At 39.8% G+C, this 111,351-nt stretch overlaps 1 protein-coding gene across 2 annotated transcripts; it reads right to left on the reverse strand.

The window, feature by feature from the left end:
• Positions 1 to 483: 483 nt before the first annotated feature.
• ARNT2 (aryl hydrocarbon receptor nuclear translocator 2) lies at positions 484 to 107,385 on the reverse strand. Of its 2 annotated transcripts, XR_015797507.1 has the most exons (20): positions 107,093 to 107,385; positions 85,843 to 85,954; positions 81,777 to 81,824; positions 73,920 to 74,133; positions 70,382 to 70,595; positions 55,204 to 55,306; positions 50,624 to 50,689; positions 49,435 to 49,520; positions 38,315 to 38,391; positions 35,701 to 35,835; positions 35,023 to 35,097; positions 30,786 to 30,937; positions 26,210 to 26,282; positions 25,296 to 25,419; positions 19,261 to 19,360; positions 15,855 to 15,993; positions 15,214 to 15,379; positions 11,288 to 11,424; positions 2,329 to 9,876; positions 484 to 2,217 (listed from the first exon to the last, which is right to left on the reverse strand). XR_015797507.1 is itself a non-coding variant. In XM_007432111.4 (19 exons), the coding sequence occupies exons 1-19, from the start codon at positions 107,121 to 107,123 to the stop codon at positions 9,778 to 9,780; spliced, it is 2,151 nt and encodes a 716-aa protein (XP_007432173.2). In that variant the 5' UTR covers positions 107,124 to 107,385; the 3' UTR covers positions 484 to 9,777. The 2 variants fall into 2 exon arrangements, 1 of the variants encoding a protein (XP_007432173.2); XM_007432111.4 differs by having other exon boundaries at positions 484 to 9,876.
• Positions 107,386 to 111,351: the final 3,966 nt, after the last annotated feature.

Below are 111,351 nucleotides of genomic sequence, written 5' to 3' on the forward strand. Positions count from 1 at the left end.
GACTAAATACAATAGTGCCACAGTAATTCTCTGTCTCTAAGTTAAAATTTTAAAAATTGCCATTAAGGACTGGTTTGGTTAGTACATGATGGAAGCTCTACATCAAAGGGGGCAGGTTTTAGCACCACCTACAACTTTTCTTTCTTAAAAAAAATAACATAGATCTTGTCCAGGGAGGAAGGAATGGTGTTGAAGAATGTCACTATCTTGTTAGGTTGGGGAATAAGAGAAAAGGAAGGCCATGTTCACACAACATGCTAGGCTAGCATTTTTTTGAACTGTGGTTTGGTATAGTTTTTAAGATCAATCAAATATGCTATACCAGATTACTTAATACCCCAAAATGGAGTTATTGTTACTTTTAAATTATCTTTATTGACATTTTTTCCTGGAATACAAATTCTTGCTCAATCTAACCCACACCATTTCAGTGATGTATAATAAAGCAAAATACACCATAGTTTGGAAAAGGTTCACTTCTTTTTTTTTTTTTAAGAACTTTATTAAATTTCAACAAAGGATAAAATGTAAGAAAACAGAAAAAAAAGGAAAAAGAAAAAAGATCAGAAAAGGGAAGGAAATTTAAAGTGCAGAAAAGGAAGAGTAAAAAGGAAGGAAAGGATAACTGACTTTCCTTGGTACAGGTACAAATATACAATACGTTCATCTTTTACTCTAATGTATAAACTAATACAAAGTATTTCTATAGCCATAAAATATATCAGTCATCAAAACCAAAATTAAAATTTCATTTCTTTCAGTTTTAAGCAAAAAGTCAAAAAGGGGTTTCCAAACAGAAACAAAGCTAGTCAGATTCTTTTCTTTAATCAAAGTAGTCAATTTGGCCAACTCCATTAACTTCGCTATCCATTCTTCAGTTGTAGGTATTTGTGAGTCCAGTTCTGTGCATACAAAAGTCTCACTGCTGTTATCATATAAAAAATAAAGAAGATTCACTTCTTAAGTTTCTCTATACCTTAAATTTTTCCATTGTGACTCCAAAGATTACCTTCTCAGAAGACATTGACCAGGGTCATCTCCAATTGTTTTGGTCTAATATAATTGTTGTCAGAGATGACATGCTACAGGGGCCATCGATTAAACTGTGTCAACTGTTGGGACCCAGGAAACAAGACTTCTCTGCTGGAGTGCCTGCCCTCCCAGAGATCCTTATGGCATCTACCCTGGCTATGTTTGAACACTCTTTGAAAACATGGCTCCCTCCTCCAGGCATTGGGCTAGATGGGTGATGGGCTCTTATGGGGCTACTGTATGTATGTTAGGTTAGATGTTTTATTGCTTTCCCAGTGTGTATAGTTCTTTCTCTTTGACTTCTGTTTTGGGACTGTTTTGATTGTTGTAACCCACCCAGAGTTGTTGTAGGGTCAGACAGCTTTATAGATCTGATGGGGTTTTTTTTATTTGTATGTCACCCAGAGTCACATACTTTCAGTTGAGCAGCCATATGAATGAATGAATGAATGAATGAATGAATGAATGAATGAATGAATATACCAGGTTATTTGAGGTACCCTCTCTCCCTGATGGTGGCTAGCCACCCCATCACTTCCAGCAATAGAGGCATGCTACAGGTCCCATGTATTAAAGAGTGCCTTCTGGTGGGACCCACGAACATAGACTTTTCTGTCTTGATGTCTGCTCTTTGGAACATCATCTCTCAGAGATCACATTAGCCCCAACCCTGGTAGTCTTTTGTAAGGCCTTGAAGATTTGGTTCTGTCACTGGGCATCAGAGTTGGGATGTATGGCAGAGTCTGTGGGATGGTTGTAGTGTTTTTTAACCTTGGTTGCCGATTTGTATTTATTGTAATATTGTGTTGTTGTTGTGATATTGTTTTTTAACTGTTATTAGCTGCCCAGAGTCATATTGAGGTGAGCAACCATATACATTAAATAAATAAATAAATTGCCATGAGTATCAGTGAGCATGCCTTTCAGAATCAGCTGCTGGGCAGTGTTTGGAAGATGTCATTGCGTGTCTACTTCTCAGTTTCCCCCCTGTCTCTGTTGGAGATGAGACAAGATATACCCTTGGTCTGATTGAGCCAAGAACTTTCTTATGTTCTGTCTGGTGTGGTTCACAGCTGTGGTCGGCTTAATGATGGCTTATTGGTTAAATAACAATTGACTAGATTCACACAATCTGCAAACCTCCAAACCAACAAGCCGTGTGACTCTAGCCCAGTGTTTCTCAACCTCAGCAACTTTAAGATGTGTGGACTTCAATTCTGGCTGCTGGCTGGGGAATTCTGGGAGTTGAAGTCCACACATCTTAAAGTTGCTGAGGTTGAGAAACACTGCTCTAACCTGTCCTTGCTTTTGTGGATGGAGAGTAGTTTTGCTTTTATGTCACCAACAATACTTACCTGTGAATGCTGGAAACAGAAGAAACCATGCAGTCATCTGGAGCTATCCCAGTAATTTGTGGACATGGTTTGTCCCTCCAGTTCAGAGAAAGATTTTCAGAATTATACAACTCCTAACTAACTGAGCCGTGAGGCCAAGGAAGGAAATTGTCTTAGAAAATGGTGAATTAGAAAAGCTGGAGGGTGTCTCCAAATGGGCAGATGTCAGGGTGCATTTAGATCCAAATGGACAAAAGGGGGAAAAGGTCCCATATTTTGTTTCCTTTTGTGTTATTATTGTTGTTTCTTCTCCAGCTTGGATCTTTATTTCCCTGTGGGTCTTTTGGCAGGGGATGGTAAGAGTGGAGATTAAAGGAAGAGAAAAATGGTGTGTTTTTTTTCACTGTCAAAAGATTTGGTATTTTTTTTTTTAACCCTTAATATATTTACTCAGCTGCTCAGCTACTGTTCAAATACTTTCTCATGAAGCAATATCTGGTGACTAGCAAAACGGGGTGGGGGGGGAGAGTGCCATGGAGGAATGCACTGGGGGTCAGGACTGGGAAACTACCAGTTGCCCAACACATCAGTACGAAGGGTCAAGTGACTTCCTAGCAGCAAAGAGAACAGAGTTCTGATCAGTAGGGGGAAGTTGGATCTGAAAGTGCTCCAATGTAATGTAATGTTCTGAAGCCTTGCAGGAAATCAAACTGGCCATTTCTAGACACCAACAAAACAGCTGAACAAAGAAAAGGGCTATCTGATGATGAACACTACCCCACAAAAATTTCTCCTGTCAAGAGGGTATGTTGAAATATATTGGGGATTTTTAGCTTTTCCTCCAATCAACATCTCTTAAGCATCCTTAGAGATTTAGTCTCACCTGTTTGAAGCTGAACTACCAGGCATAACCAGAACCTAAGTCTGTGGTGCTGAGACTGACCTTTAAAAAGATGGTGGTCTTGGGAAGAGATGGGAAACTATAGCCCTCCAAATATTGGATTCCAGCTCCATCAACCATTGCCTTGACCAATGATAAGGGCAGTCCAATACTATATGGAGTGCCACAGATCCCTCTTTCCTGTAATGGAGAACACCTTGGCTGGTTTTGATAATCTTGTGGTTGAAAGAGGAGGTGGTGGAAGTTATCTGAGTCTGGGAAGAGAGGTCTAGGATGGAGTTGTCCCAAACTCCATAATTAGATTTACAAAACTGAGATCAAATTTAGATAATGAATCAGGAAAGCAGAGGGAATTTGATTGTCCTACTACAGAGACTAGTGATCTTAGATTATGAGGTCATCCTGAGAAGTCACGAAGAAGCTATTTCGGCCTGACAATCTAGGCTGCAACTGCAACTCTCACAATTTCCAGCCATCATGGGAGTTCAGTCCCAATGCAGCTGGAAAATGTCAGGTTAGAATAGCTTCACTATTTCTTTTCAATCAAAATGATCGTTTTGGACTAGTGTAGTTGGAAAGCCTGATGCTATCTGAATAATACTTCTGTGCTGTTTCATTCTAGTGCACATTCCTTTAGAGAAAACAATTACTTTCCCCACTTTGAGATCTACCAGAGATAGACATCTCAGAGTTTCCATTTTGCAAATTATGTCCATGTATCTCCTCGGAGCAGAGGCTTCCAAGTGATGACCTCCAAAAAGGTTTGCCTATCCTCAGCACCAACAGTCTTTGAGAATGTTTTCTAGATGAACCTTTTTTGAGGCAGTTACCATACTTGACAATAATTTTAGGATTTTGAGTTAGTGTATTAAAGTGCTTTATACTATCAGCTACTTTGCAAATTAGTTTGGAGAAACAATATATAAATACTATAAGTAAAATAAAGACACAGTGGAATCCTGTATTATTTTTTAAATAAATCTTAACTACAATCATTAAGTCAATAAAGTAAAAAATCAAGTTATCTTGTATACTGGAATCAACAACAGCTTTACATTCCATGTTAAGTAGCTTATGATGTTTTATTATTTTAATGAAATCTTAAAAGGCAAGTTATTCATTATACCGACACACAAAACTGGTTTTGCTACACAGAACACTCAGAAGTACAAAACACATTTTTATCCACAGCACAGTTCCACACACTGACATGAAAGAGTTCAACAGAGATTGATGCCAATGGTAAGAAAAGTCAGTTAAAGAAACAAAACATCTGTAGTTACTTCTTAGGGAAAAACTGATGCAAAATAATATACAATCCAGAGCCAAGAATAAGCACATTGAGATCTCAGTGGGAGATATTCAAGTGAACTGCATTGGTTGCCAGTCTGCTTCCAGGTCCAATTCAAGGTGTTGGTCATCATCTTTAAAGCCCTTTATGGCACAGGACCAGGTTATCTGAGAAATCGTCTTGCCCCGGTTATTTCAGTCCGCCCCACTCGGTCCAGCAGAAGGGGCATGTTGCAGACCCCACTGGTCAAGGAAATTTGACTGGTGGGATCTAGGCAGAGGGCCTTTTCTGCTGTGGCCCCCGCCCTATGGAACAATCTGCCTCCCGAGGTCCGGTGTGCCCCCACTCTCATGGCCTTCAGGAAAGGGGTGAAATCCTGGCTGTGCCAGAAGGCCTGGGGGCCAGATGGGGGCTCGCACCAGTGGAGGTGGCTTATGGGGTGATTGACCTTGCCCCCCCCAATCATCTTGAATGTTTTTAGTATTTATGTACAGGGTTTGTTGTTTAGATTTGATTTTTAATGGATTATTTATTTTACTATTTATGGGGGGATTTTAAATTGTTGATGGGGTTTCTGATTTTAATTGTGAGCCGCCCAGAGTCACCCGTTGGGGGGAGATGGGCGGCATACAAATTTAATAATAAATAAATAAATAAATAAAATTTATTTATCTCTTTCCCACTGAAATCAGCACAGATGATTTCACCAGTTATTCCAGTAGAAGATAAGGTTGCTAATGAAAATATTTTCAAAAATATTTTCCTCTTGCCTTCCTCTAGGAAGGACCAGAAGGCTAAACTTGGGCAGAAGCTAGAAGAGAATGGGATGGTGGTGAGAAGTTTGGAAGAATTTGTCAGATCAAAGCTCTAGGTTGGGCCAAATAATATAGTTAGGAGTGGAACTAATCCATAGCACCAAGCCAAAAAACAACCAATCAACCACATAACTGTTAAGTGTTTTGTGTAAACTCAATTCATATTAAAATTATTTAACATGACAATTTATATTAATTTGTCAGTAGCCCCAACAGGATATCTCAACTATTTTGCATTACTTTCTCCCCTAAGATCAATATTGTATTAAGAGTGACCAGAGAATGCCTGGACCTAATAATCAATGGCTTGTGTCCATGCAACTGGTAAGCTAAAGGCACAGATGGATAATGTAAAATATTTGCTCCCCCATAGTCATAGCAAAATGTCTTCACTGTATCCCTCGCCTATCCACGTTTAGTAATGCCTCCCTCCATTTGAAGAGCTAAGGTGCCAGGTTCTCCTTTCTTACTGTCCCCCAAACAAACTTATCAGGTCTAAACAAAAATATCTATTATATAGACAGTATGATTTTGATAACTGCACATCTGCCAAACGTTTGGAAAGGAGGGATGAAAGGAGTACAATGCACATAAAATATATATGCCATACCAGCTGGGGGAAAAAAATCCATCAATGTTGTTAATGCTGCACTAAAATGAATTCAGAACTTTGAAAATGTTGACTTGTAATTCCATATTTTATTTTCTAGCAGGAAAAGCAACCCAACTAGATGTAATATTGATGACTGAAACAATGGCTGAATTCTCATATAACACAAAATCAGGCTTTTTAAATCCAGATTTGTTGGGGGGAAAAAACCCCACAGTAGCTTCGGTTGCCAATAACTTTAAGCTATCTTGTTCAAACACTGTAATAAGCCCTAAACACGCCACATTATGGCTTAATGCTATGTACAAACTGAGCTAATTTACACATAATACTAATTTAGGGTTTTTAAAAACTATGGTTTGAAGAAGTTAGGAACAAGGCAGAGAGAATCTAATCAACTAGCAAAATAATCAGGACTTTTTCAGCCAATTCTTAGTTTTCTCCATTCTTTTTGCCAATATGTAAAAGAAGTGGGCAGAACACAAAAATAATCTAAATTTGGGTTTAGACATAAACTGAAGCCATGGTTAAAGCAAGACAGAGTTTATAATCTAAGAAAGCAAGATTTCAAACTATGATTTGTCAATAAAAAAACAAATGTGTCTTTTTTGGGGGATAGGTATATCACACTAAGTATACTACATTAAGCTAAATACAAACAAACATATTATGGCTTAGAGCTTTGTGCAAACCAGCCCAAAGGATGGAGCTACTTGTTACACTCAACTTGGGGTTACCGCTGAAAATGGATCCCTGTATCAAGTATGAGAGCCAGACATCAGAAGAGTCTCCTTTGACCCTTGTTTACTTATCCCTTGTCTTGACATTAGTTATTCATATTGGCTGGGTTTGCAGAATATGCTGGACTGGGCTAAAATGGGGTTGATGATTTCTAATTCATGGTGTTGTGAGAAACAGGCCATTGCCTTAAGTCACAATGTGGTTTGTTTGGATACAGCACGGTATGCAAATCCAGGAATTATTTGTGTTAACTCAGGTTTAGCAAGATCTGTGGGCCCAGCCACTTCTTCCTGGTTGTAATTGACTATTTTTGGTTGTAACAGGGAGGAATGTAAGAGTTCTTTCTTCAGTTTGGTGGCCTCCAAACTGTACTTGTACTAGGTCTACAACTCCAAATCTGCTGAACTATGTCACATCGGAGAATAGATAGGGCATTGAAAGTTAAGAATACTCAGTGCACATGTCAAACTAGGCTTAGTGCATTATGTAAACTCAAGCACTGGTTTGTAAACCATGACTTATGGCTCAGCATTAAGTGTGAACCCAGTCACCTGTGGCATATTGAATAATTCATTTTTAAACCCATGGCTTAAACATATTGTGCTATATATAAACTCAGCTGCAGTCTGAACTGGTAACATTCCACCAAGAAGTATATCACTGATTGTATATAATAGCCTCTCTCTAATCCGGATACACAGCACTACAATTCCCATCATACCTGCCAGGGATGAAGGAAGCTGTAGCTCAACCCATTTGGAGGGTACTAGGTTCTGGACCATCAGGGATTCCGTAAATTTATGTGTAATGTGATCCTTCGCTGAAAGCCACAGTGATTCAACTGGTGCCATTCTTCCTTCACAGAAAGAAGAGGGGAGGTTGGATTAACTGGACTATGTAGTCATTCACATCTGATGTCTAAGACCACACACCATGTGACATGAATATCTCCTGTTCCAAAGTGCTTATCCAATCTCAGCCTAGGTCAGCTGTCCTCTAGATTTGTTTTATAAATTCCATGTTATCGTGCTCCCTTTCCAAACAGCTTCCCTTCCTGCAGACTTCCCACTCCTACAGCAAACTCAAAGCCAGACACACACACACAAAAAAGAACTGATTTCGTACAATACTAGATACACAGATGGTAGTAAAAATGGATACACATTCAAGTTTAGGTGGAATTAACATGGAGTTGGAAAGACCATAAACATTTTTGCCAGAAAGCACCAGATTACAGGAATGTAACCTTACATTCAAACTGGCCTAGATGACAATATGATAGATGAAGGCATTAAAATGTAAGCAGGGTTCCAGGGTGCATCTTCAGCAGGGATCAAGGGTGCTTAGCACATGTATGCACGCTCTTTCCCCAAGGAAGTGGGTGAGCCATGTCATCTCTGGCCCAATCTCACAGTATACTGGCCTATATCTAGTGATCCCTGCCATAAAAGTCACAGCCCTTCAGTTAATCTTTCTCCCCAGTCACAAGCACATCATGTTCAAGTAAGGCGCCTTGCAAACATTACAGCAAACAACGGCTTGAACAAGTAGATTTTGCAATGTGTGGTATACTTCACAGTAACATAATTTCTGTGCACCACGTCCACATTGCATTTCTCTCAATGCCATTGATATGTCAGTCCCCTCACAGTTCCCGTACGATCTGAGAATGCATCATATTTAGTGCCAATGTGGAAAAAATCATTGAAAGAGCCTTGCTAACTTAGAGATGCCAACCTTATATTCCAAACAGTTTTACCAAAAGTTTAACAGAGCTGATGGAAAGGAGTTGGCTAGAGCTTCGACTATACGAAATAATAGTTGATTTAAAACTAATGTGATAGCATTTCACAGCTCTGTTTTTTTATTTAAACACAAAACTATTCCACTTCAGTGTATGTCTTTCTATTACTCTACTGCAATGTATGTTTTTCTATTACTGCAAAAACGTTATAAATAGGCGGTAAGGAGCATAATGAAGCACAGACAATCATGCTGAAGATGAGGTCATATGGCACAAGTGGTTTTTTTTAACCCCACAGTTCCAATCTAGAGCAGATCCCAAGAATAGAGAAACCAGCCATTCTCTACTCTGTAATCTTTATGATCCTGGACAGATATTCCTGATCTAGGCTACAATATTTGTGATCCAGGATGGCTAGTATAACCTTTGTTATTATTTTAACTGATGCTCAGCTCCCACAAGATCAAGGCATCACAAGAAATGCAGCCCCAAGAAGCCAAACATTGAACCTACTTGACCCTGGTTGCAATGCAAAGTGAGATCTGGTTATAACACACAACCATAACAGTCCTATTTTCGTTGCTGGGCACAGTGAGTGCTACCATACATTGAACATATATATGAATGAAAATTCTAGTTTAGAATTATAGGAGGTTCTTTCCAGCCTTGTTAGTCAAGATCTTTTTAAATGGTTGGGCTTTAGTGACCGAATCCAAGAATACATACCAAGTATCTCCCCCCAGTGAAGTAAACTATGGGGGCTGAATGGTGCTTCTTTTAGTTCATCCCAACCCAAGACTGCTATGCATGACTCATTAACTATCCCTTGTTCAAAGTCCCACAAAAATCTGGAGGATTTGTGTTGAGAGTTGGGAGTAGGATAATATTTAAGCAAGATAACTTTCCTGAAAATGGAAAATTAGCAGTGGTTCATATTTTGATGTTAAGAGCTCAGAACACACACACACACACACACACACACACACACAGACAAAGTGCTCCCCCATCCTCCTCTCCTTTCCTCTACTCATCCATCCCTGATTTCTTTTGCAAATGGGAATGAAATACAAATGGAACTCTTACACAAATCCTGACTGATATGATGTAAATTATTAGAATTTGCATGGTTAACATTGGGAAGGAGAGCAAGTTATCTGAAATAAGAGAACGGGGGCTTCTTGGATAAGAGCTTCTATGATAATGTTAACACCAAAAAACAAACAAACAAACAAAGAAAAAACAGAGCCCAGACTACATCAGCAGGCTTCCCCCAATCTTGCACCAGAACAGGTTATCTGGCTAGATAAATTTACTCAGAAAATGGTGGAAACATCCCCAAATCAGCAAAGTCTTCTATGTTGTAATTGCCAGTCCCTTGTGTTGGATCCCCTGGAATAGGAAGCATATCCTGTAAAAGAACGAAAGCAAAAGAACATGTGATGTTTATTTCATGAGAGGGCAAAAAGCACTGTTTTGGAACTTCTGCCATTCACGTTTCTGAAAAACCTTGTTTGGTTGCAAAGCAGTTAACTCCAAAGATAGCAGAGCTAATGGCGAAGGAGTGCTTCCACAGTGAAAGTAAGGCAAAGATATCTATATCTGGTACCCTCCATCAGCTACTAGAGGCTGTACATGAGGCAGCCATGAACTTCTGTTTTTTAATTTGATGCTGCCCAGAGTTCACTGGAGTTGGGCGGCCAATAAATTTACATTCATACATACATACATACATACATACATTTATACATTTCCCACAGTTCTCATGCAGCCCATTTTCTGTCAATCTCTAGAATGTGATAAGATACCATGCCTTCAATTTAACTCCTCAATATCCTGAGTTTTGCAAATCTAGCAATGGGTTAGTTCTAAGGGAGACCCACCAGGTTATCATACTGCTCTTGCTCCTTTAAATCTGGGGGTTTAGGAAGGTGGGGAGCAATCTCTTCCAAATCACAAAAAGTAATCCTTCAATTACATCCTGCACAGGTTGGGCACCACATTTTAAGCAAGATTCATCAGAGCACCTAAAACGGGTAGGGGAAAGTAACAGTGATGATCCTGGGACTGCAGATTAAATCTTACTGTATATGGAGAGACTGAAGAAGCTGGTATACTTAGCCTTGAGAAAAGATGGCTCTAAGGGATAGGATAGCATTTTTAATTACCTGAAGAGGTGTCAGCCAGAAGAAAGTCAAGATCAGTTCTCTTAAGTTACAGGAATTCTAGTGGAACGTTAGGAACATCCAAACGGTAAGAGCGATTTTACAATGGAACATGACCTAGGGTAGTGGTTCTTAAACTGGAGGTAATTACTCCCAAGGAGGTAATGGAGCAACTTGTAATTGCAGTTTAGATTTGCCACTGCCAAGATGCTTGTGTAAACAACAAAATCTGTTTTTATGGTGGGGGTTATGACATTATTTGAGACTGGGGAAGGGGGTAATTGGGTCAAACAGTTTAAGAACCACTGGTATAGGGAGATGGTAAGCTCTCCTTTCCTAGATGTCTCCAAGCAGAGACTGGATAGACCAGTGTTTCTCAACCTCAGCGACTTTAAGATGTGCGGACTTCAACTCCCAGAATTCCCCAGCCAGCAATTCTGGGAGTTAAAGTCCGCACATCTTAAAGTTGATACGGTTGAGAAACACTGGGATAGACAGTTGTTATGGATGCTTTAACTTGGACTTCCAATAGTGACCAGGAGTTGAATTTAAGAATCTTTATGGCTTCTTCCAACTTGATGGTTCTATGAAATCCCTGCCGCTTTCTTGAAGCTACAACTTCCTGATCCCCAAACGTTTTTAGTGGTTCTCCCTCACCTGGAACACTTCTGTCTGGCTGGTTTGCTGGTGGGGATGCTGTTCACTGTTCTGCTGGTTATGGTGCTGGCTCTGCCACTGGGACCAGACCTCTGAAGGCCGTCCTTGAAACTGTCCACTACTTTGGCCGCTCTCAGCTGAAAACAAAAACAAAAACAGAAAACCACGATGACAGTTCTTGTTAGACACCTTTTCTGTGAAATAAAATAATAATTCTTGCATTTTTTTTTCTGGTGGTGAATTAGGGCAAGGACTGGGCACCTCAAAATGCCTATGGATTGGACTGAATTGTTAGCAACAACATGCCAAGTGAGCCTTCTAAGTCTTTCCCCTTCCAAAGCCCCCTTTCTCTGAGCAAACCAGCTGGGGATAAAGGAAAGGACAGTTTCTCCTTCCATGAGAAGATAATTCCATGCTTCTTTGTGCAAGAAGAAAGGGAGCATCCCTTTTTCTGTGCAATGAGAGGCACAGAGTGATCTGGGCTGAAGAAATTAGATTTTGAGTGAGGTCTCCACAGAATAGAGGGAAGGCTCATTCCCTCCTTTTGCTCCTCTGGGTAGGGCTTCCCTCTCTTTTCGGTCAGTCTGCACAATATTCCTGCATGCAACAAGAAGCCCCTTCTTTAAAACATTACCAGCATGCATACAATGAAGTCTGCCAAGAATCAAAAGGAGAGATTTTGCTCCAGGAAACGAAAAGAGTCATTCCAGGGCCATTCCTCAGGCCATGATCATTCTTCCCAAAGGAGAACATTATAATCCCTTAGAAATGTCTTTCAAAATGCAGGCATTGGGAGGATATTTGGAAATGAGCAGCAGAAGACAGAATTTGAACTGTATACAAATGATGAACATGTAATTGCTAAAATGTATAAACCGTTATTGAAATTTGAAACGGAAGAAGAACAAGTGAAAGACTGTATGATAAAATGGGCTAACTTTGGACACAATATACTGATGGAACGGTGGGAAAATATGGGGTTAAAGGGATTGAAATTTACATTATGTTATAACTTAAAAGAGAATTTTTATAAAATGATGTACCATTGGTATATGACTCCAGAAAAATTGTCTAGAATGTATGAAGGTACTTCAAATTTATGTTGGAAATGTGGACAGCATGAAGCGTCATTTTATCATGCTTGGTGGACTTGTCAAAAAGCCAGAAATTTCTGGGTTCAAATACATATAATGATGCAAAGAATTTTAAAGATCAACATTCAACTGAAACCAGAACTTTTCTTGCTGGGATTAATGGACAGTCAATTAGAAAAGAGCCATGGAAGATTATTTTTATATATGATTACTGCAGCGAGATTCTGAAATACCCACAATGGAAGAATGGTTGGTGAAGATGAGAGAACTAGCAGAGATGGCAAAATTAACTTGTTTGATTAGAGAAAGATCAACATTTATCAGTGAGTGGAAACCCCTTATGGACTTTTTGCTGAAAAAAGAGAAAAATGAACTTGTGATTTATGGGTTTGAAGATTAGAAAGGGTAGATTATGGAAAGAAGGAAATTATGATGCAACCTTAGAAAGAGAGGGTAAAATATAAATGCATTTATAACTGCTGTCAAAAAGACAGCTTTTTATAATTTTTTTCCTCCTTTTTCTATTTTCTTTCTTATTTATTCACTATTCTTCCTTATTTTGTTTCTTTTCTAATATTTGCATTGTTTTTATCTTGTTAAAAAATTCTTCAATAAAAATTATATTAAAAAAACAAAACAAAATGTAGGCATCAGGCATTACTAGAGCTTTGTTCTAGACTACGCTAATAGTAAGATGTGTTTAACCTTTTAAAGATACACTGCATTTTCCAGATTTCTATAAATTGCAATGTGGGGAAAAAAACTCTTAAGAGCCTTGAAAAAATTCTAGGAAAGATAGGGCAACACTATCATAATAAATATTTTACATTTAATGCCAAAACATAAATGTAGTTTAGAAATGGCGTTCTGGCTATTTTGAATTTAAGCAGTGAGTACAACTCCTGTACATTTTAGGTAGAACTAAGTACAGCAAACATCTTATACTAACTTTTCTATCTGCGTACAGTCCAAAAGTCCTGTTTTTTATATTAATAATACCCAAAACAGTATAATTATCAGCATGTTTTTTGCAAATCTAAACACTGTTCAGTGATGGCTGATCTTTTTAAAATGAATTCTGTTGGTAACTTCTGAATTAGAAGATCCAGCATCTTGAAAACAACACTAGACGTTAGATCCAGTGTCTGGAATAGCTAAAGGAAGATATTTTTCCTCTCCTTGCTTTAGGCTGGAACAATTCACCGTGCAACTTAAAAAAAGAAAAAGAAAGAAGGAAAAAAAATATTTTGGTTTGCTGTATGCTTTGATGTTTGCGTGCTCTCTCTTCACCTTTTGTTTCTGGCATCTCCATTCACACCCTGTCCTGAATTTTCAGTGAAGTCTGCTTTAGTCTGAGGTATTGCTTTGATTTGCTGACTTGAGAACACATCCTGTTCAATCTCCCCTTTTCCTCCAGGAGTATTTTTTTTAAGTGTAAACAGCAGCAAATTGTCAGATGAGAAAAAATCAGCTTGGGTGGGTACTAGGCTATTATCTAGTCAGAATTCTGAAGTCTGTTTCCTTTGCAACGATTCCCAGTCACAAAGCCTTTATGCACACCGAAAATTCAAGTCTTGCATTTTGGCTAGCATCACCTTTGGAAAGGTCTGTATTTTATTCCAGACAAAGGGCTTGCAAGAGCCAGAGTCTTGAAGGCTGCCAAGAACAACAGTAACCAAGATAACCGCTGGTAGGGGTCATTTCTAGACCAGTGTTTTTCAAACTGGGCAACTTTAAGATATGTGGACTTCAGCTTTCAGAATTCTACAGCCAGCATGGGGAATCTGGCAATTGAAGCCCATAGATGTCACGTTCTAGATAATATTTTCAGAAATGGTTTGCCCTTGCCTTCTTCCTCTTAGGGTTGAGAGAGAGGAACTGCCCCAAAGTCATCAGGCTGGCTTCATGCTTAAGGTGGGACTAGAACTCACATTCTCCCAGTTTCTAGTCTGTTGCCTTTAACCACTACACCAAACTGACCCTCAATATCCACTACTACCATAATTCAATAATTACCTTATGCGTACTATCTCGCTAGTATTCTCCCTGCATTTCCTTTTGACAGTTTCCCTATCTATTTTTCTCAATACAATGAGTAAAAAAGTGGGTAATTTTAAAAAGGTCGACAAAAACAATTATTGTAATTAGGAACAGTGACATTATAGAAAGGCATAAGAGTTTATAAGCTAGGCCAGACTTTCCGTAAAATAAAACCTGGGAGATAAAGGAAAACGTATATGGGACAACCTTTGTCATTCACCCACTGCATTTTGTTTGTTTAAGTATTTCCATTTAATACCGAATTCAGAGGGGAGTTAAAGATGGAATCTCTGCAGCAGTTGGCTGGACTGACTCTTCAGCATATGGGATTTATTGTGCTAGTACTGAAATGCTCTCAAAAATCCTCTTACCTCCTTAACAAGCTGAGTCTTGCAAAGCCTACTAAAATTGCACTGCCCAAACTCAGGAGACCACCAACAGATTACAGCTATTAGATTGTCTAACTATATTTCATAAAGAAATAAATGTAAAATCAGACTGCTAAGTCTCCAGTAACCTGAACATACCTATTTTATTGGAGACCTCCCAAAAATAGATTTTAAAAAGGCCAAAGTTCCTCCAGCTCCTCCAGTGGTGTCACTGTGTCATCACATCTCCTGTGGTTCTGCAGACCCTGTCCATAATAAGGATGCTCCCCCAGTTTGAGTCATTTGCTTTCTATCTGAGGTTCTTTAGACCTCCAAATCACCATGCTTGATGGGTTTCTAGAATCATAAGCTTAAATCAAATATATTAAGGTGCTTATGCAGTATGGTCAACTTTCATACCTACCGAAGCCTGTCGTCCTGTTAGCGAGGCTGGAATAGGCGTTTCCACTCGGAGAAGATGTAGCAGGACTGGACAGGGGGCTGAAGGAAGCTGGGTCAGCAGGGTAAGTATGGCTGGATCCAATTGCAAAGGGTGAAGATTGTGCCTTGCTAGCTTGTGAAGGAATTTGCTGAATGGAGAATAAACAAAAGAGATGGAGTAGCTGTCTGTATTTTTTAAACAGAAATAGAGCGATGCAATGACAGCCTTGTGCATTATAGTATAAGCAACTTTTCCCAGAGCTAACTAGGTCATTTGTTTTCATTTCTGTTGCACAGGTTTATGGCCATTGTAATTCAAGGAACACGTAGAATCAAACAAGATGAGTTAGAGGAAACACTTATCCAATTTGCAGATGATGCAAAACTGGATGGAATGCTGCTTTTAGGTGTTGCAGACAAGAGCTATGTTCTCACTCAGGCATGTTCCAAAGTGCCCTTTGGAGATCTTCCAAAGCACCTTTTGGAGATCAAGTCCAAAGTACTGCACAGTCCTAATCACTATACCTTCTAACGTGATAAAAGGGATAGAGCCAAAAATATGACATATGATTTCTCTGCCCAAAAACAGATGTAAAACCAGCCTTTTAAAATTAGCGGCCATACCTGCCCAGGGAAGGGAGGGCGACTTCCTGTCCAGGCAACTTGACTCTGATTTAACTGCCGAGAAATCTGTGACAAGTTCTGGCCTGTTGATGAAGAGGACTGAATGTCGTTGACACCTGGCACATGGACCACAGACGAGCTGCAAAGAAGAAAATGAAAAGGGACTTGGAAAGTACAAGACTGCTCACTGGTACCTACTGATACTTTCAGAGCAGCGATTCAAGGGAATATTTTGGAAACCATTGCTTGTAGGTGTTCTGGAGTCTGTGAGATGGTGACATCGGTGGTACCATCTTGCCCTTGATCTTTTCGGAAGGAGGAATTTCTAAGAGGATCCTCAATGAGTAGACTGAGATTCCAGTAAATGGTCTTTAGTTCCCTATACCTAAAGATATATTATTATATCCTAAACCTTTACCTATAAAGAACTACATCAGGCAAAAAGGAATACATTCTGCTGCATTTCTGAATGCTCTAATCTTTCTTCCCCAAAAGGTAATTAGAAAGATACAAAGCATATCATCTATGGATTACAAACAAGGTGCAAGTCTCCTCCTTAGGCAGAAATCTGAGGTTCATGAAATATTTTCATTATTTTATTTATGCATTTCTCCCCACATCTCTATATATCCTGGCAACCACTAACACACAGGAAGATCCAACCAAGGGATTCAGGTCATGACAGGGCTTGAGTAAAGAAGAAATGTAAATACCCTGGGGAGTAGTTGATACAGAAATTATGATAAGAAAAAGAAAAGAAAATGATATTGAAATTCCAAGAGGGAGATATTATAATAAAAGATAATGTGGCTATGCAAAATGTATTTCATCAATATTATTCCAATTTATATAAAGGACAAGACATTTCCCTGGAGAAAATAGATGAATATTTAAAGAAACCAAATTTACTGAAGATTTCAGAGAAATAGAAGCAGATTATGAACGGACTCATAACTTTTGTGACTTATGGTTTTGATGATTAGAAAGAATAGGTGATAGAAAGAAGGGAATTATGATGTAATCTTAGAGAGAGAGGTTTAATTAGAATTATCTGTATAACTGCCAAGAGGAAGATTGGAAGTCATTTCTTTATATTTCTTTTCATGTTTTCTGTTCTGTTCTTCTTTTTTCTATCTCCTTTTTTGTCTTTTTTCTCCTTTCTTTCCTTTTTCTCTTTCACATTTTCTCTTTTTCTTTAAATATATCTCTTATTATATATGTAAAATCTTTTAATAAAACTTAAAAAAAAATGAATGGATCCATAACAATAAGGGACACTTGTGAAGCTATAAAAAAGACTAAAACAGGAAAGTTGCCTGGACCAGATGGGTTACCGGCTTCTTACAATAAATGCTTTGCAGATGAACTTTTACAACCTTTACAAAATACGATGAATTCTATTTTACAGAGCGGAAAGATGCCAGAGAACTAGAAAGAGGCTAATATAGCATTAATACCTAAGGCAGGACAAAATTTGACTTTAACCTATTGGCCGATATCATTATTGAATAATGACTGTAAGTTGTTTACAATGATTTTGGCTGAGAGGTTGAAAATAATTTTGCAAGAATTTATTAATGAGGATCGATGTGGGTTTTAACCTAAAAGACAGTGAAAGGATAATATAAGAAATGTGTTGGACATTTTGGAATACTTGGAGCAACATAATGAAAAACAAACCACATTGATTTTCTTGGTTGCAGAGAAGGCCTTTGACAATTTGAACTGAGCCTTCTTGTTTAAAATTTTGGAAAATATAAATTTTGGAGAGAACTTTACAAAATGGGTAAGATCAATTTACACTTCACAGAATAATTGTCAATGGAAATTTGACAAAACCCCGTGAGATACAAAAAGGGACAAGATAGGCATGCCTGTTGTCTCCTCTTGAAATATTGAATAGAAATATACGACAAGATGAGAGAACTGGTGGATGTGTGAAAAAGCCAGAAGATTTGGGTTCAAATGCATATATTAATTCAGAGAATTTTAAAGATTAATATACAACTGAAACCAGAACTTTTCCTCTTGGGACTGATGGATAAACAGTTGGAAAAAAGTCATGGAACTTTGTTTTTATATATGATAACCTCAGCGAGATTATTGTATGCTCAAAGATGGAAAGATTTGGCAATATCTACAATGAAGGAATGATTGGTGAAGATGATGGAACTTGCTGAGATGGCCAAATTAATATGTTTGATTAGAGAAAAGACAATACCTACACGTATTGCTGAAGGGACTTTTTGCGTAAAACAGAAAAAAAATGAACTTATGATCTATGGTTTTGGAAATTAAATAGGATAGATTATAGAAAGAAGAAACTCATGATGTAACTTTAGAGAATGAGATAAATTTTGTACTTATAATTGCTGTAAAGAAGATTGAAGCCACTTCTTTATATCTTTTTTCTTTCTTTTCTACTTTTCTTCTACCTTTTTTTCCTTTCCTTTCCTTTTTCTTTTTGCATTTTAGCTTTCTCTTTTACTGCTATCTTTTTCTTTCTTATTCTATTTTAGTTTGTATTAATTTTTACTCTTGTTAAAACTTTCATTAAAATTATATTTTTTTAAAAAAGAAGAAATGTAAATACCTCCCTCCCAATTCTGAGCCTTGTAGGTGTTTCAAGCTCCATGTTGTCCTTTGCCTGCTACAGGACACACAGTAATCTATGCTCTTCTCAATCATATACCTCTGTTCCTTCATTCTACATGGACCAGTCCAGATATAACTGGATGTTGAATCTGGATATTTCTGAGCCCTAACACTGAGGTCAAAAGATACTATTATAAATACTTGCTAAATTAGTTTTTTAAAAATAATGAAATTGAATTGAAGAACATGCACATATATCTCTGCATTGCATGATGGTTCACTTGTTGTGACTTTTAAGTAATTATGCATATTTTAAGATCTCCCTGAATGGAGAGCTAAACAATATAAATCAAGTTGGTTCCATCATCATCATCATCATCTGTAACAAATCAGTCAAGCACCAGATGTTAATTCTTGGGAGAAAAAGAAATCCAATGGAGAATCTCTCTTTCCATGATTATATTAGGTACAAAAGCAAATTATATCAATTAATTGTAACTGACTTAATCTTTTCGGTATCTGAAAGTACTCTACAAAACAGAAATTTGCACACAGCTGAAAGATGCCAGAATTCAAAAAAAGAAAAACACATCTGAATCTAAATTACAGGATGTAAAAATAAATAGAAACACCTTTCTTTAGTAGAAGCAGAAAATGCCTATCAGAGGATGATTTAACAGTAGCCTCAGATTTTTTCCAACAGGGTAAATGAAATAATTGTTAGTAATGAAAAGGACTGCTATTCATTCTACAGCTTCTCATACAAGTGTGGCATCCCTGTATTTATTCATTCTGCCGTAAGTCACAATACCTGAAAGACTTTCCAGAATGTCCTGGTTGAAACGGGCTGCCTTGAGAGTAGATCTGCTGGTTTCCTGTCGTGGAAGCTGAAGGCATCATTTTTTTATCTGCTGCAAGAGCCATCAACAGAAAGAGAGGATTCAGAACAAGCCAACACCCATAAAAATCAGGTGGAGCTTCCATTGTACTGTTGCAGCTGCCATCTTGACATTTTTAACCATCCCTTGCAGATAGCCCTGGGATGGCATCAATCCACGTGTAACATATGAATGCTGTTTCGCACTGCCGAAACTGCCCTTTCAATGCCACCAACAATTCTGTGGATAGGTTTCCTCCCAACCCAACGCTACATTCTTGTCTTCCAGCTATGCCTGTGGGATGATGACAAAATTCCTCATATCCAAGGTTATAGCAATGCACCTATGTTCAGAATGAGATCATGACCGTGTTCACATGATGTTTTCCCCAAATCAGAAGAACATTCTACAGATGCATTCAGCATATTCAGCTTGGTTGAAGTATTAATTGGGGTTGGTTTCTGGCATTTTTCTTTGGTATATGCTTATATCTAAGCATAGTATAAGACTTATTGTTTGTGACTTATCATATTGACCAAACCTCACTGTTTGGTTATTTTACATTTCAAAGTATTGTGCAAATCCAGTAAATTAGTTAATTCAGTAAACAGGTTAAGCAGTGTGTGTGAATGGAAGCAATCCATCTGATCACACTACAGATGCTTTCATTAATGCCAGGATGGGTTTCAAAAGATTTTTGTGAATAGTTACTATAATTAGTTTACAGATGTCTACTTTTGAACTTGATTGCCATGATCTATATTTCTTTGCCTTCCATTTGCCTCTGTACTTAATACAAATATTTTTTTTCTCTTGCTCTAAATCTCCAGTGAGGAAGAGGAGGAAGTTTTGGGTGATGAAGTGTGGCTTAGAGGTGTCTTTTTCTACAAATTAATTTTTCAGTGGGGAAGGGCCATATTAGACAGAGTGATACCATTATGATGTCATTGAGGATTGCAAACTCATTTTTTCCAGGTAAGGGGAGGTTTGCCCCTCTTATTTTTCTAGTTATTCAATTAAAAAAAATTCTACAACATATTTCCATTATTCTGAAGCTAGGTTATTGCTATAATTGTCATTCAATCTTTCCCTCTTCTGTTTTTCTACTGAAAAATGGAGGTTTTACCCTACGGTGGTTATACATTTCATGTCAATGATCAGGGCCCTGATGTTGGGGTGGTGTGGTGGAAGTGGGCAGTGTCCATTCTAGGTTTAAATAAGGTCTGTGTGATGCCCATCACTGAGCTAAGAGGTGATGGGAAAGATCTTTGCTAAAGTTTCTGAAGGTCTGCTACCAATCACCTTAGTCAATATTAGGACAGATCCATGTTTCCTAGCCTTGACAACTTGTAGATGTGTGGACTTCAACTCCCCAAATTCCCTAGCTAGCATGGCTATTGCTGAAAATTATGGGAGTTGAAGTCCACGCATCTGGAAATTGCCAAGGCTGGGAGACACTGGGATGGATGATGGCCTCATCTGGTACAAAGCAGTGGCATACGTATGGATGACTGTTGCTTTCTTCAGCCTATGAGGAAGGGTCTCTAGTTCAGCCAGAGGACGCATGGTTCAGTTCTTTGGAATCTGCCCATTCTACTGCTCACAAGACTCCCATTATGGAGATCATGGGGTTTGTAGCACATCATGTCTTTCTCAGGTTGGATCACATGATGAGAAGAACCTCTTCTTGATAAAGGGAGAGCTGATGCCAGAAGTACAACACTTTTGCCTTTTGCTCCAAATTGCTCCTCTTCCTCACACCACAAGTTGCACAATGAGAGTTTCAAAAGTAAACTCTAGTGCGGGCAGAAATAGAGTAAGCCTCTGAATTATCTAATGGGAAAAACTCTGCCAGGGCATCTATTTGCTTCTCTCCTGGCTTCTGTGGGAGAGAATCATGAATACAGCTGGTTCAAAAATTAGTTGCTGACCAGGGAAGCATAGAGTTCAGCTCAGTTTAAGCTTATTTACCTTGGCTTTAAGCCACGACCTTAAGAACAATGGCAAAATTGTACCAAACTGCAAATTCACCCAAGATGCTGCAAACTACTGTCTAAAGACATTTATTTGTAATTGACTGTGAGGATAGCTTGAAAATTCTGGCCAGATTTAGCAATTGCCAAAGGAAAACTGGCTATGTTAGAAGGGTCAGTTTAATAGAGTGACAGATTAGGATTAAGGAAGCTCGAATTTCAGTCTTCCCTTGATGAGCTGGTGATCTTGGGCAAGTTGTCTCCTTTCAGGCTGACTATCCTTATAGGACTATTGTGTGGATAAAATAAGGGAGCAGGAGAGAGAACCACACATTGTTTTCTTAGGAAAAAGGCAGGGGGGCATAAATATAATATGGTCAGCAATCTTTTAGCTGCTGGATGCCCTTTGGCAGTTATGTACACGCACCCCCAGCAAACACACACACAAACAAAAGAAAAAGAAGGGAAAGAAAAATACATGAGATTTACCACTTGTACATTCAACTCTCATAAGGCTTTGGTGCAATGCAGCCAAATCATAGGAGCTTTGCTGAATTTGTGGAATTTCAGCCCAAAATAATAAACATTTAGATCACATTTTTGGAGTCCAGGGGCCTTCTGTTGCCAAGTTTCTTTTTTAAAAAATACATTTGGCATGACTGCTTTTCCTTACAAATAATTCCTTCAACTATTGCGCAACACAGGCACCTTCACCAAATGGGTGCCCCTAAACAGGCCAGACTACAACTCCCATAATGCTTAGCAAGCATGGCCAGGCAGGCTGAACATTTTCAGAATTATGATCCAAAACCATCGGAGGGGACAAGGTGAAAGACAGCTGCAATAGATCAATGCCTCTTGACATTGAAAGGAACCTCATTTGGACAGAAACACATAGCATCTGGGATCACTATCATTACCCCAGACAGAAAACAGAACAAAAATAGTAACAAACATTTGTCTATTATCCAGAATCTCCCCCCCCTCCCCCCATGAGCCAAAATTCAAATGGTGCATGAGGACTTCTTAATGGGAACCTCTCAACTGCAGCAAATAAAGTTTGGATTCATGCTTATATTAAAAATCTGGAAACATTGCCATGATGTTGAGAAATCGTTGACAAATTAGACTGAGAGACTGTACAGCATCATTCGAATGTCTCTGCTCACAGCACAAGGCCAAGAAGCCACGTTTGCCAAGCAACAAGCCATCTAGCAAAACTGATTTCTGATATTTAGATATCTGTTTCTATTTTTTTGGACAGGGATAAAGGAGAAGTGAGTTATATCTGACCTGGGAGATGCAGCAAATGCAGAAATACAGAATTCTTCCTGCACTGTATTTTTAAGAAATATTTTTATAAGATCTGCTGCTTATAAACACATGGCCATAGCAATAGGGGATATTTTCTCTTTCTTTTTTCTTCCTGCAAAGAGACGTGCTTGACGGCTGCAGAGCAAATGTCCCTAGTATGATAGGCCGCTCTGTGCAAGCTCCAGCTATTTGCACGCACTGGCCCAGAGAAAATCAATCCAAAATCAACATTATGCAAATATGTTAAAGTAACAAGTAGTGTACCCTCTATTCATTTTTAATTGCATCCTACATGAAAAATACTTTCTTTATAGCTTAAAGCAAATGCAAGGAACTTTATTTTTTTTCCAATTGAGGGATGCACCCCCTCAGTATAATCTGTTGGGAGTCACATGGTGAGCACATCTTAAACCCAATATCAGTAGGAACCACCCAATCTCTTTCTGACACCCTCCTTTTCCCCTCTTCTCTCTCTCTCTCTGTCAAGCAATAGTCTACAGGAAAGGGGGCATCTACCTCTTCTAGAGCCCTAATTTTTTTCCCTTGTAGCCATGCTACTATATTTGCCTTGATCCCAAAATCACAGAACTGGGTGAAGGAATCCTGTTAGAGTAGTGTTTTGTGATTTGCACATTGTCTGGGCAGATTTTAAACCATAATGTAGGAATTTGCCTCTCTATTTCACAGAGAAACACCTTTTCTTCTTGTCACAACTCAGTCTGGTTGCCTGGTGAGAACATTTCAAGAAGGCCTGTTAAAAGTTCCTCCTCCCTCTGAATCAAGGGGGATGTGGGCAAGATGACAGGCCTTCTCTGTGGTACCGTACACTATAGAACTCTTTACCCCCAGAAATTCATAAAGCTCCATCCTCCATGGAGGAACATTTGAAAGACAATTTCACCGGGCCTTCAACCCTAGCTACGTTTTATTGGTGCCCAGCCAGAGTGATCGTTGAACTTCATAATTTTGATTCATTTCTATTGCTGCTTAACATTTTAACCTGTTGTAAGTTGCTCAGAGTCTTTTGAATTGGATGGAATCTAGACATGGTAAAATAAATAAAATAAATAAATGCGAGATGAAATGCCATGGTCATCTTCTCAAGGTTTTTTCTGTTTCTCTGACAAATGAGATCAGCTGGGGGCTACTCTGAAGAGGGTCATGAGGACAACCATCCCGTCCACACTGAAGTGACTGCCTCGAACACATATGCCCCATCAAAATCTTTGGTAGTCCCCAGTGCTCTGAGGGGAAGGGACAGCAACCCACAGATAATGTATTTCAGGACCACACCCTATACTTTGGACTATTCTGTCTTGAGGTCAGGTCAACACCCTTGAGTAATCCTTCTGGAAACTAGTGAAAATTGAGCTGTTCCAGAAGATATTTGATAATTGAGGGATGTTATCCTGTGTAGATTGAAGTTACTGTTTTTTACTCTATCAATTATTTGTAGTGGTGATAGTTTTATTGTTTTTATGATGTGCAGTGTGTTTTATTGATTACAACTGCTAGGACTTGATTCAATTATGGTAGTATAGAAGTACAATAAATAAATGCATATATAAATAACATAAAAATATCTGCTGCATTTTGCTTAGGGAAATAAAGAGGTCTGCCATTATGAATGGGGAGATCGTTGAGTTTGCAGGATCCTAGAAGTTCACCCAGTGATCCAGGCCTATTATTGTCACTGGAGATAACCAGCTTCAGAGAGCAATCACTGTTAAAAAACATTTTCCATGATGGATGGAAGAAAGATGACTGCATCTCTAAAGAAGGAGGCCCAGCTGGGCCGCTGTCTCCAAGTGACCCTTTGTTACAAACAGTGGGACGCTTCTGCCTTGGCTAAGAACTCGTTGCATGATGATTAATTCATAACGAATGTTAAAACTTCATCAGCAGCAGGGAAGGTTAGGAACAATAAACAGACAGAAAGATCACAGTAAAAATAATCCTAAAATACCTCTGGAAAAGACAACATTTCTGTCCCCTCTTTGGAAAAGGCTGGTTGATTTACTGAATTGCTATTCATGCCCAGCTATCAGCCATGCTGACAACTGTTGAGATGCAAGTACCTATTTTTTTTTCTTCTCTTAAATTTAGAATAAAACTGAAAGAACTGTTTTGAATCCAATCCCCTTCCCTATGAAGAAATCCAGGTTTTTCCCTCAAATATTTAGCAATGAATTGGGAAGTGGGGAGAAGAGAACTCTTACATTCACTGCTAAGAATAGACTACGTTGAAAACAAAAGAATAGGCAACAGCTGTAAGATTTAGCTGCTGCAAAGTAGAGATGTCTTTAAAAACCACCCTGAAGATTGGGTTGATTGTCTGGTGAATTTAATCCTTTTTGTAACTCCTAAGTATTACTTTTTCATTTTAGTGTCTCCTAACTGGAGATACCTCCCTACACTGCCATTTTGTGAGAGTGCTAACACGCTCCAAGTGCAATCATCAGTTGTCTCCCAAATTAAATCCATGGGCAAAAGGTTAACTTAGAACAGTTCAACTTGGGAATGAATGTCTCCTTTTCTCCATTATGTGTTTTCCACTGAAACAGAGTGTGGGGTTTAGGATCTCTTGATGGGATGATAGCATAGTGAACTGAGAATCAAAAATAACAATAACTTCTACTATTAATTCTGACAGTGAAACTAAGAGAACAAATTTTACTTACAAGTGGTTATGCCAGCAAACATCTCAGCAAATCTTGGATCCCTCTCCTGGGAGAAGATGGTGTCAGGCTTTTCCACTGGTTTCCCCCCCTCGTGAACATTGGACTGTATACTTGGAACTGGCACCTAATTGAAACAAGCAGAGAGAAGAAAACTACAATTTCTTTGATGGCTAAATTTCCACCCATCTTAGTAAGAGGCAAGCCCTTATCCCCCAGATTTGCTTTCTGCAATAGGCATACTTCATCTTTGTACTGCTCTATTATTCCCTGGACCATGAGGATGCTGGCTTGGTCCTTTGCAACAGTAATGAAGCTGTGCTTGAATGGTATGGATCCAGCCAAAGTGGCCTGTGGCTGGGGTAGGTGAGAGACACCGGGTGAACAGTTGCAGAAGCCAAAGGCAGAGCACAATATATCAGAAGCATTCTCACATTTAATTATCTAGAAGTGCTTCTAGGTGGAAAGAATCTGCATAATTTTCAGAGGACACTGTGCAGGAATTCTCTTATTGAATATTTTGGATGGAAATAATGACAAGAGGAGGAGAAGGAAAACACAGGAAGACTGTGGTCAACAGTGTTGTTATATGCCCTCTTAAATCCCACAAACGAGGCAGGGTGAGAGCAAGGTAGAACTTCACAGGGAAACTGGAAATATACCTTTTTTTTTTGTCTCATAAAAACAGGAAAAAAAACCCTGAAGCTGGATCGGGCAAAGGATGCATCAGGTCCAGCATTCTGGGCCACAGTGCCACCCATGAACATGAGTCTGTAGGAAGCCTCTGACAGTCCTCTCCTCTGTGAATTAGTTTGGCCTTCTTTTAAAGTTATTGACAAATCTGCTGGTGGCAAATCGCTTGGTTTAGCTATGGGTTATTTTAAAGAATCCAAGTCAATTCAGCAGGAGCCTCTCACCTGAGTTAAGTCATACGAGGAAAGTCCATCTCTCTGGTGTACTTCCAACTCAGCTTGTTGCTGCTGAAGCTGCCTGAAAGGAAGAGAGAAAAGTGGTGGTCATAAATTCCTTGGAGACCATCATGAAGGGGAGGAAGATTTGTCTTGTCCTGGGTTTGCTAATCAAAGGCCCAACATGCCACCCAAGTCCGCCTTTTAAAGCCTCCTCTGAGCTTAATGAGAATGGAGGAAATAAAGCCTGCAAATCACAGTCCTAATCCAGTTAGTAAAACTTCAGAAATAAATTAAGCTATGAGGTCACAGCTGGAGCCACTTCACAGAAAACGGACACATCCAATTCAGAGAAGGTGAAAGGAGTCAGAAATGAGGGAAAGAAATCCATCCAAACTGCCTCTATAAGTCTTTTAAATGCAGGCCAGGTATAAACTTTGCCCAGCATCAAAGGCTTTGAGGGAAACACAGTAGGACTTTATCTGGAACCTGTAAAATAGGCTATACAGTGTGTGTGTATCTAATCTTAGGCAATTAATTTGGTGAGTTTCAATTTCATAACCGATCAGTTAATCAAATGGCTAAGACAACTTTGAAAAATATTTATTTACCACTCTTACATCCAAGGAGATCAAAATGGCATAGTCTGTCTTTCTTCCCCTGTTTCCCACAACAGATCTATGAAGTAGATCAGGCTGAAAAATGAACAAGCACAAGATCAACTTCCTGGATGAGTGGCTTGTCCAGTCCTCCAAAACTCTAAGTACTACATTAACCCTCTCCCATGTGACATGATACATTCTAACTTCTATCATCCAGAGTGATCATGCCTACCAAGAGTCTGGGAAAGATTGGAATTAAGATCAAACCAATTGGGAAAAACTGACTTGTAAACATGTTAGCAGATGTTGTATGTTTTAAAATAATTTTAGGAAAATGCTAACATACATGTTCCAATTAATGGCACTGTCTTTTAAATGTGTTCAAATGGTGCTTAATCTGTTTGTTTAATCAGTGAATCAGTCAGTTAATATACATTCACATGGATAAACATAATACAGTCAGTGCATCTGACTGAGATCATGCACGCATTCATTGTGTTGATGAATTCTGGGTCTGCCCTTGAAAACTGAGCAGGAAATTCAGCAGAGCTTCTGACGTTTCCACAAATGCAGGAAATTAAGTTTGTTATGCACAAATGACATTGATATTCCATCTTCACTGCATTTCTGACCCCAAGTGTTGGGTATTAGTGCTCAGAACCCTCCCCAAATACTGGAATGACCTTTTTGTGTATCGTGGGAGGAAACGCAAAGGGAAGAGGCAGAAAATCTACTCAATTTCAAAGCTAATAGAACTGGAAAGGCTGTGTGTACGTAGGAAGAGGAACACTGTATTTTACATTAGACTCTCTTTTTCAGCAAAACAAAGAAATGTTAAATGCCAATATTTTACTTCTCAGCTTGGATAGTTGTGCCCAAAACAAACTTCTGAGGAGAAGAATGTGAACATTTGAACTCACTATTTAGTTGTCTTTCCACACAGAAACCAGATTTGGAAAGCTGATGGCTTCAAGCCAGATGTCATTATCAAATAAACACAATTCCTATGATAATCACCAGTATCCCTATAGTTCTCTTAAAAAAAAAATAGCTCTATATATCAAATCTTCTTTGTTTCTTTTTCACACCTTCATGCTTTTGGAGAGAGTTTTTAACCCTGCTTTCTATATATACAGTCTGATGACTTTCAGATGTTTTGACCTATAATTTGCACAGTCTTTAGGGTTTGCCCATGCTGGTTTAGGCCAATGCAAATGGAAGCATCTGGAGGATGCCAGACTGGCAGGCCAAAGCAGGTACAATCTATTTGAGAAATGTTTATCTTTCTTTACTCTCAGTCTCTGGCCAACAGTTTTTCACTGGAAAACATCATTCATTAACTAAATACTTAAGTGTCACTAGACTTACTATGTATTGAAGTAAAGTACTGCAAAGAATAAGGCCTTACAACTCCAATCAATTTCTAATACTCTAATTAACATTTAAGTGGGTTCTACTGTAACATCAGGAGTAATTATGGATGACAGCTTGTGCCTTGCTACAGATCTTATCCTATGGCAACAGGCACTACATCTGTTGATGACATTCCTTCACTGGGGGACACTATTTTAATTTTCCCACAATACGCTTGATATAGCTTTGGTCTGGGGCCTTGGGGAGAATGAAAAATGTAGGTAGTCTGTCAGGGAGCACAACTGCCTTACAGCAGGCTCTCTAATACATTTAAGCATTTGTCTCAAAGTGATCTATTTTTGCCTTCACAGCAATTCCATCAATGGCACTTAGCTTCCTTTCAGATCTGCCAGAGGCCCTGATCCATTCATCTCAGATTCAGATTGTTTCTAAACCTTTTAGAAAATCTGTGAAACTGCAGTCAATAAACTGTAGCTCTAGCTCCTTTGATTATTTAGAATGCTACAGATGCACCACAATGCCCAGCAACTTTCTAAAACAAGGAAAAATGGCTCTTTCTCTCTCTCTCACCATTTATTGCTCCCTTCAAAAAGAACAACAGTAATGCATTAGCCAACAGCAGCCTACCCCCATATTAGGGCAAGTAGCCTAGCCTGCTTTGTTAAGCCAACTGAGGATAAATATGACAGAATCCAAGGAAGGTTGGACCATTCCATTTCTTTCTGAGTGCAAGGCTACAGATGCAACCTTGAAAGGGAAAATCCTTGCCCAGTGTCAACATAAGTAATTTAAAATTGGCCTTTTGAAGACCTCTGGGTGAACAGAAGTTTGTTTATGAGCAATAGATCCCCTTGCCTCTAACATCTGACCACGTAGAACAGACATTTATTTATTATCCAAGTTTTGATTTCTCTTTGGACCCAAGTCAGAACTTAAAGATAGTCTACAGATCATAGAAAAAAACATTAGAATAGCATTCTGGAAAGCACCCACGTTGTCCTAACTGCAGGTCCTCAAGCTCATCTTGGTGAAATAAGGAGAAAAGGAAACCACAAAGCTTAGCCATCTAATTCCAAAGTGATGAAATACGTTATTTGGATTAGCCGTTTCCATTTCCATTGGAAGAAATTTTTATTGTAAGGGGGCAACCCCCAAGAAAATCCTGTTCCTTGGGGGTCACCAGCCTGCCATCAGGTGAAACTGAGATTTAAAACAAGGTCCCATTTATAAGTTAAAGCCACAAAGGAGCCTAGATTTTCTGAAGATCCCCCAGAGAACATAACACAGAGCTCAAAATCTTTCCCACATGCATCAAAAATGTATTTTTTAGTCCAAAGAAATCCTGTTTCCGTATCCCATACCTCCTAATCACACACACCATCACCTTTCATGCATCAGGTGCCACAAACATTTTAATCTTTTAAGAGGCTGAAAGACTTGCTTTTGAATTTTGCTATGAATACACTTGAGTAAGTGTTATCTTTATCTTCTCTTGAAAATCACAGCATTTTGAAAACAGCTGCTAGATCTTCTCATGCCAGGAGTAGGCAACCTTTCTGGACCAAAGTTGGGCCAACCACTTCTAGAATTTTGAGAAGTTTTCAAAGTAGCTCCATAGTGGCCCTGTAGGGCAAAGCCAGTTCCAAAAACTCACATTGCAGAAACAAAACAAAGCTGACGCCACTAGAATCTTAGTTTACATCTGTCTATTTTCTGGGGTAGTGAGCGAGTTTTCTAACAAATAATTGAACAGTAGCCAACTGCCATTTTTATTTTTCTAAGTGATGTTATGCCTTGGCAACTCCCAGGTGTTCCTGGCCATAAGGGAAGTCAAGTCTCCTGCCAATCAGGTTTGCCCCTGGATGATTTTTGGATTTTTCTTGGCAAAAATACAGAAGGAATTTATTCTGCTATCTTCTGGAATGCGTTTTCAACTTCTCAGTTTTGCCTCCAGCTTGGCACTTTCCTGGAGATCTCTCATCTCTGTGTTAATCAGGCTTGACAATGCTTAACTTCCAAGCCTAGACATGGTTGGTGTAGAAAGTAAGGAAGATGACCTTTATGGCAAGACCCTTTACCTGGGGAAAAAGGGCTGAAACATTTTTTTAGATCCAGAGCAATGAGACAGCGTTCAGAAGAGGTGCAGGCAGATGCTTCTCTAATTCACTGGAGTATAAAAAGGGGAGGAGGTCCAGAACAATCAGATTTATGAGATCCTGTTATTATAGCCACTCTCAATAAAAGTAGTTTTAGCCTGCCTGTGAAGTTGATTTTCTGGTCTGGTCTACCTAGCGAGACTGACAGTTGGGCAGGTCCTGTCCTCAGACATGCCCAATAAAGAAGATAGTAAAAGCTGCCATGCTAAGTTCTCATTTATTCAATATTTTTAATTAAACAATTTTTAGAAAATATAAAAAGAAGCCCAGCAGAGAGGATTGAGGTCACATGGGGCTTGGCTTAGCTTTAGAGCCAAACACTGCATACATTACCCATTTCTTTAGGTAGGTATATTTAGAAGCATACAGAGGGTAAACTAGAAACAAGGCTCTCATTCTACAGGACCTTGTTTTGGAGAAGGGAAGACATTTCTTAGGTTTCAAAGAACATACTTGACATTAGTGTTGGTGCAGATGATATACTCAATCTCATCCGAATAAGGATTCTGAAACGTAAAGCTGCTAGTCCTGATTAACATCCATTCCCGGTTCTTGGTACGAAAACGATACATCACAGAGAGCACCTGGCCCTTCAGCTTCACAACCTGCAGAATCATTGTAAAGATCAAGGAAAAGGAGATCACATCCCAGTCATAAAGGGAGGTTACAGGCTAGCAAGAGAAACCACTTTGAACTGCTTGCTTTTTAAGCAGGGACTTGAAGGGGGAAAAGTTGATTTAAAACAGAGATCTTGCCACTTCATGCCTCTAAATAGGGCAATTTCTATCAATGTAGAGGTGGGAGGAGTTCAAGGTCCTTAACCATGATAAGTAACACCTACCTGATCTGGACTGCTATACAAGATCAGACCTTGTTAGTATTAGAGGAGAGTTTATTAGGGCCTCCCAGGATTGTAGACTATACTAGGAAGTCCTCTCCCAAGGTAAAAAAAAAATGGCAAACCACTTTATATTGCGACCATCCATGTAGTCACCAGAAGTCAAGCCTGACTCAAAAGAATCATTACTTTGTATGGGTTCTTCAGGCATTCCTTTTGCTCCTTAAGCCTACAACCAGGTCAAATAAACCAACAGATATCTAAATGTCCAATCCTACCCATTTTTGGTCTATGGATTGACTATCTTGCCCTAGTTTATAGTTGGCTAAGGGGCTTGCTATCAACTGAGTAGTGATATGCCAGTCAATGGGAATCTTGAGAAAAAAATAAGCAAAAGAGAGATGTGGAAAACACTGAAATCCTTTTCGAGTTCCCAGAAACTCAGGACCTGCTTAAAAAAAACAAAACAAAACCGAAGTGGGAATGTTTGTTAGAATTAAGACCTAATTTCTACCAGATGTCCAATATCCTTCCAATAACAGGGTTCTCCTGCCCCACCCAAAGACTGGACTGAAAGTGGAGCAGAACTTGTCTGTTAATGCCCAGCTAAAGAATTTCCTAATACAGGTCTCCACACCAACTTTTGATACTAAAGTCTTTTGTTGTCCTTGCCCTCCAAATGTATTTCATTCAGATTTATTTATTTTCTTCTCCCACCCTGGCAGATGACTTTAGTCTTGTCTGAAGGGGAAGAGACTGGACAGGTTAAACCCTCCAAATTCCTTCCTTGATTATCTTCCCCTAAATGTTTCTTAGTAAGGTCAGCAATTTGAAAATGTCCAGGTTCCCCACCCCCATCCCAATTTAACAAGGTGCTGTTCACCCAGGCTTCTGATAAGCAGAATCACAGTGTTATCTTAAACCACAAACATAAGAAATAAATATCTAAATAAAAAAGATCTAGGGCACATAAGCATCACTGCCATGGGTGGATGGATGGAGGCGAGAGAAATTTACATATTTGCAGCTTCTGAATCGATGCGCCAAGTGCAAAAAAAAAAAGACCTGTGAGCCTTCTGCAAATCAGCACAAGGATGGAAAGTTGAAGGGAAGAGAGAAAAGGATGATGAGTGTTCAGTGTTGCCACTGACACATTTGCTCAAAACTGGCCTAGCATTATGGGATGAAATGGGCCATTCAGCTCTGGAAATGAACACACGGTACTGAATCATAGCTGGGTAAGAATGATGAACAATGTAATTGTAGGAAATCAGAATGGACAAGATCAAGAAATCGCCATCTATCCTGACAAAAAGCATCCCAGCCTGCCAGAAGCATCGCTTAAAATGAATTCTACGATGATGCTCTCACTAGGATTCAAAATAACAGGAGATAACTCAAGAAATGTAGTCATCGTCGTCGTAGTATCTATTCGGTCAACGATCAGCAAATGTATATCTCCTCTTTTGCCAGCAAATACCCTAAATAGGCTGTGTCACTATTTTTTTTTTTTTTTTTGCAAAGCATAACTATAAGCTGGAGAAAACTAAAGGAGCTTTTGCACACCCCGCACAGCTAACCCACTCAAATTAACATTCAGCATTTCAGCTGGAAAACAAGGAAGGGATGAGCTTCAGGCAAGGCCCAAAGCAGTCTAATCTGCAGCTAAATATGGCAAGGAAAGCAGCTAAAATGTGTGCCTGGTAACCCGCCAAAGCTATCTGTCAAAGGACATGCTGGATAAATCACAATTTGTCTTACAATGACACAAATTCTAATGCTTCTCTGAAAACATGGAGCTCTGCATAGAATTGCTTCCACCTGCTTGCAGGCTTCTGGCTGTAAAATCTTTAGGCTCGATTTGAATTATCTGTGCCCAGAGCCAAAATGTTGAAGAGCTGTACATTTATTACTACCAGGTGTAAGAAGGTTTAAAAATAGTCAGATATCTATAGATCGATTGATTGATATTTTCCAAATATGTTCATCTACAGTTTAAGAGAGTCAAAATTGGCAGAATAGCCTTCACTGGCTTTTGCTGCAGAAGATAGCCAACGATACAGGCATTTTAACTGCTTTGGAGGCTCGTTTTGTTAACCACGAGATGAAAGGTGGCACTCTGGGATGGTGCTGAAATAATGAAATTCCTTCTCCAGCACTGCCTGCCTGTCTCCTTCCCTGATGCCTTTGTGATATTCTGAATCCTATCACAACTGTTCACTACGATTTGGCTTGTAAACAAGTTTCTGCTGTTAGATTTGATTTCTTTTATATGCGTGTTAACGTTTTTTTCTTTTATATGCGTTTTTAACGTTTTTAAATTACACTAACATGCTTAGTTGCTAACTTTTAAGCTGCACGGAAAGTCTGATTGAGAAGGGATGTGTCATGCTTTAAATAGAATTCCCTTAATGGTTTTTTTATGGTAAACTCACCCCTGCATCCTTCACGTAAATACACTTGGACCCTTTGTAAACTGCAAACAATGTGTTTCATGGCTATTGGAATGGCTCAGTGATAGGTGGGCAGACAGGCTATAGTCTTCTACAGTAAAATTATGGAACCTGAAAAGCTTAAGATAAAGTCTCCTTGGAGGCTAGTGACTTCATGGACATTTCCATATAGTTTTTCTTGACAACAGTGCAAAACTGGTTTGCCGTTGCCTTCTTTGGGACATTTTCTTTCAATTCCCAAACTAGTGTCCAACCCTGGGATTTGAGGATAGTCTCCCTTTTGGGTCCTAACCAGTTCTGGTCCTGCTTAGCTTTTCTGAGATCAGCCAAAATGGGCTAAATGTTGCTTAAGACACTCTAAGGATGACCCAGAGTAAACTACTATTATTGATGGAAATCTGCCACTAAAATATGGTTGCAAACGGTGATCACGTGACCGCAGGACACTGAAACTGTCGTAAATGCGAGCTGGTTGCCAAGCACCCGAGTCACATCACATAACTGCGGGGATGCTGCGATGGCCACAGCTACAAGGAACAATCGTAAGTCCCCTCATTCAGCGCTGTTGTAACTCTGAACAGTTGCTGAACGAACAGTCACTGAACACAGATTACCTGTACTAATTTCATCAGATTTTGTGGGGAGAATGAGACTCTGGCTACAGATGATGCTAAGTGACCAAGTGGCTGTGATCTCTTTTAACGATAAAGCATTCTTGTTTGTTGAATGACTCCTAGCTTATCCAGAAGGCTAAGCATTAAGGTTTGTATGTAGATTTTACATATCACATGAAGTCAAAAAGAAGCAAACCACATTATGATTTACCATGGTGTAGAATACTCAACACGTTTTACAACTAGGAAAGACCTGAACTTGAAGTTCCAACATGCAAAAGAAACAGATTACCATGTTGATACTTAGCCCTCAAATTATGATCTGTAACATAATTCCTGCCTGCAACGTACAGCTTAGGGGAGTACTGCAGAACATAATTTGTGCTTACATATTGTTCTAGGATTCAACATGAACACACAGAACATAATTAAGTTTTATTTGCATTATAAATAAGTATCTATATCTCATCTTGTCTTGTGTCAGAAATGCAGGAACTAGAAAGGAGATAATGATTAATCTAAAAAATTAAAAACTTTAATAAAAATATAGATTTATATAATTCTTGCCCAATGCCATATTTATTTTATATTACATATTTGTAATATATTATATCTAATATAATATATAATATAATATGTAATATATTATATTGCATATTTGCCCACTGTTATTCTGTTTATACCTTTACCCTTATCTTATACCTGGTTAGCATAACTGAGCAGTCATAGCGTTCACATTTGGGATGGAGAATACAAAGGGACTGTATTAATAAGGAGAATGTTACCTGCTGGAAACTTTCTCTTAAATGGCTTTGATCTTCTGGATGACAGAATTCTAAAATATCTTTCCCCAAAAGATCCTGGTACGCCAGCCGTAGAAGGAGAGAAACCACAACAGTTAAAAAGGTTACAAATTGCCAGAGGAATTTGTCTTAATCACTAAATGTTTAAAAATAATTTTTAAACACTAAATGTTTAAAAATAATTTTTGGAACAACTTAATAAAAATTAAGCAAGACTGCAATAAGAGCCTAATTGTCACTGTTTGCAGATCTGTCAGATGGATATGATTACATTCAGATGCTCCTAGTCTCAAAGTATCTACCACATAATAATACAACTGAATCAACCATAACATTTCATTTAAATTTGAAATCTGATTTAAAAGTTTTAAACCTTTAAACCTTTTACACCTTTAAAATAAACCTCTGAAATAACTTTAAGTATGGAGAAGAGCTGATTAAGACTGTGTAACATAAGAAATATATTCATTGATTTAATGAACAAAGTACAGTATATCTAACCATCTTTTTAAGACTCCCTCCCTCCCTCCCTCCCTCCCTCCCTCCCTCTCTCTATGTTCCTTTAGATCCCAGCCCTCCATCTTTGGTAATAGACCTCTTTAAAAATATCCAGAAGCAAATTCTGAAATCTGGCTACTTAGGCAAAGAGAATGAACTGACCTGTGGCTGATAGCCAATAACACTGATGCATCTTGGATCCACAAAAGTAATTATTCCATCTGAGCTATGCCTGGATAAGAATTCTGTGGGGACTGACATTCCATTCATATCCATGCACACTGGTGAACTAGTCACCTAAGAAAAATAATTACACATGCTTTATTCCGCAAACATGGCAGGGGGTGGGGGAATCACCAAAGTACAATTTACAAGAACAGAATCTACTGGTGCTTGTGAAACAAAACTGCATAAGAGTGAGTCTAGTTTTTGCATACCAACTACCTGGCCCAAAAGAACAATTATGGACGATCAATGTTCAGATGGGTTGGTGGTTCTCAGGTTACTTGTGTAGGACAGATTTGAGAAGGATTGAAGTCACTTGGGCCCTCTAGTTATGGTATGATTGGAGCTCCCAGAATTCCCAACAAGTGCTGGCTTAGAATTCTGGAAACAGCAGCTCCAGGAAGGCATCAAGGGATCCAGGAAGGCTGTTCTAAAGGAAGACTAATTCCGCTCTACTGAAGAAGACTGAATGGTTATTGATCTGCGCCTGTAACTTCCCTTCTCAAATAGGTACTATAATTCAAACAAACAGATAGGACAAAGGAATACCTGGCATCCAGGACAATTAAATAATAAAAAAAAATTTCACAGGCTGTGTTTCCAAATAACTTTCTTAAAAATGCTCAAAACATACGGATGCCATATGGAAATAAATTTTAAACACTGGAAGCAATATGAATATATAGAAGATTTAAAATACTAAGGAATCCATTCGGTGCTAATAATGTCATTGAAAATCAGACCCAAACTGCCTGAATACATCAGATGCAATTTTGATATCTGCAAACAGGAATGGAAATTTCCCAGCAAACTGCTGCAGAGAAATATGCTCACTGGGATAAATCAGTGGGTTAGAAAGTAGTATCTAGTATAAACAGTTTTACAGCAGCAACCCAACCTTTTGGCAGCAGAGAGAGATCTTGGCCAATCAAGAAAGTCATGCAAGTACAGAGGGTATTATGAAAAAAGGGGCAAAACTACTCTTCTGTGACCTCTTCTCTCTATCCCACAGTGCCAGATGGGTTTCTCAAACAAAGAAGCACGTTCCAGTGTTGTTTGCCCTTAAATATTCTCCCCCAGAACTGAAACTGTGTCAAGATGCCACCCTAAGGAGGAGGGCTCTGGCTTCCAGGTGGATTATGTACTTCCTGGGGAGGAAAAGTTCATAATGCATGCCCTTCCTGATTTCTTTGTGGTGAAGCTTCCCTAGGTGTTGACCTCACAGCACGACTTAGGCAAAAAGCATTTGGTTCTCTACATGCCGCGAATAATCCTTCAGAATAGCTGTCTTATTTTGACAGCTGCACCATTAGCAAATTATGTTCCCCCTCTCCTGTTTCTGCAACCCCTAAATAATGTTTAGCTTTTGTACTTAAGGCATGAGGAAGACGGCAGTGCCAAGACCACACTTTGCATCTCCGAGGAAGTCGGCTATATAGAAGAACAAATGGGACTAAAGACTCCAGTGCACATTTCCAGTGTCAAGGACTTTAAGTGGGCATATGTACCTTTAATAGTGCATATTAAATAATAGGAAAAACCCAGCATGAGCCTTATTCAAGGACCCAGCTCACCTGATTAGCCAGCACATAAAATAAGACCCCTGGCTTTGTCCTACTGCCATGAAAATGTGTTACTCCTATTGCCCATTGTCCCTGATCTGTGCATGTGGACTCTACCTGTGATGTGGAACCTCGTGTTCTGGTTAAAGCAAAGATCAATGGCCATCATAAGACAAGAATTAGGACAAGGCCCTCTTGATGCTGCTTCCCAACCCTTCCTTCTATTGACGGACTGGGCCATAGCTCAGAGGCAGAATGCATGCCTTGCATTCCAAAGCTCCCAGGTTCAGTTTCTAGCATCTCCAGTATGGAGAAGCAATGCTGGAGAGTTACTGCCAGCTAGGATAGATCAATCTTCCTCAGTCTGATGTATTGAATCCCCAGCTGCAAGGTGCATCAAAGTGGAGAAACTGGGACATGCAGTACCACGCCTATAACCTTTGATCTAATTTCCAAAGCCTGCAGCAGGAGACCATTTCAGGCTTCTGATTAGAGATACTCTACCTTTCCTTTCCCCGTATTCTGCTGGTTGAAGAGACAGATAAGAGGAGTGCTGCAAAGGTAACGGGGTCCCATTCTACTTTGGGCTCTGATTCTAACCACTGTTGACTTCAATCCTGTCCCTTATCTTTGAGATAATGTGACACTAGACAGATGATTCCCCATTTTTGGCATTAGATGAGCCAGGGGTTGGATTCAAAACAGATTCCTCTGTAGGGAAGAATAACATCTCTAGATATCAAGAAGTGGTGCGTTGCACAGAAGCAGGGCCCCCTGATAATCCCAAATTATTTGCAATGAAGTGTGTGGATCTTACATGTATTAGGATATTAGTATATTTGGCAGCATTGTTATATCTGTATATCTACCCCCACTGTGTTAGACCCTGTTGCCTTACATTTTATCTGGGATTGCTGTTGTTATCTGAAGTCCAATAAGCCACAGAGTTAACTTCTGCAAGCATTTTTGTAACCAAAAAGGGTTTTTACCTGAAGTCTTCCTATTGCCACCAGGCAATATTTGCTGCCTTGTCCCACCTCGGCGTCTTCTTCTGGTATAGTCATTCCTAAAATTATTTTCCCAAAACAATAATTTAAAAAAAAGGTTAGAGAGATGAGAAATATGGGGTAGTTCTCCTTAGCTACTCTGCTCCTGGACAGACAGGATGGCACTATCTGAATTTATTTTCTGGTAGCCAATAAAAACATGTTGATGCTATCCTGCTGTTAATAATTTTCACTACAGAGATCGAATAATATAAAATATTGAAAAATATAATCCTGCCGAAGTACTTTGGTTCTTTAATCCATTTCTTTGTCATCAGCTTTTAATGGCTTGTTTTTGTACATTGCCTTGCTGGCCCCTGCTAAACCAAATGGCTGTTTACAGATATTCCCATAAATGCAAAATAAAAATAAAAATACAGAAAGGGATGGCAGCATCCAGGTATTAGACTAGCCATTTCAGGGAAGTTGTTTTTACTGTAAATCACCAACATATTGTGCGATGTTGAAAAGAAACAGCTGCCTGAAAAAAAAAAGTGGGTGTTTCATTACACTTTGTTTTCAATCTTTTAATGGAATTTAATGTTATAAACATTTTAAAAAAACCAAAGGCATGTTAGAATGCTGTTTTAGTGCCTTGGGGTTGCATAAATACCTTTGATTGGTACATCAGTATAATCTACCCATTGGCCTTCTAAATCTTTTAAGTAATCTGATTTCCCAAATTGAGTTTTGGAGCCAGAAACTTCCTACAATCCTTGAGTGAGTTAAGTTATTTAAAGCCCTGTTCCCTTGAGTGTTTGGGATTCACGGCGTGCAGGAGCACTGAATCATTGGAAGAAGAAATTATGGCCTGTTAGTCAGGTTAAGGAGAAAGGAAGCTCGTGTTTTTGAAGCAACAGAATTGAAAAGGTTTCATGATTTTCTGTATGAGCAACAATTCAGGGCAGTGTGTGTGTGTGTGTGTGTAAAGAGGGTTTGACACTTACTTAGATATTAAGAGTGGCTTCTGAATAAATAGGTATATGGTCAGGTTGCTAGTGCCTATACCAGTGAAAAACTAAATTAATGAGAAAAGCACGATAATTTTCCAAGTGTTGCACCCAAAAGTAAACTAAAAGAAAGCAAGTCCTTAGGGGTTGGTGGAGAGCCAAGAAAGAGGCCACAGCGACGAACCCCCCTATGGTGTCACTGCCTTCTAGCCAGGGCCACAGCTGAGTGAAGACGTAGCATGCATTTGACATGCTTCAAATGTATCCACCAGACATTATGAGCTCATTGGTATGTCCTGCTTACGAAGCCAGATTTCCACCCTGTTATAGCACCTGGAAGAGCAGCCTAGTGATACATGACACATGTTGAACCCCCTTTTCCCTAATATTAGTTCCATTTTTTTCTTCTCGGATTAATTACGTGAATTACTTAATTCATTACACATTCCTAGCCTGTCAGATGCCACATACTGAACAGGATGAGATCAGATCCGAGTACGTGAGGACGCTCCTGAGGGCAAATGAGAGAGAGCACTTATGTATGTGCATCATAGCAATAAAAAAGCATTTCCAAAAACATCACACCTGATCCGTGACCCATGGTATATCCAAAGCAACATAAACACACGTCCAAATTGAACACAGCAGAGAAATTATTGACAAACCGAGCCTTAGAAATCGATTTTTAAGAAGTGTAGAATTGAGTTTCTTTAAATGTAGGAAATAGATAACATTAAAGCCATGCACATTACAGTATACTGGAAATTTATTAGCTGTCCTATTCCCAACTAAACACATGACTCATAAAATATTAATGCGGTTGGCCTGGCATTAATCAGCCATTGACCCAAAAACATGCTAACCCATTGAGGGGTAAAGAAAAAAAAAGGCCACGACATCCAGTCACAACTCAAATGCTATTATTGGTAAGAATCCATCATCTGTAATTCTGCCCTGGATAGAAATAACTTTCCTTCTTCCCAATCATTCCACGTTGTCATTTTAGATTAGCACTGGTGTGCCACGTATAGCTGTATGGTGGTTATATGGTTATAGTTCTTTGACAGTTATATGCTACGTGATGGTTATATATCATAGATCCTGGAGGACGAATGAAACTGGTCCATAATTTTGAGCCCCCAAAAGACATCACCCTGAATTTCACAGTTTTGCTGTGATATTTCCAATATTCTCTAGAGAGATTTGCCTCCATTCAGGTGTTGACTTCACTGCTAGTAGGTGAAGTTAGTTTCTTCAGTGCACCCAACTCTGTAGTTCCATGATCCCGGGAGAGGAAGAAGCATGGAAAGACTCTTAAAAAAATGGCAGCTGAGCTATTTGGAAGGAAATTCCATTGTGCACGCTATGCCCATTGCTAACGGAAAAGGTTTCTATCAAGTCCCCCCGGGCTGGGCAGGATCAAGGAAGTAAGAATTACAGAGACTTCAGTAAGTCTTTGCTATCTTTAATGCTAGTCCTGGGGGTAAATCCAGAATCTTGGAAATTGCAAGAGGAATTTCCAGCCCTCATTATAGGGAGTTCATTAAGGCAGAGTCTCTTTCAATGATCCAAAATGCTTCTTCCCAGGTTTCTTGATGCTCAGGCTGAGTTGCCGTTTATGAGATAAGCTGCCAATGGACTTGCCTTCTATCTCTTGATTGTTTATGCCTGCTCTTCCAATACTTTGCCAGCTTCCCCACAATCCCTTACAAGTCCCACAACTCATTATGGGGCCAAATTTCACTGCCCCTGAAAAAGAATGGGAGAGATTTACATTTTGTTTCTCTTGTGAAAACAGAAGCGATTTTAAATTGAGGCTCTGCCTGAAATGGTTGTAACTGGAAGACAATTAAAAAACAAAACAAAACATAACTTTGTGGCTAAGAGAACTGTGAACAAAGAGGTCCTGGATTCAAATTCTGTCCTTACTGTACTGACATACCTTTCAGTATTCTTGCAAGGATGAAATCAGTGCATGTGAATAACACAGTGATGTCAAACTCAAAACTAAAGGATGAAGATATTGTCTTCTTCAAGACCACCCTTTTATGTACAGAGAATACATACTGCTTGTTTGATTTAGACAGTATGCCCAAAGTGCTCATGGTGGGCTGTATACCGAACTGAAGATGATGAAAAGGCCTTCAGAAACATGCAACATAATTTTTAAAAGTACCCCCCTCCATTCATAACTTGCATCTTATGAAACTTCATCCTTGATGTCTGCTCCCATTTTAAGATAGAAATGGTGGCAGGGGTGATGTAGATATTTATGAATAGTTTTTATTGTTTTTAATGGTTTTTCATGTCTTTCTGTTGTTCCTGGTTACTTTTTTATTATTTGGATGTGAGATGGGCGGCTACATAAATTGAATTAATAAATAAATGTTTCTGATGAATTATTTTAACATACAATGCATTTGTGCTTTTTGTAGGCAGTGTTCGTTTGGTTTGGCTCTTCCCACATTGACATCAGGACATCCCATGTGCCTTTCAGCAAATGAAAGAAAAAAAGTAAATGCAACCTTCTGCTACATCAGATGGCAGGGAGCATCTTAAGTCAATGGTTCTTCAGCACCAACATCAAGAAAGGAAACCCTTTGGGGAATTAAAAAAAAAAACTATAAAGAAGCAGGTTGAGCTTTTTAAAGATGAACCAAGTTCCCTTCAATACTAGTTTTCTACACAGAGAAAGTTGAATGCATGAAGTGATTCATTTGTTTGTTTTCTGCAGGTAGGAACTTTAGAAATGTGGAAATTTCTCACCAACAGCCTACATCAATTCAGTTATCCAAACATTTCAGGCTTTTGCCACATCTACGTTCCTAAAATCTAATTAGGGCCTCAAGAAAGCTTTATAAAGCTTTCTGATGCACGCCAAAGGGTTATAAAGCAACCTATACTCTGTGGTTAATTTATTCCTTTAAATGGCATCTAGAAGTCCAGAAATAAAAATAAATTAATTAGACAAAGGAATGAGATGGCATGGGTGACAAAGAAAAAAGAAAAAGAAAAAGAAAAGAAAAGGATGAATTTTTGTATTATCAACATTCTGATTATTGTGGGTACAGACTGTGCAAGACGTGCACCAGAGTGCAGTCTGGAGGGGAACATTTGTCCTAGCTTCGATTCATGCACATCAAGCTACAGTGTGTCTTTCTACCAAATATTTTCCCTCCATTGTCATGCAGTGAACAAATCTGATTAAAGAAAAAAACATCATATGGACTGCATAAAAGTTCATTTCCTTCTCAGAAACACAAGATCCCTTAACTGAAATGGAGCAGGGGGAGGGGAAGGCAAATGGTTGTTTAAATAAAATTAAATTGGTAAACGTACCTACCAAGACTGGGTAAAGTGCATTTCATTGGTGCATTTCATGGGCTGGGTTAATGCAATATTTTGGAGGACACAAGACACTCAGTGAATTGGCAGCAAAGTAAATGGACAAAAGTTTGAGGACAGAATTCACTTCCAACAGGGCATTTTATCTACTAATGTTCCAGCACTGAGTTTCATAATTTATTGTTATGTACATCACTGATGGGTCCAGATCAGCCAAATTCTATCTCCTTCCAATTTTTTATTACAATCCCATGTTCTATTCGCTGGGGCAACATACAAAAGACATAAGAGTAAGTGACCATCAATGTACCCATGGAAGCAACCCATGACAGCCTTCTGGTCTCCAGCCCTAGCTGATTTTAATTTTTTACCATTTCAGTTAGAAAAATCAAGATGCTGATCACTGCAGAGCAAAGCATCAAGCTGCTAACAGTATATCTATTTCCATTCTGGCTCCAGAAAACTAAAGTGGTGGGTGACTGCATTCAACCTGCAGGATGAAAATTCATCTTTCAAGAAAAGGCATCCCGGGAGGGGTTTAAAAAAGTCAAGATGGTGGTCACAGCGGAATGGACCTGCCACTTCATCTACAAAGGGATGGAGATTTGATGACATGGCTGTGGCTGCCATTTGGATTTTGTTGACGTCTCCCCACCCTAGCTGATGCTCCTGCTTCCAAGGTGTCCTCTTTTTAAAGAGTGATCCAGACTCCAATTGAAATATGGAAGAGAAAGGAAAGGACAGCTGGGATGTTAAAATAATTCATCAATCGTTCATATCTGAACAGCAGACTGAGTAGCAGACATACAAATTATTTGGACACTGCCTTCATCAACTATAATGAAATACTTTGCATTTCTATTTAAAACTTAGCAATTATTTCTAAAGATGCATCTAGGACTATCCATTAGCAGATGCAAATGTTACAAAACCAATGTCCTTTTTTTCAGCAATGCTGTTTTTGGCAGGGTGTCAGCAGCCACTCTCCAATTAGGCAGTGCATGTCCTAAATTACTTATACAACCTTGAAAAATGTGGTAATTTTTCTCACGAAAGGCTATTGGGGAGGCTGATGTAATCAAGAGGTGGTTCTGGAAAGAGCTGTCACTCTTCACTTCCTTCCACTCATGAGGAAGAACTTTCAGCCCCATCTCAACATGGGCAAAAGTGAATAAAAGTTTCTTCTAAATGGCCTCCTGAGGGGGGGGGAAAAAAAGGTGAAACACTGTATAATTAGCATCATTTGTTTACCAAGGAGAACAAGCATCCTTGTGACTCTGACCTCAGGAAGGAGGCAAAATGGGCTGAAAAACAACCTCCCCCCCACCCCCTGGTGTGGAGGAGGAAAAAATTTCCTCCTTTGTTCCCTGAAACTCATATTAACTGCTACAACAGAGCTGAACAGCTGAGTGTGTAACTCAGATGAATCTGAGACAAAGAGGTCTGTTTTTTATTTTATTTGGAGACATCTGTTTGGTACTATATAAATAAAGAGCATAGGACTGTTTGGAATGTTTGGCAGACAGTTTTTTTTTTTTTTAGTATTAAAAAAAGGACAGAAATAAAGTAAGACTGAATATCTGAGAGGTCAACTCCATGGTTGTCAGGTTTGGATGCAAGCAAGTACTACTTTAATGAAAAATCATGAGCTGAGGTCCAGTTTACAGAGCATCATGGCCTCTACAAAGCCACCCACACCTGTGATTTTCCCCTTCAGCTTGCAAGTCCCAGTGGTTTATTTGGCCAAAGCCAGACAGGTTAGTGATCTCTCTTCAATTTCTTTCAGGGCCCAGAAGGTGCTTGACCCAGCCTTTAACTGAATGATTGTGGAAGCTTGGAATGGCTTGGAATGGCTTCCACAACAATAGGGTACAATGCTCCCATCTCGATGAAACAAATAATTTGTAAATAGAAAACTACAGTAGAGCTGGTAATGAGCTAAGATTGGTGTTTTCTCCTCATTATGATAGTTCTCTATTTGAAAAGAACAGTTTTCACTGGCCTTTGCAGGCAATGGAGATAATTAGAACGTAAACCCACCCATTGCATTCTGACTGGGGTCAGACCAGCCAGATATCCCCTTCTTATCTCATTTTCCTATGATTATAAAATCAGAATTGAGATAGAAGAAACATTGGAAAAAGGTTAGAAAAGCAGAAGCAGGATGGAAGAAGAAACAAAGGTTCTAATGGAATATGAATGCAAAATGCTGAACAAGGCCTTTCATGAAGAGCTGGAAAAACTGTGGCTGTCAGATATTGCTGAACTAAAATTCCCAGCTGGTCCAAAGGCCGATGGTGAGGGATGCTGAGAATTATAGTTCAGCAACATCTGGAGGGCCTTAGATTCCCCATCACTGTTTAGATTACGAGGTCAAAAGAAAAGTGAGATGGGGCAAAAAGACTAGCAGATACCAAGGCAAAAATCTGCAGCTACACTGGTGTCCATGGGCTCTATCTCTGCTGGCTTCTGATTCAAGATGATCAGGCTGTAATCTGGGAGAGAGATGCATTGGATACAATTTAGAAAAATGTAACATCCGAAGATGAACAGTATTTCCCACATAAATAATTTTCAGTATATATACACTTGACGGTTTCTCAAGAATATTAAAAGCTGGCTTACTCCTAATCTGACCACCTGCCCACACTGTAGGTCGCACTCTCTACTCTGGCGGAGATTCGGAAGGCAAAAGGTGCTTCCCGTGTTCAGTGGGAACATCTGTGGCTTGAATCTGGGGCCATTTGCATGCAAAGCACCGTATACCATTCCTTTGCTGTATCCTTGAACTAGATCATGGGAAACTATACTCCAGCACGTATTTTGAACAGAAAAAAAGAAAAAAAGATTTTGATTCACAGTTTATACTAACAGCCTCAATGGTAGCAATTACAAGGCAGATATTCAGATTTCAGAGGTTATGAGTTCTGCAATTTTGGGGGGTCAGCCCAGAACCTTCTAAGTTATTGGTTTCACCACTCAATATAGGTTGTTCTAGAGGCTCTCTCAAAGCAAACAGAAGCCAGAAGTTTGCTGTTCCCTCCTTACCTGATCTTAATAGCTGTAATTCCATTATAGGGTAGAGGAATGTGAACAAATTCAATTTCCCCCAGTTAACAATATTTCTGGTGTGTTGGCTCTACTGTTTACACAAGCCACTGATGGAGACGGTCCTGACTCTTGCTAAAAGCTGTAGATCCAAAATTAAGTTTCTAGTTCCTTCAGTACAAATTATGGTAAAATTAAGGCTTTGCATCATAGTCTCTGACAAATAAACAAGGTAGAAAAAAAGAGAATGGGATTGCAAATAGACAAATTTCAACTTATTTGAACGGGAACTCATTGTGCGTAACAAAAGATTATAGAGAAGTTCATTTTTTTTTATACTAAGCGAGTGATACGGTAACTACTGCCAAACATCAAATTTTACTGGAAGACCTTCCTACTGACCTAGATATTTCACACCCTAGGATGAACTGAAAATGGCTGACATGTATTAAGAATAGCACTTCATACAAGTTCATTGGGCTCCATCTGTGCAAAATGTACATGTCAGCAAAATATGTCTGCTATTTTGGTGTGGGAATGGATTGGAATACATGTTCTGGTTATCTTCACTTCTTCATTTTCGATACTTTACACCCATGCCTATAAATATTGAAGACCTTTCTACTTCTCTAGATCCTCATCAAAGCAATTAAAAAAAAAAGGTCATGGACTTCAAGAGTTTTTTCTTTATGCAAAAGAGAACAGTCTTTTCCCAGCCTGGTGCCCTCTACATATGTTCTTTCTTTGATTTCTCAAGACTGCCTTTCTTCCAGTGGCTCTTAGTAGAATTATGTACATCCCTTTCTCCATTCTTTCTCCACAGCAACCCTGGAAGTAGATTGGGCTAATAGAGAGAACTATCTCAGAGTCACTCAGCAAGCGTCTTTCATTTTGGACTTGAAACTGGGAGTCCCCAGTCTGGGTTCAAAACTTTAGTAAGTGTATCACTTGGGTTCTTTCTGTTGGGATTATAGCCCCTATAATTCTCTAAATTTCCCATTATCCTGGATGGCACACAGCTGGGAAAGATGTTAATGATTCCTTATAAGCAGAAAGGAATCATTAACATCATTATCATCATCACCACCTTTGGTGAGATAAGCAAATGTTCTAACACCTCTGAGAACAACTTCCCACGTTCCAGTTATTTTGTTGATTCTTTCACAATGAAGTTCAAAAGCATTTGCTTTTTATAGGACCCTTATAAGACACTGAAAATGCCAAGAAAAAAATTCAGTCCCCCCCTCCACATTTTTCCATTGTTGAAGGATACAGCGCTACCATAAGAAGCCAATTAGGGTAAGTATAATTCAAAGGCTCCTGAAATGCCAAAAGAATGCAGTGTATGCTATATCGTTGCACGCATTCAACACACACATTTCTTAAGCATAGATGGAACAGACTTGGCTCAATTTATAGGGTTTTTTTTCCACTATATTCACTACTACATCTGATGCAGCTCATAACTCAGACCCCTCTGGAGGAATCCTTAAAAAAAATACACGAACCAAAATGGAAATGTTCATTTTCCAAAAAATGTTTGAAATACTTGTAAGTTAGAAATGTGTTCTTTTTTTCTTTCTGAAAGATGGGAAAAAGCTTTGGAAAGCAGCTGTTTGCCATTATGTACTGTCCATCTCTGAATCTAAAAAAGATGGCCACTCACATATACCAGTGGGGGAAGCCATGTTATTAGACTACTGAAATAAGAAAGAAAAATATGGCTGCCCTATTGGTATGTGCAGGCAACCATCTTTTTTTCTAAGAATAATTGGTATGCGGCAACATATGGCTGTTACATTGGACTGCTATTGTACCCAACCAATCCTGTACTTTCTAATTCCTCCAAGCAGTTAAAAAAAAAAGTGAATAAAAAGAAGGTCTAAAATCTAACCCTTAAATGACCTCATGAAGTGAAAATTAAGAGTTGGCAATATGGCACGTGAACGACCAGGGAACCTGTCCCTCCCAAAAGTGTTTCCGTGATCTCACAAAATCAAATTAGTACATATTCAAACATTCACAATGTTTTAGGATAAGGAGATTGCTCAGATAACAGAAAATTGGGCCATTTCTCAAAAGATGTCATGAACATTTGGCAATTTTTCACAAGAGTACAAGGTTTTCATACAAGGCATTTTGGTCATGGGGCAGAGGGAGGGAACATTCTACATCTGAAATGGTTGCCAACCCTGTTATAAATACTTATGATACCACATCTGGAAAGATTCACAGGACTTTGCGCTAGCTCACATGTTTACATTCTGTAACAAGCGGTGGTCCCAAAAGTAAGAAATAATTAGGCTCATTCTAAAATGTGGCATGCGCAAAATCCTCTTTGAAAGAGCCACACTACAGTATATGATCCGTGACCAATACATACAGCTCTAAGTTCAATCAGGCTAAAACCACATACAGCGTTTGTGTGATGGGATATGGTGATATTCACAGCCCAAGGGAAATAAAACCATCACGGCTTTAAGCCTGTAATAGACTCAAATGTCAACAAGAAAAGATAACGCCTGTTCTGACTCACATCAGCAGGAGCTGTCAGAGAGAAAAGATGCTCTTCAGCAAATCCAAGAAGGAAGGTCAGCCAAACCATCCCTTAACAATGTTGGACACAATCCTCTCTTGAGTTTCCAACTGTTTTCCACATTTTCCCGTATGTAAGTATCCCCATGCGTGATATTCAGTTACAGCATGGTTAGAGTAGAGTACCATGGGCCAAGAAAAGAAAACAATATTCCCAGAAGACCTCATTCAAAACAGAAATGCCTTACTGAAGAACTGGAGGGTACGGTAGCTTGGAATGAAGGGCTTACGTATAGGATTTTTTTAAAAAACAAAAACAAAAAACAGATCTTCTCCCCAAAATGAGTTGCTTTTGAAATTCTCCCAGGTTCAGAATTGGCCATCAGGGAGGAAAGATTACTGTTTGAGAAAAATGGATAAAAGTTTCTTGGGTTTTAAAAGTTGCCCTTCTTTTATACAGTTGCTAGCTGTGGACCTGTGAAAGTGTGGTCTAGGACAGGGTTCCTCAACCTTGGCAACTTTAAGATGGGTGGACTTCAACTCCCAGAATTCCCCAGCCAGCAAGTTGAAGTCCACCCATCTTAAAGTTGCCAAGGTTGAGGAACCCTGGTCTAGATGACCTTTGTTGTCTACCCTAGTGTTGCTTATAGAAATCTGCTAAGGGTGTTATGTATTGATAGCTGCCCTCATTCAAAACAGAAATGCCTTATTGAAGAACTGGAGGGTACAGTAGCTTGGAATGAAGGGCTTAAAAAAAAAAAATCAGATCTTGTTCCCAAAATGAGTTGAAATTCTCCCAGGTTCAGAACTCAACTATATAAAGACCCCCAAATACCTTGGCATGCAGGTATGGAATTCTGAACCATGCTCTCTCACCTAATGATATACAAATCAGAAATGCAGACATAAAGATACCGTGAACGCTGATTTCATATAGGAAAGTAATATAAAATATGATTCCGAGCCCTGGAATTCTAAAATGTTGGTCCCCTGAGGACTGTATCAGAGAAGCTTCTTTCCTCCCTTCTAGATCCTGGATAACTGTAGCCAAAAGGTGCAACTTGCCAAGAACCTCTAGTCACGGATGAGCCTCCATGCTTCTCCTGTTCACTTCAGCTGTCCAGAAACAACCCAAAGCAAAGATATTCATAGGGAAGATTTTAAACTCTGCCTTGTCTATTTTACCTGCTGGGGGCCATGCCTTGATATAACCGGTACAGTGGACCACAGCATATTGTGCCTCTCCTTCTTTCACTGGGCCAAGGCCGTTTCTAAATGGAAAGTAAAGAGTAAAAAATGACGGCTTCCATTTTTCAATCAACCCGATCATGCAAATTTATTACCACGACGCTCTGAAACCCCTTTTCCTAGTTAAATCAAAGTGACTCCCTTTGAAGCACAGATTGTTTCCTATCTGGCCCAAAGTCACAACTCAGGCGCTCCATTACGTCAATTAGATGCCATGGGAGGAGAATATAGAAGAAACCGGGTGAGTCACATAGACTACCAAGCCACAATGTATTTCTTTTATTTCTTGCGTAAGATAATTTGGAAGGCAGTATTACTTTTAAAAAAATATTGCCAATAAACTGATGTCATTTCCCAAATACTGGGGCAGAACAAAACATGTGAGATAAGAAACCTTGGAATTAATATATTGATTGAGGTGATCAGTTGAAAGGAACAGGCACCAAATTTGTTGCAGTATTTATATTCCCCTCTCTCCAACACTATCTTTTTAGTCTTATCTATATGGGATATAGATAAATATATAGACATATAAATATATAGATACATATACATGCTTACACAAGCTCATACACACACACGCACACACATGCACCTTAAGTATGCAGACACATATTAAACATAAACATACACAAACCACATGTATTTTGTTAAATTATATTTCCAATGAAACATAATTAACCATAAAAGTGACAAATAATAAATCTTGTTTTGAGCATATTTTAAACCCTGCAACCTAAGAAAACAGATGCTCAGCTGCAACACTAATTGTGGTTCAGTCCTAAACTTTGGGAAAAGCATAAGAGTGGTTCTGTGCTCACCCTAACCCTTTTGCCAATATTTTAATCTGATTGGTCTGTTCAAATTCAGCTAGCCCACTGGCACCTTTGCTGAATTACTTACCCTCCATGTGCTAAACATTAAGGCCTCCTCCATCACTGTACAAAGCTGATCTCAAGGCTAACAAGAATGTGAATTGATGCTTATGAGCCTTATCTTGTCAACTCAGGACATCAAGCATTGTCCATTATAATAGGGCAACGTTCTTCTAGGTTCTTCAATAAAGACCTAATGTTGTAGAAAATCAACTAAGGGTTATGCCAAAGAAGGAACAGAAGACACCAACCTGTATCTTTTCCGCATGGTTGTTATCCTGTTCAGAGGTAAATGATCTAATGGGGCATTTCCACATCTAGAAATGAGCCAGCACAAGACATTTAGCGACCATACTTGATTGCAGGGAACAAACTACAACAATACAGTAACACAACTGCAGCCAGGAGTCTTTGTAACAGAAGGCTTTTGAAGAACAATTAGTTGGTGTAAGAACTGTAAAGTGTTTGCTTTGAAGCTATTAGTACGATAGTTTTTTCCTTTGTTTTTGTTCTTAGTGTATCCTATCTATGCCAATTGAAAGAGTAGCCACAATAGACATTAAACATATCAAGAGAGGGTCACGTTGGGAAGATTGAAATCCATCATTCTGATTAATGTGCTGAATTTCTATGGAAGGAGGCTAAGAAAGAAACAGGAGGAACTTTAGCCATTAACCACCCAAAGATGGGAGAGGAGTTCATTAGTTGCTTATCCAGGCTGCAAAAAAGATTCAAAATGTTCAGAAAGACTCTGCTTTAATGAACTCACAACTAAAAGAGGGCTGGAAGTTCCTACTAGAGTTTCCAAGATTCCATTGCTTACTTTAATTCTTATATTAAAGCTTCTAACTGAAACCTATGTGAGTCTTGCTTCCTTGATCATGTCCAGTGGTGTAGGGCTTGACAATTTCAGCCTTATTTGTATACTAGACACTCAGTAAAATTAAGAAACTGATAACCACAGGCTGTCTTATTCAAGACCATAATTAATTTGAGAAACTCTCAACCATAGGGCGTTGTAACATAAAACAGTTAAGGGTCTGACCAATTCAGTGTAGGACAGTGTCTCAACAATGACAATTCCATTTAGACAGAGTGCCTGCTATCTTAATGGAACTTCAGCATTCAGAATATAGAGATCCAAACATATGCTCCAGTCTGCATTTTTAAGCTAGGTAATCTAATCTGCCCTTTCTGGACTAATATGAAGATCAGAACAGTTACTCATTGGCCAGAAAAGAAAGGAATAATGTGAGAATGCACTTCCATTTTTCCCAGAAAAACTATCAAGGCAATCGAGGCAGGAGGAAGTTCTAACATTCTCATACACTGGCCAGAGATGGGATAATTGTAACACGTTTTGCTCCCAGAAAGAATCAAAAGTTGTCCTTCTACTGGAGAGCTAAATGTTGGCATCTTTCTGCCAAGGGACTAAAGACCATACAGAAGTTGTACTCCCAGCCTTCTGGGAAAAAAATCACAGCAAAAGGGAGACCAACCAGGCCCTATATATCAGACGAAGCAGCAGCAGATGCAGGAAATTGGCTTTATTCTTCCTCAAATAAGAGTCACTTATGAGGAGTTGGTTAGTAAGAGGTAACTTCCTCCTTCTCCTTTGTGAGAGCTTGTGGGGAGTCTGGGAAAAGAATGGAAGGGAGAGGAGATGTAAACAATCAAAATGCATGTGAGATGGGCACTCTACAAATTGAACAAATGAATGAATGAATGATAAAAAAGGAGTCAGTGGACGGCTTATCTCACAAACAGCAATTCAGCCCAGGTGGCAAGAAACCTAGGGAGAAGCACTGCAGATCATTCCAAGAGACTCAATCTTAATGAACTCCTTATAAATGAGGACTGGAAATTCCTCTTGCAACTTCCAAGATTTTGAATTTATCCCAAGGCTAGCATTAAAGATACATTTCTGATCTGTGTGGTTTGTGCTTCCTTATTTGTGCCCAGCTGTGGGGGGCTTGACTCCCTTTCTTCTGTGTTCTGGGTCTTTCATAGTGAGCATCCAATCTATTTTTGAGATTGAAAATGAGGGTGCAGTCAAACCAGTACTGTCACCCTAAAGGAGGTGATTCTCTTCTTGTTGCTCTCTGTAAGCTGAACCAGAAGCCATTTTGGGGGTAGCTTTATGTAATTACTGGAGGGGAGATACTAGCCAAAGATAAACCACCAACTTCAGGCGGAGAAAATTTTCTCCATCTGATGTAGGATCCCATGGTTATATGGGTAAATTCAAGTCATACATGTAAGTACATACTAAAAAACAAGAACAAAAAAGGGAGCTGTTCTGATCATGGGGGGCAGGGGGGACCCAAATCTATAGTAGGACCACAAACATATTAGGCTAATTCAAGATCATAGAATAAAATACTATTTGAACTACATAAGCTTTTCCTTGGACAAGATGGTAAACAAAACTAAGTGAGGAGGGGCAAAGATGGCTGGTGTTCAAACCATGTGGTCCACATTCAGTGACAGCCTTAAGATGGATAGAAGAATCTCAAGTATTTACTTTAGACCAAAAAGTGGTTAAACCATAAGCCACAGGCCCAGGACAAGCTTAATTATTGCCATATGATAGGATTGAAAAAATAAAGTATTTAAAGACAGTCACCTAAAATATTTCAAAATTGCAAAAATGAAGATGTTCTCAAGAGTTGCTCATGTGCCTAAAATTAGCTGGGTGATTAATTATTTGTGTTCTTTCCCCTTTAAAATATAAATAACAAGTTTAGTTTGTTGTGAAAACAAAAATAAGGCCACATTTCCATTCTAATCTTAGGTCCCAGAAATAATAATTTGAATAATAATATAGTAGACTGACACAATGGATCACATTCCATGGTTAATCTGATGCATGGTTTTTCTGAACAAGCATAGAAGAAAATTAAGTTCTGGTAAACACAACTGAGGAAAGGATGTGAGCTACTGACTCTTCCATAAGTTGCAGAAAAACACAAGATCTGGATTTATGGATGCTATTCATGAAAACCAGCACAACAGAATTTTCTGAAAATTGCTAGTTTGCAGTTGGGGTCATTCTCTTCTGACAGTCAGTTTTAGCACTTTTATAGATAAAAGAAAGAATTTATAGGTGAAAATAAGACCATATGTTTTTATGGTCTGCTGAAAAGAACTGGTTGCTGACTTGTAACTGTAGTTCTTCAAATGGTCATCTGTGAATTCTTACTCATGGGTTATACATCTGTGCAAATCCCCATTCTGTAGGCTTCTTGTCAGCCTTGCGGGGTTAACCAGATAGGAATCACAACCAGATGAGCTAATTTTACTTTACTGTAAAGCTACAGTGATAGAATCTAGCATATCTGAAAGTACATCTCTCCCCCTGTCCCCTTTACAGCCCAAGAAACTAGGGAGGGTCCCTTCTGAGCCTCTTGCCCCGCCCACTATCCAGCTGTGGGCTATGCTGTCTCTTATCTGACCATTCCCTTGGCAGCATCTCTCGGCTCTGTCTCCCAAGTTCTTTCCCACATACCACACTTCTAGAGCTTACAGAGTTGTTTGGTGGGAGCCCCATCCTTACTGTACATACATAGCACTATTGGGAGTAGGACCTGCAATAACTCTTCAATTTCCTAAGAGCTGATACAGTAGATGTGAAGAAAGAGTGAGGTCACCTACGACCAAGCAGAATAGGAGGGTGGGTTGTACTAATTCACAGATGACTATTTGAAGAACTGCAATTACAGGTAAATAACCAGTTTTACTTCATCATATTCTGTGTGATTAACACACTTGGGCAAGTAGCAAGCTTCTTACCTAAAGGAAAGTCTGATCATCATATGGTAACCAAAAAAAAAAAAAAAGGAGAGCCCTTCCAGAGTTGTATTTCTCTGTGAGTGAAGCTCCAGGCTAAAGTACTGGATGAAGGTGGAAGGTGGAGCCCATGGGGCCTCCTGGCGTAACTCGGGAAGGGGAATATCCTAGATCAATGCTGTCAGTGCTGCTGTAACTCTTGCAGGGTGAGCATGTATCAGGAGGCACTGTTTCTGGCCAGCTCAGAACAAAGTTTGATGATTGGCACTGTCCATCTGGAGAAATGCTGAAGAGAGAGATCATGCCCTTTAAATGAGCCTGGGAAAGGCAGTAATAAATATCAGTCCCAGCTATAGGTTGCCATAGGATCCTTGTAAAAAGTAAGGCTACCATTACTTTTCCACCAATTCCAACTGTGTTGATTCAAGTAGAAGGTCAAGACTGAGTTTGGAAGGAAGGAAATACCTTGGTGAAAGATAACTGTCTTCGTATGAAAAATAAGAAAAGGAAGATCTCTTTGGATGTTCTCAGTTGACAAACCAATGTCACACCTATCAAACAGGATACCTTCTACAAGAAAGTGAATCAGGTTACTAGCCATGAGCTCTGAGAGTTTCAATATTCACATATATAGAACAAGGGAAATGCTCCAAGTGTAAGGATTAAAGCCTGCAAAACAGGAACCAGAAATTGTGAGGCCAGGCAGCATCAATGTCTCTGACTCTGTGGCCAGGAAAAGAACAACCAACAGTAAGGAAGAAAGGTAGAAGGAAGAACCTTAGAATTTAACCCTGGAGCAGATGTCTATGTGTGCATATATGTATATGTGTGTGCATATGTTTACTGTATATATACCAGTGTGTGTGTGTGTGTGTGTGCATGTGTGCGTGTATATGTATATATACTGGATGGATGGATGGATGGATGGATGGATGGATGGATGGATGGATGTCAGTGTGGTGCAGTGGTTAGAGTACTGGACTAGGAGGGAGGAGCCTCAGGTTCTAGTCTTTCCTTAAGCATGAAAGCTGGAATAGCATACCTCATTCTGCATATGAATGAGCGCCTGGATCCCATGCACATTCTCATTGAGGACTGTTGACCTTCCTTCTTTACAGTGCCAGTTTTCAAATCTAAAATCCTTCCTACACAGTGGGAGAACAAAAAGAAGAAAAAGATGGGTCACCAATATGGCCATTTGACTTAGAGCAGCACAATCTAAATGCAAATAATTTTACGGTGCTGAGAGTACAATATCCCGTAAGTGTGCTTTAGTTGCTAAAAAGATTGGCAGCAAGGAGGAAAGAGAAAGCAGAATGGAGTAATGAGAGGCAATTACAGTAGCTTCATCAAACCTGTGGATTCACACCTTCCACCTATGGGACACTTCACATTAGATAGTTTGCTGAACATCTGAATACATACACACCAAAACACACCAACGGTGTTTTGTTTTTCAGTGGCCCTGCAACATCTACACACTCATTAGACACTCAGCAGCTGAATCTGGCATTAAAGGGTGTGAATGTGCTACACAAATTCTAAACAGAAGTCACAGTTTCTGCCACTGAGATTCCTAGGAGAACGATACCAATTTTTGTAGTCAGTATACATTAATCCTATGTCTATGCAATCATAACGATGTTTTGCTTTATTTATTAGAAAAAATAATCTATCCCATTTTTTAAACCTGTTTGAAAGCAGTGCCCAACCATCCGGATCTTGGTGAATCCTAATTCCCATCAGAAGAGATTAGTTTTGCAGAATTAGAAAGCCATACCTTGCTGATCCATGATTTAACGCAATATATAAGCCCAATATGCTCAAATAATTGTACCACTGCAAGTAAAACCACATTAAACCAGTAGAAGCAGAGAAGACAGACTGGAATTGAAGGATTTAGAATCTATCACAGCCATAAAATATATATAGGAGAAACAAAGCATTCAGTGAAAGCAAGCATATATTCCAAAAATGTGGACATTTCTGCAAAAAGACAATGAATTAAAAACCTCAGTCATAAATCATCTAGTAAGGAAACAAAAAATCCCCACAGTTGATGGTAACAGTCAAGTCACATACTGGAAAATGTATGTGATTCTTTCTTTCTCTGCTCCTAGTGCCGTGACAGTTATGAAAATCATAATTTGTTCCATGTGATGCATTTTCTGGCATGGGGCACCTTAATGAAGTACGTTGCCCACACTCATATTTTTGACTTCTTACATCTTCACTTAGGAATGCTGTCAAAGATGCCTTAAAAGATTACAAGCAGACGCCAGTTCTTCTCCTGAATTATATACTGTACAACCCCAATGACCTTCTTTAAGATATGACTCAGAAAGTAGGACAACAGAAAGTATGACATAACCTCCAATAATTTGGGTACCCATTACTACGTTTGTTAAGCACAAGATGCAGATTCTTTTGGTATAGCAAATCAAAGTAGTTACTCAAACCATCAGACCACTGGAAGTCCCAAATGTCTCAAGATTAAGCAATTCGAGAAGTTTAGAAGAATGCATGCTTTCCCATATTTTTTCCAGTTATTCACTTTCCCCAAGTCTTCACCATACCTGGATTTGGCTTATTCAAAAGAAACAAGGTCATACTTTGAGCTTTAGTATCTTCACAACCTATTGCTTCCTGAGTAGAGAGCTCTGACAAAAAAGGCTTCCATTATTCCTTATCTTTCCCCACAAAATGATTCAAACAGGACCAAAGTTTTGCTTTCCAACAAATGGGGAGCACCAGTGGTTGGGTAGGAATGGGTTAGAAAGTATGCCTTTTATGCTCCCCTGCCCCCATCTAATGCTCCGATCCCTTCTTTTAGATTTTTTTAAGCAAATCTGATGGCCCCTCTTTGATTCCCACTTTCCTGTTTAACCCTTTCTGTCTCCCTATGTTGGAGGATTTCTACAATTGTCCTTTCAAGTCTGTGCATGGCTGAGCTTCTTCTAGGGCAGGCATAGAACTCAATGGTACAGCCCAGACCTTTTCATCACTTACAGTGTAATTACAGCCATTCTACCCATCTATCTGGATTGGAAACAGTTTGCCAGAAATAGGCTCTCAGAGCTCTTACTAATAATATTTATTAGAAGGAAGGTTAAGGTTACAATATAAAAATGCCAGTGAGGATGGACGCAGAACAGATTAAAAGCTTCCTGTTGATGCATCAACACTGAAACTTTGCAGAACATAAAAGTAGATTTACTGACTTAATAACAATAATCACTTAAGGCTGGGGGGGGCGGGATTATTTAACTCACATTTCAATACAAACTCACCAAATTCATACTTTCCATTCATGTGAGTCAAAGCACAATTATCCTGAAGTTCCTGCATGTTTTAAAATTCATTTGAAAACGCTTACTAAAAATGCAACATTGATTAATCTTAGGAGAAGCTGCTATGAATTACTTCTTATCAAAGGGCAGGGCTAGATTGAAACTACAGAGAAGTAGATTCATGCTGGAAATTAGGAAGAATTTCCTGACGGTAGGAGCTGTTAGCCAAGTGGAACAGGCTGCCTCAGATTGATATATTCCTTTTCATTGCAGGTCTTCAGAAAGGCTGTATAGCCATCTCTCTGAATGCTTTCGCAGGACCTGCATTGAGCAGAGTTTCAGATTAGTTGACCTGAGAGGTCCCTTCCAACTCTATGATTCTATGCATATCTGCCTTCAAGTAATTAATATATTGATTATAATAAATGCTAACACTAATAAAAGATGTCTTACATATCTACCTGGTATATAAAGAATTTCATCTGCAGTCCTACAAAAACTAATCTGGGATTAAGTCCTATTGAACTCATGGGAATTTATTTATAGATAGTCCTCAAATTACATTGGTAGTGTTTGCAACACACGCACACACAATCATGAACCCATTTGATATTGGGTTGTTTTAGGCATTTATAGACTGAATAGCTAGAGACAAGTTCTAGGTTTTATGCTGAGCATGCTCAGGGCTGCCAAACATATATTCCAGTCATTGTTCCTTTCGTTATTGCTTTTGCAAGACTGGAGACATGGTATCCATTCATGCTCAGTTCAAACCAAGATCTGGATTCTCTCTCAAAGTAATCAGGGATTCCCACCTCCTCTGGATGCCTTGGCTTCAGCCCATCCAGTGCAATAATAAAACAAGGCATCTTAAAATACAGTGTGTTGAAATTTCTTGGCTGACAATCAAATATAGTCCAACATTCATTGTCCATTTTTTTCATTCTCTCTCCCTCTCTCTTGCGTTTCCCACTGGGTAGTTGAATCTACCTCCTAATTCAAAACTGGGCTTTTCTTTCTTGGATTCTTAGATTCTATAGTGTTTCTTCCTAGAGTCAACTATAAACATATACATTACTTGGCAGCTTTCATCATGTGCTTTAAATAGGACATATCTAATTAAAAGAGGAAGAACCATTGTCCTGTACCAGAATACATACTCAGGAGGCAAGTGCATACTGTAGGTCTGGTGGGGATAACTGGATGAGGTTTTCTGGGAATAGGCTGCACAAATATCTCCCTTAAATAAGGAACGCCTTTACTTAGATTTTCCAAATTCTACAACAGATACTTTGGCCTAGTTCACACACAACACTAGACCATCCTGCATTTTGTTTCAGACATAGCATAAACCTGACTTCACATTCTCTGCAAACCAGGCTCTTATGGCTTGTTCAACAAATTAGAATGAAAACATCCCACATTAGAACAATCTGTGAATGCAGTTCATGGCAAGTCTAGCTCAAGCTATGATCCATGTCCTTGTTTTCACTGAATTATTTCCTTGGTTGGGAAAAAACCCAAGTTAAGCAGCTGCGGAAGATTTGCATGAACCTAGGCCACATTCTCACTAAGACAGAGGTAAATCTTCTATCAGCTATCCTTAAATGCCCCTGTGCACTCAGTTTTCTGCTCCCCGCTGTTGCCTTATACAACGAACAGAGAAATTCAATTTGACTTGGATAAGATAATAACAACAACCCCCCAAAAAAGACTGTACTCCAAGAAAAATATTCCACAGGCTCTTTGGGAAAGACAACAGAAAATGGGAATAAAAAAGCACCAGAAGAATCTTGGTAGACTCTAAACCATTTTTCCTTTGTTTTAATACAGAAAGATGAGGAACCTGCAAGATAAAGGTACAGAAAAGCAAATGATTAAGAAGTTAATCAAAAACATAAGCAACTAATGCTAAAACTATCTGATGCTGTTTCAGTCACAATAAACTGGAATTTGGTTAAAAACTCTTTGGAAACAAGGCTTACTAATACATGCTTGTGCTTGTGACTAATATTCTAGTAACCTTCAAAAACAACTTGCTGTTGGGTTTCCATAAAAGCATGGCAGAGAGATGCCATCAACCACAAATGATGATCAAGGTTTTCCCCAATTATGGAATCAATACTGTTCCTGAAAGTTTTCCTCTCCCATGAATGAGGTTGTTTTTCTCAGGCTGCTTGAACATTATTTTAGAATTTCTTTGGGCAATACTTTTTAGCTGACCTTGTAATTGTGAGCTGGTCCTGGCACTGTATTTGCTGTTTTGTTCTGTTACCCAATGCTCTCCAGTCTTCCTGACTGCCCAGCCTCCTAATCTGGAAGAATCTCACTGGAGAAGTTCTTTCACCAAGTCCTCCCTTGGGATGCAATGGAGAGTTGAGAAGCTAGGGCATTTGCAGGTCTTGGACAGAATGACTATTTGCTTATGCTATCCCTCGCTGACTCTCATATGCATACCTCGACAACTTCATAAGTCTCTTTGAAGAATCTGAAATCCTTTTTCCCAAGTATCGTGTCATTTGGGCTGAGTTGGCATTTATGAGATAAGCTGTTAACTGACTCACTCACTGTCCCTTGAATGTTTATGTTTCTTCTCTCTTCCATTCCTTTCCCAGCTCCCCATAATCTTTCACCCTTTATTTTTTTTTCTCTTATGGGTCATCTTTGGTCTATCACCAAATATTTTAACAATCAACTTGAAACTCTCTTATGGGTCCCAGTTTGGAAAATGCTTCTACTTCAAAAATGACCCTGGCTGGGGTTAGCATTGAAAATGTGCTTAATGCAAAACTACAATGTGGTTAAATGTAGTAAAGAAGTAAACCACCATATAAATGTCCAAGTTATCCAGAAATGATATGGAAATTCCAGCATCTATCTCTCCAAATTCTGGTTAGCCCATAATTTTGTTTTGCATGCTTCACATTAGGTCTGCTCATGGACAAGAAGAATTTTCCCCTCCTTCACAACTGACTACATTTTCCTCCTGGATCTCCTCTAGGATTCCAAAACAAAGTCAACCACAAAAGGCCTACCATCCAAGGCCACCAATTACTGATGGGAACATTGGCTTTCCATCTGCTCAGGAATTAGTGATCTCAATGGATTCTGCAGTATATGTAAATTTTAATATCATATATGATACTGCCACAAGGAAAGCACGGGTCTTGATGTCAAAGACATAAGAACAAAAAGGAAACATGATTGCAACTACCAGAATTCAAGGACGTTTATGCATACCACTGCTGATAGCTGTACTAGAGGGAAAAGGGTTTTAAGATGCCTTCTCTGTTTCAGATCATATTTGAACATAAAAGGAAAATAACAATAATCTTCATTTTATGTCATGCTCAGAAGGCAAAAGGAAATCAGGAACAGGGAATTCACAGGCATGTGACATTTGCTTTCAAGTAATTCCATTTGGAGCCCCACCTTTTAAGAAGGATTCAGAAAATCTGGAGCAATTCAGAGAAGGACAGCAAGGATGATCAGGAGAATAGAAATTAAGTCCTTTGAAGAGAATTGAAGGAATTCAAAATATTTAGCCTTGAGAAAAAAGTTGGAGGGGTGGGAAGAGAGCAATATGATATGTTTGGAAGGAAGAAAGTCAAAACCTTTCATACAGAAGAAAGTCAAGACTTGCTTTTTTATTACATCAGAGGACAGGAGAAAGAAATAAAAGATTTAAATTACTGGAAGGCAGATTGTTATTGGATGTTAGGAAAATAATTCAGACAGTAAGATTTGACAATAGAACCAAGTACACAACTAGTGATGGGCTTGTCTTCCCTGAATGTGTCCCCAGCAGATGGACAGCTGGTATTTTAATCTGGATTCCTGCAATGAGTGTTAGACTCAACAGCCTAAATTGCCCCTTCAACTCTATGATTTCATGATTTCCAAAATGGGTGTAAATGGTTGTGAATCATGGGAGCTGCAGTCCAACACATCTGGAGGGCACCATATGTAAGATCATCTAGCTTAGCCTAAAAGTCCATAGTTTTTATTTATTAGCTTTGGGAGCACTGAGAGGGGTATAAAATCAATAAATCAATCAAATAGGTAAATAGCATTGGCTTGAGAAACCTCCTGCACCATTTATAATTTTATTGTCATTCCACAGCAAAAGATTCCTGGGCATTTCAGAGTTCATCCAAGCTGAGCTTTGAAGAATTTATACATCATTGCTCAGAAGGAGGAATAAAAGTTAGGATGCTGTAGAAACTTATGAGGTGCTAAAGGCTAAGAAATTTAAGAAATTTTCAGACCCAGAAAAACTAAACTCTAGTACACTTAGTTTCCAAAAAGTTTGTCGTCCCTGGAAGAAAGGCATCTGACCATCATGCATGGAAACTGTTACTTTTTAATATCTTCCAAAATATCCCAGAATGATCCCAGAAGGTCACAACTCTGCTAAAAAACAGGAAGGAAGTCAACGCCTCCCTGCCTTTCACAGATATAAATGGGACTTTGTAGCCCACAAACTAAAAGTAAGAGAGATCAATCTGTAAGGGTTTATATTAAAAAACCCAAACCAAAACCTCTACACTGGCAATGTTTTCTAAACTTTTCTTGTGAGAGTTTATGATGCAAACTGTTGGTTCAAAAAGTCACTAATTAGGAACATGGGCCAGGCTCTAAATTTGTTATCTTCATAAGAAAGAGACCTGCAGGATCAGGAAAGAAATCCATCTGATGAGGCGTACGCTCTAACTGAACAAGAGTGATGGAAGCTACAGTCCAAAACTTCTATGAATACATTGATGAATACAATAAGCAAGCTATATGCGAAGTATCTTTATTTAAAAAGGTTGGATTGGGTCCAAAGTGAAAATATTATTGTTAAACAGATGGGATTTAGAGGGGACCGTTCAACCTTAGACCACTGTCTGGACTTGTACCATTTAGCTGAAAACTTCACTGCCCAAAAGCACCCTTTTTGCAGCCTTTGTGGATTTTAAGTCAGCTTTTGATCTGATTCAAAGGAAGAGGTTATGGCAAAAACTTCAGGAATTCAGGAGAAAAGATTGCTCCTTCTTATCCAGCCTCTTTATTCTAACACCTCATTGAGAGTCAGAGGTTTCCCTTGGGGGCACCTTTTTGGAGTGGTGTCCATCAAAAGAGGGGTAAAGCAAGGATGTATTCTAGCCCCCTTACTTTTAATTTTATACATCAATTCAATAATTCAGGCTCTCTCATCTTCTAATTATCACTCCCCAATGTTAGCAGATCGTGCAATTCCAGCCTTGCTATATGCAGACGACGTAGTAATTTTGTCTGTCTCCCGAGTGGGAATGAGAAGGGCATTGAGGGCATTGACTTCCTTCTGCCTAAAAGAACAACTTGTAATAAATTATCAAAAAAACTAAAGTGCTAGTGTTTGCACAACACGTCGGTTACATAAATGGCAAATTAATGGGACCCCAACAGAGCAAGTATGTACTTATAAATATCTTGGGGTGCAGTTCCAAGCTTCCCTATCTTGGAGTGGATATTTCTCTTATTGGACAAGTGTGGCCCAACCTAGCTCCACAGCTGTTTTAAGATTCTTCTATTCAAAGGGGGCACATTTTATTCCTGCAGCTTGCAAGGTTTTCCATGCTAAGGTCATCTCTCAGCTTCTTTATGGCATTCCAATTTGCATTTTTACGAAGTTTAATATCTTGGAAGCTGTCCAGTTCAAAGTTATAAGAGCAATATTCGCGGTTCCAAGATTCCTCAAGAATGCTGTTTTATGGTTAGAGACAGGTTTGGTTTCTGTGAGTGCCAGAGCTTGGTTCTATCTCCTTAATTTCTGGCTGAAATTGATTTTTTTTTTCTCTTGCGGGTCTGGCTCCACTGGTTCTGAGATCATTTTAAATCAACCTGGTTAACAAAAGATAGCAGCAAACTTCTGTCCTTAGGACTTTCTTTGGAAAGTCTCTACCCATTAGAGCTTGAAATGCCACAAGTCATCTTAAACAACATATCTGGGATATTGATTTTCAAACCAGTTTCAGCCCAGTATCCAACCCTGCAGTAGATGGATTCTTCTCAGATGGGCACGTGCCATCATCTTATCTCTCTTCGATTCTAATTCTGAAATTTCATTGGGCTTTCACCTTGGCCAGGTCGGAGGCACTACCCTTGGCAATTCTATAGGATAGTATAAAAACGTCCCTTTTCAGCAGCGCTTATGTCCATGTGGAGGTGGCTCTGTGGAATTCCTAAGCCAGATGCTCCTTTGTTGCTCTCGCTATAGGGAATCAGGGAATCAAGGAAGATATATATCCCGTTTTAAAGAATCACCCTGGTAGAGAACACAATGTCTGTCTGCCACAGCTTCTATCTGAGATATCTTTCCAGGTTGCCCAATTTTGTGCTATCGTTTGTTGTATCCATCCTACCTACAGTTGACGTTTAGCACACATTTTGGTGATTGCCACTGCTATTTGTACTACAGTTACTATAACAATGTATTTTATGTAATTTTATTGCAATTTTTTAAAGTTTAAGTTTTATTAATAACTACAGGTCTACGTATTTCATTGTTGTGCTTTCTGGCCCATAGGCCACAATAAAGGTTTGATTTTGTTTGTCAGCCAACCTGGCACTTAACTATGATTGGAGTAGGCTTGCTTATCAAAACCTAAACTAATATCTACAGACCCATATGATTAATTCCCTCCTCGAATACTTAATACAGCTAAGCCAAAAGCATCTATAAAAATAAGAGGCAGCAACAAGCAGACTATGATGCCCAAATGACAACACTCACTTGGTGATGTTATCACACAAATGCTGCCGTTGATTACTTGTGTCCCAATGTCTGATGCAAATATGTAAATCACAGTATTTGCGTGATGACATCACCACCCTAGTTTTGTTCTTTGTTCTTGATGGCAATTACCTACAAGTATTTATTGGGGAAGGCACTGATAGTCCTGCCAGTGTTGCAAAGGATATACCTCCCACTAGGCTCAATCAGCACAGCTCTCAGTTTGCGGCTCTTCCTCCTGCCTCCCAAGGTCATTCCCACATACCATTACAGGACCTCGGAAGAAGAGCATGATCTGGGACAGCGCATACTAGAGAAAAGCCCACCTTGGAGTCATTCCTAGCTCTGACAACAATGACCCCAAATCAAGAGAAGACTGCAAATCAAAGGGTTGCTCACCTGAAGCTCCAGATGGCCATGGTGTCAAGTGCCTAACATAGAAAGATGATGTATATATCATATGGGCCTTCTTACTCCATGATGGACTAGGTTGGAAGCCATTGCAGAAACTCCATATTTGGGCTTAATCCTAACTGGAATTACTTCAACTTTTTACTTATTGTACCCAAGTTGTGTTGCTTAAATGTTTTTGCTTAGATAACCTGCCAGCAAGAATGGTTCATCTTACAAGGAAGCAAAAGATTCCCAACCAGGCTTCCAGTTTGTCATGTCCCAAGCAAACTGAAGACAGATGCCAGGATCTGAAACTGGCTTTCACTTCTGGGATGTTAGGGCAGAAAGTTTCTGGCTTCAAAAGTAACAGGAAGTTCCTTGTTAGCTTCTTGTTTGCTGCACCCAGCTCTTCCTAGCTTATTGCCTTCCTGAGCTGCTGACATCAAGAGGGATCAATTGCTAATGAATCAAAAATCAGAATCTTGGCAATTCTGGATTATCTTTGCCTCCAAATACACAATCTTTAGCTAGATTCTTATGTACCAAACCAAATGAAGTTTGTTTTAGGCTTAGCAAATTGTGTGAAGTCAACTGTAGTTTATATAACAAACGGTGCTTTTTACTGTAAGTGAACTCGGTCATACAAGCCCTTAGCAGATATCCTTTAAAATAAACAACGTAATACCTTATTCCATTTTTCAAAGGAAAAAAACAATTTCTACATTTCTATCTCTGGGGCTATTTATTCAAGAGTGACTCATAGTGTTAAGCCTCCTTGCATCCTCTTTTTGGCCTGATGTCACACATTTCTACAACGCTGTTTTGCTGATTAATTAATCTTCCGTTGCATATAGACAGTCTGACTCCTTCAACATCTGGATTCTCTCTGGGTGTGCAAACTTTGCTTGCTAACAGCATTCCTTGCAACTGGACATCAAACTAAACCCAAGTACAGCTGTTGAAGCTATCAACATCTGCAAATCTGATGGCTTCTGAAAAGGCAGGCTTGTTTTCCCTTGTCTTAATCTCTGCAAACTCCCTACTGTTTTACAAGGTTCAGATTCCGGTATTACAGCAGACTGTTTTCGTGCGTGTGCAGATTCCCTGCAAAACTTGTGTTCTTTAATTCAATAAAAGGCAGCTAATCAAAATAAGCCGATCCATGTTCCATCACTGTTTCCATTATACTATAAGCGTATTTCCTGTTATGGCTCCTTACAAAATCATAGTGTGAATGGGAGAACGCAATCATGTTTAGATGCCAAACAAAATAAGATCCACTGAATCTGCTTAGTCATGTTTTTCAGTTACACAATAAGGAAAAAGCAGTGATTGTTTCAGTCTCTGATCATTTGTTTTGCTGAAACTTTAACCTATCAACTATTTCTCAGAGGAGTCAATGCAAGCCACAAGCTTGATTAGGGAAGATTTCATTCCTCCTCCCCCAAAAACCCACATTGCTTTCCTCCAAAAACTTAACCCAAATGATATACATTATACCCCCTAATATGAATTAAAATTTCTTTTCTTCATCTCGAAAACAAGTGATTAAAATTAGCTTCTTGCAAGTTAAAATGAATGTGGCAGGGCTGAATCCTTTCTCCATGTTTGCTCTGCTTTGTAAGTGTGTGGCAAAGCTATTAAGCAGATGGTCTTTAATATAATGCTGTATTTTCCTCATAAAACTCTTTGCCTTTTTATTTATTTCATTTCATTTCATTTCATTTATTTATGAAGTTTATATGACCGCCCATCTCACGAAAATTGACTCTGGGCAGCGTACAACAAAATAATAAAACAGTAAACATATGAAAACAGTCATCATTAAAAAAAAATTTTAAATCACAAGGCATAAGAGAGAATACATGTTAACAGCAATAATGGAGCAATAATAATTTTACATATGCTGTGTTCTTGCATATATCCTCCTGCCATATCTATGGTTTGGGAATGGCAAGTGGGCAAATCAGACAAGGCCTTCTCAGTGGTGACACCCATTTTTTATGCATTTAAAAACATTACTATAAGTTGTCCTGGGGATTTCTGTTAATGGGGGAAGTAAGGTGGGATTCAAATTCCATTAAACAATCAAACAAGGGATGCATTCAAACTCTAAGCTTTGGTAGATACTATTCCTGCCTCTAAAAAGACATACAGTCCACTATAGCATTGGAATTCCCTCACTGCAGATAGGAAGAAGGGTTTATCTTAGGACAGGGCTGGAGATCTGCGTTAGGGCATTTGCACTTCATACAGAAATTCCTATTTCAGTCTTCAGCATCTCAAGAAAAAGTTAGAAAGACCCCAGGATGAAAAGCTGGAGTAGCCATTTAAAAAATGGTAGCATACATGATGGAGTGAGGAAAGAAATGGGGCATTTTTGAGTGAGGGTTAGGCATTACTTCCAAGATCACATAAAAAGCATTATCCAGATTCAGAGAGTTTAGTTCAGGGTTCTCCAGAGGGGTCAATATTGATTCCCAAGGGTCAATGGGACTATCCAAAGGGTTGTTGTTAATATTATTATTTTCACAGTACTATTAGTTAAAGTAGTATTTATTAAACTATTTTCATATAATAAATGCTCAGATAAACAATCTGAAACTTCATGAAGGGGCCAATGAGCTGAAAAATTTGGGGACCCCTGCTTTAGTTCTGTAATGGTATTTGGGAAAGACTTTGGGAGACTGGGCAAAGAGATGCTGCCAAGGGAACAGTCAGGTAAAAGACAGCATAGTCCACAGCTGGATAGCGGGTTGGCAAGAGGCTCAGAAGGGACCCTCCCTAGTTTCTCAGGCTGTAAAGGAGACGGGGGGAGAACTTCACTTTCAGACTTGAAAGATTCTGTTAATGTAGCTTTACAATAAAGTAGAGTTAGCTTATCTGGTCGAGTTTCCTGTCTGGTCTACCTGATAAGGCTGATATCAAACTTGCAAGTCCCTTCTGAGGTCCCTTCTGAGCCTCTTACCCCACCCACTATCCAGCTGTGGGCTATGCTGTTTCTTATCTGACCGTTCCCTAGGCAGCATCTCTTCACCCTGTCTCCCAAGGTCTTTCCCACATATCATTACGAGTTCTTATCTGAGAAAAGAACTTGTAATGGTATGTGGGATTACAAATTCTTATCTGAGGAAAGAAAAGGAATGGGTCTCCTGGATCTTCTGCTGGATGTTGATACCATTATCCATGGAATTCTTTTAGGAGACCCTATTCCAAAATGGGGTGACTAGATGCATTGGGACTTCCTTCTCCCTTTGTCTACTCTGCTTTATAATTCTGGGAACTGCAGTACTAATATCTGTGGAAGGCGTCAGGTTGGGGAAGGCGTTTGAAGACCCTCTGTCTCAGTTTTCTCCATGGTGGTACTCCCCAAACACACTTGGAGTACAACTCCCATCCTTTGCTTCATACCTGTGGGTCTGCTGGCTGGGAATGATGGATCTTGTAATCCAAACACATTTGGCTTGGGTGGGTTGTGTGCTTCAGGGCAAATTTTGTTCAGTTGCACAGTCTCTTGTCCTCTCCCTATAGAAGTTTGTCCAACTGCATTTTTAAATTATCCTAACTCATAAGCCCACTTGTGATTTTTTAAAAAATGATTATGGTATCTCCCTTGCCAGACAAGTATCTGGAACACACTGCAAATAAACAATGGATATTTCCACCCTTCCTTACCATTATTTTAGATATGTTTTCCTGAAACCTTTATTTCTGCCAGGGTGAGGAGAGGGACATGTAGAGGAAGATAAAATGAAGTACTCTGACCATCTAAAAGTCCTTTTGATTCCTAAATGGCTTTTATGCTGAATAGATGAGCATCAAACTGTTTAACTCAATCCTGTGGAGAACTAGATTTTGTGGGGGAAAAAACATAAAGAAGGAAAAAAGGTGAGAACAGCTGGGCATCCTACACTTCAGGTCTCTTTGAAGGCTTCTGTTGACCTTTTATTCCATATAAAAATCTGTTTACTGGGAAAGGCCCTTGGGGTAGCCAAGCGATTTGCCAGGTTCAAAGTTACGGCAGCCATATCACTCTCCCGGGGGGGGGGGGGGTCAATTTGTTTGCTATTGTCTACCCTGCTTCTCCTTCCAAGCTTGCTAAACCATGCAAGGTTAATGTGAAACAATCCAATGGGGGAAAAAAATAACAAACGCTGTCCATTAAAAACATTTCAGTAGTTATTAAGATCAGAGAGCCTCAAACCAGCCACAAAAACTGGCTGGAACAAAGTTGATTTGATTCCTTTTCTAAAAACCTGTGATACCAAGCCTAGGAAAGCATTGGTGGTGTTGCTGGAGGTTGGAAGAAAGAAAACCAGCTGTTCTTCTCCAGAATTTCATTCCTGGGTAGGTGAATCCAAAGCAGTTTTTTTTTAAAATTCTACAAGATAATATTTTGAATAGAGAGGAGGAAGTCAGAAAAAGAGAGAGGAAGGGGGGGCAGGTTAAATAAAGTTAGAATCAGTGTCAGAAAAAGGGATATCAGAGAGAAAGATACAAAGAGGATGTCAAGGACACGGAATAGTCAATTGAGAGCTTTAAAAAGAAGGGAGTGTCAGAAAGAGAGATGGAAAAAAGTATAAGAAAAATGAGGTCTCAAAGAGAAAGAGAGAGAGGAGGGGATGTCAGACAGAAAAATACAGTGTCAGAGAAAAAGAGGCAAAAGAAACAGGGTACCAGAGAGGAAAACAGAGACAATCTATTATTATCTTTTCAAGCCGTTGTAAAATTTCAAGCAAGAAAGGATTGCAACAGAAGCAGATAAAAGGCCTTCAGAAAAACAGAGTACATTCAGGGTCAGCTCTCATAAAGGAAAGGAAGTCAAACCCATAAACACCACAGAGAATCCTGAAAAAGAAACATTTACACGAAACCCAGACACAGATACTCCCCACTCCTCTTGCGATCAGCTAGATGGAAATTCAGCAGCACAGCCAAGTGGCAGAGAACCGATGGCCCAAATGAAGTGGAGACACGGCTCAAACAAACAAAAAAAGGAAGAAAAGAAAAAGAAAAGACAACAGTAATAAACTACCTAGATCAGCAGCACTGCACCGCTGGCACAAATAATCTTTGCTTTCCTTTGTTCTCACCGATATGCATTTCACCCAAAACCACAGCAGACTGTTCCCAATTGCCCAAGCTTCTCTTGTGTATATTCAAAACCTACGAGCTATACGCTTTGTGTTGTCATAACCAAACACAACCTATTTAACACTGGGAAAAAATGTTGTCTCAGCACAGCTGGAGATTAATTTTAAGTGGTGTACTAAAAAACAAGCAATAACCCCAAGGACCCAAAAACAATAGAGGAGCGGATAAATCAGAAAGGAGCTGACACAACAAAAGTTCACTTGAAGAAAACAATGAAAAACTGAGAAAAAACACAAGTGTTGGGGGAAAGGGAGATGAAAAAGATGCACAGATGCAACTATTCTTAATTAATGGACAGAATGGGCTATGTTATTTCTGTTATTTTTCTTGCACCAGTGTGCCCTTCCTCCCCACCCCCAATCGGTATATAGCCTGCAACCTTGGACATGTCACCTTAAACCTCCTTATCTTCAAATGACTTGCGTCTGAGTGGATATCTATACGGTAGCTCAAGCCATTAAGATAGGCTTCTCCAACTTGGAGCCCTCCACATACAATGAGACTTGAGCTCTCAGAATTCCTGACATGCTGAGAATTCCCAACCCATCTAGGAGCCACCAGGGCAGGGAAGCGTGCATTAGGGTGTCCCCCACAAGGGGAGCAAAGCTGTTCAAGAGACCACTGACCAGTCATGGAGTTTTCAGAGGTACAGAGCTGCTCCCTCAGCTTTTCCACGTCATCAGGGTGAACCTGCTCATACAGAGTGCTGCCAAACCATTCCGACTGGGGCTGGTTCAGGACGGGTGTAACCGAGTCCGAGACGTAGATCACTCGGCCTGTTTCAGCAGCCACCACAAAGAGAAAACCATCAGCCGCTTCAAGGATAAGGTGCTTCAGTTCCTTGATGAGAGAAGGAATACAAGCATTTAAGAAACCAAGCACCCTGCTGCCTTGATAGATAGGACATATTGTGTTACATTATTTTATAACACTTCCCATTTTTTGCCTGCAAGCTCCTCTCCTTTTGTTTCAGAATATGTGTCTTAAAAGTGCATGTGTCTCTGTGTCTGAGTATTATTCATTGCATTTAAATATAAATAACTTTATTTTGGTCATTAACCAGCACAAGTCATTGCATTTTATCATTCTTCTTTGCTACAGACGTATCTTGCTTCTTCAGTAATTTTTTGACTACATGTTTTGACCTTTACTAAGCAATTAGCTGCCATGCCTAGTAACTGCCATTCTTGCTCCTCAATCATTTCCCAGAATGCTACACCATTCAGAGCATTCTGGGTAATTAAAACAGCAGCTGCCCTATTAGGGCTGAAAAGAAATGAACTCTCTTACCACTGTTTCCTTCTCCAAAAGATACGTCACCATTCTTGCCTCTGAGCTTTAATTACAGAAGAAATGTACATGGATCAATGCATTCAATACATTTCAGTTTGTACAATCTAGTGTGCACAGAACACCATTTGCACATTTAAAGTGTTTTGGATAGAAGTGCACTATATTTCTGCCATTCTTTCAACAGCCCCAGACCTTCCTGGATATGGTTAATGACTTTCATTCTTTCTGTACTGAAGACTTGAGGTTGAGAAAGGACAACCAAGTTTGTATGTAATGCTCAGCAGAAGGATCACACAGCACACAAATAGTCAACTCCTCCTTTAGCTACTTTCTCCTTCCATGCAGCCACCCAATCACAAGGGTGTTTCTGTTCTAAACTAACTATGATTTGTTGGCCATTCCTTATTTCTCTAAACATTAGCAAACACAGATCACTACTTCTCTCACACTCATGTGGTCTTTTCCTACTGTCTGGATCTACAGAACAAGTAATAATTCAAACCCACTAAATCACTCATGGGCAGAGTTCACACAATACCTCAAGCCCTGGTTAACGAAGCATAATTGTTGGGTTCACATAACATACAATGTCCAGACAAATAATTCACATCAGGGCTAAGGCACTGGCTGGGTTTCTACAACACAAGGAATCATAAACTACTCAAGTCCCTTTTTAGCCTAAGGTAGTGTGTTATGTGGACCACAAACAATACATGTGTGTGAATGTATGTACGTGTATATGTGTATGTGTGCACAATAGCAAAAAAAAAAAAAGTTAACTATCCATAAATAATTTAGACAACAGTTCAAAGACAGTAAGCGTCAGAGATAAGTGTGAGCCAATATTTCTCAGGACAGAGATGTCAGTTATGTCAACAACCATTCAGCTTCAAGACTATGAAGCACAGGGAAAAGAGACTGTAAAACATGGGAAAGATGGAAGAAAGCAACAAGCCATAGATAGAAGGCTTGTTGTACCCCCTCATGTTGACAGAAGGCAATCAACAGTTCAGTGTGACTTTGTTCTAGTTCACGCTAAAAAAATCTTACCTAGCCACACTATGTCACATGTGAGATTTCAGCTGAATCCATGCTTAGCAGTCAAGTGAAACCAATGTGCAGTTGCAGGACAGAGATTTATGGTTGTCTGGGTTTATGGAGCCTGAGAACAAATTCATTCTAGCTCCATCCATAGCAACCAAAGGCTCACCATAAGGACAAAGATTTGACCGCATTTTGGAAAGCAGTTAAAGCTTTGAGTTGGTATGAGGTTAGTGGTTGTGGAGCAGACGGTGGAATTTTGTAGGACACCATGAGCAAAGAAAGGCTTCTTAACCCAATGCCTCATCTTTAAATGTGCTAATAAGCTAAGCAGGGAAGAACCTGGCTAGTATTTGGATGGGAAACCAACAGGAAATATAAGGGAGGTTTAAAAAAATCCTAGAAGGCCAACCATTTCATATAGTTGCTAAGACTTGTGGTCTCTAGGATTGCAGTTGGAGTTTTTACCTAAAAGGAGAATGAAAAGAAGTGTGTGTGTGTGTGTGTGTGTGTGTGTTAGGTTTATACCTGCCTTTTGTACAGGAGCTCAAGATGGTAGCATTCCCTCCTACATTTCCCTATAAAAGCAACCCAGTGACATGGGTTTGACTGAGAGAGAGTGCCTGGCTCAAAGCCAACAAGCGAGCTTCCATGGCTGAGGGTGAACTAGAACCTGGATCTCCCTGGTGCCAGTCCAATGCCTTTGCAATATGCCACACTGGCTCTGAGACATCTCCCCAAACTAAGTGCACAACCAGGTCTGCCTATTACTCCCACACAAGGCTGCGGGCAAATAAGTAGCCATACATTGCATCTCATGCTCCTTCGGAATAAGCTTGCCTGGAGACGCAACAGTGCAATCATGCGAATCCGCCTCCAGTAACTGCATGGAGTAAACCCAGAGAAAGTGGGCATGCCAAAGCCAAACTCGAGGCACAGGCAAGGAAAGTAGAGTCTGCCAAGGCTATTTCTTGCAGGATGGCCAATGTGCCGCTTTCCCCAAATGGGATAAATATGCATTCTGTGCTACCCATAGACTTGTTGAACAGAGCTTGCACTCGGGTACCTCTAATAGTGGGCTGAAATTAGCCTTCCAATTTTCCCAAGTTTTTATTTTTACACATGTTGAAGAATACTGGTGCTATTTTTTTCCCCCCATCCTTGGTCATTCTGCAGCCTCTGTGGCTGCCTTGTTTTCCAGTCTGATTCTTTATCAACTCCTCCTTGGGACTGAATGGAAGGGTGGGAAGCAAACATGGTGTAGAAGACATAAGGAATGGCCTTGAAGGACAGGAGGAAGAACCGCTACCAAGGCAATGATCTGATAAATGGGGCTTGAGCCTGTTCCAAGGAAGTAACTTGAGAAAGCCCTTCCCTGGTTCACTTGTAGATAAAATGAGGGAGGGGGAAGCACATTCAGACTCGCAAGATTCTTTTTCTATAGCTGTTACGGTAAAAGTAGTGCTGACTTACATGGCATTGGTATCTTAGTCTGGTCTACCTTGTTAGCTGACAGATGAGTGCAGACCTCCAGAAAGCAGATCGTACAAGGAAAGACAGGACACTCACTCATACCTTTCAGCTACCTTGTATACAAGAAGCACCCAAACCCCAACATCCTCATCAAGAGAACACCATCAAAATATTGTCCCTTGGAAGAAATGCCTGCCACCAAACTGCAGGAGAAAAATATAAAGACAGATGGAGGAAATTTCCAACACAGGTCTAGCTACAATCCAGCCTCGCTATAACAGGTCAAAACTTGCCCCTGTTTCTCCAGCCTCTGCAAGGCGCCCAAGTTGGTCTGCAGCCTTTTACAAAGCCACCCACCTGCTCAGTTAGGAAAGAAGGCTTATATGCTCCATCGGTAGATTTGTTCCCAGTGCCCCTCATGGACTTCATGTGAGACACTGCCATGCGTAGGATGGTCAGCTTGTCGGGTTTGCGCGCCAAGGCGCTGCAGGTGGGCACCATGTCAGAGAGCTCGGTGATGTACTGGGTCATCTTGTTCCTCCTGCGTCTCTCGATCTCACTATGGTTCTCCCTAAGCAGACATGAGAAGGAGCAAACCGAGAGAGAAAGCGAGATGCTGTCGGTAAAAGATGCAGTGCTTGGAAATCGGTACAGCAGATCCAGGTGGGCTCAAGGGGGTTGCGCTATGCCCAAGCATCCCCAAGCCTCGAAATGCAAGGCCGGGGGAGAGAGCCATTGTTAGAGGCTCTCATTCACATTTATAGGGTTAGGTCAGCTAGCAGACTAGAAATGCTTATTATACCCAGTTGCACCCAGTGGTTCTTCTTTCCCAATTTGTGCTATAAATGGGTATCAGTCTATAGGGATGCCAGATTATGGCTAGAGATAGAATGGCCTGGGGGGATAGTGGGGGGAAAACAGAAAAATTGGGTGAAGTGCCCTTGCTCCCCAGGTCCTTCTTGAGAGATTCAAATATCTGAGAAATGTTGAAGCCATGATAAAATCAAAGAAAGGACTGGGGGAGTGTGTGGGTGTCTCACTTTTTCCACCCCAGTCTGCCACATCTTTATCATCAATTTGGTCATTTCTGCTTGGAGCCTAGGGGTGGGCCAGCCCCTTGCCCTACCAACCATTACATTATCCCAGTTACTCTCACCCATTCCAGTGCAAAGAAGCAATGCACTTTCAATGTCAGCTTCCACTTGGACAGTGGGTGTCCAATTTCCACCAAGAGGGACTATGGGGGCTGGAAGAAGAGGGCCTATTTCTGTAGATGTCAGATCTACCAAATCTTCTGCTCCCCAGAGTCGCTGCTATTTTCAACCACTAATTCTATCATACCATTTTGGTAGGAAACAATATTTTGCATTTCTTGCTAGAGGCACTGAAGTTCACAGCCAAGGTAAACACAGTTATCTCTTGTTTTTTCCCTTGCTTAGAAAATTAGGGCACATTTTTTAACAGGCACAAGAACACACATGGAACCCCCCTGCCCACAAAACCTGAAGTTGCAATGGAGGAAGCAGATCCACACTCTGATTTCTTGGCATGGGCAGATCTTCCTCCTCCACTGAAATGAAACAGGTAGGTCTTGGCAAGCCGGGGAGTTTCATGCATGCACTGAAATATAGAGGAGACTCTGCACCAGAGCAACAAATTTGTATCTTGAGGAAGGGAAGCAATAAGGAACAGCAGAATTCCAAACATGGGAAGAAAAACTTGGAGAACAAGGAAAACAGAACCATTTCCCACCCTTTAAACAAAACTTAACAGAACTACAGACATTTCAGTCAGTTTCTCAGTGAAATCTTATGTTATTTATGAAGCCCTATGTTGCATATAACAAGAACAACTACTACAATAGCATTCTTCTCCAGGCAACCCAAATTCTTCTCCAAGAATAGAATTCTGCAAGTGCATAAATGGGTGTTTGAATTAATTCATTTACATTTCATTCCAGTTTTACTCATACAGGAGTGAGGTACGTATTCTACCTCCATACATACATACACTTCCAAGCATATTTGCACAAGCACTAAGTCAGGAAACTTTTATAGGGGGTGGGAGGAGGAGGACTGGGGAGAGAGATTCTTAGCAAGTTCATTCTACACTTAGTTCCATACTCTGCATTTCTCATGTTGCTTCATCTAATACAACCTTTACAATTTAGGTTACTTAAATATATCCCTGCCCTCTCTCTCAACACAACCAACTTCTAAAACAGACAGAGTTTGCATGCCTAAAGCTGATTCTCCATTTCCAAGTTTTCCTCCACCGAAGCATGGAAGATAACGGAAATGAATAGGGAAGGAGGAGGGAAGCATGATCCGGCCATGATCAGAGTGGCCAGGGCAGTAAGTGGAGCGATGCTCTGCACCCAAAAAGTGAATGCTGGCATGAGGCAACAGATTAATATAGAAAATGATAACTTGTCTGTTTTCAGATAGATTGCTTGTTTTCCACCAAGGGCCTGGGTCCCCAGTAGGCCATCTGAATGTAATTTCCTTAAACTCCATGCCTTACCTGATTCTATTTTATTGAGAGATTAACTTTATAAACATATTCCCAGGAAGATAGCTTGCTTTGGAGCAAAGTTCCGGCCTGGAGGAAAGACTGGGCATCACTTTTAGAAAATAAAAGTGAGAATGAGGCTGTAGCCTCAGGTTCTGTTTAGGACCGTATCCAGAGAAAGAGAGAAAAATAAACTGAGAATGGAAAGGATATTCTAGGAGGCTGCGGGGTGCAGTGGAAAGGAACCTCCCCAGGCAGATCTTTGTAACAGCAGCCATGAGATGCTCCTCAAATTCCAAATTACTCACCAGCCTCCAAGACTGGGGATTCCTGACATAGGGTTTATGCATTATAAAAAGGTTCCATGTGTGCAGGTATATCTGGATAAGAGAAAGCGATGGCACTCCCAGGTGTCCTCAAATGTGTGAATGCACATGACAAATTCCGTGCATTTTTTGTGAGTCATCTGCAGCACAGGACCAGTGCCTGCTCTCACTGTATCCGAGTATTCAGCAATACCTCGAGGGTAAGGCAGTCAGACAATAAAGCCATCATGATATATAGCTTCTCATGCCCATCCATAACATGGGCTTCCAAAAAACCACTGAGCTACCTCTAAGAAGAGCCAGGAAAGGGGGTGGGGGGAGCCAACCCAGGTAGGCAAGAAGCTATACGACGATAATTTCAGCTCTCTTTAAAGTGAAGACAAACACCAGCACTCCCGAGGCATTTGATGGGGTCTCCCCTAACTCTTAAATACATTTATCAATGAAGATCTCAATCATGTCCTTTTCCAATGTTCCTACTTCAAGATATCAAGCAGGTTAAGGCAGGCTTCTCTGTAGCAGCCCCTGGTTGTACAGTTCCTTCCCCAAATAAGTATCAATAGAGGTGAATATGTGTAGCTCAGGGTTGAACTGTGGACTCCAAATAAGTCTGCCTGGCACCAAAATTGTTATCTTCCTCCCAACCAACCAAATCTGTCCCTGTTCACCCAAACTTTTAACAACACTTATTTACTGACTGCCCCTGTTTTTATTCAGTGGCTGGGGACATACATCACTGCCAACAAGATGATGATTTAGGATGATGTGTAAACTCAATCATATCTGCTCTGTAGTCTTTCCCAACCAGTGAATTCATTTTTAGATTGTTTTTACTGCGAGAAACATAGGACACCGCTGTGCACCAGATCAGTCTCTTTGTTCTTCCCGACCGGTTGAGATTTTCTGCATTCTCAAGCAGGTAGTTCAGTTCTTGCTACCTGCTTCTCTAAAAGAAAAGGAGATGACAACCATCTTGTGCAGCAAAGCTTGGCCTTTGAAGGTAAGTTATGCCCCTAATTTTGAAATTGTAGATCACTTACTGCAGAAAGGGGATGACCTTCAAGCTCTATCCGTCTTTGTAGGGTTGTATTCACAAAACCTGCTACTAAACCACTCAACACCTAGCAGATACCTTTTCACAACAGGCAAGGTTAGCTTTAACCTTGATTCATTTTTTATGGCTTAGTGTGTTGTACCAACCCAAGCTGATTTTGGGGGGGGTTATGATTCAATACGAAAAACAGGTTAATTCAATAAGCAAATTAAGTGGGCTATGTGAATGCAATCTAGTATTTTTAAATGGATGGGAAGGAATATTTCCAGTTATGGGTTTGGGCTACATTTAATTTTCATCTGAATCAAGTCCATCAAGTTAGTGTGTTGTACCATCCTTTCTATACATTTCACAATAATCCACTTCTAAGGGGAGCTAGATCTACTTGCCTCTGTAACAAGGACACTTTCCCTTGATTCTACAACATCTTTCCATGACTGACCCTCCCTGATGGTATCTCCTAGTTCACTATTCTTTTCTGGATCAGCTGTTATTTTGACCACCCAAAGAGAAAACTAACTCCTTAGATTGAAATACAAAAGGCAGAACGGCTTTGTTCTTGTTCATCTTAGGATTATCCCTCCCTTTTTTCTCAACGCCTACCTTGCATATTTTTCCTTATCAACAGAGATTTGATCATCATACCTGCAAAGGAGAAAAAGAAAACATAATCATAAAATGATTCATAACAAGAATTAGGATGAGAAAAACATACTGAAAACAAATGTCTTGTAATCTCCAGCCTGCTGGGATAAGCAACAAGGTGGCCTCCAAAGGTTTTGGCCATCAGTTCCCACCAGCTTAGATAACATGACCAATAGCTAAAATTTTTGCAAACTAATATATAACCCATCTAGAGAGCATCAGATTTCATATCTTTGGTTTAGGTTTATCCACATGAGTTTGCTAGATCCTCAAAGTTCATATATTCTTCCATGTCTGGCTTCACCCAGACTATTACACAAACTTGAAAGCCAGAAGGCAAAGACTGAAGGACACAGCTCTTGGATCACCTATTTTTACCGTAGATACTATAAAAGCCATAATTAGAGCAGAAAACCAGCAACTGCCAATTTTAAGTCCCAAGCTATAGGTACAGCACTCCAGAGGTACAAATTTTACATCTCTTTTCTCTGCCTGGGCACCCCAGCAGACTGAAAGAGGTAATTTCTCAGTGAGAATGACAGTTTATGTTGGAAATGTGAACAACAAGAGGGGACTTTTTATCATGCTTGGTGGACAAGTAAAAAAGCTAAAAAAATTTGGATTTAAATGCATACATTAATTCAGAAGATTTTAAAGATTAATATGCAACTGAAGCCAGAGATGTTTGTTTTGGGACTGACAAAGAGTTGGAAAAAACTCATGGAACTTTGTTTTTATATATGCTAACAGCAGTGAGACCTTTATATGCTCAATGGTGGAAAGATTTGACATTGCCCACAACAGAAGAATGGATCATGAAGAGGATGGAGTTTTCTGAAATAGCTAAATTGACAGCTTTGATTAGAGAAAAGACACTGATTAAGTTCAATGACGATCAGAAACCTCTTTTGGACTTTTTGCATAAAACAGAAAAAAATGAAATTATGATATCTGGGTTTGATGATTAGAAAAAATATAAGATGATGGAAAAAACGAAAGTTATGTTATAACCCTAGAGTAAGAGTTCAGTTTCAATGTATACCTCTAACTGCTGTAAAAGAAAATCAGAAGTCACTTCTTTATATTTCTTTTTTCTTTCTTTTCTTTCTGCCCTTTTCACTTTCTTCTATCTTTATTTTCTTTCTTTTAGCTTACATGTTAGTTCTTGTTAGTTTTATCTCTCTTGTTTAAAAATTTAATAAAGTTATTACAAAAGAGAGAGAAAGAACACTGCATCGTTATTATAATGGATCTGTCTGTCTCAGTCTCTTTATGTCTGGCCTTAGGCTTTTTAGACCTCAAAAACCCTCTCCTCTACCATACCATCAAGGACACCAAAAACTTTGCTTCCTATTTTAAACTAAGAACAGCTTTGTTACATTTTAACTCGCACTGTGGCTTATTTAAACCAGAGATGTGTAATTTTTTTCAAGCCAAAGGCCAAACTTAGTTTTGAGGAGTATTCTAGGGGCTACATTCCAAACACTGGGCAGGGCAAGGACAAAAAAGCAAAATTGCAGTTTCTTAAAATTAATGAAGTACAAATGTATACCACTTTCTCCCTGTGTTCAATCACTTCCCCCTTTTGACAAATTCAAAAGTACGATCCTCATCGTTTGGTTGCATTATGCAGTTTTCTGCTTTCAACATTTTGTTGATTGCTGAATGATGAAATAAAATTAAAAAGGAAAAAGGCCACTTTTGGCAGCAGCTTAAGAGACTCTTGGGACAACAGCCAAGGTTTTAGATGGCCATGTATATCCCTGTGACCACAGATTATGCACTGAATTTAAGTGGGTCACAAACTGGTCAGAATTACAAAGCAGGGCATGAACCTCTGGTTGGAATGAACCATACTTTTATCATAATATTGCAGCATTTGGAGGAAATGGGGAATGGTGCTGAGTTTAAAAGTAGAAGTGTCTTAAGCTTCTTGCAGCAGTACCAGGAAAAGCAGAGGAAAGTGCAAAAACCCAACATTTGTCTTGGCTCAAACATTAAGCCTTGGCTCTTCACCCAGGCCTTTGGCGAGGGAGAGTTCATTCCATCTGGTCTGTTGTGGTTGGCATCTTTTATCTTCTACTGATTTTATGGTAATTTCTTTGGTTGATTGTTGTGAACACCCAGAAGTGTTGGGAGTTGGGTGACATATAAGTTTAAATCATCATCATCATCATCATCATCATCATCCCAGGTCCTTGGGAAGGACTCGATAGGTGGATAAAAATGCCAAATCCAGTCTAGACATCTGGCTGACTGTGTGACCACCACCAATAATATCTGGTGTTATACCAATTGTGATTTGAGCCCTTGGAGCAATACCTAAAGGACTCCCTCAATATCTGGAAATTTTGAATTTATCGGACCTGAACACCTTAATTTTACAAAAGAAGACCTTGCTTGGAACTGCCTCTATCCTCAGACACTACCTTAATCATTCTTAGGTTCTTGGTCAGAACTTGAATTATTAAGTTTCCACCAGTCTTTGACTGTGAATCTAATTGTAGATTACCAATAATAATAACATCAACAACAACGCACTAGGGTTCGCCCATTACATTTCAGCAGGTTCAGTAGGCACTGTTTTAGCTTGCTGACGGTTACCCCACTTTATGCTTTATGATGAAGCATAAAGAATCACAGAATGAATGAGTTGGAAGGGACCTCCAATCTACACCAACCCCTTCTCACTGGAGGAATCCAGTAAACCAACCCTGACAAATGGCCTTAGGGACCTCATCTGGTGCAGCAAAGTGCCTGAGAAAATTTCTTTCAAAATAATGAAGGTTGGCCACGAAGCTGCATTTAGATTCAAGAAACAAGCAATGCAAAACCTTGAGTTTGAAATCCAACAGAGGCTCTTTTCATTGCACCTACAATATGTCAAACTGAAGAAGGAGATCTAAGGAACGCACGCACATAAATACTGCTTTGTCATGCCGTCATTTTCAAGCAGAGCTCCTGACCCAGGTTGTGCAAGGACAGAGCAATAAAACAGAAGTAATAAAAGTTTAGGGAGTTCGCCACAGCATAGGGATGACAGTCATCCTGATTCATTTCCAAGGAGGGCCCAATACACTGCAGTACTGTGATCTGCCCACCTATAGGAAAATTATTCTTGTACTCAATCCATTCTACCTTGAACTCCTCCATCTTGGGCTGGAACAAGAATATCAATTCTCTTTTTAAAAATGAAATACTAAAAAATAGGGTTGCAGACAACTCCAGCTCAACTACTAATAACTTCACAGAAGCATCCTTATACTTTGGTTCGCACCAATGCCCAAAGTAGTTTGCTACTGCCTTCTCCTGATATTCCCTGACGTCTCCCATCCAGACCCTAACCAGGTCCAATGGGCTGATCAGCTAAAGAAAATGCCTTTGGTCATTAAAGCAGCACATCCATAGAGGGGTGTGTGTGTGGATACATGTATACACATGTGCACGCACCCACCCACCCTCCCTCCCTCCAAAAATGTTTAGTTTGTCAGAGTTGTAAGCAAAACTCTTGGATATTTTTACGTTTTGTTCCATGCTGAGTAATATTAAACACATGCAAATTAATACCGATCTGGTGAGAGTACATGGGTTTCATTACGGCAATAGCACTATTAAATGTGCAAAATGTGTGCCCTCATTCATTTAAATTCCTTGATGGAGCCTTTTTTCTTAACTCACCTTGAAAATTTGCTGGGTCCTTCACCATCTTCATCGTCAAAGTCCATTCTGGGAAAAAAGAGTAATATTACAATTATATGTCCATATTTGGAAGAGTCTACAAGGATTAAGGAAAGACAAGGTAAAATATGCATTATTTCTGATAGTGCCTCCCCTTCTGCCTTTTCTCTACTCATTCGTGGTGCTTATTTTAGTTTCAGTTCTTATTTTTTGTTAAGAGTTTATGAACAGTCCTGTCCCTTCTTTCTTCGGAGCAAATTTAAAACAGCCAAAATGAGATGTCTGCAGCTCTCCAAATATTCTGGACTCCAAATCCCATCAGGCCCAGCCTGCATGGCCAACAGCAGAGAGGAGGGAAGCTGGGCTCTGACATCCATAAGGCCATTGTCTCTCCTGAATGCCCCCTCTCCACGCAAAGGATTCTTTTTCCTTGACCCTGCCCACCTTTTGGAAAGCAGAATTGTGGACCACCGTTGACTTCCATTGGTTTCCTTTCCGCTCAGGTGACCATTAAAAAGGAAGCCGGAAGTTAAGTGTTTCTATTCTGGTGAAGCCCTCCTGTTATTTAACAGTTCTTGCTTTGTGTGTGCTCAGCCAGATGGTCTCCAAAGCCTGCCCTGTTTCTTCACCCGTTACTTTCCTTGTCACCTAGCCAAAGAAATCCAGTGCTTCCTGCCCCCATCTTAACTTTCTTTGAAAACAAAACTCCACCATCATCATTGCTATCATTGTAATCCTTTCCAAATTGCCCTATTTTTGTCACTTGCTTTGAATTCTGAAGCTTGACAAGAATGTTTGAGGGTTGATTCAAAAACATGTGCTTTGCCTGGAGCAAGGATCATATAATCTCGCTCCATAGATCACCTTTAAGAGGCGAGAGTAGGGGGAAAATTCAGACTGTGCTATGCTGTTTCTCAATTGCATTTTAATTTTGTTTAAATTCTGATCACATTTTGTAATTCCATTATTACATATTTCTGAGCAACAGTTACAGGAAGGAAGACACTCATCTTCATTGAAATTAAGCTGTTCTTTCAGATCTTCTTAATTCTTTGGTGTTTTGATGGTCATTGATTGGTGGAGAAACAGTGACCTCCAGTGGTCACTTGGCTAGCTAATAAAATGAACAGGATTCACTGTCCACTTACTAATGGATCTGTGTCTTCCACAAAGGATAGAAATGCTTTCCCCACCCATCTTCTTTTTTTTCCTGAATTTTGTAACCATCTTGCTTGATTAAACGTTTCAGAGAGCTCACAAGCTGTCAACTATTTTGTAAACACTCAAGTGGATTTTTAAAAAAAGGTTCTACAGCAATATAGATTTTGGAATTTTCCTTCTTTATGGTCATTCAAGCTGCTTATCTTTTTCCATCTGCATTTAACTCCTCTGCAGATCAGTACATGAATATGAAATCAAACCAAGGTTAAGCTTTCTATCCTTTACAAATATTCCCCACCATTTACCCAGCATTTCCTTCAGGTAGATGTTCGGCTTGTTTGTTTCATTTCCTGCATACCATCTTTCAAAAAGACTGCTCCTTTCACCATGAAATTTCATGGCATATTATTTATTTGATGCAAGTGAAGAAGAAAAAAATCCATATATCAAGAAATAGGATTGCGTCTTACTTTACCTCTGAGCTAAAAACACAAGAGGGAAACTATTAATTCAGGAGCAGAAAACCTTTTGGTGGCTGGGGGGTTGAAGTTAATCTTTTTGGAAGGGATGAAGGCTTCATTGCAATGATGCAGAGTAGACAGGACCACGATTTTCTGGATTTTCCTGGATTTTATTTTGGGGAGGGGGGAGAACTTGAAGATTTTTAAAAATGATGTTAACCCTGTTTAAAGTTTACAGTTTTCATATGCCTTTTGTTTCTTTTCTTTTTTTACAGTCATCCATAGTTGATCTGTATTAATCCGTTCAGTTGGAGCCACGTTTGCCTTTCCAATGCTGAACAGCAAGTCTTTTGATTGAAAATCCATTTTCTTTGCTCAGAAGTCAACTCCCATATGATACAGACTACAAACATCTGAAAATATTAAATCTCAAAGTTGAGTGTATACATATAAGTGCTTCTTACCAAAAAAGAACAATATATTTAAATAAAGCACATTTAATTTCACTGCATCTCCAGCAACATAAATGCAATGAGGTCATTTCTAAAATATCTCTTGCTTAAAAGGATGTTATCTAAAAAAATCTATTGACATTTTTGAGGTTTTTTTTTTAAACACACCTTATTTTAAAATTGGTTAAATAAAGCATGCAAAAGAAAAAAGAAAAAAAGAAAAAGATATACATATACATATGTAAAGGATTTTGAAAAAAAATTAAAAATAAAGCAAACAAAAAAGATTATTATAAAAAGGGCATTCTGGTAGCCCCCCCCCTTTCTTTTTCTCTCCCCCCTTTTTCCCCCCAGCCACTAATTGCTACTTGAATATTTTTATACCTTACTTTGGACATGATTACTCATTTCTGCTTGGATCATTTTAATTGTTATTATTTTAAACACCTTTGTTTTTCTTCAAAAACCATAGTCTAAGTGTCTTAGCCTGTCTTGCTCTGTGATATGTTGCAACCATTCCTGCTTGAATATGAATCCTGAATTGATGGCATAGTTTCTCTTTTCCAGCGTTGGGCGAAATTGATTCTCGCTACTGTCAGCATCTCTCTCAACAAATTATGATACCTTTCCTTTATGTTCTCTGGGATCATACCCAATCAAATTATTTGTGGTTTTACTTCAGATTTTATTTTCAGAAATTTCTGGATGTTTTGGTCTACTTCTTTCCCATACTTCCAGGGTTGTTGTTTTTTTTAACATAACCACCACATAGGATAAAATGTTCCTTCTTTGTCGTGGCACGTCCAACATTTATTGGTGTATGATTTATCCATCTTGTGATCCCACATCTTCTTTTCCAAATGTTGGAAGATCCATCAGAGAATGACCTTCAGGGACCAGACCTGTGTGCTAATGAAGTCCAGCACTGCAAAGGATCCCCTCCCACCTCTTAAGTCCTTGGTTACAGCATTTTATTTCTTTCATTCTCTGTCCCAAATGAAGTGTTGCCTGTGCAAAGCTGGCCCCCATCCAGCATGCATGTATGTTTAGGTAGGTGAGAGAAAAAGAGGGAAAGTGAGTAAATGAGAGAGACGGGGGCTCCATCTTGAAAATGTCCTGTCCTTTTCCTGTATTGAGAAACCTCAAATATTGTTTGTCTTTATTATTTTTTTCTTTCTGCCTTCTTGTTTTCTAACTGACCACTATTACAAAGCGAATCACTTATTGACCCCCCTCATTGTTCCTGCTACTCCTTCCTCAACTTTATCCCTTGAACTGAATATGCTACTCTCTCTGAATTCCCACTTCATCTTTCTCTCATTGGACTGAATCAGCTGCTAAATTTCCATAGACTGTTAACTGCTTCTTATCTGACGGCCTTGAACGCCATTAGCCTCAACTATTCTTTATGCTATATTCCCTACCGATTGCCCACTGTGCATTACCTGATTGCCATGTACATCACCAGCCCCCAGCATTATTTAATACATTTCGTTCTTTGATTACAACTTCGTTTTTGGACCCCCAGATCACTTAGTGTTCAAGGCCCCAAGACAATTGGCGCTGTAAGTCCCAATTCACAATCTGTCAACTGTTTTACTGCCCCTGTGATAGGAAGCAGCATTGCTCTGATACCATGATTTCATATTTTCAAACATGACTGTTGCGATGTAGCATTTCTCCAGAGTATTGGGGGAACCTTTCAGGGGTGCCTTTGGGAAGGTCCATTTTAAATTTCTTATAATTCCCAACAGGTGTACTAAGGAAAATTAAGAGGGCCATATCTCAAAAATAGCTGCCAGCCACTCTGTAAACTTTACAGAGACAGAAATTAAAGGGAACAGTGGAACTCCAACAACAGAAGGGGAAGGGGAAGGGGAAGGGGAAGGGGAAGGGGAAGGGAGAGGAGGAGGAGGGGGGAGGGGGAGGGGGAGACTGATACATTAAAAAAAAAGCATTCAATGTCACTTTGAAAAGGTGATGCCTACATACCCAGAACGCCTCTTTCCCCCTCTGGCAGGCACGGATCCTGCCATTCTCACTTGGCCGGCAGCCATGGGTGCCACTGGCAATGTCACTGACCCAGGTATGTCCGATGCCATTTCTGTAACACAGAACATAATGTACCAGCTTAAGTTCATAGGCAGTTGGGATGTGCGGCTGTGGCACATCTGGGATTTTGATAGATTGTGGTGGGCTCATTCACAAAATGGTTGCCACAGGAGACTTCCCAATTTACAGAATGGCTGCCAAGAAAAGTACCTTGCCTAGCCATGAAAAAAGGGGACTGGAATGGTAAAATTCCTCTGTTTTCAGGGGTGAACCACCCTTTTTTAATTTAGAGGGAAAAGTGGAAGAAGTTGGCCCAGAGGTTCATTTTTAAGGTATCCTTCTCTAATAAATATCAATGAAATCTGAACTGAGCCTTCCACAGCCTTGAGTTCTCCTTAAAGACAACCATTCGGCAGCTTAGTTCAATGCAATTATGGGACTTTCATGTAGACGCGTGGCCCCCTTCCATTGCTTTGAGGAGTTTTGACTGGTGTGTTATAAACTGGAACAGAAAGAGTGAAACAACTCATATAAAAAATTCAAGGTGCCAGGGTAGCCTAGCTCTGATGTGTCTATAAGGCATTCCACAAATGCAGTTCAGAACCAATGAAGTAGTATATCAAATCCGCCATTTTTTTCTCTCTCTCTCTCCAAAAAAAAGAAAAAAATGGAGGCACATTCAGGAAGGTGAATATTATTCCTTGGGTATTTTATCATTTCTCTCTTCCAGGAGACTCTGGTGTACAAGACTTTGCAAGGGGCCACATGCAGCCCTGGGTCGCATGCTATAGGCTCCAGTGCTGGGAATGGGTGTATTAATCTATCCACTTTTCTCTTTTGTAACATATACAGTATGCCTGTTACAAATACAATTACTTCAAACTTCAGTGTTGGTTCCTGGTGACTGCCTGCAATAGTCCCTGCAATTTTCTTGGCAAGATTTTTGGAGATAGTTTGCTCTTGCCTCCTTCCTAGGGCTGAGAGAGAGTGACTGGCCCAAGGTTACCCAGCTTGCTTTGTGCCTAGGTGGGACTAGAACTGACGATCTCAGGGTTTGTAGCCTGCTGCCTTAATTGCTACACCAAACTAGCTCTCTATGCTAATCTTAGCAGCCTTAAAGAGTTATACATTTAGGATTCTTCCTGTGCATCCTACATTCAGATGAATCGTGGTTAATATCAACACTGACTCAAAGGAACCAAAACAAAAAGATTAGTATGTAGTAAATCTGTGATTTACCTGTTCTTGATTCAGCAGACTTTGGATACAATTAAAAAAAAAATCATTTTACTCATATGCAAAATCTCATTTGCTTTTTAATGGACATTCGGGTCTAATGGACACCTCTTTCTTCCATCAGTCCGTTAAATCAAGGTCCACTATATTAGCAACATTCTATGCTTTCATTTTTTTCTCAAAATCCATGATATTGCTGAGTTGTTAGGTCTTAATGATATTTATAAGCATTCTAATAAAAACAATAAATGAGTCATAAAAGTTCCATATTAAACCAGCAAATTAGTTTGAATGCAACATTTACGTTTTATTCTGACTGCAATCGTTCAGACACTTAGGTGAGGCAGCAGTATGGAAGAATACAACTGAATGCCGTTTGCTGAGGAATAGTTAATGGAGAAACAATAGGCCAATGGCTATTTCTTAATGTTTTCCTTTTTATATTATGTGTTCTTGTACATTTGTTAGCTGCCCAGGATCTCTTTGGAGCCAGGTAACCTCAAAATCTAAGGAACAATTAAAGAGAATTCCAAGAATCAGAATGCTAGGCTTTCTGCACATCTTGTCTCATCCAGTATGAATGTTCTTACAAATAATTCTTTGAAATGTATGAGAACGTTACAACACCATTTAAAAAAAAAAAAGGTCCCTTATTTTTCAGCATTCCATGAATTAGCAATTCCCACCCAACAACTCTCCACTCTACATGAATGTCAAGAAGAAATCCAGATACTTTACATTGTAAAGGAGATTTTTAAAATACAGTTTTAACCCATGCCAGATATATCACCTCTACCATACAGTGAGAGGAAGAGTTTTATCATCAAATGCAAAAAGAAAAGGAGGAGGAAGACAGAGAAAAACACATGCTTTCATAAAGCCTAAAACAAACGCGTTCATAAAAACGTACACTGTACAAAATAATGTTAACCATCTCCTTTCACATGGTAAGTATTGATGTAACCCTCCCAAAATTCTGAGATCTTTAAAGGCTGGTTTGTGCAGATAGAATTTAAAAGAATTAGATCAACAGATTATAGCAAATGTCCAGTTCCACCCCTCCACATTAATCCTCAACACCCTTCAATAAGTCTTAGCCATGCTCTCAAGTAGACCAATTCTCTCCCACCTGTGCAGAAGCGGTCCCACCAATATGTCCTTTTTCTCTCCTTGAGACTACATCTTCTTTCAAAAGGAATTCATAAGAAATGTCAAAAACCTCTGAGAAGAAGCACAGCTACATTGGTATTCTGCTCAGAACTGCCGTCGCAGATCCGTTTATCGTAACAGCAGCCCGGGATTCAGCAGGGAACAAACATCTTGCATACTGATCAATTTATTTGCAGGGGGAAATCACTGACATCTTCCTACATTAAATATTTGTGTTCTGCAGAGAGGGCAGAGATTGGAATGGAAGAGAGCTTTTGATGGATGATAAGCTGGCATCTACAAGTCCACCAACTAATTGCCAAGGGCAAGGGGCCTATGACTTGGGTGAGCTGGCAACCCAACATCAGATCCCATGACCATTTTTGGACAGGTAACTGATCTGCATGAGATAAAAGCCTTCTTTTTTTTTTTTTTAAGAATAATTCCATTAAAGCTTACATTATACAGATAAAACGAATACAAAGAATAAAAAGAAAAAAGAAAAAAATTAAAGAGGAAGAAAGAAAAGAAGTAACTTCCCCCTTCGTTCCAGCAAGTATAAACAAATTTAACAACTTATCACCATCTCTTCCAATACAACAATCTCTTCATCTCATATCTCACCTCATTCTCTATAAACAAATCTTTAAAACCTCATCATCCATCTTAATCAGCAAAAGTCCATTAAGAGTTACCAGAAATAACAACCTATGTATTATAAGTTTGATCTAAGAAAGCCACTTGAATTCCATCCTTTTATGTTTGTATCTCATTTTCTATCATAAAACAAATCCCCCAAACCTTATCATTCAAATCTAGTCAGTAAAAATTCAATAAAAATTACCAGACATAACAACATAACTGTTTTAACCTTAATCAGGTAAATTTAAAGCATAGCAAATGAACTCTTTTTCCCATTTAACTCTTATCTATAAACAAAACCTTAAAACATCATCATACAGTCCTGGTCAGGAAACATCCATTAAAATTTTCCAGAAATAGCAACCTATCTATTTGAACCTTGATCAAATAAACCAACTTTATATTCCTTGCCTTTGCTCCCAACCATATTAATCTTTAGTCCCTTCAAATAGTGTCCAAACACTTGATTTCTTTCCATTTTCTCTTTGTCTCTTCTCATAAAATCGCTGACATCATTAATAAATCTTTTTTGTAAATCCAATATAGAAAGGTTATCCAAGGCACTCTTCTAATCTGTTATTTGTATGTCCTTTTTAGTTATCAAAACATCAGCCAGTTTCATTTGCATATTCAATATTTCATCTTTTTCCATATCCTTCTTGTAGCCTGTCATTTTTAAGTCCACATTTGAATCAGTTGCAGTATTGTCCAGTAAAACGTATTCCTCTTCCATAACATCGTTTTGTCTATCAATAATGGGAGAGATCTTTAAAACTAATTTCTGAGTCCATTGTTCACAAATATCTCTCAATGGATCCATTGTTAAAAAGATTTTGCTCCTCCTTTAATAATAATCTTTATTTCCTTCTGGTGCCTTCTAGTGTTCAACCTTCAAAGCCCCATCTTATCATGTTGTTTTTCTTCTGAATGAAGAATGAACATGAATAATTTCCCATGGGAAGGATTCTTATATTTAATTTCAGAATGTTATTAAATCCATCTGGACCCTTAATCCATTCATAACTTTCTAAAATCAACACTCTAATCACCTTTTCATTATTAATTCCAAATAAATAAATAAATAAATCCTTAAACTCGTACTTAAAGATTCTTTCGTAAAGGATTGAAGGAAACTCACCATGAATACCATGAAACTTGCTGTTCTGGAGATTCTAAATATTTAAAAAGCAATCAAAAATTAATTCCAAAGTGATTAAGAAACTTTTTGTCCTTAGAGGCTACATTATGACTGTGAGGTTTGATGTGACCCCTCAATTCTCAGCCACTCAACTTGCAAGCAGATTGCAAAAATGTCAGTTCCTTCCATCTGCTCATGAGGAGCCTCTGTACAGAGCATGTGTGGGCAATCTCATGATCTCTCCTTTCTCCCGAGAGATTTCACTGGCCCAGACATTTCAGCTGCAATGTCATCCCTGCTTCTTCAGGGACATCTTCAGTTTGCTGTGTCCTCACCGGAAGTTGAGATAAAAGCTTTCTGTTACGATCTCCAACTTTCTTCAGTCTGGTGGCTCCTATTCTGTGGGATTTCAGTGCTGACCATGCTAACTTTATGGCATGGAATTGATGAGCTGAAGTCCAACACAACTGGAGGACACCAGGTTAGTAAGAAGTGCTTTGCAGAAATGAAAGCTGGCTGTGCTTTTCTTGCCTAATTTCCAGGAGGAAAGGGGGCTAGCGGAATCTGCCCTGTTCGTTGACTAGTAAGCTATGCCAACATTTGTGGACATCTACCAAACTCTCAAAAGAACAGAGGAATGTTTAATTAGAAAGCAATTTCTGTCCCCATGGTAGGGGAGTTCTTTTAGAAGCAGCAAGGCTTGGGTGGAGGAGACCCAACCCTTCTGGCATAGTATGTATATGTACACACACCTATACATACATACACTTAGCTGTATAACACAACTGATATCATTTGGGGAGGGGAACAGCTTAAAATAGTAGCTAGAATGCTGTACGTGAACAGCAAGAGCAGAATTTCCACTCAGTGTGCATGCTTGACTTGTATTCAATCCCACACGTGCACATTAAGCCACAGCTGCTAACTGAGGATATGTAAAATAGGCACAGTGCCTGGCTGACTGATACTTTGGGCAGCAGCCTTTTCCAACCTGATGTTCTTCAAATAAGAGTCCCTAGAATTCTCAGCCCATAAGATCAATGATCAGTTGCCATCCCAATGCATCTGGAGGATAGAAGATTGATAGTAGCTGCCATAGAGGTCCTGATGACTTGAATTGTTGCAAAATTGTACAGCAGTAGCAAGTGTGCCTGTGGACCTTCCCTCTACTGTATCTATCCATCACCAGAGACAACCCTTGGGTTATTTCCTTTCTGTATCTACTGTATATCCATCCAGATTTGCCCTGAATCACCCAACACTTGTACTGCACCTCATCTTGAATCTAAGATTTTAGGATTGCAACTAAGACTCTACAGTAATTTCTTCCTTAATAATTGTCCAGCAGTAACAGTTACAAGCGATTTCAGTGACATTACTCTCCTCGCTATTCTTCACTGAGCATTTCACAGCATTTGCATCTTCCTTCCCTCTGGGAATGAGTTTATCTTAACCAACATTAAGTAGCCATTAAGGACACAAAGTTCAAGAGCATTTGGTAAAAGCCCAATTTGTTACACCATTTTATTTTAATACAGCTGTAGTGATTTCGCTCACTGCTAGATCATCAGGGCAGATGTCCCCCGCTCCATGCAAGCATTACAAAACCAGCTTTTAATGTGTTTCTAAGGGCAACAGCACAATAAAAGCTCCGAACCAAACAATAAAAGTCCAAACCATTTTGAACATGAAATTTCATAGAAATATCCTGAGTACAGTTGTACATGCAAAATGGGACATTTCACAAAATGCTGTGCTTGAAAGGGCTTTAAATGTTTTGGACACCCTTGCTCCAGCTCAATACCTAGCAACATCTTTTCCTCCCAATTAGTTTGTTTATTGATTTTACTCTTTCCATCCATCCTGATGTTCTGCTGAGCTTAGAAGAACAGGCACATCTTTCTGACTTTAGCCGATTCTTAGGACGGTAGGATGCCTCTCTGACTATGGATAAAGGCATACAGATTCCATGGCCTTCCTTAAACTGAAACTAGGTGTTTTTGGTATGCAAGGCATGCAATGAAAACCGTTTTGAAGAAATTTGGCACAGTCCTACTGAACATATATAGAGGATGTCTGTGCTATTTGCTGGAGAATATGGTATCCCGTTCTAAGAGTCTTAACTAAGGCTCTTCTTTTTAATTAAATACCGTGCCAAAAGCTGGGATCCCCTTTCCTGAACATTTCCTTACCCTCTGAAGAATGCTCTTTTTTTCCTACCTTGTTCCCACAGTACTTTAGAATTTCTTTTGGTGATGTATTGCGGCTTACCTGTTGGTAAGTGACCCCAGGTTTGCCTTTATGTTCCTCATCTCTCCTCCCATGACAACAACTTAATCTAGAAGTGTTATTTTCTATCTAATACATATTTGGGCCAACCTTAAGGTAACAACTTGGCAGCTTGTCAATATTCCATGAATGATTTCTTGGGTCATCTTTGTTCATTCAAGTTGCTATTTTATGTCCTTCAACAGAAGGTAGAAAAACAATAACAATGCTTTCCAGAAGATAATAGTAAGCTCTCATTATTCTCTCTTGCAGGGGTTGGCAGTTGACAATGCACCCACCAACACTTCTCAGTGTCTTTCAGGTTCTTTGCCTCTCTGACTTTGGTGTTCTTAAAGATGGGGTGATAGGAAGTATTTGAAGATAACAGGAAGGAACCTCACCACTGTTCTCTCTGATAAATGAACCTCTTGTGTCCAGACATCCCCAACATGGTAGTTATTTGGGAAGCAGACACACACATGTCCTTGCAAGTATCACTAAAAGTGCTCATGACAAACTCTCCAGAACCAAAATGTGTCCTTCAGACATGAAAGCTGGCCATCCCCAGCTTTCTCAACTTGCTTGTAATTGAAAGAGAACAGCCTTTGGAGCATGAGTTCAAGAGATGCTTTGCAGGTGCCTGGAAAAGACATAGCACAGCCAGTTGATGAAAGCTTGCTCACATTGCTTCCAGAGAGCTGTCTTTGTTCTTTATAGCTCCTGGCAGAAGTTGTCATAAAAGTTAATAATACCACTGCCACCTAAGTAATGACAGCTTGTCAGAACAGTAACAGGAGTGTTAAATTGGCCAATTAAATCTGTACAGCGTGGTGCATGACGAGGAAGAAGTAAAAAGACAATGTTTTTCTTTGTAATCCAAAATGCAACATACCTGAACGTTTAATATATGAAGCTGCCTTGACACCATATCAGCTCCTTGCTCTTTGGGGTACAAAACAATACCAACTAGCACTCCTTGGTCAGTTTTCACTGGAGGTACCAGAACTTGAATGGAACTTCCCATATGTAAAGTTCTCAATGCCATTCGCTCAGAGTTACACTGCCCTGTCTCCTAATCTCCTGGAAAATATTCTGGCTTTCACTCACAAGAGGTTTCTTTTATTCTAAAAGGCATATAGGGAACATCTGCACATTAAAAAAAAAATTGAACAGGCAAGCTGAATGCTTACCTACAAGGTCAAGGAGAGAGATCTTTCCATTCCTCCCCAACCTCCCTTCGTTTCTCAAACTGAAACAAAAGGCTGCAGCAAACCAGCCTTTTCACATGTAAAACAAGAGTAAAGCATAAACTTCAGGATGACTGGCAGATCTGGCAGCTGCATTCTTCTGACTACCACTCAGCTAATGAACCCAGGATAATGGCATACCAAAGGACTCAGACGTTGTCAAGTAAGCAATTTCCACAAGGGAGTTGTGCATAAATGCCCTATGCCTTGTGTCCAGGAAGAGAAGGAGAAGGAAAGATTCCAAAAAATGTACAGAACACAGTCTCACTGTTGATTTTTCCTGAATCCCTGGATAAACCTTGATCCTATGTCTGACCAGTTCTAACAGGTGCCTCTTGTTTTGATCTATAACCAGTGGGCTCATAGATAAGAATGACTATTTTAATTGGTTGCTGTCAGCCCAACTAGACAGACCAGACTAAGAAACCAATGTCATATGGGTCAGGACTACTTTTACTGTAACAGCTATAGTAACAGAATCTTGCAAATCTGAATCTGCTTCCCCCTCCCTCCCTTTATCTTCGTGTGAACTAGGGAGGGGCCTGTCTGAGGCGTTTTCTCAAGTTACTTTCTTGGCCCAGACTCAAGCCCCTCTTATCTGACTTGCTTTGGTAGCAGCTCTTCCTTCTTCAAGGCCATTCCCTACTCCCTCTATAGTTGCTAACTTTTCTTTTTTTCTCATCCTTTCCCATCCTTCTACTTTTGTGTTAAGCAGTCTCCCCCCCGCCCCCCGCCCTCACCCACTGATATCAATAAATCACCTGGGGAGGTTATTTTGGCTGAAGAGCATGCTAATCAATTCCTTTGTTCCATGTTCTGTGTCCCAACTAGGACATTTTGGATAATCTATTGTTATTTGGGGGAGTAACAGCTGTATTTTCCAAATAATCACATATGAGAGTGGGTCTGGGAAAACAAGCCCCATGTCAGGGAACATATAGTATGACCTGGAAGTATAAATGATCCAGGTAATTCAGATTCATCCTCATTGGAGTACACATACTCCAAGGTTATATGCCTTTTTAAAAATGTTCTTAGTTTCTAGCTCTCATGCCCTGGGAAAATATGCTGGAACCTGAGATTTTGAAGAAGACAAAGTGTCAGTAAAGATCTCCTACAACTCAAGCTCAACTCCTGGTGATTTCAGGTGACTTTGTGGTCACAATCATGTCATTTTCTTCCCAATATTAAGCGACTCGCTTCTGCTTTCTCCCAGGATTTTTTTTTGGGGGGGGGAAGGGTGGTGGTGGTCTTTTTTCCTTTTCTTCCCATTCTAGTCTGCTGCTTTAGTTCTCTAATTCTTCCTGGAAACCCCCCATCTGAGTGCTAACCAAATTTGAGAACGCTTAGCTTCTGAGACTAGACAAGGCTGTCACAGTCCCTGATGCAAATCATTGCCTGTTACCATCATGGAATAATCAAGCTAGACAAAAGCAGGAAAAAATATGCAGATACAGAAGACGTTTCTGTAATCTTTTTCACTATTAATGCAGGTTGTTGAATTCATTTGGCGAGGGGAGTTGAGCACATGAGGTTTAATTGAGCACCTGAGCACAGCATATTTTATTTGCAAAACCGAGCTTAGATATGTGCAACTGAATTGATTTTTTCTGCTTCCTTATTGCTGCTTTCAACATCCTCCATGTATTTTCTGAGTCAAATCTTCAATTGTTAAGTAGTTGGCCTGTTTTTATTTTGTACAACAAGTTGTTCTTTGAAGGCATTGTGGAAAATAACGAGGAGGGGGAGGAATGATTGTGAAATCTGACATGCACAGGGTTGATTCAGGCAACTACTAGCCAAGTGAATACAAGCTCTAGCAGCTAGTTGTGCCTAATATACTAATAAGCTTGTCTGGTTTTGACCTTGGGTATTTTGGGTGGGTGGGGGGCTTAGTAGGTAGCTTGAAGCCAGACTACATAGCACAACCCATTATAGTGTAACCCAGTTATGTATAGTGCAAACATAGAAAATGGGTTAATTCATATAACACAGATTAAATGTGTTATATGAACCCAATCCCTCAGTCAGTGTTTGAGACAAGCGGTTCAGCAACATATCTATATACTACCAACATTTTCATTGTGTTTATCTGTTTGTACCCTCAAGGTAGCTCAAATGGTGCATTATACCAGAATAATTTTTGAATCAAGCTACCCAAAATCCATTAACTTAATGAATGCATTAGAAATCTGGGGCCCGTTACTCCTGTGGAACTGAAATTTCCATGATGTTTCCAGGCCAGTTTTATTTGCAAAATGGTGGCCATTGCAGCATCCCCGCAGTCACATGATCATTATTTCTGACGCTCCCTCCCAGCTTCCCTCAAGCAAAGTCAATGGGGAAGCTGGCAGGAAGTCAGAATTCGTTCCTGCTCCCACTGCTTTTCTGCCCGCCCGTGGTCATTTTCAAAGCAAAGCGATTGCAGTACCATTCAGGAAAAGACAATGTACCAGATGACATTTGTGTTACATCTCTCAGGGTGGAAAGGAAAAGCCACCTTCTGCATCTGGAACATGGTAAACATCTCATCTTAAGAGACCGTATGGGAGAAAGAAGCGTCTGTTATCTCCAGTTTCATCATGTGTCATTTTCCATCATTTGGATAATTATGTAATTGAGATAATTGATGTTAATTATATTACATAATAGGCATTCTACATCATAATTTGACACAAATGCCATAAGAACCTCGATTACGTAATTACACTAATGACTGATCTTGAGGCAAATGACAGAAATTGCATCTACTGACTAGATTGCTTCAGACTCTGTTGATGGGAGGTTATGTTCACACCACGTTTTGTCCACTGCATCCAAGGCAACAGCATGGATGTCTGGAAAATGGAGGTTCAGCACTGTTTTTAGTTCAAAGCATTTTAAGGGTCAACCAGCTCTCTCTCTGGGAGACAAGAATGCTCCCATTTTGTATCACACCCACAACATTCAGTCAGGTAGAACTAGGCTAGTCCTACTGTGCTGAAGCCCATAAAACATAATTTTGACAATAAGCCACCCCAAAATGAGAATGGCAAATTGCTATATGGCTTCTGTTTGCTTGTTTTGAGATCGCCAAGCCTCATTTCTCAGAGGCAAAACAGGCACGCCATTAGGTTGTAAATGCCACTACAGACCATGGCTCGGGGTAAAACCCAGAAGGCCACAAATTCAAGCCTAAAGATTGGGTCGATGGGAGGACTTTAAGGAACCACTATCCAAGCTGGCACTACCAGCACACTTTAGTCTCTTGCATAGTACAAACCCAGACCATATGGTTTATTTATAGTTCAATGTCCCATTAGTTTCTTTGGGGTTCATCAAGTAACACAGTTCACTTAACCGTGTTGTGCAAACCTAGCCAGAGTAAGCCAGAAACTACACTGCGGTCTATCAGTTGCAATCAAGTAATCTGCATCAAATCGGCTATTCCTTCTCAGCTTCATATTAACAAGGTGTTTTCTATAAAATAGATTCAAGGATACTTATATGACTTCCTTTTCTCTTCTGCCTAACAGTCCATGTCAACTTCTCCTCCTCTTCTTTCATATTTCCCCAACCATGCTATTACTAGTTCTTCTTCTGAGCCTCATAGATACTGTTATCCTAAAGCAACTGAAAGTGAGCATCTCCATTCCAGATGTGCAACTACTTGTTAGGTATTTGAAAGACACACTGGATGCCCTTCTCCCAAAAGAACTAATTTGGACAAAAGCCACATTTCATTTCATTTCCATTCTAATTTAACCAAAATTAAATCTAGTCAGTATGATAACTCTCAAGTCATACATTATGTATTTATTTAGAGAATGTATATGGCATCTCATCTTCAAGAAATAACTCTGGATGGCTAACAACCAATACACAAGAAACAAACCAGTATGATAAAACCCCTATAAACTAAACAAAAATACAATTAAAAATAATCATAATACAATAGCCGAGGAACTATGCAACTCAGTCTCAACAGAAAAAAATATATATATTGGGCTTCCCTAATATTCTGGCCTTAACTTCTGGGGAATACTATATATTTAATTATTAAAATTATTAAAATTATATACATTATATAATTTTATATAATTTAAAGTATTTAACAAAGTATAGGTTTAATCATTTTTCCCTTCTCCCTTTTGAGTCCTAGACTATACCTCTGCTTCTGCAAAAGATATTTGACCAAGCTGGCTAGCAAATCTTGGAGTTCCTTCTCAAGTTCTCCTACCTCCAGATCAACCACTTCATAAACATAACTTTATGTGAAGTAAGCTCTCTTGAATGCTGGAGTGCTTCTTTCTGGAATCAATAAACTCACAGCTAGGATGAAAGAAATGCCAAGCACCGAATGAGTGGTCAAATGCTAGCCGCACATTAAAAAACCAGCTGAGAAGATTTAATTAAGAGCATTTAAGGAAAGCAGGCTGTTAAGTGGTTTATCTCTTCAGGTATTAAGGAAGAACCATGATCCCCAGTAAACTCTTCAAAATACCTGCTAGTGAAGCTTGAATCAGAACTTTTCCTTTCTCTGCAGGTTTTATAGGAAGTACTAGGTACCGATTTTGTCAGCTCTAATATTTTGCAAAGCCTTGCAAATTCGCCTAGGAGCCAAACTGCTCTCACTATTTATAACACTATCAGCATATATAAGAATTGCTCTGCTGGACCAATCCAATCTCCACCTGGCTTGGCATTCTGCTATCAACAACTGGACGCTTCTGGGAAATTAAGACGCACGCAATGACGTCAATAGCAAGCTCTCCCCTGTTGTCTTTTTCCCCCAGTACCCAACATTCTGAAATAAAGTGCCTCCAAACCTGGAGGTTGTACAAATGTATTAAAATCAGTAGCCACCTCTGCATCTTGCAGCCATCCCTGCGATATTAATTGTGCATTGTGAAGCAGCATTTCAGGTTTTTTAGCTTTACGGGGTGCAAGCAAAACGCAACCAAAGCACAACCGAAGAACATAACTAGATCCCATCTGGATCCCGCCAAAGCGCACCTTAGTCCAGAATTCTGTTTCTTACAATAGCCAGCCAAATACAGTATCTCTGGGATGATTGCAAGCCAGAGATGGAAATATCTCTCTTGCCATGAAACTGGAATTTGAAGGCATGCTGTTCCCAATCCAGGAGTGACACCAACTCTTCAACAATTAGCCCTGGATAGACCTGTGAATTTATGCAATTCCCCAATTGCTGCCCCAAGCAAAAAGAGAGAAGAAAGGCAACAATAAGTGACATCAAGGAAACTCTACAGACCTCTGTTTTGGGCTTCTAGAGAATGCATATTGCAGCCCAGATCTCTCACTAATGGTTAAATAAAACTGTGCACTGATGTAGCATAATTAAGAATCAGGACAGTGAGCACAGTTAGCATTTGGGCATTCGCTTCTCTTCTCCTTGGTGGGAAAAAGGCACTGAGCATTCTCTCTGCCAAAGAGAACTGAGATCGGCTGAAATGTGTCGCACAATCCCGGCATTCAGTGCTGTTTAAACAATGGTCACAGAGAAACCAGATGAGGGCTTAATGTAACTCTGCAGCGACTTTAAAAATACTGTATCTCGCAACTAGGTCCCCTGACTGTAACAGATGAACAAAAGCAGCTGGTTAGACACAGGAGATAGGAAAGAATAAAAGATCAAGGAGAGGAAAGATAAAGCAAAGACAAAATAGAAATAAGAGTTTAGCAAAGTAAAAAAATAAAAAAAAACCAAAGAGGAAATGAAATGAAAGGGAGCAAACAAAAGCAAGAGAGGATTCAGAAATGGAAGAATGGAAAACAAACATAGGCAACTGCTTCTTCCAGGGAATATCTCATTAGTGGCAACAGTTTAAATTAAGGAGGTCCTTCAAGACTCAATCCAGTTGAAAGTGCTGTCTGAAACCACTTTGGCCCAAGATGCACAAACCAGGAGCTTCGGAATGACATGCAACTCGACTCTTCAGCTTTGGGGGTGACCCCCAAATAGCCACTGGATTATTATTTCCAATGCAATGAAAGGTGAAATGAATTAAATACATAGGGGGCCATTTAATTCATTTTATTTAATCTGAATCAAGTCTGGCATTGAAATGCAAATGAAATGCCATCACATTTTATTTCTGACTCTGTATACAGGTGGTCCTCGTTTATCAACCACTCATTCAGTGACAATTCAAACTTGCGACAGTGCTGAACGAGTGGTAGTTATGACTGGCCCTTGAAGTTCCAGCTGTTGCAGCATCCCTGCAGTCACGTGATCATGATCTGGGTGCTCAGCAACTGGCCCGGATTCCCAACCATCGCAGCATCCTGCAGTCATGTAATTGTTATTTGCAACCTTCCCTGCCAGCTCCCCACAAGCAAAGTCAATGGGGAAGCTGGCAGGAGGTCAGAAGTGGTGGTCACATGAGGTCCTCGCTTAATTATGGTAACTGGGGACTGCCAGAACTGTCGCTGAGCGGCACAGTCATGTGGTGTCACACTTTACAACTGCATCACTTAGCAATGAAAATTCCAGTTCCAATTACCATCATTAACTAAGGACTACTTGTATTTTGAAGAAACACAGCTCTAGGCATACTGCTCAAAAGCCAAGAGAAGACTTTGCTCCCAATGAGCTGCAGCCTTTCCTTCACAGAGGTCCTGTTCCAAGGATAGCAGGCAAAAGGAGAAAGGACTACCATTCGTGCTAGCTGAGAGTTATGGGATTTGCAGTCAAATATATCTGGTGGGTAAGGTTGGTGTAAACCAGGGGTCCCTAAACTCTTCAGCTCATCGACGCCTTCATGAAGTTATATATTTTTCATTGATCACCCAACATTTATTATATGAAAATAATTTAATAAATACTACTTTAATAGTACTATGAATAACAACAGCAACAACAACAATAATCGATAAACGAGGCCAGTAACAACACACAGCTGATAGAGACAACTCAAGGCTTTCCAACCCTGGGAAACACTGTCTCGCCGCTAGCCATTTCACCTTCAAGACTAGGGACCGGCATGGAGCTCTACAGAGACCTGCCATCATTTATGGACCATCTATTGACCTCCAGACATTTATCAACCCCTTGAATAGCCCATCAAACCTTGGGGGTTGATACTGACCACTTTGGGAAGCCCCGGTGTAAACCATGGTAAAGAGAACTGGTTGTATTCTATTACCCACTCCTGCTCTGAACTACACTGTTAACGCCAGTTTGAATCATACAAAATTTATCCAGACTGAAGCATCACTCCGTAGTCCCTCTTCAGTTTTAAAAGTGGCATGCCCACAGCTTTGGAAATGAAAGAATCTTTTGAATGTATGCCTCCCTTACAATCATTTAAAAAAAAAAAAAACCCAAGCACCCCCCTCTTGTATCTTCCTCCATAAATCAAAAATGTCAGGAGAAACAGTAGCCCTTCATCACAAGTTATGGTTTTGCTGACAGTTTTAAAATTAAAAGCTATATCACGGCATGACTTGGAAGCAACATACGCACTCACTCCCTACAGCCAGAACTGGATTGAGGGCTCATAGACGAGATGGATGAAGCTTCCAGGAAGAACTTTTCTTATTCAATACCTCTTCTTTTCCTGTGTACGCTTAGGAAATGCTCCACAAAAACGTTATGGTGTGACAATATTGCACCTGGGAGCATCTCCTTTGAACATCAAGAATGCTGTTAGACATTTCTATAGTTAGTGCAGCAGAGGGGAGATAGAAAGTGACGAGGGTTCAAGTCTTTCTTTTCAGAGCAGAGAGATGCTACCCTCAGCCAACACCATACCCTCTGCTCTGCTGAGTGAGGTGATAACAAAGCTTTTGAGTTTTATTGCCCTTTAATCAGCAGAGAACAAGGCAAGAAAACTTTCACCAGAGCCCACCAGACCTTCTCTGCTGACTCAGAGCGCTATAAGTGTGTTTGCTTCCTAACGTTCCATGAAGCCCCATCTGGACAAACAGCTGGAGAAAAGTCAAGGCACTTCGTTTTTGTATATGATAACTACAGCAAGAATATTATATGAACAAAAGTGGAAAGGCTGGTGTGGGTCTTCCAGGCTGTGTGGCCGTGTTCTTGAAGTTCTGTTTCCTAACGTTTCGCCAGCACCTGTGACCGGCATCTTCAGAGTGCAGGAGCACAGACAGCAGCCCCTCGTTAACAATTCAATAGAAGAAAAAACCCTGTCTAATCCCCAGGAAGATACACACAGATGCTGACACCAAAACAAGCAGCCACTCAGTAACCCAACCCCCCACACACACCCCCAATACCCACAACAGGGTCACATCATCCTTGGCACAGAGAGAACCGCTCCTGTCTGTGCTCCTGCCCTCTGAAGATGCCGGTCACAGGTGCTGGCGAAACGTTAGGAAACAGAACTTCAAGAACACGGCCACACAGCCCAGAAGACCCACACCAGCCATCGTATGCCGGCCGTGAAAGCCTTCAACAATACACAAAAGTGGAAAGATTTGGCACTGCCCACAATGGATGACTGGTTGGTGAAGATGATGGAACTTGCTGAGATGGCTAAATTGACTTCCTTAACTAGAGAAAAGACAGCATCTACATTTATGGCTGACTCGAAACCCCTTATGGACTTTTTGTGTGAAACAGAAAAAAATGAATTGATGATTCATGGTTTTGATTAGAAAAAATAATAAAAAAGAGAGTTTTCTTTTATGTAACCATAGAGTATGAGGTAATTTTGTATTTGTACTTATAATTGCTGTAAAGAAAATCAGAAGCTACTTCTATTTCTTTTCATTCTTCCTTTTTGCACTTTTGGCTCTTTCCTTGTTTTCTTTTTTCCTTTCTTTCTCTCCTTTACTTTCTATCAGTTCTTGTTAGTTTTTATCTTTGTTTCAAAATTCTTAATAAAAATGTTATGAACAAAAATATTCTGAGATATTTGCCTTACGGAATTCATTCATAAATGGGGGCTGGAAATTCCTCCTGGAGTTTCCAAGATTCTGGCTCTACCCTAATACTAGCATTCAAGATGCCTTACTGCAATCCTCGCTTCCTTGATTTCATCCAACTGTGTGGGGCTTGACAGCTAGTTTCCGGGAATGTATGGGAACACTTCCAAACCTGGGAAAAGGTGAGGGGTCAGCAGAGTCAACTCTTGGGGAGGACCTGCTTGAAAACACTCCCGGGCCTTGTTACAGTTCCTTTCTGGAAGCTAGAAAATGCCTCTGCTGGGACTTGAGCCAGGAAAAGGGATGATCCATCCTCAGATCAAAGGGTGTTTCCGGCTAGCAAACAGCTAAGCAGAATCTCAATATTTCTTTCCTTTGATAGAGATCCTGCTTCCTGCTCTCTCTTTCCAACATTTTTCTAGGCAGGACTGTTCTACTTCTGGTTAAAAGCTAAGCATTGTATTTCGGTTAAACCGAGTATCTTCGGTTAAAGCTCAACCTGTTTCCACCTTGAATCATTTCAGCATGAAGGCCTTGTTAATTTCATCAGTGTTTATTCCCAGGTAATCATGCCTAACGCTGGAGTCCTACCTCATAAAATTAATAGATTTGGATCAGCACAGTGCTGCTTTTGAATGCCTGTCACTTATCACAAATAGTCAGCAACTCTGAATAAAGATACAGGGAGTCCTTGGGTTAAGAATGCCCAGGTTACAGACGACCCATAGTTAAGAATGGAGCCTATTGTAGCAAAATTCGAGTTAAATACTCAGTGGTTCGAGTTCATTACACAATGCTACTTATTCAGTATTATACAATAATACCTTGGGAACGGAACTCATTCTTAAACTGGGGACTACCTGTAGTATAAAATCAGGATGATAATCTCTAGCCAGAGTTTGAAATTTCCCTGTTCAGCAAACCACAGTTAGGTTTTGGCTCATGGTACATGTGTTTAAGTGCAAAGATTTATATGCAACTGATATATAAAAAGTCAGCAATCTATGACTCTGTATTTTTGGGCTAAACAATGGGCTGGTTCACATGTGATAATAAACCACTAGCTCTACTAAACATGATTAAATCACGATTTAATGCATTATACTAAGCTGTGGTTTGTTTATCCATGGTTGATTGCATAAACTATAAGCTTTTAGGGTTCCAAAACATACTAAGCCATAAGACATATGTATGCACACATTTATCAACTTTGATCAACTATTAATGGTTGCCAATGCCATTTTTCATTAAAATCTAAAGTAATATAAATTACTGAGCTATTATGTCTATTTAATTTATATTAACCTGAGTGTAAGTCCACTGTGACTCAAATATACTGTTAAATACATGTGATTAAAAACAATCCTAATCATATTTCCAGTTGACTAATTTTATCTACTGAAAAAAAAAGATAAAACAGATCAAATTAAAGTGCCATTTCTTTACTTCTTTTTTTTTTTTAAGTTGTGCTTACCAAACAGAAGTCAAATAAACATCTTAAACCACATCTCAGCCTGTTTACGGCAGTTTTTCCATGAGGTTCACATTAATGCCAAGGACTGTGTTGTATGCCAGCTTGGGTGGGTGGGAAGCACAGCCACGAAGCTACCCAGAAGATAGCAGACTTAGAGGATTGGTTACAATGCAGCCAAACTTGTTCCCCTTCTAAACTCATTTTGTGGATCCTGCTTGACCTCCTCTAAAAGGTGACAAAATTTGCTGGTGCTTGAAACCTGATTTCTGACCTTGTGAAATCAGTCCATGGTTCACAGCAGGACCAGAAAACCATTTATTTACTTGGTTTCCACAAAGGGCCAAGAACCGTATCTTTTAAAACAGTGTTGCTCAACCCTGGCAACTTGAAGATGTGTGGACTTCAACTCCCAGAATTCCCCAGCCAGCATGGCTGGCTGGGGAATTCTGGGAGTTGAAGTCCACACATCTTCAAGTTGCCAAGGTTGAGAAACACTGTTCTAAAAGGACATAGATGTGAAATCGCCAAATATTAGGAACTTGGGCCACATTCCCTTCTTAAGCTTCCATCAAACCCTGATTTTCATGTGAATATTTAAAGCTTTCTAGTTAAAAATGGATCTCTAAGCCAGGCTGCCTTTTGTTCTCGTTTTTACGAAGCTTGACTCTTACAAAGAAAAGCGACTCCGTTTCAACCTCAGCAGATTTATAGAGGTCATAAAATGGGCAAATGCCAAGTTCCATTTTTGTGATTAACAGCCTGATCCAAAGTGGGCTTATGGAGGACTTGCTGTGTATTCAGGCATGAATATAAGCATGCATTGCAGAGCAAGGCTGCAGTTCTCAGATTCAGAACATTTTTAGCCAGTAAACAACATCAGAATCAATAGCTATGCTTTTTCCAAGCGAGCAAAACCATGAAATGATAGCCTTAAATATTTGTTCCACCAATGAGACCCCAGAGGTTGGCTCCCCATCCTCAAAAGTCTGGAGAAAAATCTAAATTGGGACTAGCTAGATCCTTCCTTAGTACAAATTAGTACGTTCCAGTTTTCATAGAAGTTTTCTTTAGAAAAGCGGAATATTTTCTGAGAGTAGAAAAGGACTTCCAACTAATCTAGTTACACTTCCCTAACTTATTCAGATCTGTTAAAAAATAATTCCAAGCCTTTCTCCTCCTCTTCAAAAGAAATGTATACATTATCATACTGTCCAAACCATGCAGCTTATTTCTAACTATACTGTATCAAACTTGCTGTTTGATTTTTGCTATTACAATGCTACTATATGTGTGTTTGTTTATGAAACACTAATCATAACACATTAGAATTAAAGGGAAAGCTGGAGGGGGTTTACCTTGAAAAAGAAGGCGAAAGAATGAGACAACAGGAAATACTCAGTGTATACTCAGGGAAGTTGGAACACTTTGACACTGAAGTACAAGAACATGAAAGCTATCTGCCCCCTCGAGTTTTATCTCTGTTTCCAGCACTTTCTTCTGTGCACACCTGTTCCCCAAATCCACAATAAACTAAAAATGCAGAGATTAGCACAGTGTAATTGACTCAAACTACAGTTTGCTTAATAGTGGTTTACTAAATAAATCCAAAAATTACACAATATGCAGCTAAACCATAGATGCTGTGATTTAGTGCAATGTCAGAACCAGGGAATTTATGCCATAGACTGCCATTACTCCAGATTTCATATAAAACACCCACCCCCACCCCGTCATACAGGCTGCCTATCACTGTGAAAGTTTTCAAGCCTCTGTATAAAGCAAATTGTGATAACAATATAATTAACTGTGCCTGAGTTCACACAACATCTTTACTGGGATTAACTGAATTAATCCAATGATCTAGGTTTGTGCAACAGAGCAAACAATAAAACAGCCACATGGGTTGGTTTTGCACAATGAGCAATAAACTAGTTTCTAAACTACAAACTAGCCAACTTCCTTTAAACCCAGCTTGTTAAAAATAAGCCTCTAGTGCAGAGGTGCTTAACTTTTTTGTGCCATGGACCCCTTTGAGTGTCTGGTGAAATCTCAGACAAATGTATTTAAATAGAATAAAACAGTGAAAATAAAATTGTAGTAGCTATAACTTTTTTTCCATTAAAAGAGAGCAGGAAGCTTTTGGGGACATTTCAAAATGCAATCCCCAAAGGCCAGTTTTTCCAAGGCTTACCGATGTTGAAACACCACATCTAGTTATTTACAAGTATCCCTAAAGCTGCAGAAGGACCACGGCCTGCTAGTTGCAAATGTTTTATACACTATTCCAACCTTGCTGATAAATTTGGTGCTTCCTATGAGGATTCCTAACATTCAGATCACCCCTAATGCTTCCATCTTCAGCCCCTGCAAGTGTTAACATCTATGCCCAGATGCAAAAGGCCTGGCTTGCTGGTCTGTGTGGATCAAAAGCCAGGATTGTTTTTCATCAGTTGGGAAATCCTAAGGGGAAGGATCTACTTAACATTTTTTTCCATGCAGACAGTCCCCAAACTCCGACTCTGGCCTCTCACACAGTGTCAAAAATGCTAGACATCTCCCGAGTAGCTGTCAATCGGCGCAAAGTGAAGACAGTTGTGCCCGGGAAGGCAAGGGAAGGCAAGCCATCCTCAAGGGCGCAGGTGGCTCGCTAGGTCTCCATCTCTGTGCACGATCGCTATTCCTTCTAGCCGGGCACGGAGAGGCTCTACAGGGCCGGAATTTGGAGCCAGAGATGCTCCCGCCGGCTGCGCTCCTACGACGCGCTGACCCACCAACTCGCCAACGACCCATCTTATCAGGGCGCCTTGCGCGATGCAACCCGTGGGGTTCGCTTATCGGGCCGTGCTGACTCGAGGCGCTGGGTTCACGAGCACCCCGAGCTCCATTAACTACGGGTACGCGTGTTGTGATAACAGCCACTGAGTCTAACGAGACCTGCTGCTCCCGACGGAGCTGAAGCTTAGAAATCAAGTCAGAGGGGGCGAGCGGTGGCTGTCGGGCCGAGAGATTCCCCCAGAGACAGACCGCTGGGGCCGGGGGGGGGGGCGGGGGAGAGAGTGCGTAAACACCCTGGCCGATTCCACCGGACCTTCCAGTTTGCAAGACCTTGCAGACTTGCAAGCAGCAGCAGCAGCAGCTACTCACCGGGTGGATTAACAGCCGCCGGCGTTGCCATCTTGTCTCGGGAAGAATTAAGAGAAATGCAAGCTGGGAGGGGGGGCGATGGGGGGGACTGATGCTCCGAGCAACCCGGGAAGACGGAGAGCGGGCCAGGTAGCCCGCAGGGAAACGCCTTCCCGCCTGCAACAACACAAAGGGAGGCGTCCGCGCAGGGGCGCCCGGCTCGCCACGCTCGAAGCTCTTAACGCGCAGCAGCTCAAGATGTCTGATCGGGTGAATCTCTTTTTCTTCTTCTTTCAAATTTCGCTTCTGCTCATGCTCAGCATGTCCCCCCTCCACCGAAGTGAGCATGTGCCAAAGGGCTGCACATGGGCAGTGGGCAAGTGAAGCCGGCTGCCCTCACTTTGCCCTGACTACCGGACTGCTTTCCCCATCCCTTGGACCGCCGCGCGCTCGGCTCCTGCGGTCGCAGTTGGCGGAGGAGCGCGGTGGAGTAGCGAAGCGGATCCCCAAATAGGGCTCTCACCTGACCCCTCAGGGATTCTCTCTAGATCCGGTGGTGTATACAAGGGAAAGTGGATCGTCAACTTTTTAACATGCGGTTTTTTAAAAAGCTGTGATGTCAAACTTCGTGCAAAGTTCATCCATACCGTTTAAATACATATGGGTTTGCAGAGAGCGCAGTCCAATGCACATGTACTCAGCAGCTTTTTTGCACGATGTGCTAGGCCATGGATCGCTTAACTATAGTTTCCACAGTTCACCCCATGTTGGGGCTTTGCGCCATATGCTAACCTGGAAATAGGCCAAAATGTGAACCCCACTGAGACTTGGGTTCAGATTGCTCTTTGAGCTTCTCATCTCCGCAATCCCCAGAGAATGATGGGTTGTTCTCCTGCAGACGTTTCATTACCAGGCTAGGTATCATCATCAGTGCATCATCAATGAATCATTACTGTATCATCCTTCACACTGATAATGTTGGTAACAAAACGTCTGCAGAAGAACAACCCAGTTCAGAGAGCACCAAGCACCCAACAGTTCAACCCTGAGCTACAGATATTCTCAACTACCAAAGGATGATCTCCCTCCTCCAGGGCTGGCTTCCCATATCTGGATTCCAAGAGTCACAAGGACTGCCAGAGGACATCAGAGTCGCCTTTCTGGTATCCCTTTGCTGCCACTGAGCAGCTCTGCAGATTTTTGCAGCCCAGATACCATAGCCCTAGTTGGCTTGTAACAGCTGTACATTAATAGAAAGCAGAGGTATTGTTTTCCTGTCATTGGAGTCAGCATTTTCATTATCAGGATCTGGTAACCTTGGACAACCATCAGAGTCCACTAGCAATACCTTCTCTTCCCTTTTTTAAAAAAAACAACTCATAAATGCCATTTCATTTTCCCCAAATTGCATCCCTGTTGGGCATCATCACCATCACTACCAGAGCTCCTAAAATGAGCTGCTTGTTGATTTTTAGAAGACCAAAAATCAACATTTCAGCAGAGCACCCACTCTCAAAGCCAAACAGCAGTCTGCTTGGGGCTTGCTGGTTCATAAGAAGCCAACTGTGATTTACTCCACAAACTATGGTTAAAACAAACCACAGTTTAGTGCAATGTATAAACAGGCAACGGATAGAATGAGCTATTGGTGGGGATGGTAATGCATCCCAAATGTACTCCAAGATTTCTTCCTACAGATGAAGTCAGCTTTCTCAAAGCAATCCTGAACTTGTATCTTGAGAAAGTCCTTCTTGGTGGATATGATTTCACTGCTTCCTTTTCATGCTTCATTAAAAACCATTGAAGATGGTACAAGGTATTTTTTATGAATACATACCTTTTCAAAGACTACCCAAAGTTAAGCAAATTTCTGCCATTCGTCTCACTCATCAGGTCCAAACAGGTCTTTCACATTGCTAGCTTCTTCTTGGGTGAAGTCATAAAAAATAAACTTCTCATTAATTGGAAGCCTTTCATGCTTAATGACTCCATGCATTAAAGGAAAAACCTTTGACAAAATCATTTCTATGGAACTGATGGCAGGTAGAATCCAACCACTTTCAGCTGGGGAAAAGTGAAAAGAGAATTGTCTTTACGGTGCGGTTCCAAATTAAGAATTAAAGCCGTGCTGAATCTACCTCCCCATTTCTCAACAGTTGTTGTTTTTTTTTAAGTTGGGATATTGTTGCTCTTTCCTTTTATAAAATGGCAAGGAATTGAAATTCAGCAAGGTGTTCGAAAAGGGGCAAATGCCCACCCCTTGTTGTGAACTGACCATTGCCAATATGAAACTTTATGTATGTGTTGTTTTCAGTTCCCACAATTGTGCAAACCATTCCTGTGCTAATTTAGAAATACAAAGAAATGATGCCCTCCCCCCATTTTGCCATGATTAAACAAATAGGAGTGAGAAAATCTGGTAGTCCTAATGTTGGTTTTTGTCTGCCTCTTTAAATAATAAATACACCCTGTAAAACTAACTAGCTGCACAACTCAATGATCTACAGTAGCTACAAAGTATCTGTGCAGCCTCGTTAAAGGAATATTGCTTACAATATACTTCCTTTGTTTCCCTATAAATTGAATCAATTGCTAGCAAAGGCCACTGTGGCTGACAGCAACAAAGCTCTTTTGCAAGGGGGATGTAGATTTTCCTCAGCTTGTTTTAGATAACCTTGAACCTACATCAAGATTTTGCCACGGATAATTTCCTTCTGAGCCACACACTGATAATGCAGCAGACGCAGTCTGGCATGGTACTGACTGATCTGAACCCTCAGTTGAGAATTCTGCCCTTGATAAATACTACAAAGCACTCAACACCTTTTGTGTAATATTTGTAAATGTGGAGCATTATAGAAGCTACATACCTTCTTCCGACCCTACAAGTCATTAAGACCCTGATCTATCAGCCCAAAGTTGTACTATCTGTTTTGGCTCTACAAGACATATTTTCCATCTCTTGGGATAATCCAGTTTCATGTTGATGTAATACACACACCACAACCTGTGTATCTACCATCGTTGTTAGGGAGTGTTTCTCAACCAACAGAGAGGCACCATTGATGCTATGCAGAAGTCATCTTGTAGGGAAAGAGCTAGAAAGAGAGAGATGGGACAGCAAAGCAGCAGTTCCCCATTCAAGAGTGATGTGGGGTCCAAATGCATCTCCTAGAATCTAGGATTGGAACATTTGGGCTAAGAAGCCCAACTAACATAAAATGTTTGGCAATAATTAGCTCTCCATTATTTCAATGGGTTTTTCAGTTCAGTCTGAGCAGAAGACTGCTTCTCCCATTGATAAACCTACTGCTTCAATCCAGGTTGTGATTAATGGTTACATTAAGGAAGGAATCGTTATTGCCAACTACGGTTGTATAGCAGTTCAGATGCTGAGATGAAAAGGCAATTTGGAGCACGTTGTGGTGTACACATTGGGTCTGCTGGTAACCTTAGACCAGGGTTTCTCAACCTTGGCAACTGTAAGATGTGTGGACTTCAACTCCCAGAATTAATTCTGGGACTTGAAGTCCACACATCTTACAGTTGCCAAGGTTGAGAAACACTGCCTTAGACAACAGTTGGAGCTGATAGTTGTCCAATGGGTTTGGTGGCCAAGCAGAGACTGACCTTCATCCAAGGCCTCCTGATTCCAGTCAAATACTCTAGCCACCAAGCCTCACTGGCTGCAGCTCATCCTCATACGAGGTCTTTTCCAGGGGCAACATGACATACATGAAGAATCAGCACATGGGATGTTTATTTAGATAAGGAAAAAACTCTTGCTTGGTAAAGACTGAGTCTTTAAACATAACTTAGTGTGTGTGTGTATACACACATACATACACATGCACACATACAGAGTTATACCTGGGTGTGCACTGTAGATACATGTGTGTTCATTTGCTTATATGGGCATATGGGCACACACACACATTATAATTATGTGTGCAGGTCAATGATTATAACCCCCACCCCCGACTACATGAATGAAAATGTGCTCATCAATTATTGTCACAACTAATCTCTTTCTAAATTAATAGTTAATATTATCTACTCATTTATTTATAAATTGACCCCACTGCTTTGCAGCCTAAATATACAAAGAGCCAGAACGCATTCTCCCTTCAAGAAATGTTTCAAATCCCCCAACTATTTGTCTTCCCAAGTACAAGTGATCCATTGCACTTTTTTAACAAGAGCAACCCCCCTTCCCCACTCCCCAGTTCCCCCACAGGGGCCTCTTGGGTTGTTCTTTCATTCTTCCTGAGACTCCTCCT

The sequence above is a fragment of the Python bivittatus genome, unplaced genomic scaffold (assembly GCF_059951505.1).
Source record: "Python bivittatus isolate LINGU-HERP-01145 unplaced genomic scaffold, Pbiv_v1 ctg000530_np1212, whole genome shotgun sequence".
NCBI classification, from domain to species: Eukaryota; Metazoa; Chordata; class Lepidosauria; order Squamata; family Pythonidae; genus Python; species Python bivittatus.

Coding starts and splice junctions, on each gene's coding strand:
- ARNT2 (XM_007432111.4), bottom strand. CDS start 107,123: ATGGCAACGCCGGCGGCTGTTAATCCACCCG. Junction 38,392..49,434: donor CAAGGCATGGCCCCCAGCAG/GTAAAATAGACA, acceptor AAATAATTTTAG/GAATGACTATACCAGAAGAA. Junction 25,420..26,209: donor CCTCGTATGACTTAACTCAG/GTGAGAGGCTCC, acceptor TGTTTCAATTAG/GTGCCAGTTCCAAGTATACA.